Genomic DNA, 123,293 nt, shown 5'->3' with positions numbered 1-123,293 from the left:
ACGTGTGTGAAACCTCAGGCATGATCAGGCATGGAGTATTATTAGGCACAGAACAAGACCGAGCTTCCACAGCCAGCTGCTGAATACACTTATGTTGCCAAAGGTCTTTTTTATTTATACTAATTCCATTATCACTTACAGCTGAAAATTTAATAAATCCTCCATGTGGAAGATTTCAAAGAGACAAAGAAGTCATCTTACATAGGTTTGTGAAGCTTCTGAGGATTTTCAATTGTACATGATTTTGAATCAGTTATGACTTCTTCATCTGCTTCAGGAATTTCCAGAAACTTCTTCAAAACCACTGAGCTTTGGCAGATACTGGGCTTGTCAAAAAGCATAACACATCAGAAGACACATTTTCAGTCTGCTATTAAAACACTGAGGTATGCTTTAATTTATAAAGAAATGCCAGTTAAATAAAACAGAAGATGACCACTGTACTCTGAGGCTGTCAGTTCAAGCTTGAGTCAAGGGGGGAACTACTGACATACAAAAACTGCTTTTAATTTCTGTTTTCTTAGGGAAGCTGCAAACAAGGTGAGTTATCTTACCCGTATCAACTGGCACCACACTCAATCTCTGTGAATGGCAACAACTGATATCCAGGCTGTCCTCTGTCTGCTCCTGACTCTTGCAAACAAAACTTTAAACTTGATATAAATTAGGTAAATTTGCAGTTAGCCTTTGTTAACTGCCAATACAGATTTTCAACTGGCCTAATTAGCATACTTCCAAAGTAAATCTAGCTAAACTAGATTCAATCAGGGTAAATTTTCCTGAGCTGACATGCCCCAAACTGACTAGAAATGTCTAGAGGTGACCTTCAAACAAAGGAGGCACTGCAGGGAAGCCTCCATGGCCACTGCCCAGCATGTGCTTACTCAGTTGTTTTCTCCAGGGTTCTTGAACTTGTCCTTGCTATAGGAATGACATTCATTTAAAGAACAGGAAAAATGTTTTAACAACTACCTGACATGAGCACTAAGTGAACTCAGTGGTCTCCCCTTGTTGCCTTCTCCAGTTTTCTTTGGTGTCAAGTGTTAGCATTACAGCTATACAAATTTTCTATGCCTAATCCCCTCAATTTGCAGTTTCCTGAAAAAAGACCAGGTGTCAAACAAACTCAAACTCTTCTAAATGCAAACTAATGATTTAAACTACTTATCCTTTTTCCAAGTCTTCAAAAGCAAAAACAATTTAAGATTAAACAAGTTAAACACATGCATTTGCCTTAGCTAACACAAGTACTACTTTGCACTATTCAAACCTGTTTTGTCTATCAGTTACAAAGAATTTTCAAAAATACTTTTAAAAAAAGTATGGTGCAGATGCAAAAGGTTAAAAAAAAAAACCAACAAAAAAATCCTGTTGTGTTTTCCCCTATCCCTCTGAACTGATCCACAGCCAAATGAAGACCACAAATACACACCTACTCTCAACAGGTGAGAGAACCAGGCCAGTGCTTAACATTTTATCCCATCCCTTAAAATAGCACCTTCTGAGCAAAAAACCTCTTGCCTGCCACACCATCTTGTCTGTCAACTATTCCAGGAGTGGCACAGAAGTATTCAGGATTATGTGTAAGTGCCTCCCCTCTTTTATTATTTTTAAATGTTTGGACATGTATATAATCCAAAGACTTGCATCAAAGCTTAACAAATTTCAACAATTTGTAAAATTGTTGTAACAATTAAGGCATAAGCCAGTGATACAATGAGGGGAAGTGGGGAGGAAGAGTTCACAACCCCACACTTAATTTGCCCTGTTATTTATTTGATGGCTCACAATGTACATCAACATACACACTGTTTACTGAATTACTTGTAGTGATGGAACTATAGTTTCATTCTTCAGTTGCTATAGTTACATTAGTATCCAACTTTGCATTCAAAATCTGGAATGAAAACATATGAAGGGTACTTTATTTTTCTTTTTCAAAGAAACCTAACTAGTTTTAATCAAAACTTTAAAAGAACATTTCACTTATGATGATATGGGCAAGCAACTTTTATAAAAAATATACTGTATAGAAACACAGTTGGAAAATTGCATAGAAAATATCCTTTTATTTAAATTGAAATAAGGCACGGTTTTACTAGCTATGGTTTGGCTGTAAAAATGCAACTCTATTTTGATTACTTTTATGTTACTAACAGTATTTTCCATAAAAATATAGGTGCAGGAATAAAAAACCCTTTTACACAGAGTGGGAAACACTCTATTGTAAAATTCACCAAAGTTACTGTAATTCAGCTGTCAAAAATTCAAATGCTATTTTAATTCAGGATATCCCACATATTATTGTCCTCCAGGCTGTTCAGTGGCTGATGCTGTGCTTTCTTCATTTCCTGTGTAATCCAGGTGTTCCATCATCTAAAAAAGGGAAAAAAAAAAGAAAAAGAGATGGCTCTTTATAAAGAAATACTGCTTTACCCCATTGATCTAAAGTATTTGTTAGCTAAGAGAAATACAATTAAACGTGTTAGAGTGCATTTTAGCAGCGTACATTTAGGAAGTCCTTTATAGATCAGAAAAGTATTTAAGCCAAATAATCAAAGCTGTATTAGCTAATGCTTTCCACTACAAAAGGAGTCTCCAACCAAGGACCCGAGTCCTCTACAAGAAAATGAACTTGTGAGTCAGAAGTATCTCAATTATTAAATACAGAGAACAAAAAACAATTGGGGTTAAGCAAATTTTTCAAAGATATGGCTTGCAAAACTGGAAGTAAACTCTAGGATCTTACCTGACATTTACAGAATTTAATTCAAGCAATAGCTTGATCAGAAAAGACTTTCTCTTGTCATGGCTGTAAAGGCTACCTATGTTGCACTTAGTCAAAACTAACTGTAGTGTCACATTTCTTTGTAAATTTTCCTTTTATTTCAGAAAGGATAAAGGAAATTGAACTAAAGTCCTGCATCAGGAGAGAATCCAAACCAGATTATTATTCTACTTGGCATTGATGTAACTGATTGGATTGCCTGAATAACTCAAACCAAATCTGTAGTTGCCCTGACTAAAAAGCAGCCTGTTTCCCTATCCTGTTTCCCTATCCACTGTTGTACTGCTGGAGGCAATGAAGGTTCTGGTTTTTCTCCTGGGACAAGGCATTGAATGAATGACAGAGGTAATACACACATTTGTTAGTGTGACAAACTGAGCCCATCAGTTTGAGGGCTTCAGAATTGAGCATAATTAACAAGGGGCCAAGAACTGCACAGTTTGGGTAGCTGACAGCCAGAGACAGAAGACACAGAATAGTACAACTAAGGCTGAAAAAACAAAATGTGCCAAGGAGCTCATACCCAGAGTGGCAGGATTACTAGGACAAGAGATAATGCTTTAAGCATCAAAAGGTAGAAAACCCTACTTCTGTTCTTCCATAGTGGCATATCCTGCCTGTCTTTCTGTGCAACAGCCGCTCACTGTGAGGGTTCTGATCTAAGGTAGGCAGATTTCCATACAATTATTTTCTTGTCTTACTAGCACCTGCTCAGAATCCTTGCCAGGACAAAGGCAGGCTCTGAGACTGCTGTGTTGTACACACTTAGTGTGGTATAATTCTATGTGCAGGGTAAAAAGACTTGTTCCATTACTTTTCTCCTCTAGTTATGACCCAGCTCTGTGCCATTCCTTCTTTTATGCCACCAGAATTGTTTCATGGAAAGTACACAAACATACCTTATCAAAAGCACTTTTGCTTAAATAAGCTGTTTCACAGTCCAGCCACACCAGCATGCTGTGCAGTTAAACCAAGATGACAGTTCCAAAAAAGAAGTCAGTGGGATTGGGGAATGTTTAGGAGAGCCCAGTGGCCACAATATCCATCTAAGACCAGAAAAGACCTTTCACAACCCTCCCTTCACGTTCCAGAATAATGACAGTAAGAACTAAGGCAGGCACAGTCTTGCCAATAGGCTTAAGGACTGAGTTAGAGCAGCAGCACACACTCAGTCCAGCAGTGAATGCCCAGCTCTTGTGCTAATGACAATCTTGCATTTATTTCAGTAGATCCAGAATTTTCCTCTACATTGACCCAAAATCCACATCAAAAGTCACCAAAATCAAAACACTCCCTACAATTACAGAACTCAAACCATCCCTTTGAATGAGGATTAAAGTATTCATTTCCAGGATAAAACAAGAACAACCTCTCCCCACAGTACCATATTACATCAAGTCATGCCATATATCTCCCTTCAGCCTAGGGAGGATCACCTAATGGCTGGCATAGAGAAAGTAATCTTGCTAAGCATTTTTGTACACTCTTTTCCTATGCAATTGACAAGATGCTTCTAGAAATAAGAGGTAAAAATACTTGCAATAATTCAGTGTATTCCAAAGTCAAAGATTCTTCTGGTAATCCTACAACACTAAGCAGTAAAAATGTTCTTTTTTGTACAAATGCTGGAGATAGCACCTGTATCTAAATCTCCACTTAATAATCAGATTTTGAAGTTAAAATTTAAAACCAAATGCCTTGTAAAACTCTAAAGGTGTTGGGGAGGGGAGGGGGGTGTCTTTTCTATAAATGTTTCAAGGCTAAAAAAGCCACCCCACCCCACTTTTAATCTTCCCTCCACCAGAAGGACAGCCCACAACTTCAAGCTGGGGACAACAGGTGCCTCTCAAATGCACAAGGTGGCATTTGAGCAGCTTTGTCCACTCAGGTGTCTCCACTGTGGATGCTCTCAGGACAGCCCCTTCCTCAAAGCCTCAGTAGAAGCTGCAGGAATCTTCACAATACCCAGCTGCAGGATGGAGGCACCTGGCTACACTCCTGGGCAAAGCTGCTGTTTTAAGCTAAGAATGAGGCAAAGCAATCTGATTGTACATTGTGGAGAGCTCATGAACATCTCTGAAGTGGAGGAGACTTAGAAGCTTTGCTCTCACATCTGAATTTCTGACAGTTTTTAAGGGGGAGGTGTTAAGACAGCTTTGTAACAAAACCATTTTTGTTTAACCTATCTACTAACATGGTGAATCATTAAAAACTAAAACCAGCAAACTCACCCCCCAAAAATCCACTTCCACAGAGCCAAACTAGAAATGGCAGTACAAGTCTCTCCCTGCAAGAGCACACAGTACCTATGCACACAGTTGCTTTCAAGATTCGTGGCAATAATGTTGCATTCATGGAATTCTTAACAACTCCCAGTTATGATGAATTTTCAAGAATCTAAAAAAGTGATTATAAAACTTACTAAATAGCAGGTGCATGCTGTATAACATACCAGTGACAAATCTGTTGATTTATTACTTCAAAGACAGATAAGAAGTGCTAAACACTTCAAACTGACAAACTCCAACAAGTTTCAAGACTACTCCATGCAGAAGACTTCAAAGTTGCCTTAGGCCACTAGATTTTCCATGATTTTGCTAAAATTATTTCAAAGATTGCACTGATACAAAACCCAGTATTCTAAAATTAAATCAATAACTCTCAAAATAAGTATGAAATTAATTTATCATGAAAGCATCCATGAGGAGTATAAGCAATCCAGAATTATTTTACACTTCACAGCAGCAATACTGCCAGTTAGATGGCAGGAAAGTAAGTACATTACTCTTTCAAGAAATCTCTGCACTTCAGTGAATAGTTAAAATGTTTTCTGTGCAGCAACTCTTTACAGCTCAAGACTACACCATAAAAGAGCCACACTGAACATAACTAGAATTTAAGACTGCATCATTATGCAGAAACAGAAATTACCTCAGCTATGAATTATGGGACCTTAGAGCTATCTTGGGGAGTCAAGCATTTGTCATACGTGTAAAGCAGAAACTAACAAAGTGATTTTAACCAACCTATCCAAGAACTGGAGTGTGCACAGCAGGACAGAAGAATTCTAAGTTATAAAAATAGTCTGGCCATCTGCTTTTAATTTGCACTTAACCCCTCCCACTTCCTAATATCATCTTTGGTTTATACCTAATTTCTTTATTATTAAGGCTTTTTAACAAGACTTAAATTGTTAAAGTACTCTTTCTTAGAAGAAAGGAGCTAATGAGAAAAGTACTTTTTATTTGAGAATTTAAGATACAGTCAGGCAGAATTCACCAGCTCAAACTGTCTGCAGAGCAGACACCCTACGCTTTATAAATAGATGTATAACTCCAGCAACTATAATTCAAGATTATATTTAAATGCTTAAATTCCACAAGAAGCTGAAATTTGAAAGCTTGCACTGCTCTCTGCAAGCTGTGTGGACAGCAAAAATAAATGGCATCAGTGTTAGCAGTCAGGAGCTGCTGCCAAGAAAGGTCAAAGCTCGCTGCAGCCCAGACGTGCTGTGGCAGGGAGCTGACCCCAGCCCCTGCTCCCCAGCCCAGGGACACACAGGACAGCAGGGAGGACACTGTGGAGCAGGAGGGTGACACAAGAGCTGCAGACATGATTACTGAAGGCAAATTCATAATGCTCAGCGTTGTAACACAAGACAACAAAATTGTTGTTTAGCACTAAGCAGGTTTTCACATCTATGCCGTGACAGAAAAATCAGGTGAAGGACTGCAATACAGGTAACAGAAGAGCAACTAACACCAACTGCAATATTTGAAGACAGTCCAAGGGTTTGGGAAGCTGGAGGGTAGAGAAGCAAACAAAGCCTGCCTTCAGGCTTAGGAATCACAGCTTCATTGCTACTCAATATTAGGTTTTCCTGCACTCCTTCAAAAAAGAAAAACCCCAGAAGACCTAAGTGTGACCCCTATTCACACCTAAGTGTGAATACAGATTTGTATCTTGTCTTCAGTTCTACCCTCTTCTACCAAGTAATTTAAACAAAATTAAGAGCTAGATGCAAAAAAAGACTGAAAATAGGAAGCAAAAGGGGAAAAAGAAGAAAAAAGGAACTGTAAGACAATTAATAAAGTTGCATTAAAAGAAGGCCATAATCACACCTTGTAGCAAAGGCGTCCTGGAGGAGTCCGATACCTAAATAAAATTCATTCCATTATTAAAATCATACACAACAAAACCAACAAAAAAAGTCAGAAAAACCCCAAACTCCAAAAAGGTAACTAATGGACTATTATTATGAAGTTTAGTCACCTGATGCACTCTACATGCTCTTCTACCCCTATTCTTAGGACACTTTGCTCTAACAACTCTGCAAGGTTTTTCTGTTCCCATGAGGACAAAGCAAACCTCTACACAAAGAGCAGCTCTGCCTGAGCCTCAACCACTGATATAACAAAAAAATTGTCTTCTGACACCTTTCCATATCTTTCCTCCTCAAAGTGAGCACTGAAAGCTGGGGATTTCAACCCTGGAGCTGTGTGGGCTGGGGCTGTTTGGGGTTTTGCTTGGATTTTTTTGCATGTTTGTATGTCAAGTAAGGACAGTTCAAAATACAGTTTTAGATAAGGAGGACAACATATGAGAAAGATCAACCCTTCAGCTTTTCAAGAGTGACACTTCAATAATACTCTCTGAGAACAAAAAATAAATATAAAAATATTCTTCACAAAGTTATAGAAAAATAGAAGTTAGTAAAGTTACACAGAGCTCAACTGCAGGCTCAGACAAGTCTAACTCAGAGATGGTGGAGTGGGGGGTTGAAATCAACATTTTAAATTCTGCTAGAAATGAAGTAATCTAACTCAAAACAAGCAGAAGTTCAGAGTAGTTTTAATCCTTCAAGAAACCAGTTGAAAGGACATGAAATAACTACTATGGCAACATAATTCTTTCAAGTATGAGTTTTGCTACAAGAAGTACAAGAAATTTTTGTTGCTAAGGAGACCTGCCAAATTTACTTAGGCCAATCTTACTCAGAACTCAAGTGAGGAAAATAAATTGCAAAGTGTTTTCCCCACAACAAACCCAGAGTTACTGGGCTTCATAAATGTGACTTTGTTTATTTCACAAGAGCAAATAGTGACCAATTTAGGTATAAATGCACAGTGAATCAAATTCATTCTGACCTACAGAGGAACATTTCTATTCACTGGACATATGAAAGGAGGAGTTGATTTTGTAAACAAAAAGACAGAGTATTTAGTTCAAGCTGAAAATCTGAGTAATTTCACACCTAGGCCAACCTCCAGCTGAAGCAGGTGTAGTGTATTAGATCAATAAAAGGTAGCATTTTGCTGATAGTACTTTAGGAGCTGGTGCCTGTAGTTTTACAAGAATTACTCTTGACTTCCACTGATCCACTTAAATTTTCCAATGCTGACAAAGCAGGAGCTGCTTCTATCCACCATGAACATGACACCCACCTTTTCCCAGAACAGACTATCCAAGCTCCAAGTTCAACATGCCCTAGATATATGTGATGGTAAATTCAAACAATACTGAACTTAGGTCTCAAGCAAAACACAGAATAACCTTGAGACTGCTCTGTCTGATGATAAATGCCAGCTCACAAGGGTTACTGGCACACCCAGTTACTACAGCACATCTCATGAGGGAAAACGTGCACATGTCAACAGGTGAGAGTTTAAAAACTGCAATTCCTGGGCAGTGTTAGACATAACTAAGGGGTCATACAGAATATCCAAGCAAGTGTGCCCACAGTGTGTGCTGTGACAGGAAACAGTTACAGAACCCAGCTATTTTGTTTCCAAATGCTCCATACAATCCTGATAATGCAGGCCATCTGTGATGCATGGAAAGTTTCTCAAGTTCTAGTTGATCACCAATTTTTTGGAACTGTCTCTAATACAGAACTAGTACAGTTTGGAGTCTGCATGCTTAGTTCAGTGACTCATGTTATACCACATCAAGATGATAGATGGGGAATGTTAAAATACAAGAAAACATTTCAAAGTAAATAGAACAAATTACTTTTCCTCCCTGAGGACTGAAGCAGCTATTTCATCTCCCTTGAGCTTTCTTCTGCCATGTCAACCACTAGACTAAGATTTTCTAAGAGTAAAGACTACTTTTCCTTATTAGTTCCAGAAGATCACAGGAAAACTTGCAAAAACTGGGTTGCAGGTGATCTATCACCAAGTTCTCAGAGAAGCATATACTCAAAGGAATTAAAAAGAGAATAAATAGAATACTCCAGGCCTCCAGCCTACCTGGTAATTGCTTCCTTTCCAAAACTTCTTCATCTCTTTGCGCCTCCAGGCAACCAGGGAGCTCGTGATGAGTGTACATGGCACAAGATAGAGGAGGGCAGGCTGCCCCATCTTCATCAGTGCCAAAACAATGAAAGTCAGCACCATGCCAACAGCATAAGCTATAAAGAGACATTCATACACACACAGTCAGGAACAGGAGAATTTTCAGATTAGTAAGACAATTTCTTTTTAAGCAGTATTTTCCTTGTTAATATAACTGAAGAGACACAATAAGTTGCTCTATATTTCGAAGCAACTCACTGCCATAAAGAAGTCACCTTAAGTACAAGTAGGAACACTAAAAAGAGTTTCTACCGAGATTCTTGACAACATTGAACCTTACCTGAAGAAAACCATCTAGATCTGCCATTTTAAAAAAGCTACCATGAAGATCAAGCATGCTGAAATATCACAATTTACCTATTGTGCAGGAAATGTAGTATATAGAAGATGATCTTGTTTGAACATCAAATCTTCGACAATAGGCAACCAGAAGGCCTTGAAGAGAAAAAAAATTAAAAAGGAAGATGATTAATGAAATGTTTAGTCATGATTTTTTTCCTCCCCAATTATCCAAATGAAAGCAGCATAAAAGAATTTATAGTAAGACTTCACATTCTGGTATTTTATCTTCTTCCAATATTTTTTCTGTAAAGGCAAGAACCAATCTAAGAAATTCTACAGTAAATGGAGAAAAAAACATAATGGAAACATGAGCCAAGCAAGCTTGGAATTAGAGGTTTGGGGTTTTCAAGCAACCTAATTACATTGTGCTATTTTCAGCTTTCTAATACAGAAGTGTAACAACCTATTTTTAATTTCTTCAATAGGATTCTAATGCTCAGTCTTAACATTCAGCAATTTTGTCTGCACATTCTTGATTAAAGCAATTTGCTCAAGACTCCAATTACGGCCAAATTCAGTTCTTCTGAGAAAGATGGAAAAACCTGGCAAAATATTTTACATTACCTCACCTCTAATTACATAGTCTAGGATATGAAAATCCTACGAAGTCACAGAATATTTGCTTTCTGAGATTTTAGTGATATATAGTTAATACTGACAACTGGATTTACCTACAGTTGTGTTTACTCAATCCAGTACAACAGAAAATGAAAAACCTTTCACTATTTAATTATTCTACAGCATAGTGAGCTTCTTCTCCTATGGCTTTTGTTGTATTCTGCACTGATTGATCAAGGCAAACTGCTGCACTTGATTCAATAATTACCCTGTGAAAAAACTCCGCAAGCCAGCTAAGAATAAAACCCAAAATATTTATTCATAAGTTAGTTACCAAAGCCATTTGCTCACCTGGGACAATGATGTCTCCAAAACCCAACAATGAAAAGGGCAAGTCACAGAGTGTTGATGCGGAGTGTTCAAGTCTAGGCACTCTAATAACCACGGGTAACTGGAAAACATTATTGCAGAAGCCACATAAATCTCATCTAAAGCATTCTGGCGTTCTGGGTATTTTTCGTTGCTTGAATTAATAAACAGTTATTAATAAACAGTAAATAAACAATAAACCATTAATAAACAGTAAATATAATTAATTTATTGTTAATGCAGACTTCAAAATAGGTAGAACCTGAAGTAAAAACCAGAAACCAACATAGAAAGTAGATAAAGCTTAAGGCAACTGGTAAGCTGGAATTTCAGATTTACAAATAATATGAACACAGAAAAAAAAAAGTTAAAACAATATTTAACCATGTAACAGGAGTAACAAATCTTGATTATTAACCTAACTATAGAATACTGATCAATGATATCCAGGCCCTAAAGAGAAATTTGGACAGTAAGGTTTTCCCCAAAAGTACAGTCTTTTCAGAGGAAATAATTTAAAAATCCAGTATCTGAAATACAATCCTTACTTTCTCATGGGGAGCTGAGCGTTCAGTAGGGACATCCACCAAGTTTCCATCACTCTAGGATCAAACCCAAGTCAACAGGCATTTAATACTTATAAGAAAATAGCAGAAGCTGGCTATATTTTGTGAGAAAGTTATGCTGAAAAGCACACTATGAATTAGCTACACAGAGTCAGTACTTTAATGCTGCACTTATTACAATGACTGTTCATACCTTTTCACTGTTTCCAAAGGGACCAGCTGCAACTTCAACCATTATACTTGCCCCATTCTGAAATTAAAGTTATTTTTCAAAGTTAGTGGTTTAATGAACCAAAATTTTCATACTACATTGACAAAGGATGCTTGTACCTCCACTTACAATTCAGGATTGGAAAAATCCTGAATATCAAAGGGAATGCCCTGGTATTGTACAGTATTATACTGCATTGTTTGACAATAAAAACATGTAGTCCAGCCTAAAATAATGTTAAAAAAACCCCAAACAACAAGTCCACTAGATGTAGCTGGAATTTTAGATAAAAACATGTCAGCTTTTTCTGACATGAGCTTTCAGCTTCAAAATAAAAGCAGGTTACACTTGCACACAGTTCATACCACACTGCAAGTGATCACTGCAGAAAGTACTAGAGCATATTCCAATAAATGGGTGTTTAAAGCAAAAGAAGGACAAAAACTGGAGGGCAGTAATTTCTCATGATCACACTATCCCTCACATGAAGTGGGAATGGTTTACTTTTGACCATGTGATTGCCATAAAAATTTAGGCCGCTGTTGTCTTATATGGGAAAACTAGAAATCAGCTTTTTCACCTTGAACACTGCACACACTGACCTGTTAAACAAAAATATTCTCCCCATGAGCAGACATTTTTGTTCTTACAGTAAATTCACAGACATACCTTTGTGATAAATGGTGTTATGAAGACAAAAAACACATCATACAGAAGGAGGAGGCCTAGAAGTATTACACAGGACTGGCAAAAAAAAAGAGAAGAAAATATTACTGTAGGTTTTCAAGTATCACACAGCTAGATTCTGGAACCATTGCAGTACCATGTGTTTTAATCTGGCATAACATTTAGAACAGGATTAGTTTCTTTTAATAATTATTAAAAATTGTATCGTTTATGTTTTTTAACATATTTCTTGCATATTGAAAAGACAGTACTTCCTGATAGTAAACTTGCAGGTTCATGGCAGTAGACTATTATCTTAAGTTAAGCAACTTACAGTACCTTAAAGTTGGGCATCTTCAGTGTTTTAATGAAGTTTAAGCAGAAAGCAACTCCCAAAATATCTTGCAAAATCCAAGCCCATCTGAAAAAAAATGCAAAACATTTTTACAGGTTGTTCAAACTGCTGCTGGAATCTAGATTTTTCTGGAAATAGAAAGGAAAATTTCTCAGAAAGGAAGAAGTTTATTAGTTTTTCAGAATTACTCCTACCAAAACCACAAAAGTCCTAGTTTCAAGATGGTCAATTTATACAACCTCTGATCATAAACAGGTAACTGTGCTGGTAATGGCTGGGATAGACAATTTTTTTCACAATAGCTGGTAAGGGCTGTTTTGGATTTGTGCTGGGAACACTGTTGATAACACAGGGATGTTGTAGCTACAGCTGAGCAGAGCTATTCCCTGTGCTATTTATTCTGCACCTCTTCTGTGGCAATCATTAGCAATCAAGCTAGTTCTTCCTCATCTTCACAGTTTTTTTATAACTTCAAATTACCACACAGCTCATTTGCATTGCTTTGTTCTCTATTACTCCCATGCTCGTTAAGCTTCAAAATACCTTCATGACTTTTTTTGAAATTGGCACTGGAGTTTAGAAGGGTGCTGCACTCCAGGATTAGCTGTATGCTGGGAAGTTCATTAACACCAATTATTCACCTTACTCTTAAGGAAGAATGCACCACTTACCTGTCTTCATTTCGAAATACTGCCCAGACAACAGCTGCTGCTATGCAGAATATAGCAAGGAAAATAAGCCTCACTTCAATGGTTTTGCTGGAACATGTAATCCTAAAAGAAAATAATTGAATTAAAAGAGAAGGCCTGCAACAGCCAAGACACATGCCTGCTATCATACATCCTTAAGCTGACAAGGTGTTCTCAACCCAACTCCTCTGCTACCTGTAGCACAGTACTTGCTCCAAGCAGGGTCAAATGTGCAGGATCCTCCCCTTACAGAGCCCCTTGATGAACACAATAAGCACACATGACAGGCAACCAGAATTTTGTGAAACCAAGCTCAGACAGCCAACCAGAGTTTTTCAAATTTTATTACAGAATGTTTTCAAATAAAGGTAATGCAGCAAATCTACAACTACTTTAACTGTTGATTATGCTACAGATACCTTTAATATTTATTAAAGCAACTTGTAATTTTCTTTTGTAACTATCCCACACACTAAAACCATACAGGAAACAATTCATCAAACTGTTCTTGTATTTCCATGCTGCCTTGAGTAGCAACCAGAAAATACCCAGAGGAAGCCTGTCATTTTTAATAAGTGAAAGGTGCACAATACCTGCACTGCCCAAATGGGATCTCTCCTATTAATGCTGCAAGACAGTTGTACAGGCTCATTGCAGATGCCAGGCAGAAGACTGATATTATGACATAAACTAAATCAAAACAATGAAGACAGGAATCAGGGCCAAAAAATAGAAAACAGCAAATAAACACAATAACATACATGTGATATTTTGTGTTTAGGAGGTGTCTGACTGGCACTGGGTGATGTGGTTTAAGGGTTACAGTGACAGTACTGAGTAGACAGTTGGACTGGATGATCTTCAATGTCTCTCTCAACCTTGAGGATTCTGTAATTCCATACTATAAACTGCTAACAGTTAGAGCAGTGCTCAACAGTCATTGGAGACCACAGCCAGCTCCTGAGTACAGAAAATGCTGAATTCTGAGTGTCTCTGCCATGACAAAGTTCTCATCAAGCAAAAACTTGACTCAGAGGTGTCAGAATTGCTTTCTGGCCAGATCCTCACCAAAAAACTAAAACCAAACACCAAACTCCAACTAGAAAAAATGCTCCCATCCAAAAAACTAAAACCAAACACCAAGCCCCGACTAGCAAAAAATGCTCCCATCAAGCAAACTCTTAACACTACTAGGTTGTGACTGCCATCCTCCCAAGAATGTTGACATAAATCTTGGTTTTTTTTTTGCTCATCATTAGTCACCTCTCTCCCACATGACCTCATTCAGAACAAGCACTGTCAAGGCAGTCTTTGAAAGACAGCTGAAGAAACCTTTCCTTTAAGTAGCAACTGCATCCTTTCAACCCTGAACTCACGCATGGAGAGAATAATTTAAAAAGTTATATTCATTTTAGTTTAGAAATCGAGCTTTTTAGACTTAAACACTTCATAATATCATGTACAAAAGTAAGTCAAATGATATTATTTATTGTTTCTTACCTAACCATTTGTAGAAGAAATAAAGTAAGACCAGCATGACACAACAGATGACAACAAACAAGATAACTGTTACAGGGGTGAAAGTAACATTTTCTTCCTTTTTCCATCGTGTCTCTCTCTCCCCTGGACTTGCTACTGCTTTCAGATTCTCACTGTTTAAAGAAAACAACAAACACATTTACCTCAGATGACAGATTATGAAAATGTCTTGCTACGACCAGAATTGATGGTTATAGAACATTTAGACTGACAAGGTTTCAGTTTAGTCCCGCACATTATCATTAGACTTAAACCCAGAGAAAACTGTATGGTTCTTGTTTGAATTTCTCTCCATTTTTAAGAAAGATAAGCACCTCCAACCTAGCACAGATCACAAAGAAAAGATTCTTAACTGTGCTCCTTTCCAATGGTGTGGTAATTGCCAACTTTAAGGGAGCATCCTCAACCAAAAACCTGACCCATGTGAAGAAAAGTAGTACTGCACTCTTAAACTGCTTTTCAGGATGCACACACTGAGTTCAATTAGTGCATCACCTCTGATTAGAAAATTTATTGGGCTAAATGTGGAGAATCTGATAAATATGTCTACAATAAGTCAAAACCAGAGGTATTGCACACTCTTAAAACCTCATCTAGACATTAAGTGTCTGCAAAACCCATTTATGTTAGAGAATGAAACGTGCTAAGTACTAGTTCTTTTACTCTTACACCTCATAATTACAGAGTAAGTGAAAGAGAGGTGGTATAACTGGGGATTTTTCACTGGGAGTAAGATTCCTGTGCATACTTCATATTTACACCTCACCATGCAAAATAAGGAGACTTAAATTGCTGTGTTTGTTCTTTGAGCAGAGAGCCCTTCTTCTCTTTAGTACAGACGTGGTGCAAATTGCCCATCAGATAGTGCGCTCCTGAGGAATCCCAAGACCTACCTGCCAAATGCTGAATTCAGCACTGAAACAGCTACCTTCAAAAGAGAGCAACCCACAGGAGCAAGGCACCTTGTTAGATGAATCACCTTCTCAGAAGACATGCTTTGAATAAGCAGCTTTTTTTTAAAAAAAAAAGCTTGCCCCAGATTTATGAAAGAGCACTTTAACTAGTTTAATAAATTACATCTAGGTATTTTTAATATGGGAGACAGCACCACATTTTGTTATTTTAGCATTCAGTACAGCCACACCCTGCAGCACTGCAGGGTGAAAAAGAAGCATAATCAGATCCAACCTTTAAAAAAAGAAACACACACACCTCCCCTCCTCCTACTTCTTTAATCTCTTTAAAACAGCTCATTTGCATAACTGTGAGAAAAAGGAAGCTGTTGTTATCACATACAATCCTCTCCTTGTTGCGCTGGGGAGCAAAGCACCAGAACACCACTGAGACCCTGAAGGTAGCAACACATTTAGCATACACAGCCACCCAAGAAATACTGCAGAATAATGCCATGCTCTCAAAGACCAGCTACAGCCAGTTTAACCTCAGAGTAATAACTTAGAGCTGCACACCCCTCAAGCACAGAGTAGAAACCCCCAGTACCCCCAGTTTCCTCTGCCTTTGCCACATTGTGCACTGGCAATCCCTCCTCCCTGCTCAGGGACTGCTGCTGCCTCCTTGTCCTTGCCCAGTCCTAGAGCTGCTGCTGCTGCCCCAGCTCTGCTGCTCCAGCAGATAAAATAAAAAGCTGAAGCAGATAAGCCAGGCTGGACTTTATCTGGAGCCAGCCAGACACGCAAACTGTGCTTCCCACTGCTCCCAGTGACAGCAGTGCTGCACAGCCAGCTGGGATGGAGCAGCTGAACAGATCCCTACCAATGCAGACACTACAAACAATATGTATTTACCTCCTGAATCACTGCACTTGAAAGTGTAACTAAAATTACCTAATTTCTATTGTGAATATTGGAGAATTATAATATTAGTTACAGAGTGTTTGGTAATTTGTCAAAATGTTTACTCATGCCTCTTCCCAAGAGCAGCATTATCCCTCAGGAATTTTTACAATCTATGCTTGAGGTTCCTCAAAGTCCTCTGGTGATTTTTCAAAGGTTACAGTGCTCAAACATTTAATGACAAAGCAGCTAATTGCACTTAGGTCTCCTAATTTTTTAACTAACAACCTAAAAGAAAATAATTTTTCACTGATCATAGTGACAGCTTTCACAAGCTCTGCAGTCCATGTAATTTAAGCACTTCCATTTAACCAACTTACAGTTCTGCTACTCCACTCCAGTAGCCTCCCAGTGCCACTGTAAACACAGCAATTAGGAAGATGACAACCATACTGTAGTCAAACTCTGGCAAAGGTGGTGAATACAGAGTCACATTAACTTCATTTCCAAGCACCTGAAATATAACACACATGTTGGTTCATAAGGGGAAGAAATTATATTGCTTATTTTCCAACAAGATGTACATCATGATTGCCTACTCTTAATCTACACAATGCTGAGAGGAAGTTTTTAACTCGCTGCACAATGTTTCCCATGCTGCCTTTCAGGGTGGTCAGGTTTGGAAACAAATCTATTACTGTGCAAATCCAGAGATACCACAAGAGAAAATGGAACCTCTTTGCATTCTTCCCACACTTCTCAGAAGTTGTGCCTCTAACCCAAACACCTCCCCAAAATACACCAAGTGCTACTGAAGACATCTGCTCTGCAGGAAAGCACACCTAACTCAACCACCTTGAAACACCACTCACAGTTCCACTGGGTACCAGCAGATCTACCTCTGGCTCTCAAACCCACAGAATCCAGTTCAGAGCCTGACAAGAGGCTTCAGACAGAACACCAGTGACAGCTCGAGGTGGCAGGAAGTTATTTACCAACAGCTTAACACAAACATGTGTTGAGATGGATTCAAAAGAAAAGAAAGCAATTTCACACTATTTTAAAAATTTAAGAGCTAAGGAAAAAGACCAATCAGCTGAAGTACACAAAAGAAAATGGGAGAGAACACGGAGATGTAACTGGTACTGAATCGTACAAAAATCCTGAAAGCAAACCCAAGGTGCTTCCATTTAACTGAAAGGTGAGATTTAAAAAATAAAAAAAGGATGATAATTTGACAGGAAATGGAAAGTAGTAGGGAAGACAAGTTTGCTGTTGCAGTCAAAGTAAGTCCAGACATCTAAAGTAATTGTGCAGTGAGAACAGACTTCAGAGATGCAGAAAAAAACCCCAGATTTGTTTACAGTCTGCATGTGAGATAAAAGCAAGAGGAAGAATACATGCCAGACGGGTTTGGCTTCAGAAAGATCAAACTGGCACTAAAAAGGCTGAATGGGAAGGCCAGTGGTAGAATGGAATACAGTGGCCACAGATGAAGAAAGCTGAATCATTTCAACATCTAAATTTTCTAATTACAGATAATAACCTTTCTGCAGGCTAAAGAAGTCAGAATCATTCCTTTTGCCTGAAGTTATGGAAGTTCAGAAAACAAGGAATAAAATTAAACTCTAGTGAAACACTGTAGTTGTATGAGGTGGAACATAACATTAAAGGAAAAAAAAACCTATTCAAATTACAGCATCCTCTGTGTAAAAAAAGCCAAACAAAAAAACAAACCACATACACACAAAACCCCAAACACACACCACAAAGAATCAAAAAGAGGCTAAAAATCCTAAGAGGCTTATACATTTTTAGTATTCCATTCCAATATATCTTAATCCAGTTTTTCCCTGAAGTTTCATAAATCTTACAAAGTATAATTCACATTAGAATCTAGGGCGTTTCCTTTTGCTCCTATTGTTCCTCTCTTCACTAAAAACTTCCTAAATCTCAACTTCCACCACAGGGAGCACTAGAATGAAACACACTGCATCAGGTAACAAACCTGCAAGAGAGCTGTGCACTGACTAAAAGCTTTGTAACACTCTGCTATTGCTATCAAAACTCTTAACAGACTTGGCTCTAAGGGTGAAGAAGGCTAACAGAGATGATTTACTTGTCAAGTAAAAAGAATGCTTATACAAACTACTTCCCTCAGACTGGTGTTGTCTCTCTCTTCTAAAAAAAAGGAGGAAGCTGCAAGCTTTAAAGAGAGTTAAACAAGAAATACAACTGTAGTTGGAAGTGTACAATGGCTGCTGGATTCCAAACAGTGCATATCATTCAAAATAACAGCTGCCAGTGACAGGACAGAAGGCTTTGGCAAAAAAAGCAGAGCAGAACCAGGAAAGATCACTTGTAGTCTAGGCTGTGCTCCTCACTACTTTTATGAAGGCAGTGTTATTCTAAGACAAAAATGAATTATTTGATTCAGCAGCAGTAGGAGACATCACCTGGCACACCAACCTACAGCAGAGGTGCTTTGCTGAGTTACCCCAGCTGTACAGAAGTGATTCCACATCACAGCACTCCAAGCATAACTGGGCAATAAAGAAGTGCAGAGAAGACCCAGACCTAACCTGCCCTAGTTCCCTTTCATGTTAGGAGGGCATCCTAAAATCACTCCAGCAAGCAAACAACACCTATCTGACTGAAGAAACAAATCTGAAGACAGAGGACAGCCTGAACCCAGCTGGAGCACTTATCAAGGCTGTGGCAGTCTGGAGACAGCACAAACCTTCAGTCATGCCAGTGCCTATCTGCAGTGACGGCAGCAAACAGCCAAAGTCCTGCCAATCAGGCAGTTCCAGCTTGCATACTCACCTAAGACAACCTCCCATGGCAGCTCTGAAGGTTAAGAGCAGAAATGGTGAAGTGAGCTTGCAAATTCAACTCAAGAAGCTAAGACTACACAGTGCTAGCCTCTGCTATCCCCAGAAAAACATGCAACACAACTCCTGCTTAGCAAAACTATTCAAGACTAAATAAAAACCCCAAAACAACAATATAATAACAACAGAAAAAGCCACACTGATGAAAATATACTGTTTTCCTTAAAACCCTGTGCAATGTTTTGTTATCCTAATATTACATGCCAAGGAAAATAAACTCCAAATACTCCAAAAACAAACTCTCCTGCCTATAAAGTGTAGGAGATAGCACAAATGCTGCATTTTAATAACAGGCATTTGGCACCTCACCAGCAGAAACTCAAACTACACAGCCTAACCACTCTTCAGCTAATGCTGTCACATTATACAGCATCTGGCAAAGGCAAAAAACTCTCAGTCTTTCCTCAAGACCCAACCTGCCCAGGTGCTGCTTGCCTGAAAGCTCTGGTGCCAGCAGCTACAAGCTCAGCTGTTGTAGCTTCTGCACTAAAGAACTTCTGCACTCTCAGGCTACAGCTCTTCATGTGTGTCAGGCACCTGCAGCTGTATCCATGTCTACTGGAAGACAGCTTATCTTGTACAGCAGGAAACTTTTAAAGTTCCCCATTTCCAGTCAGGTATTGTGTTTCCCATTCTCAGTGTTCTAATCAATCAATCTCTCTTGTTCACCTAATTAGGAAGACCAGTACTTTCACAGCTATATGTCCATCCTCTGTTAGGAATGAAAGCAGCATCTGAGCACATTGAAATCAGGCAGACATCCAGACCTGACCTGAAACTAAACTATTTGGTCAAATACCTAAGTTTATACAACCATAACATGCTGAAGTTCTGTTACTTACCAGCTGCATATCTACTATGTCATTGTATCTTATGAGAGCAATTGGAATAGTCACATCTTCAAAATCAGTCTTGTTATCGGAAATAGCAGACTAAAAGAGAAAGTGTAAGTGGTAAGTATGTTGAGTCTATTTACAAAGTAGGTTAGATCCCTAAAAGCAGATTATTCTTTCAATTTCAGTGTATTTGTAGGAAGGTAAAAACCAAAAAGCTCATTCATCACCCTTTGCAAAGATTAAAAAAGACAGATGTACTTAAATCAAACAGGTGATAATAGCAACACATCTGGATTCATACTGCTGTTGTGTTTTTATAGTATTATAAGGGATAATCAAAACTGGTTTTAATTTCTGCACTTCTAAAACAAGATGAACTTTTGGTGATGATCACACAAATTCATGAACTGTACATATCTGTACATACATTTTGCAGCTGCAATGGAGAACAAAAAAGCAATGAGATCTCACAAGACCTTTTTTGATTTCCAGTTTTGGATTACATTTCCCTAGCTTATTTTAATTACACACATCTACAAAACAGTATCACCTAAGTTTACATGGAGTTCAGAATGCACTAAATTAGGGAATGATAAAGACAAGTATTTGCATTCAGAAACATGTTTGAAGCTACAAGGAGCATTTAAAAATCCAGCTCTGCAGCTCCTGTGAGCTGATTTAAGCCAGCACTGCAGACCCAGGCAGCACAGCTCTGTGGGGAGGGTAAATGACTGTGCTGCAATCCCACACGTGCTCAGGCTCCTCTGCTTTTGGGGCTTCTCTCAGCTTACCCTGCACAACACTGCATGGCACCAAAACAAGACACTGTTTCAGTAGAGAAGAAAACTGCTTGTTGTCACTTACCAGCCTAGATTTACTGGCAATCAGAAGCATTTTAGCACCCAAGCTTTGTGCAATTCTTGCTTTCTCCAAGAAAGTGCAGTTTCCTCTCATCACTACAACTGCTTTGTCTTTCATTGAGCCAGAAGGAACTTCAGCTGAACTGCAGAGGACTGTAGAAGTCAGGTTTTCCAGAGCCCTGAAAGTCTGCAGAGAAAGAGGGACAAAAGGAATGTGATTAAAGCAGGAAATTTGATATTACAAACAAATTCATCCAGAGGACTACATTGCTATGCTCTTTAACTGGAGATTTGCCAGGAAGAGGTGCAACAGAAAAGAATAATTCAGGAATATAAAATCACAGCAGCAGTTCCTGCAGCCTGCAATAGTGAGGAACACTTGAAGCAGCATAGAGCTTAAATAATCTGGGCATTTCTAAGTGCAATTTCACAGTAGTTGGTACTGTAATTTAAATATGAGAAACTGATTACACAGAAAAATCACCTGTTTTCAAGACAATTAAAGAGTACATGAAACTGATGAGCCAATATAAGAAAAGCTTCAGAAGTTTACCAATTTTTTTAAACAAATAAACAGAAATTTAACTCTCAAATACAGAACTCAGACATAAGGATAACATCCAAAGGGAAAAAAATTAACAGGATAAAATGAATATATAAACACATAAATAAATAAACACAAATACAAAAATTAGTTCTAAGCACAGAGAGAGTATTCCCTTTGTCAACTCTAGAAGCCAAATCTTTCAAGGATAGAAATGTTCACTATAGATTTTTTTTTTTTTTTTGGGTGATTTGAGGGGGACAACATGAAGCAAAACAGCAAATATTCAGTGTAGCACGTATTTAACTCAAAGTTTTGAAGACCATTTATAGCTGACTCAAATTTATACTGCATTCTAGTTTTCTTAGAGAGTATGACTACAAGCTACTTACAGCATTGTCTAAGGTTTTTGGAAGAGATACCCAATTGGAGTTGTAAATGATGCAATAATCCTTAGTTACTGGAGGCACTCCACTTCCAGAGGCGTGCAGGATCCCCTCATCAGCAGCCACCTGCAAGAGATCACAGAGTTCTGAGTTCCACCAAGTTCAGAACATCAGTTATGCAAACACTCTTCTAAAGAGCATATGAAGGGAAAGACCTGGTAGAAAAGAAATTTATTAAATTCATTATATTACATAGTAACTGATTCCATGAGAGAGGGGGAGCTTGAGAGCAGGTTGGAAATCTAGTAAGAACCTAGTTACTGTATAATGCTGCTTATCCTCTTTGCAAATACAGTGTATTTATGTATATGTACAGTCCATGCCACCAAGCAGAATACCAGCAAGAAACCAAAGCAAATGACTTCAGATTATCTTGTACCTTTTTGTGTAAAATTTTACATGGAAAGCAATTAGAAGAGTACATGGAAAACAGGTGAAGTTCTAGAGTCTTCCTTCCTCACAGACTCTAGAATTTTCCCTACTAACAAAAGTGGGGGATTATATGCATTACATATACATATATATATATATATATATGTATGTATATGTATATATATCATATGACAACTCCCCAAATATTTTTGTCAAGTTACTTACAAAGAATTGTAAACACAAAGAGACCAACTAGTCCACCTTAAGAAGAATTTGTGTAGTCAAGGAAATATTGGTATTTCTTAAGATTAGAGCCCCTCACATAATGACTCCTTTTATTTACAAATACAGCTGAATTTTAAAACACATGGTAATGTTAGGAATGTGTACTTCTCCCCAAGAATAAATAAAAGTCAGGTATCTAAGTGGATAAATGAACAGACTAAAGATTAGATGCAGCTACAGCTATAAAGCAGTGAAAAGAAATAAACATTATTTGCATCTCAAAGAAGTATACCCATAAAAAACCTGGAAGATGTTCTTATTTCAACTGTTGGTCTTGAAACTGACCTCAATAGCAAGAAGCATCATCAGAGTAAAAAGAAAATTTAAAAATCTTGCTGTAAATTTCAGATGTGTATAGAAAAACCACTAACATATTAATCTAGAAGTAGGCATGGGTATGGGGGAGAAGCCCAAACAGTTAGATACACAATGCTAAGCATTAACAGTGCTAGAGAGGCATTTCTCCTGCAGCTACAAGATCTGTATTCTGCAGCAAGGGAGAGCTGGAGAGAAAATAAAGGCATGTGACGATATTGTTTCAGAGGTTTATGTCTGCCTGGTTTGAATAGCAAAACCCCTTCTTCAGAGGAATCCATTCTGTTGGCCTCAGCACATGAACATCTGCTGGGAGAACTGTGTCAAAGGGCCTGAGCACATTAACTGTTTAACACAGAACAGCTCTTCAGCTGTCAGCTGAAATCAATTGGTCCGTGATTTATGATCAGCACAAAAATGATCAAGCTGCCCTCTTAAATGCATTCACCTAGAAGTACAAGCTAATGGTGAATTAAAAGCAGTAAAGACTTCTAACAGGTGCAAGCCCCAGAGGTTTACATCCATTAAAAGCTCTTTCTGCTTCACCAAATAGAATAAGAAGTGTTTTTTGGGTTCCAGGAAATCAAGTGTTAACACTACACAAGATAAATCCACGTAGAAGGAGTGATTACTTGCTTACATGATATGCATGTTTTGTTTGGCAAGCTTCCCTGCTCTGGGGATTAATCAGGGCACACAATTCATCCTCATCAGGTGGAGGGAGGCAGGACCTGAGCATGACGTGCAGCCACACCTACTCATGCTGAGCTCCAGAGACAGCATTGAGAAGTTAAAAATTAAAAGAAACACCACATGATATGCCTCACTTGGAACATCTCCAGGGAAATCCTCTTGCATCCAGCTAAAGTCCTGTTACTTTCTAATGGTTTCAGTGTCCTTTCACAACAGACAAGGGCTAGGTTTGGGTAGGTGACCTTGCAGTCAGCTGTGCCACTGAACAAATCCTATTCTCAGTATACACACATTTTTCACCAAGCACATTTTCAATTTTGTTACTTAAGAACAAAACTAAATGTGTGATCACAAAAACATCTCTTGAAAAGATCAACCTGCTTCCCTAGGCTGATTTGTTCTGGCATAAAAGCATTCCAATGGAGAAGAGGCATGACAGCTGTCCTTAAGGGGCATCACCATCTCCTTTGCCTTCAGGTTCAGACAATTCCCAATAACTTCCAAACAAATTCCTTCCTATTTCTGACAGGTAGTTCTCTCATCATATTTCCTTCCCTTATCACCTTTAAATTTGTGTTGTATAATTCCTTATCTTTGATAGAGAAGAAGTCTCTTTCTGTCTCTTAATCCCTAATTTTCCAAAGGTGTCCCAGTCACTGCAGGGATATAACCCTGGGCTGACTGCTGAGTGTCCCAGTAACTGCACCACACAGAATACAGGAAATCAGATGAACCAGGAGACAGAGACCAAACCAAGCCTTATATTTACAACATGCATCACAATTAGTACCTAAATAACCCATACAGAAACTCACAGGTACAGACTAGGGAGAAGGTAATCTGTATGTAGCAAGTGACAACATAAAGCCCACAGAAACATAAAAAGGCAAGGGGGGAGGAAATAGCCATGAACAGAACAACCATGATTTTGTTGTTGTGCTGACAGTGGCCCTGTGACACACACAAAACAGCCCTTCTCCCTCCCTCCAGGCACTATGACCCAGGAGAACAGGAGCCCACGCCCAGAGAGCAGCAGTGACCCTTCCCCAAACCCAACTCCCCACACTGTTCATGTCAATATACTGCTCCTGAGGCAGAATGACCGGGTCCAATGCTCACCACTGCTACAACTGCATCTGCAGAGTAAAGAAGGAGGCAGGACACGGCCTGGACTCTTATAAGAGGGCAGAAGCCCTTTGCTGCCTTGTCAGCAGCAGCAAACCATTGGGGTAAAGGGCAAAGCCAAACCCCAACACGCCAGTGACAGCTACGTGGGACTCAGGAAAAGCCAGGGAGACAAGTTACTGCCCCCACAGGCATTCCCAAGGTACTAAGAGACTGCTGGGCACCTGTTGCTGAGCATATCCAGTGGGGACTTCCTACACAGGAAAGAAGTATTCTGCATCCTGTCTTACTAAAACAAGATAAATTCTGTTAAAATTAAGTAAAAAAAACCCCAAAACCAAACAACAAAACAATTTCATGGAACAGCATTTAATGCATACATGTCCTTTATACTGCCTAAGCAGATTATGGAGGTTTCTGGCTTCCCCATTTCACTACCTCATTTGGCAGAAGGTGTCAGCCAGATTTCCACGGCAATGTACAACTGTGGAGAGGGAGAGGCTGCGAATGTGTGCCACACCGAAACCAAAACTGAAGCTGAACGAGATAAAAGTCAGGATACACACGCGCACACACGAGGAGCTTCCCCCTTCCCCGCATCCGAATTTAAACACCGTGTTTATCCACGAAGGCACCCGTGAGATTTGTTATCTCAGCTCCCAAGGCGTGACCGGAGCTGGCCCGGCCTGAGCTCCCCGGGCCCTGAGCTCCCCGGGGGGAACCGAGAGGCCTCGCCCGAGGCGCGCCCAGGAGGCCCAAAGACCCCGGGCCACACTCCGGCCCGACCCCGAGGAGCTCGGGGGCAGGGGGAGCCCAGCCCAGCCCGGCCGAGCCGCGGGAGAAGGGAGCTGCGCGGGCCCTGCCCGCCGCGGCCGGCGAGCTCCCGGGAACGAGCCCGGGGGAGAAGGCGAGCACAGGGAGCCCCTGGGCCGGCAGCGAACAGCAGCGACAGCCGCGCCATCCGCCAGCGCCGGCCCCAGCGGCGCCGCTCGGGCCCGGCCGGCGCGGCAGCGCGGCCCCGCGTCCGTCCTTACCAGCGGGAGCAGCAGGGCCCACAGCGCGGCCCACGGCAGCCCGGCCGCCCCCATCGTCCTCCGCCGGCTGCTCGGGGAGGGGCCTCCCTGGGCTCGGGCTCCGCACGCCCCCGCCGAGCCTTTCACCGGCTCCCGGCGCGGCGCCACTTCCTGTTCCGTCCTCGGCGGCCGCCGCTGCCGGCCGGGCCCGGGACGCCGCGGGCACGGCGGGTGGGGGCGGCGCTGCGGGCGGGGCGGCGCTGCGGGAGCCGGGCGGGCTCGGGGCAGCGCGTCCCGCCTCCGGTGTCCGTGTGTGCCTCGGTGCCCACACCGAGTGCGTTCGCCCGCTGCGGTCCGCAGGGCTCCGTGGCTGTCAGCGGTATCCGCCCAGCAGCTCTCAGTGTTGCAGGCACTGAGGGGCTCACTGAAACTCCTCAGAGCCCCTACAGTAACAGGAAACGGCCGCGTTTGCCTCACGTCTCCCCGCACAAAGCAACCCGAGTGCTTCGCCTCGCGGGAGTGGTGTGGTGAGGATAGCAGGGTGTCGTACGTGAGTGCAACGAGTATGAGAAACAGAACAGTGTGACCTATAACACAAGACTGAGGAAGTTGCGTTGTTTGCTCTTAAAAAACCAAACCAACCAACCAAACAAAAAACCACCAAAAAACCAACAACCCAACAAGCGCATTTCAGAGATGTCTTCCAGGTTTCGGAAGTATTAAAAGGGCTGTGATGCATCAGATGTAGGAACCAGCAGGGATTTCCAGGAAGGAGATGGGCTGAAGCAGCTCCGTGATTTACCAGCGAAGGAAGTTGCCCAAGATCCCTTTTTTCATGGAGGTTTTCCAGCCCTGGTTCCGCGGTCCGCCCCCTGCCCCTTCTCCTTCCCCTGCCCAAGAGCCAGCACAGGGAGGAGGAAGGGGTGAAGACGAGAAAGATTGTTGTGGGAAGAAGGGAATGTGGCTGTGACTGAGACGGCCGAGGTGTGAGGGAAAGGGAGACGTGAGAGTAGGAGAGTTGAGGTCAACTTCAGCATCAGTAAATCAAAGCTTTGAGTGGGTAACTCAGTTTTGAGTTCCTCACAAACAAAGTGTTTATTAGTTATTACGACTGAGGAAGGAGATTCCTGCGCGCATGGTTTTTCCCCTCTCTCTGCATTTAAGGACAAAGGCATATGGAACATCTCCAGAGAACGTTCCCCACTGCATTATGGCAAATTGTCAAGAAACTGTTCTGTTGCTGTAAAAACTGAGCAATGTTTACATACCTGTACATAAGTAGTGTAATGATCAGTACTGGTATTTTGATGGTAACAGACAGGCTTTTTATTTCACTCAGTGACAATCTGTAATTCATCATTATATCAGCAACAGAACAGGCTTGTGCATCTTGTAGAATTGCTGACTTGCAAAAGTGTGTCTAACAATTTCATGTGCTTAAACAGTTAAACAGATAATGGCACACTAGGACACAGCTAATAATTAATATTCTATGCAGAACTGGTATTTAAAAAACAGGCTAGTACGTTGTCCATCTGTGTGTTTCTATTCTGGTGCTGTTGTCAGAGTAACCGTGACACTTTACGCCAACTACTATCTCTTCTACTGAGTCTAACAAGATCTGGATGACAAATGAATACTGATTGACTTCAGTAAATCTGCCCATTCTGTGATCTCTAATGAGCTATGGGCTATGGGTATGTACATTGCACTGTATTTTGGGAATGGAAGAAGTGTTTAATTTGAATTACAAGTGCGTAGCTGCTCCCAGGACCAGATTCCATGGCAGCATGTCCTGTCCTGCCACATACTAATCCTTCTCCTTGTGTTCCCCAGGAAAACACAGCAATTTTTACTCTGTCTACAGATGGAAATAAAAATGGGCCAAGGAGAAAGGAATACAATTTCTTCTGAATAAAAGGAAATTGCTCTCTCAAAAGTGTATGTTTGGTTTGATGTCCCCTGCCTTGATGGTTGTTTAAAGATATTGTGAAAACATTTTTACACTAAACACGTATTCTGCAGTCCAGTGGGACTGTGTGGGTTAGAAATACTATGCATATATTGAAATCTTTTTCATGGGCATAATGAATAATTCTTTCCCTCTGCAGTTTTCTACCAATAACACACACTTCTAAACATGAATAATTTCATTCACAAGGAAAGAAATCCAAAATAGCATCATTTCCAGGGCTGTTCTCCTAATTCTAACATTGCATTTATGTTTTTTCATAATGAACAGCCTCTTGGCTTTTCAGTAAATAGCTCGACCAAAAAACATTTTACTCCTCCTATTAATTCTTTCAGTGCCTCATATTTTCACAGCTTTTTGGCTGGAGTCTGGAAGCAAACAGCAAAATAAAACAGTGAAACCTCTTGATGAAATGGGTACAGGAAACATTGTTGCTGAAGCCTGCAGTCTCTGTGACACAGGCACACATGGCAGCAATGGGGACATGTGCAACAGCCCCGTGGGACCTGCATCTCCTGGCAAGAGACTGATCCAAAACATACGAAGGACAGCACTTAAGAACTATTTATTAATACAAACACATGTTCAGCAACTTTTCCCCATGTACCAGCAGCCTTATCTGCACACCAGTAAATATTAATTTCTGCAAGGAAGAGATACTCTAGTTCACTGAATATTATGCAGCAGAGAGAATAACTAATTGAAATGTATTTTCAAGATAATGTTTCAACTAGATGAAAGAAATGAGTGAAAACCTGACTCATATACCATTATGTGGCACCATTAGCATGCATTAATGAAGCACTGTGAACCTTACTTTTGAATTACATTCTTAAGTCACACCCTCAAAGGCATTGAGTCAGGTTTTAATATTCCTTGGTGGTAGAGACTGCAGGGGTAAATGTGGGTGACTGCATTTAAAAGGGTATTTCTTTCACCATTCATCTGCAACTTCAGTTCATGTTGAGTCCAGACTTTCAAACTTGCGGATATTTGATCAATTTTAAAAACAGATTTCTGACTGGAATAAATACCACTGTTTTGTCAGATCTGTGAATCCTTAATAACGCACAGCTCACTAAATACCGGTTATTAGGGCAGTCTTCATTCACCTTTACACTCATGTAAGTTATGTAAAATGTACACCTATTTCTTAAGCACCAACAAGGTCAGATGCATGTAAATACACTATTATATATAAAATAAAAAGAATCCTGTAACCACTTTTTCTAGCTCTTTGATGAAGAAATATGAAATTAATTAGTCATCCACTTGTACAGGCCAATGTCAGCTTTAAAAGCACATTCAATTCTCTTCCAATGATTTAAATGTAGATTTTAAGTCAATTTTTTAACTTTTCAGTATGCCAGAGTATCATACTAATTTCAGTTTAAAAGAATGGCTTATTTCCTTACACATTACTTAAGATGGTTTAAGTATATACATATATATTAAGACATATATATTAAAACAGTAAAATACATGATTCAAGTTTTTTTTTCCCTCTGAATTAGGATGGGCCCTTAGTAATAAGAAGCTTGGTTTTGTTCAGTTTGGATTCATATGCAAATATTAGAAGAAACTTAACATTTGTTAGAATATTCTTCCCCTTCATAGTGTTTTAATAACAACAAAAAAACTTCAAAGTTTCACTGAATAAAGCAGTTTCAACACAGTTTTGTAGCCTTAATTTCATGACTAATTCATTGCAGAGGTCTCAAAAGACACCTCAAAGCTGTGGTTCTTGTCCAGCCATTACAACTCTCTTACATTAAAAGCAGGTTAAGAGAACTTCCACTTAAACTAAGGTTTTGGGTATCATTTTAGGAATTGGTCATGCTAATGGGGTGCACACAAACAGGATGTATGGAGCAAGTGACAGCCACAAGGTGTTCAGTAGCCATCCTGCAATGCCTGATAAGCTGGGTTTAGGCAGTGCAGAGGCCAAAGCAGACCGTGCCATGGGTGCCCTGTACCTCATCCTCCCTGAAGGGACACAGCTTTAGTTGTGACCTTGTTCCTCTCTGAGCTCCCAGGTGCAGACAGGAGCTGCGCTTCAGTATCAAGCACCTCAAGCTGGGAGATTTTCTGGCACAAGAACACGTACCAGTACCATCCCTGTCTACTCAAAGTGCTTTCCCTATTCTGTTTCATCTTTCCATTCTCTACACAACAGCAGGAGAAAAAGTATTAATGGAAATCTGGTATAGCCATGGTGACCTTCTGGCATCTCAGTCTGCAGAGTCCATCAAATTGTCACCCAGCCCTCCTCAGGCACAAGGAATTCTTCAGGACATTTCACTCCAACCTGTCCATATCCTCCCAATACCTGGAATCTGAGTATCAGCTGGATCTACTTCATTTCCCTGAAGTTTTGGAACTGCAGTGGACCAAAGGCAGATACCCTTTTACTACTGCTAATTTGTATTAATGTTTTTATTTGGCTACTGTTCCAATGGGTGCGGCAAGGCTTGCCATTTAGAGCATCTACAACCTCACATACAGCAGAAAAAAGAGAAGAATCCCTCTTGTCTTTCAAACATAAATGTGACATCAGTCTGCAACTGCTGAAAGCAGAGCTACCTTTGTGGGTGGCTCTGTACTTTCTGAAAACAGCTTTGTAAGCCACTGCAGGAAGAGGATACTGCCATTCATTAGAGTTATATTGGCAATCTGTGTCTCAAAGTCCCAGCTTAGTCATGCATTTAAGTGCCTAATTTCCTCCATATACCAATTATGCATATATTATGGGTATTTTCCAACTGATATCAAAGCTGTCTTGTGCATTGCAGATAAGAAACGTCAACATGAGCGTGTTCTGCTCCTTCCTCATTAATGTGCACCACATTGCCTCTCTGTGGCTAAATCTCCCTCACTTCCATACCTCATTTTTTCTGTAGCTCCTGATCAGCCTGTTGGCTCTTCAACACCTTCCCTGCAGTAGGAAGAGTTAAGCAATAACAAGGGGATTTTATGCTTTCCCATAGCAAAGGAAGACTGGCTTAGAGCTGTGTGTGAGGAAAAGTTTAATTTCACAGCTTAATGCTCTGTTGAGGAAACAACTGTCCAACAGAGCAGTTGTTAGTGAGGACCTGTTCTGTACAGGATGAGAAACCTTTTATGTGTACAGTGTAACCACATAAATATTAACAGGAAAATTACTGGTCTGAGTACCTTGTGTCTTCTGTGTCAGACAAATCTCTGTGTCTGAAGGAAGAGCAGTTGATCTGTAGAAGTCCAGGCATCAACCACGTAGAGCATCTCTTTAGGCACTCAGGACTCCACCTTTATAGGTAAGCAGCTAAAATTTTGAATTTTAAGCATTAACCACAAAGTATCTGGAAGCCTTATAGGAACGCACTCACCAGAGAATATCTTAGCACCACTGTAAAGCAGCACTGTTTTCTTCCTGTAGTCCCACAGCAATTATGAAAGGCAGACAAGATTGTTCTCATCTTCAACTGTTGGCTTTTCAAGGCAATGTCACAGTGCTGACAGCAAAGTAAATCCAAGCATGGTCAGGAGCAGCCATTTAATCATCTTTCACTGACAGATTGGAGTTTCTTTTTCCAGTGATGCTATATTTAGTAGCATATAATGAATTTCATGAACATGGATTTTAACACTGTTGAATTGTGCTTATTCTTACTGGCATAGTTAGATTAAGTATTTATTAATCTCTCAACATGTTTTGTCTCTACAGAGTGGAAGCTATAACAGCACCAGGTAGTCCAATATGGCAAGAGCATACAAAGGAATCGTGCCATGTGTGTGGGTTGCAAGTTATCATATCACAGGCAACTTGGAGCATAGCACTGACACCCTGTAATTGTATAAAGCTGCTCTGCAGGAAATAAAAAAGACATGTTAGGCTGTGAAAAAGACAAATACATTTTCTATATACTGACCACAGGTGCCTGCACTGTTATGGAACAGTCAGTAAAGCCTAGCAGGAACATCAAGGGATAAGACAGCAAGAATTGAAAATACCTCCCCCAAATTCTTTTTCCCAAGGAAGCAAACAGTGCTAAGATTCTGCCAGACTACATAAAAACCAGTTGATCCTGCTCTGCTTGCAAGTTATTTTACTTCTGACTAAAAAAGGGAAACCATAAAATGGCATCATGTCAGAGCTGCAGTGTTTCTTGATTGTCTTGATGTAAGGTCTTCACAGCCTACAACGTAGATTAAAAAGTTTGATCAATTGTTATTATTTCTGTATTTTATTTCACTCAAGCTCAAAAATCCACCAAACCCCACAATGGAGTAAGAGCTTGCATAGAACAGAGAAGACTTGATGTAAAATTGTGCTCTCTAGTGGAGAAATTTCATTCTGTGCAATAAAAACTCAAGCCATGCTGATCCATCCACTTAACCAACAGATATTCAGTACAGAGATAGTATCAACATTTTCCACTATATGAAAAGAGTGCCAGTGCCCAGTTCAAAATGTTTATTATAGCTAAGATAGGCTCATAATGAGTTACATGACAGATTACAGGTACATAAGGTTTCTAAATATAGAACAAAAAATACCTAAGCCATAAGACATGTGTTATGTTTGTTAGATTTTTTAAAGTAATGACACTTTTAATGTAATAGCAAAACATTTCGTTTTATTAATGTTACACTTTATTATGATCCTATATAATACTATATAGCCTGATGAAAATAGGTTACTTTCACACCAGATAGTGCTACTTGGTTTACATGATCAAAACTAGGATTTTTCTCTAAATTAAGTGTTTATTAACAAATTTTCTGTTCATTTCTTTTTAGAGAGAAGAACGGAAATATTCACCAACTCCTTTTTTCCTAGTTCTAGCACTAATTTTAAATCTGCTGAATGGGTCTTCAAGAAACCCTAACTCCCGTTCAATGTGTTTTCTTACAGTGTTAACAAAACACAGCCCATTTCTTACATGACAAGTGCCCTATCACCACTTTTTCTGGGCAGGTATAGATGACTGAATGCATTAATTCTGTGTAATAGCAGATTAATTAGAGTCTATTCTTTCAAAAAACTTGGCCACTTTCTGCTTCCTCAACACAATACAGGATTTAGATTCTTTAAACTCTGTATCTTAACTAGGCTGTTAGAATACATCTCAAGTTAGAAGACAGAAATGTAAAAAATTTGTAAAAGCTAAATGTACAGTTAACGATGCTAATTTTAAAACATATTAATATCTGGTGTGCATTCTAATTCAAGAATAAGGATCTAGCAAGACATGGATATTAAATTTCTCTTATGTGGTTACAAAATGCTATGATCAGCTGTTGACTGTTACAGAAAGCAATACTCCCTCTTCCTTTTTGGAACTAAAAGATAAAATAGGGGGGAGGGGAAAAGCTGTTTTTTTGAACTTATTCAGAAACACAGAGCTACCATTCATGTTTTATGTTCCCAAATATACTCAGAAAAGGCAGCCTAACAATTCAGGAAAGCTAGCAGCCTAGATTTAAGAAGTATCACAACTATAAACAGAATCATACAAGTTAAAAGATTTGCTATAATATATAATATTTTTTTTAATGGAGAAAAGTTTGTAACTGATCTTCTGCCGAGAGCAAGGGCAGAGTTTGCTGACTTCCAGCATAACTTGTGCTGATATGGCAGCAATTTAAACACTTATAATTAGTTAATCCCATGAGAGCAAGCAGATTTCCTGTTTCTACAATGGCAGTCATACAGAATTTTGAGCTGGGGAACAATTGTCAGTGATTGGGTAAGAGAAAAACCCAGTTCTGCTTCAGCAGTTTTGTCATGTCACTTAATAGAAAGATGAATAAGAACTAAGTAATAAACTGTAGTTTGAGTATGTCTAAATATTTATGGATATTTATTTAAATATTTATGAAGTGCTGGAACTCTGCAAAATGCTGTTCCCATTTATACTCTCCTGCAACTTTTCACAAGTTTCTTTAAATGTGTGTCCTTCACATGGCCGTATAACTTACACCACACGCAAGAAAAGATTAATTTCATATAAAACAGACAATCTTGAAATTAAGGAGCCAGAAAGACAAGCAAGATACCCCTTGAAGCCTTGTGTGGTTACTGTTACAGAGAGGTAACATAGAAAGGGATCTTAAATGTGTTTAGTTTAAAATTCAATGGTAGTCAAGCACAACTAACACACACTTGTGAGCACATGGTAGCACCACTGGAAGTTAACTGGCAGGTACAATTAGCTGTGTTGCAGTAACAGCTGCCAGTCACAGCAGTGTGTGTGCATGGATGGGAGACAGCCCAGTCACTGAGGGACACAGCTCTTGCTCTCAGTCTCATCTGAGAGTCAGAATGTTAGCAAAAGTTTCATTTTTAGATACAAAAGTGTTATCTCGGCAAGGCAGAAGTTTCACTGTGTTTTGCAGACTCAGCTAACTATCCTACATTAGAGTTCATTCACTATCAAAAGGCATTAAAAATACCAAAGATTTATGCATTAGGTTGTAAAGCATCAAAAAAACAGATCCAAAGTTATCTGACAGCTACAAGGTCATACTTAGCAACTCAGTTTAGCTCATGTAAGAAGAGAAATCATGCAACACCTTTGAATTAAACATCCTCTGCATTTCCTGAGAGGAGAAAAAGATGCCAAAATCCCCGACAATTCATACTGACCTCCAACTGATATGAAAGCTTTGAGAAGCTTTTGGGACAGAGCTAGGAAGGCATCCACAGTGACAAATTACAGTTGTGACTACAACACTACCATGAAAGACCATTTTAAGGATAATTTACAATAAATCCTTCAGATGATGCTGTGCAAAGAACACCAAAGCTTTTACTGACCTATTTTTAATTCAGGTGCTCTCCCTACTCCATGACAACAAGGTTTTAGAGAATATGAAAGCACAGTCCAAGGGGTCCTCATAAGACAGCAGATTTCAGCCTTCTCTCAGTTTTCTATATTTCAACAGTTGCAGAAGTGCCATTTGTGTAGCCTCCTTTAGACTTCATGTGGTCCTGAATTGACACAGCCTAGGAAAAAAAAAAGCCTATTAGAAGACATCTTATAAATTCTGGTTGCCAGAGCAATTATTAAAGGCATCAATTTGAAAGGGCAGGTGGGCCATATGTTTGCAGTGCTGAGTCCCAACAGTAGGGAGAAATAATAACTAAAGACAGGACTGTTAAATACTATTTTAAGGCAGTTTTGGGATCCATTTTGCTATACAAAATCCACTTATTCTTACATCCCTCACCCTCCACAGCTTTGATTTCAAGGTGATTTGGTTCTAGCATCAAGTGCATCAATAGAATCTGCATCCAAAAGGTTCTTATAGCGTGTAAAGATACTGAGGAAATGAGCATTTCATTCTCAGTGTATCTCCCACAGTATCTCATATTTACAAAGCAAAAGACAGTTCTGTTCTGATGCTACTGTATTAATAAAAAAAAAAAAACCTCAAGATTTTTCTCTGTGTTATAATTACCTAGTATTTTATTAGCTACCTGCTCTGCAGGTTACTGAGGGGAGAGGTGTGCCTCTCCCCCCCCAGGGGTGCACACTTACTGAGGAATAGTCACTGCTCATCTCCCCAGCCCCGACGTGCGCGGTGTGCACAAAGTTCATGGGCTCTCCTATCATATTCCGGTCCAGTCTCCGGCGCCTCTTCTATGAGAAAATAAAATATCTTAGGGCTCTATTCAGAAAACATCAGCAGCTTTCAGCCAGAAACAAGTAGCCAAGATAAAAATAGATAGCCAAAACTGACCCCAAATGACACCTCATGGCAAGCAGGCTGAAGTGTCAGACTGTTCACAGTAGGACACTATGAAAGTCACTTTTATTCCTGCTAATTGAATTCTAGCAAAAGCTTTCTTTACTGCTGGAAAGTCAGGGCCTGAGAACAGCAAACAGTCACACTGTCTAAGTTTCTGGCAGAGAACACAGTTCAAACATAGCTTAACAGGTCTGGTTTTAGCTTTTGCATTACTTTGCCCAAACTAATCAAAACAACAGTAATGAAAGTGTTTCCCACTGTTTGTAACTGGAAGACAAAATTTCAAATCCAATAAAGGATGGCAGTTGTGCATCTACCTACCGGTGGGGGCTGTTCACCATTGCACCAGTTAAAACAAACCAGGAACTCAGTCATTATATTTCTCAGTAGGTAAAAAGGTCTTGTTGAGTGTAATTCTCTGGGAGTTTGAGCAGTACAAGGACAAGTGCAGTTCCTAGAGTGAGCTTAGAAAGGAAATGCTTGTGCAGGGTCACTGGTAGAGATCACAGAATGCATCTGATAAATATACCTGCAAAGAGATTAATATTTAAATTTATATTAAAATATATCAAAATTTTGTAACAGTTATTGAGCAATAGGCAGTTCCTAAGACTAAAACAAACCTGTTACATTCTTAAACATTCCTGTAGAGAAGAGGAGCATCAATTTAAAATTACTATGTTCACATCAGAAATCAGGGTTAAGAACACTGCATATTTACAGAGAGTACTTATGAACCATTCATAACTATAAGTAACCATTACTTATGAATTATTTTTATAAGTAATTTAAGTAATGAAATTTTACTGTTCTGTAAGAAATCAGCTTTGAACAGATTGATCTGCTAACATTAACAAACTGAGGCCTTACATATGATATGGTTACTCTACTTAGGGAAAAGCTCAAAGCAAAGAGCCTTCTACAATTCCAAATAGCCCTTAAAAGAGAAAAGAAGAGCCTTGCATACCAGCAAGAAAACCATGCATCAGAGCCTAGAGCTTCCCAGAATGTATAAAAGTGTTAACATAGCAATCATGAACTGGAGACACAACCAGGAAACTCACTGATTCTAAGTACCGTGAGACAGCCCAACTTTTAGTAGTTACTGACTTCTTTTTTTTTTTAATGTATCTTTGTTCAAAGCAAGCCTTGGGTTATAGACTAGCCTTTGCTATCAAATTTTTCATACCCCAGATCATTAAAATAATATCACAACATGTTCATTTAAAGAAACTTTTGTTGTTTTTCTGAAGTTTACATCTTAACAGAAGTTAAACAGTATAATTTCATCAATTCAGTCTTTCTGAACCCCCAGTAAAGCTTTCACAGCAAACCAGCATAAGCTTCAGAGGCATTTCCTCCTTCATAGGCATTTCTTATTAGTCCCACAATTACGTAATTATCACATCTATTTCTTTCACTTTTGTGGTTTTCTAACATTTCATCATGTCTCACTTCAAGCAGATTTTTAAAATTTCTGCGATTTATCTTTCAAAGCATGCAATGTGTGCCCCTTTGTTTTAAGTAGTCTATATGATACATTTCTGCAGAATGTCTTACATTATTCCAGTTTGTCCTAGGTGGTTTTAATACAATTCATTATCTGCCTCAATTATCATTTTTCACCTCATGCCCACCACCTGGAGGGACAGTGGTTCACACAACCATAAAGACAAGCACAAGTCAAAGCTTTTGCCAGCACTTCACATTAACTGTGGATTTTTGGGGTTTGTTGCATGTTAATGAGACCACATCAAAGCTAAGCTTTTCTTAAGTGTGTCAGTGCACAGAGATCACCTATTTGCAAAGCAGAGTGACTGATGGACCCCTGCCCATCCCAAAGCAGCAGCTGAACGCCTACCGTCCTCCTGCCGTACCCCCGTGTGCGTGTCCATCTCCTTGTGCGGGGCTCCGTGCGTACCTCGGCGCTGCCTGCCGCTCCCGGAGAGTCCTGACAGGATGGTGTGTCCTCATTCAAGCGCTGGCACACTCCCAGCTCCCGTCTTGGCAGCTTCAGCACATTTACAGTTCATATTCCTGGGTTATAATTAGTCCTGTTGGCTAAGCAAGAACGCTCCGCTGCGCTCCCATGCCCTGCGGCGGCTCCTCCGCTCCGGGAGGTGCTGCACAAGTCTCCTGTGCGCTTCACGCGTCCCTACAGGTGTCAGAAACGCAGAGAGGAGACCAAAAATAGAGCCCTGCTCTGGCGTCAGATTTGTGCAGCCGTGCAGTTTTCTCAGCACTCCCCATGCAGCCTGTGGCTCACTTCCACCCTGCGGCAGCTCTGCAGGTGTCCTGCTGGCACACGGCGTGCTGAACGCCTTCCTGTTGTCTTTTACATCAGAACGCTTCTTTTCCTCTGCATGACTCAGAGAATCATCCCCCAGGACAGGAACGTTTGTGCCAGGGCATGGGACACCACCTTGCTCCCAGAGACTCAAGGTTTCCACACTAACCAGAAGAATTTTAAAAACATCTGAATGTTTTCAGGCTCGCCCAAGACAAGTAAAAGCCAACATGAATCCCCGAAGCAAGGAGAAAACAACATTTTGTCACAGTTGGCACACAGAGCAGAACGGGACAATATCCTGTTGTTCTTTCCCTCTGTTTTTCACCATGGCAGCAGTATCATCCAGGCCAGGAGACAAAGGGCCTGGGAATGGCTAGCACGCGCAGACACGGCCCTGGATGTGCTGGCAGGATGCACAGCCCTGCCGGAGCCCAGGACTTAAAGTGCCCCAGAGCTTTGGGAATGCTGAGATAAACCTCCCTGAGTGTAACAATCAACTTCTACCACTGCTGTGTATTAAAAAGTATTCAAAGTCTTGCTGCATTTTACTTGTAAAATATCAACAGAAAATATTGGCCTGAATTGAACCAAAACCTGATTCTTTACATAGACAGGGGAGACACATGGTAATGTTGATAAATAACATCACTAAACATATTTATTCTTCCCAACTGTCCTTCAGACTCAAGGTCAGATCATGCAAAATCCTTGCCTCGAGCTGTTAGTGCAGGACAATGAGGGTACAGTGAGTGAATATTGTCTCAGGCTGCCATCCCCCTGCCCTAAATCAGTGTTAAACTGGGATTACTGCTGGGCCCACTTCATTCCAGCTCTGGCAGTACTGAGTTCATGCAAGGAGCAGTGTATTTCAGCCTAAGTGCCTTTCTAAAAACCACCAGGCTTCTAATTTGTTCATTATCCCTCCTTTGCTCACTTGATATCAACATCATGTTAAAAGCCTCAAACTGTTGTATGTTTACATATTTGAATGACAAGGAGTGGCAAAAGACAGCAAAACTTGTATGAGTTTTGAGAATGAAGCTTGGAGAGTGCATCTTGCTTGGTAAAAAGGTGAAGAGTACAAAAACAATTATTAAGAATTTGGAAGAACCTTGGGGCCAAAACAGCTAAAAGATGCTGTAGAGTGAACTTAGCTGCCTGTAAATAGCATTCTGATTTTACCAGTGTATGTAAAATACAGATTACAGATTCCTCAAACTATATAATAATAATGCCACTATGTATCATGAATTTATATACTGGTCTACCTTCCTGGAGCTTTGCAGAAAGCCGAGAATAAGGTTTTACCTATGTAGGATTTTAGAATCCTACCTGTGTAGGATTTTTAACCTAAGAAATTGGGATGTACTCTCTGAGGACACCCTTCTTTCCAAAGCTAAGTAGACATATATTTAAAAAATAATTCTTCAAAACCTAACCGACCAACCAAAAATAAAGAAACACCAAAAAACCTCCTCACACATAAAACCCCCCAAACCACAAAGGCAGTCCCTCTGTTTAAAAGTGAAAATGAGCTAAATTACCTTAATCTTGAAAATAAAAATTTATTTTCAACTGTCTGTTGTCCTTAAAATAAGAAGAAATGCCAAGAGACCAAAGTATGTGTTCTATTTGGAAGTTAAAACAACTGCAAGAGAAATCAACTAAGGTTTGCTTGCAGTTTTACCAGAAAAACCAGTACAAATAAAGAAAAACAAGCAAATGGTTGGCAACACATCGACCGCCAATAGTGTAAACATGTTGAACGGATTAAGTGGCTTGTAAATTATGAAATTCACTGTTACTAAAAAAAAACTATGATCATAAATTTCCCTCCTTTACAGAAGGAAAAAAAGCCTTAACAAGAAAAGGCAGAGTTCCCCAGGCACAGCAGAGGAGCAAACACGACGGCCAAAGAAAAGCCTATGAGGGCAGCGGGAAAAGCAGGAATTGCCGCCATTTAGAGAGGGCCGCAGGACAGAATCCCTCGGTGTGGCTTTCGCCGCCGGTGTTCCCCGAGCCTCCCGAGGCTCCGGCCGGGCCCGAGGACGCGCCGTGACCTTGACCCAGCGATGCTGGCGGGGCCGCCCGGGACAGCGGCAGGGGGCGCCCCCGCGCTCGCGGCCTTCCCGCCCCGCCGCTCCCTCAGGAGCCTCGCGCGCCCTCACGCGGAGCCACGGCCGCTCTCGGCCCCAGCGCGGCCCCGCTCCTCACTGCAGAACCGGGCCGGTGTCCGGCGCGGGGCCCGGCCCAGCCGCCGGCGGCCCGAGCGCCCGGCACTGCCGCAACTCCGCCCTCACGGGAGGGGAGCGCGCGGCCCAGAGACAGTAGGGGGCGCCGCGCCCCCGCCGGTCCCGCCTCCGCCCTTCCTCGGCGCGAGGCCGTCGAGCGCCCCCGAGCGGTCGCGCTTTAACACGGCCGGACGTGAGTGAGCGCGCCCCAGCCAATCGCCGCGAGCCGTTCGCGGCACGCCGCTTTCTATTGGCTGCGCGGCGGAGGCGGCCGCCCAATGGGCGCGGCGGAGCGCGAAGGCAAGGCGCGCGCGCGCGGGCACCGCCCCCCTTTGCGGAGCGCGCGGCGCGGCGCGGACCGGCCCTGCTGCTGCTCTGAGCGACCATGGCGCTGCCCAGCAGTTGACGTTTGGCTTCTCCCCTCTCCACCTTCTCCTCTTTCTCCGGCCCCTTCCTTCCCTCTGCCCGGGTCCCGGCTCAGGCACCTAGACGGCCGGTACCGGAGACACCGGGTCCCCCCCCGCCCCTCAGAAACAGGCAGTAGGAGTCGGGCCGGGCGGCCGCCGGACGCACCATGAACATCATCATCGGCATCGGCGGGTGAGAGCCGGGACCGGGCGGGGACGGCGGCTCGGGCCGCGGGACGGGCGCGGGTCTCTCGTCCCGGCCCCTCCCGGTGCCGCAGTGGGGGCGGGGGGTGGACCGGCCGCACGTGGCGCTTCCCGACGGCCGCGCTCTCGCCGCAGGGTCACCAACGGCGGCAAGACCACGCTGACCCGCCGGCTGATGCGGGCCCTGCCCAACTGCAGCGTGGTGCACCAGGATGACTTCTTCAAGGTGAGCGGGCCCGCCGGCCCCTGCAGGCCGCGGCAGGGCGCGGGGTGACCCCCTGCGCTTCCGCCCGCGCTGCTGGCGCGCTGCCCGCCCTGCGCCGCCCTGCCCGCGGCTCTGCGCTCCCGGCGCGGCCGGATAAGGCTGCGCTGAGCGGGACCCCACGGCTTCCGCGCTCGTGTCCGTGGGAAGATAGAGCAGCACGCGGCTTTATCGTACCGCTCCTTTTATCTGCATGCAAAGGAACCTGGTGGAGGGTTAAGATTCCCCTTGAAAGCTTCAGGGTTTGGATCTTGAATTTTGCTTTGAAACGGATATTGAACTTCTCAGTAGTTGTCCTGACCATGCAAGTTTGTTTTTTTTTTCTTGTTACTGTTTCAGCCCCAAGATGAGATCGAAGTTGAAGATGGGTTTAAACAGTATGATGGTAAGCCTTTGTTAGTGTTTGCAAAGCATAACTCAAAATCCTAGAGTATATTGATTCTTTATGTGCACTGCTTTGTACTGACTCTATCACTAGATGATATTTAATTGCTGCTTAATGAGAATTGTCTCTTTTGTCTTAGTGATTAGTGCATTAGATATGGAAGCTATGATGAGTACCATAAATGCTTGGATAAAAAACCCAGTCAAGTTTGAACGTTCTCATGGGATCAATAACACACTGGATGCCCAGATCTTGGAAGATAAGGAGGGAGGAGACGAAACAATCCACATTCTTATTGTCGAAGGCTTCCTACTTTACACCTACAGGTAATCAATTGTGCCGTCATACATTTTGATTTTTACATTATTTTATGTAATGGGCAAACCTCCAAGGGAATGAAAAGACATTTCTAAACCAAGAGTTAGTAGCTGGCATTGACTACTGCCAAGTTTAGGAGTCACAAGTCTAAAGGTGGCTCTAAGTACAGGAAATAGATTTTACTTTTCTGGGTCTTGCTACTAATTGAGGTGTAATCAAGTAGGTGTCTCTTTCAGGCCACTGATTGATGTGTTCCACCATCGGTACTTTCTTTCCATTCCATATGAAGAGTGTAAAAGGAGAAGAAGGTAAGTTTGCCTGATTTCTAGCCCAATACCATCTAACTCATTCAAGTAATTTTTTCAAAGAGTTTTAAAATTTAGACTTTAGTATTAGCCATTCAAGACTTTGTTTCTCTGAAGCTTTTAGATGAGATGGGATAGAGGCAAATATAGCTGCTGAGTTAGAATACTGTAGCTTCCTTCACCAAACTGACCTCTGACTTCCCACCAAGCTGTTGTGTCATGCATGTAACACACAGTTTCTGCACACACCTTCCACTAAGCTTTCTCCCATCCCATGCTGGTTTTCCAGTTACACAGTTCCCAGGTCTCAGACTATCTGAGGTTTACATTTGGCTGTGTTGTTGCACACACACACTGTTCTTACTGCAAATGAAAACTTGAATTACATTTCAAGAGGAATAAGACAGCTAATTTACCCAAAGTTCTGCTAAAGCTTTTAAGAGTTTATGGATCAATATTTAGATCAGTCTGTCTTGGGAACTCTTTTTGCATTTTAATCACTTTGGCCCTGCACATCAAATTTCAGTTTAGTTGCGTAAGTTGATGCTTGTAGCTCTTGCTAACTATGAACTTCTGATAAGCTTAGAAACCAAACTGCAGTCAATGGGCTCAGGCAAATGTTTAGAGAAGCCCAATGAAGGATCTGTCATTTCCCTGAATTGTTATTGGAGTACTTGTGAGTAACAATGCCTTAATTGTTACAATTCCTTACAGTTCAAGGAATTACACTGTACCGGATCCACCTGGATTGTTTGATGGCCACGTTTGGCCTATGTACATCAAGCACAGGAAGATAATGGAAGAACTTGGAGTTGATGTGGGTAAGTCTAATGACAAAAGCACTTTATGAGATTGCTTTTCAAACCTGTGCATTACATCCTGGTTAGATGCATAAGAGGAGGTGAGGCAGGTGGAGGGAGTCTATTTCTCTGATACCAGCTAGGTGCATGCTTTTTAAGTGAGGATCTGGCAAGCTTACAGAGACATTGTTATAGTTCTCTTATTTTACTTTCTTTAAGTGCATTTGAATGGGACAAAATCCAAGGAGGAGCTGTTTAATGATGTGTATGGACAGATCCAGAATAAGATTGAGGAACTGCTTAACACCCAGGTATATGTCCAGGTTATGTTGCAAATCAAAGGCAAACTTTTTAAAACCTGTTTTGGAAAGTATGAAGCTGCAACTCAAAATATGTTCACATCTATTTTTCTGTTTAGAAATAAGCTGCTGCTGATTCTTGTGAGTGAAGATAATTCCTGTTTGCTCCACGCTGTCTACCTGACTGCCTCTAAAGTTCCAGCTTCTGTGAAGACTCAACTCCCAAATTCAACTTTGTTCAACCTTTCCCTTGAAAAGAGTTCTGTATGGCCACAATTAAAAAGCACTTCCCCCTTGTCTGTGATCCTAAATTGTGCTTCAGTCTAGTATGCCTTCTCAGGTGACTCTTCATGATGTTCTTAGTGTCACAGGTTAAAACATTATAGTGGAACTGATGTGAAGTGGTTCAGCTATCCTAGGAGAGTGTGTGTATCTATATACACACACTGCTTTGACTATTTTGCTTTCAAAACTCAGCATGCATTCCTCTAAGAATTATGTAGCAGGTATGCTTAGAGATTAGGATTTATGTTCTTCAAAAATAAGAGAACTGGAGGCTTTCAGGCCATTTTACTAGCACTGAATAACTGTTAAATCCAGTGCATGCATTGCTTTTGGATGCAGACAAATCAGTTTAGGTTCAGGAAGAAAATTTTGCATACAGAATAGCTTTGAAAGTATTTATTGCTGTAGCAATTCCTGTAGTAATCTGTAAGGTAAGGCAAGGTCAGATTCCTTTGCAAATACAGAAGTAGTTTAAGGCCTCAGTTGACATAAAAGAGCATGAAAAGAGCACTAAAGAGGCTTTAATCTATAGTAGGAGGAAAAGTAAATTATTGACCAAAGCTTGATTTAAAAAAAATGTCTGCCAGGTATTCCAAGAGGGAAGATATGTACTGATCCCATGTGAAACCAGTCCACTTCTTTGGAAGGTTTTGACCAATGCTGAGAAGCAGCAGTTACTTCAAGCTCAGATGCATCATCTTCCTGACAGGAGCTGGTCCTCCCCAGTATCCCCTGGAAACAGAAAGTTCTTTCACATACTATCAAAGTAGGGCCTGGGGAAAGGGTTTTTTCTTATAAGATACTGTACTGTGAAGAGATGAGCATTAGAGTGTTGCTCTGATCACAGCTGAGGATGTACTTTGCTTGTATTTCAGCAAGGAACTAAACCAGGACAGGTGTCTATACCTGATTGGGTTTTTTCAATACTCACTTAAGTAGTGCATTCCAATAGAGCAGAGGCATCATATCAGCTTTCATGTGGTACATGGTTCTTCTCTCCTTACTCTGGTCAATGGGAAAGGTCTCCAAAGGCTGACCATTGTAGTCAAACTCTGCCAGAATCACCTTGTTGTAGGCTGTCACTAGTGGGCAGGATGTGTATCCATCATACTGCAAAGAAATATACTCACTGCTCATTATTCTGACCAAAGCCTAAAGGCCATGGCTAACATTCACATTTCAAAATAACTTTCTAGGAAGTTTCAGCATTTCCAGTGTAAATATCAGCGAAACTGGAAAGCTGCTAAGCCAGTTCTGGTTTATTACCCGAAATATTAAGCCACTCTTTCAAATTTACTCTTTTTAATTTGCTTAACATTGCTTAAATTAGACCTAACCTAGAACAAAACAGGGCATAATTTCATTAATGGCTGTTCAGTGTAACCAGTGTAACTGGTGACCAGCAGATCTGGGTGAGAGCTGGTGTTTGCTTCAACAAGGCAACGGGAACTGCAGTGAGAACTTCCGGAGAATTGCAGGATATTCAGGTTAGTGCCCCCAAGGAAGCCATGTGGAAAATAAAAGTAAAGGCTCAAGGACAAATTTGAACATAATTTAGGCTTAACAGCTGTCGTACAGAAGCTTCAGTTTACCTCCTTAGAAGATCATATCCTATGCAGGAGAAACAAGTTAACAAGTTTGCAAGAGTTTTTCTGGAGCAGGTATTACCTCAACAGTGTAAGTAAATCATTTGCACTGATGAAAACCCTGACTAATCAGCCTCTAACCTTCTCTCAAGTCAGAAGTCAGGGCTTCAAGGAGGTAATACTTTCAATGGCAGTATGTACTGTGCAATTCCATTACTACTCTGACATGCAGCAAGTAACCATTTAGCACAACTGCAGAGGCAAAGCCTTCCCTGCCTTCTGGTTCACACACTCAGCTGCTTGCAAGACTTCCTGCATAAGGAAGAAAACATTCAAGAGAATTTCTCTCTAAGACAAGAACTGTAAGTACCTTTTTAACTGGCAACTTGTTCTTCATTACCAGAGAAATGGTTTTATCAAGGACTCCAGACTGTGCAGCTAAGTAAGAAAGAAATAGAAATGTACTAAGACTATTTCAGCCAACAATTGTCATTACTAAAGCAAACAGTATTAGCTAGGCATTTTGTTGGACAATTCAGCTGCAATTGAAATTGCATGTAAATTTACTATCCCAGATAAAAAAAAAAGGACTAATGCTTTGGCCTCACTGTTTCGAACATGTTAACATGTTAAAGCTTAATGAAACTTGAGCTGATATTTTTAGCCTATGCCCATTCTGCTATGATAAATTATACTTGCTCAGTCTTATCAAATACTGACATTCTGGCACACTGAAGTTGTGTTTAATTTTGAGTGCTGTAACTGTAGACCCATTTACTGAAGTTAAGTGCCCTACCCTTTCATTACATCAATAACATACTGTATAGCCTGGGGTTTTTTATGCTCTTATTTGCATTTTATCAGTTGTGAGACCATATACTTAAAGTGTTTTAATTGTGGAACCTGTGGCTACAAGGCCAGAACGTGTGACTTTTTGATAGTGACTTATCAGTTAGGTGGCACATGCATGAGGAGCTAAGATAAAGCAGAATGGTTCATTACTGAATGATGATGTAATACAAGAACACGTCATTCATTATGTGACATTCTACGAACACAAAAAGTAGAATTAGTTAATCTGTGAGGCATCTGGAACAACAGAATTGTTGGGTTAGTGGCATCAACATGGTCTGTAGGTAGCTAGTTGGCCCAGGAGCCTCTGGTCTTTTGGAAAGCTCAAAATTGAAGTCATGACCTCAGGAATAGCAAACTAAACAAAAAGCTTACTGTCTCCGCTCTGGTCACTTACACACACAAACATACACATGCCACTTTACCTACAGCTGCAGCAGTTTTTGATGTTGGAAGGTTAGTGCAGTCTCCAATACCAAAGACATTAGGATATTTTTTATGTTGTAGAGTCTCCTTATCCACATCCACCCAGCCACTTGCATCAGAGACAGGACTGTCAATGAGTACAGCAGGTGGCCCCATTGGGGGTGTGACATGAAGCATTTCATACTGAACAGAAAGAAAAGACAATGGTTAGTTCATCAGAACAAACTACCTGTTGGTATAAGGCAATAAACAGAGTGTGGAGAGAGGGTTTCTTGGGTTTGTGTTTGTTTTGGTTTTTTAAACACAAGTATATAGAATGAAAATCTGCCCTCAAATTTCAAGTGCATCCTTTAATTAACATGAACCTTATCAAGCAACTCCATTTGGAAGCAATTTGCCTTCCTCCATACACACCTGAGACATTCCCATGGCGTACAGGACTCCAGGCATTATTTATGAGACATTTTTTCTTCTCTCCACCTTGGTTTCAAAATTTTTAATATTCTGCTAAAGTTAGAGATAGTACTCTCAGGGGGAAGAGCAATGCACAATGAGGCAGACTGTGTTCTAACAATGTAAAAGTTACTTTGCAGTACACAAGGAAAAGAAATAGAACCAAATGAAGGGTCTGAAAGCTCCTGACCTGAAAAATTTCAGTCTCTCCAGGTATGTCCAACTTTTCAAACACAGCTTCTTGCTTGTCTGCTCGAACTTCGATGAGGTTGCGCTTGTAGTTAACAACAATGTTCTTGTCCTTTATTATTTCAAGCAATGCATCAGCATATTTCTTTACACCAAAAATCACACCAAGTGAGGTGTTGAATATGATGTTTGCTTTGGAACGTTTTCCTGTCTGCAGGAGGAGATCCAATTAGCCTTTTCTATTAAGAAACTGTGACAAGAGGAGACAAAAGAACTGTGCTGCACTACTAAAGAGCTGATAGAACTATTCATGCAGTTCAATTATTAATGAATGTTTAATTAATATTTCACAGCATGTTGGAAGGTAGACTCTTTCAGCATGAGGTACTGAAGATACATCACACAACTCGTGAGAAGAGGTGGCTGCAAAGCACTGAGGAACTGCTGTATGCAGGTTAAATTCTTTAAGCAGTTTAGTGTTAAAAAGCTTTCAAAAATCTTCACTTCTGTGCATAATTCAGGTACTCACCCAGCCAGGTAGCTCATGAAACTTAAACACATATGAAGCTGAAGTTGTCTTTTGCTTCCACTAAGCTTGCTTTAACAGCCTGGCTAAGTCTCCTCCTGATGCTGAGACAATGCACCCCAAGGAGCAAGCATAACCATTTTTCAGACTAGTAGACAAATGGCAACAGGTATGAAGTACTTAAAGTAACAAGAATGATGTAATACCAGCCAGCATTCTTTTGGTGCAACATTTATAGTAATAAATTAGGCTGAGAACAGTTGTATTTGCTGCTCACCAGATGCAGGGCAAGCCATTTTTTCAGTATGAAATTCTGAACTGAATTTCTGAATTCTACAAGTTTCTCTGGTATTAAATATTTGCTAAATATTTATGTACAATCCATTTACCTGCATTCCTGACATATTAAAAATGAAAAACCAACTTAGTCACTTCAATAATCCTGAGTCACAGCACTCTCATGTCTTTTATATTTGTTTTAAAGATAATATGAAACCCTTAGAACAAGCCTTCCTTCCAACTGTGAGGAAAAGCACTGGCAGAGAGGGTAAAAGACTTACTTTTCTCAAGTATGCATCTGCTAAATACATAATCTTCTGAGGAGCCCCTGCACACTTCACTGGAGTATTTGGAAAAGTGAAGATAGCATTTCCTTCTTTAAAATCTTGTAAAGCTCTCCATGTTTTCTCTACTGTCTGGACTGAATAATTGGAACCTATTTTAGGGTGTTTAAAACCTTCAGGCAAGCCTTTGATCTAGGAAAAGAGAAATCAAGGTTTCAAGTACAGATGGCAAAAGTTTTGTCATCATTGACAAGTATTAAATACAGACTGAGAAATAACTACATAAGAAGTTTCTGTCAATAGGAAAGTCCATACTTACTTGCTACTTGGTATTTTTAAAAATAGGCCTAGCAATAAAACAGTTATTTCCTTTAGAATTTAGTATATGATTTTGTAGATGTACATTTAGTGAAATTGGTCTGCAACATCTGAGCCTAAGTCTTCAGTGCAGACCCAGTCCCAAGTTTTTGTTGACTGAAATTCAGAGTAAGAATATATAAAGTCACTGCCCCATCATCACAAGTAAAAATAATGTTAAAAAAAAGCCTTATGAAAATGTATAAGGTGAATAAAACTTTTCTGTAGTCAGTTGCAGATACCTGTATTTGCCTAGGATTTTGTTTTAACCAATCTCCATCCAGTAATTATTTCCCTAATACTCCTACTGTGACCTGAGCATGTGATTGTGAGAAAGGAAGTGGTATCCATTTCAACATAATGGATTGCAGAAATTCTGTGAGAATATGAAGTCATGTTACATGCACTGCCATGTGTTTGGGATGTTCCAGTCTGCACCAGAATACACTGCTGGTGAAGAGAAACCATCTCCCTTTTTCAAGTGTCCACTTTTGTTTTAAAGTTGCTATGAATTTGCATTACAGAGTGTGATTAACTGTGTTAATGGCTTCTACTAGTGAACACTGAATTTATTTTTATCAGCTTGTACTGAAGCAATGGATATAAAGACTGAGAGGAGGGTCACTGAACATGCTGCAGCTCCTCATTCCACTGACCTAATCACCAGAGCTTATTTGTGACTGTAACTAACTGAGACCAGCTCTTGCTTGACATATATCTTGAAAGCTTTTCAAACAGATACTTAAATATATTGTCAGGTACTACATCATATTCATGTCAGGGTAAAACCACAAGAGTCAAATTGCTCAGACATCTTGCCTTTGTGTTTTCCTACTCCTACATATCACTGTGGTCATTCTTGCACCAACATTTTCCTCAGAGTGTCACTGTGTGCAGTGTACAGGAAACATTTCAAAGGGAAGGGCCCCAGGGCCTATTTAAACACAAGCCTGTTAACTCAGCTGGCTCCTTCTGAAGTGCATCCTTTAAGAAAGGTGAGGGTAGCTCCAATTAATTCTGCAGGTCAGATTCTACTGACTGCTCTGTTTTCCTCATTCTGTGTACATCAGAGATGCCTCAGATTCCAGTCAGTACACCTTATTATCTCATTATTACAGCTGCCTTAAAGCTCTGGATTTAGCTTACTGCCCCATCTGCTGATATTGCTACAGAGATGCAACAAAGTTGTCATAAAAGGCTTTCCCAAGAGTAATTTGGATTATTACACAGGGATCTCTGGAAGGAGTAAAGACATTAGTCTGCCTTCTAGCTCTAATTCATAGTATTCAATACCTGGCAGTATAAACAGTTCTGAAAAGCCATTTACTTTTATGAATGTACATTATGCTATTAAAATTAGTAAATATATGATTCTGTAAAACAAATACCTTTTCATAATGCAGACTAATTCCAAGAGCAATTATCAGATACTTGTAAGATACCTGTTGTGTAAGGAATAAAAAGAATTTTAGACAGAGAAAGCAAAGCATTACATCAAAGTAAATTTCAGTTACCTGACAGCAACAGAGTCACAAGGAAAGAGGTACAGGGAGCATCAGTAGCATAAATTAGGCTCTAAAAATTCTAGTTAAAATGCTAACTGCATTATGAGTTACACAGCCTCTGTTATACACAGACCCAGGTATCTGGAGCAAAAATATTCTCTCTCTTCAGTTCACTATAAACAGGGCAAAGGCTTATGATAATAGTATTTTAAGTTGATGTTATTCTAACCTAGTTATCTACCACAGTTTTTATTAGAAAAAGATATTAGGATCAAGTATATAAGACTAATTGGAATTTCCCAGCCTCCTAGATGCTGGAGGCCTTGCTCAATAGGCAGTTCTAAGGGAATCTGCAGGGAGGGGACAGAACTCATGACATAAAATAAAAAACTTTTTTTTTCATTATTACCTTGATGTCATTCTCCAGGCAGACATAGTTCTTATCTGGATTGAATGCTGTAACTTGAGATTTGATCCACTCAACACCTGAAGGAATCAGACTTTCCGTGGGACGTGCAGAAGCTGCCAGCTGCTTTGCACCACCACCAACCAGGGTCCACAGTGGCTGATAGTAATGAGTCTGAAACAAAAGTTCAAACGGACATTTCAAAACTGTTTAAAGGGACTTAAAGGCACATCACTCCAAATGGGAGCAATGTGCTCTAAGCATTGTACTATTCTTAACAAAAGAAGCTGTATAAACAACCAAGATTTTTCCATTCCAAAGCTGCAGGGATGCACCAATCTCACAAAAGAGAAAGTGTAATATGTATTCTTTTGAAAGATGGTTAGTTGGCTTACTTTCCAGAGTTAAAAACTTGTAGGGCTGGAGAGGGATGAGAATCAGACCCATCTGGTCACATGTAAAATGCTTATTCTTTACAGTGCTTCAGAGCAGAGGGACACTCACCTTACTTGGCTCAACAACAGCCACATTTTCTGCCCCCACTCTCCTCTTCATGCGAGCACTCATGGAGATGCCACCAGCGCCTCCGCCCAACACAAGAACTTCATAATAATCCCTGACAGCACACCTGGCTGCTGTGTGTAAGGAGCTCATCTGCTGCATTCCTGGTTTCAGCAGCCACAAACCAGAACGGAGACAGGAGCAGGAAAACACTGCTCCAACTGCTGACATCTTTCATTAAGTGGGAAGCTAGGAGATAAGGAAAGGCACCAGTAACAATTACAGGAGACAGAATTTATATCTATTTAAATGCCTGCGTTAGTTTTCAAGGCAAAAATTATAATAATAAATTCTTCAAGTCATCAGGCAAGAATTACAGCTTTTTCATTTATTTACTCATTTATGTTACTTACAGACTGGAATTTCAAAATTACACCCGAAACCTAAAATATTTTCAAGAAAATCTGCCAATGTCAGCTTCAAAAATTCTCCACTACACTAGATGTAGTTCAGCAACTCATTCTGCACCTTTATGTGCTATCTTGACATCCCTCATGTCTGTGTATCATGAATTCTTTATAATATATGCCCTGTTATTAATCCTTATCGTTACAATTTAGGACACAGAGGGAAAAAATCTCAGAGACATCCACTGTAAAAAAATGTTACTAATTTTGTTTTGCAGATGCAAAACATGATGCAAATATTTTCTTCTCATCCCCTCCCCATTCAGAACAAAACACCCAAATCCACGGGAAGTTAGTTTAATTTAAGAAGGCTGCGCAGGCAGCTATTTAAAATGTGCACTTCCATTTATAGATCTCTTTTCCCTTTCACTCTAAGGCTATTTGCATGTTTTTAGAATAAGTCTGTTTAATAATGAAGAAAAGGCACTTTAAAGAAATCATAGTTAAGGCTGAGCAGGAGAGCTCAGTACCTCAGTATCTCAACTAGAGCCTAAACAAACACGTCACCCAAGCACGGCAGTTCCTGCAGAGTTCTTGCTCAGTACAACTGCAATTTCTTCCTCTCCAGGGCACCGACCGTATGCTAAGCTTCTCAGACTGCCCGCTTTATCGGACCAGTTTATTGAAGGAAGTTGGAACAAATAAAGTTAGACAAGTCCTACTGACAAGAAGTCCAGACAGATCATTGCAACTATTCTTTAGCAGATAGCCCAGATCAGCAGTGGAAGCACTCCACCCATGCACGTCTGCGAGCTCGGGGGCAGCTCCCGGCCGGCTCCAGACCTGCGAGCCCTCAGCCGCGGTCACAGCGGCCGCTGCTGCTCCGCGGCCCCGAGGCGGGGGCACCCGGCCCGGCGGGGGAGCAGGGCGCTGACCCCGGGGCCGGGGCACGACCCGCTCCGCGCTGGGCGAGGCCGCTGCGGCCCGCAGGCTCCCCGCAGGCTGCCCACCGGCACGGCCCCCGCCGCCTCCCGGCTCGGCCCAAGCCGCCACCCGCGGTCCGTCACGGCAGCCCGGACCCCCCGGGCCCGCTCCCCGCTCCGCACTCACCGCTCCTTGCGCCGAGCGCGCTCCTTGTGTGCAATCGGCGCCGGTGCCGGGAGCGGCGGGGCGGAGCTCGGGGCTCCGGGTGCTGCCCAGTCGCGGGCAAAGGCCGCGGTCCGGCCGGGAAGGGCCGGGCCGGACCGGGTGGCGCAGCCGGTGGTGGTCGTGGAACCCCCGCGAGCGGCTGAGCCGGGCGTTCCGCTCGGGCCAGGTACCGCTGGCACCCGCAGCTCCAACCCCGTGCTTCCCAAAGTTTGAAACTCCAGTCCTAACCTGGCCCCCTGCCAATCCCCGGTAACCCAGCCGTGCATTCGGCATTGGCCTCCGTCCCAGGCAGCGGCGCAGTCCCACCCGGACACACACGGCACGGCACGGGACGGGTCACTCACATCGCCGTTACCGACAGCAGAATCACCGCTAATACAGTACCGGCCATGGCGGGAGCACGGATACTGCAATAGCTGAACTTTCATGGAGGGAGCAATGATACTTCAGTATCTCTTTCTCTTACCTGAGAGCGCCAGCCCTAAACTATAATCTAGGAACCCTTTTCCATAGACATAGAGAACCAGCAAAATTATTAAGCTTAGTAAAATAACATCAAAACACTAGATCAGATCAATAATTAATAATAAATGAGCTCTGATGGAGTGCATCCCCCAGTGATAAGCAAAGGCTCTCTTTTCAAAGCTGCTAACACCCAGAGTTCCTGGGTTTCAGTGGACAGAAAATGCACTGAAAGAAGACACAAATCAGTACTTTTTAAAGGTTGCCATAGAGATCAGACCTTTTGTTAATACAGAGACTTCTCTAAAGAGAAAAAAGCCCCAGGGTTTATAGTTCTATCCTTTAAAACACCCAAACTACCCATTTTATAATTTTTATGAGTTTCTCAACTTCCTGTTTCCAGCTGCCTTTGTATTATCACAGTGCAGCCTTTTTTCCACATTTTTTGTTCTAAGAGGTTCATCCTCATCTCTGTTCATGAGAAAATTGTTGGCCTGTTTTTTTAAACATGTATTTTTAAGACTGCCTTTAAACATTGCAGTATTTTCTTTAAGCTCCCATGCATATTTCCCCACAGACTGCAGTTTTAATTAAAAAAATTACTCAGATGAATTCCATAATTCAGAAACTCACAAAGCAAACATGATGAAATTCCTCACCTGCAGCACAGAGGCCTCCAGCAGCCGTAGGGAACAAGCACTGCCTCAACCTTTCCAAAGTCCAGGCTGGATGAGAGGGTGGGAGCTGCTGTGAGGGCTGGGCAGACACTGCCTAACCCTAACCCTAACCCTGGACTACCACATTTATCTACTCCATAAGGAACTTTTTATAAAATCAAGTATGACTGAGTGTACACAGCAACAGAACTGCTCACTCAGGCTGTGCATGATGATGCAAGCACATATTTTTACACGTCAGTGTTGTTAATTTCATCCAATGCAGCATTTACTTTTATGCATTAAGACTTACAAGAGTATTTGGTAGAACATCCTATAGATGTAGAACAAACTATAGAACAAACTATAATGAATTATAGTTTTCACTGAAGTAATTTAAGAACACATTAATAGAAGTTATGTAAATGGAACAAACTTCATCCTATACATTTTTATTAATTTCCCCCTTTATTACAGAAATGTCATTTAATAAAATTATGTCCTTATTCATAGAAAACCCAGATCTTACCATGCTTTTAAGGGAAAATGAATCAATCTCATTTTTATGTACGTGCATGTGACTCCTCAAGTAAGCACCACTGTCAGCTTTTACTCCTTTGACTGGAAATTATCCCAAATGCTGAAATGTACCAAATTTCAAAAGTACCAATTTCTATGAATTTCTTAGAATTGTCTAGTTTTAATTAATGATTTTTTTTGAAACAAAAGAAAACAAAATCCCACAAAACCACAGTTCTTTGGAAAAAACCACACAGTTCTTGACAGAGAGAGAGAATATGACTTGATACAGTAAACTGGATTCTATGAGGGCACACAAATCAAGAAATATCAAAGGAATTCAATCCTGATTTGGATACTGAGGCATCCAGTTTCATGTTATAGTTTAATGAGAACTATTTTAATTCCCAGAATTTGATTGTGAAATTACATTACAAAATAAAATACTTAGACAACATTTAGTTATGTACATTCTGCTCCAAAAAATGGACTGTGGAAATTCTTTACATTTCTCTTAGAAATACATACAAACCACAGCAGAGGCCAACAATCCACTGGCAATTAACAGCCATGAGTCAACTTCAGGGAAAAATACCTGGGGAAAGTTTTAATCAAATACTGCTTCACTAAAAGCATTTCAGTTTGTTCTCCTTGTCCCAAAACATTAACCCAGTTTACCTTGCATGATGCCTGGGTACTTAGAGTACGTCTTTCACAGAAGAAGATAACAAATATTAAGAACAGGAAATAAGGAGTTCAGAAAATGACAGTACAGAAAGTCCAGGCAGGTGCACACTGTGTGTGAGTCACCTAAAACAGAAGGAAAACAAAATGGACTGTGCCCCTGTAAGACATTCCTATACATATTTTAAGGAAAACTTTACATAGCTTACCCTTTATCTCACTCCAAAACACATAATTTACATTATTACTTAAGAAGAAACACAGATATACTGGAAAAGAGACACAGTTATAAAATAACTAGTTTGTTAGCCTGTAGGAACAAATAATTTAAAGCTCTTTCACTAGTCTAGACAATTTGTACATTCATTTGAATGGCAGTCCACACCAAGTGCTGCAATTACATTCAGAGAAATGGGTATCTACCTCCATTCCAAATTTCTCATCAATAGACACTAATATAATCATCATTCTGGGTGAGGACTCTTAAAAAAATCTCTTAGCCCTGAAGTGCAAATGATTCATTTGTTAAGGAAAAAACACTAAATGCAGTAGTTTTCCCACAAGTGGCTGAATTTCACATGAAGTGGAAAAGTTTAGTTTTGTTTATGTTTTATTTTGTCACACAAGATAAAGAAATTACAACTTCTAATCCCACAAAAATATGCTTAGACCACACAAGTCTTCCTAATAAACCATTAGAGAAGCAAAAGTTTCCTGGTTTGACTTAAATGTTTGTGAAAGCACAAATTCATAAATCTTTGCATAGTGCACACATCAATTATGACAATCTTTAGTGTTCTGCTTCTCCCCTGCCAATCATTTCAGCTGGGAACTTAGGAACTTATTCAGAAGTTACCTTAAAGCTGTTCTTAAGTTACTTGATGACAAAAAAAAAGAAAAAAAAAAAAAAGATTTCTGCAATGAAGTGAACTTTTAAGAAAATACACTGCTATTTTCTTCAGTTCTTTAGAGATGAATCAAACTGAGGCTGCACAAGAAATCACTATTTATGATCAAAGACAGATCCCAACTGCATGAAACAAAGCAGTTTCAGTGAAAATGCAGCTGCTAAAGTCTGGAGTGACAACTGAACTTTAAAAAGTTCTCTGCATTTTGTCTGAAAAACATGTGCCAGCCATCAAATCTCTCAGAATTCTGAACACCAAAAGCACAGACGATAACTAAAATGGATAGATACTTAAAACTGTGATGCCTAGTTCTCCTATATACATATATATAAAAATTAACTTACATTATAATATCAAACTGCATAGCATTACAAAAGAAGGCAACTTGAATGGCTGAAATTAAAAAATGTGAATGTTACCAACTCTATTATTACCATTCTGGAATTTATAATACCACAGAGTAGACTGTTGCTAGCAACAGCTGTAGCCCAATTTAAGCAAAGTCTGCCTTAATTCCAGTGAATGTAGAAATCATTAATTCAGACAAGTTGTTGCATGCTCTGTTTTCAGGTCCTCTTTGCAGGTTTTGCTGTTAACTGTTTCTCTCTTTCAAGTTCCTTTTCACGTTGCTGCTCCCGTTCCAACTCTTCCTTCTGCCTCTTTTGTTGCAGCTTAAGTGCCCTTTTCTAAATAGAAAAGACAAGAAAATAACTGTAAGTTTTACAGATATATTTAATTTGAAGCAACAAACAAAATCCCTCCCGTTGTGCCTCTCTCCAACACACCCTCCTTATGACTGAATGTAGCATAAACTGTTCCTTTTTGCTTCATCCCTCCCACTTTCAGCTTACTGTTCAGAAATGGGAAGTTTGTGATCCACACTGGGAAAACACAAACTGGAGCCCCTTCAGTCTCACTAAAAGTCACCCTTTGGGTATACCTGACAAGGTTCTTACCATGCAATTTACTGCCTCCAAGAAAAAATTCTCTTGTTGGACACACTGACTAATCTTGCCAGAATGTAACCAGGCTGTCTACACAGCATGAAACCAGTGAACTAATGCCACTGTTCATGGTACATTAAACAAAAGGAGAAATTCTTACATTGGTGACAATCTAGTTTTCATTGAAATGAAACTGAAACACCAAAGAGAACTGCTTGGAATGGAGTGGACTAAAGCAACAAAACAAGGCATGATTCTTACACCACCTAAACATGAAGATTACACTGAAAGAGTAGTTTCAGATGTGTAAGATGCTTGAGCACCATTAGGAGCAAGTGAAAGGTTAAGAACATACATGGCTTGGAGCTACTGAAAACATAATTTTAAGAAAAAATTATATTTTAATCAGAATTTTCAGCATGCATCCAAAATAAAAGTTAGAAGTCAATAATACATAAGTATCTGTATTGGAAAGTGAAAATATTTATCCCACTTACTTTTAACTTTGATGTCTTCTCATGCAGCATCATCATTTCATTTCTAATATTCACTAACTTGTTGTGATAGTGTTTAGCTTCTGAAAACTTAAAAACCATCACTTTTAAAGCATTGACTGTCAAGTTAGAACAGCTGTTTTCTAAAGCTACACAGTAAAATAGCAATCAAAAACAGTGATTACCAGAACAGTTTGATAATGGAACAAACATGTTCAAGTTTATATATAAAATTTACATATCACATATATTAATAGAGAAAGCTACTACATCTCAACACTTGCACACAGTAATCTACTGAGTTAAGATTCATGAAAAAGAACAAAAATATTACAATTTTATGCACCATACAGGAGTGTTTCATGCACCATTCCTGCTAGTCTGGAGAGGTGCACACAGCCCATGGTGGAATCTCAATCCTACTGAAAAAATGTGTACATTTGCTTTGGCTGCTGGCTATGAACAGCCAGTGCCACCAATGCTGCCTGCCTGAGCCTGCACTCTTCCCACTGCCCTTCCTATTTAAGGGAAACATGCTGCTTCCCACCCTCTCCAGCAGCTTGTCCCTAATATCTGAGCTGGTTTTCCTTCTGTAGGTCATTAAGAAAAAGGAAAACACACAAGTTGCTAGGAATGCTTCAGCAAGAAGATCTATGCTAATCTAGAATTTAAAGGGCATTAGTGATACTTACCAAAGCATTGATATCAACGATGGAGTTACACTCTTTGAATTTTGAAATTTCTTGTTCTAATGTTTCTAGCAGTACCACTTGGTTCTGTCTAAAACAAAAAAAAAGATGCATAAACCCAAAGTACAGCACCACATCTGCTTTTCAACCAGCCCTTTAAACAGACTTTTAACCAAAACAGTATCAATACACACTTCCCAACACCACATCAGTGTACAAAGAACTCTTATCTGTTTAGCTCCCTACTTGTATTTTTCCAGTGTTTTGCAATATGGTTTAGAGACTGAACAATAAATAATATATCTCACTACAAGCTTCCCTGAATACAAACTGCATGTCTCCTACCAAAATCAATCCAGCTTTTAGCACACTTTTCCACTACAGAAGTGAATAATCATTTAAGAAATCTAGGTCTTCTGTTCTGCCTGGCTTAGGGGATTTTACTCTTCTAGTGTTACACATTCTTCAGCCATAGTGCTCACAGGCTGCACTGCAGCTTACACACCCCCTGCTACTCCCACAGATCTGCATTATTCAGACTGCTCGAGTCAGGATACAGAAATGCTGATAAACTAACCTCCAGATAAAGGGAGCTGGCACATTATATTGAAAAGAGCAGCAAACCAAGTATGAAGCTGGTTCCAAAAATCTGCTTACGTAAGTTCCTGCAGTGCTGATTTTGATCGCTGAAGATCAGGCAGATAGTGGGAAATCAATCCTTCAGTCAGCTGCTCCACAGCCTTCTCATCTATTAAAGGCAGATCTTCTACAACTCCTTCATCTGGAGATGCATCACCGGGACCTACACCAAAGAACAGCAAGGCTGAGTGTAGTGTGACAGGTCAGCACACACTTCAAGCTTCACCTAGAGCAACTATATTTTACTTTTCAAAAAATGAAATGCATTAAATCACATTAAAATTCTCTGCACTTTTTCAACAAAACTTGACTTTCGTCTTCCTCCTCTTCTTTATTCCTTCCTAGTTCTTAGTCCTGTATCACAGGCTTCCTGGTAAACCCTTTTATGTGCACAGCAGCAGAATAGAAAGAGGGAAATATATCAGTTACATATATATCTTTAAAAAAAAATTGAGTATTCCAGTCTACTGAAGAAAAAAAATGGGTAACATCAGTGTTCTAACTATGTATCAAGTGTACCTAAACATTAACAGCCCCCAACCTTTGCTTTCAAAATCTGAAAGCCAGGCTATGAAAGGTCTTCGCCTCTCACTCCAAACACGAAGAGTCCATGCCGAACTCCAAGAACTGAACTTCACAGCCTGGAAGTTTTGTAGGGGCACGCTACGATTATTTTTTGTCCTCTGGTGGACGATAAAACCCTTCACAGGTCCCGGACCTGAGATCGCTGCGGGAGGCAGCCCCTGCCCTGGGAGCGAGCCCGCCCGGAACCCCGGCTGTGGGGGAGCCTCCGGGCGGGCGCTCCGCTCTGACCGGGCCCGGCGGCGGCTCCCGCCTCTCCCCGGCTCTCCCCGCGTCCCGCCCGGCCCGGGCTCCCCTCACGTACCCAGCGAGCGCCCGGGGTCACCCGCGGCCGCCGCCTCCTTCCCCTCCGCGCCGCTCATCGCTGCCGCTCCCGGCGCCCTCAGGCAGGCCAGAGCAGGGCACGGCAGGGCAGGGCCGCCCGAGCCCGCGGCAGGCGGGTCCGGCTGCCCTCACCGAGCGGGCCGGCCCGGCGCCCCCCGGCCCGCGCCCCGCCGCCGCCGCACCATAGAGCCGCCGCCGCCGCCGCGCTCCGGGCCTGGGCCGCGCCGGGCACGGAAGTGACGCGGAGTGACGATGGCGCCGGGCAGCGGGGCCGCGCCGGGCAGCGGGGCCGCGCCGGGCAGCGGGGCCGCGCCGGGCAGCGGGGCCGCGCCGGGCAGCGGGGCCGCGCCGGGCAGCGGGGCCGCGCCGGGCAGCGGGGCCGCGCCGGGCAGCGGGGCCGCGCCGGGCAGCGGGGCCGCGCCCGCCCGCTGGCGCGGTGTCAGTGGCGGTGCCGGGCGCTCCTTGACGCCGCTCCCCGGGGTGCCTGACTCGCCCGGAGCGGTCGGGAGCCGCCTGGCCCCGGGAGCAGCCGCTGGGGCCGGGGCCGGGCCTCGCCGTGCGCGGGTTCCGGCCCCGCGGAGACCCCGCCGTGGTGCCGGGCCCTGAGCGAGCGGGGCGCGATGGCCCCGGCCCGGCCTGCCCGGGACAGCGGCTGCCCGGCGGGAGCAGCACAGCGCGGCCCAGGGAGCTGCTGCCGCACAGGAAACACCTACTGTCACCGCCGGTGCCCTTTCCTAGGGACATCCTTGCTCTTGTATTTTATAGATTTGCATTCGCCAGAAACGGTGAAAAGACTTTATAGTACTTGTAGCTTTTGTGTATGTGTCTGTCTCTGCATCCCCCCAACAGTGTGCAAGAGCAAAATCACTTCACGCAGAATCTTAGGATGTTCTGAGTTGGAAGGGGCCCAGAGGGATCATTAGGCTTGGCTCTTAAGTGAGTGGCCCATACGGGGATCAAACTGCCCCCTTGGTGTTATCAGCACCCTGCCCTGACCAGCTTGCAAGTATATATATATATATTCTTAAATGAAAATCAGTTTTGTATGGTAGGATTTAAGGGTTTTTTCCTCTTTTACCTATAAAGGTCTTTTCAGGAAATGCAGGTGCAACTATAGAAAAACTGAAGGACTACTCAGAAAAAAAAAATTTAATGCTGTATTTTAATATATACCCAAACCTTAAAGATTAAATTCAATTCAGGCAGTCCCCCTAATGATTTTCAGAAACAGATTGAGGCAAAAAAGGGGCTTTTGAGGTGATCTGTCAACCTTAAAACTAACATTTCTAACAGCAAGATTGTTGCAAATTAATTTGCATTTTTCTTCTTATGCATATTCTAATTAACTTTTGCTCACAATTATGTCACTATTCCATCATCAGATTAAAGACCCATTTTTCTGCTTTTTTAAAGGAGCAACAAGAGGAAGTTGTTAACTAACTCAAAGAGACTCAAATTTTTAATTCCAACTGGTTAGCCATTTTACTTAAAGTTTCTTTTGGTAAGGGGGAAAACCCACAACTTTTGTTGAAAGTTTCACTGGGAAAGACTTTGCAGTTTCCAGATGGAATTTCTAGTAAGAACAAGTGAGATAATGACTCTGAAATAGTCTCACTTGAGATGTGGGAGTTTCAGATTTGTGCTCCTGCTTTGCCTGTTCCAGGCCTTCCCACGTCTTGCAGAAATAGACTAAGGATTGGAATAGAAAACTGCTATCTGGTTTTCTAGACAAATTAAAATTTAACTGTTTGTTAACCCAAATGTTCCAAAAAAGAGAATGATAGAAAACTTTTCTTGTTCCTTTTCTTCTGCAAAATGTACTCTATTTCACACTAACTATTTCCCAAGTGCCTATGTTTGTAATACTGTTAGCACCACATAACTGTGTTTCATTTTATGCTGTAGCAACTGTGTTCAGAAACCATTTATGAACACTGTCACATAGGCATTTTGGATTTTATTGCTTGCAACTGATTTAAGCAGTTATATCTATTGTAATCGTGCCCCACCCTAGAAGTGTGAGTGAAAATGGAGTTGAGTTTGCTTGAACTGTATAGCAAATGGGATGTTTTAAACCATCAGCATTGGAGGTGCCACGGGACTTCAGGGATGACAACATGAAAAGGAAATACTTCACATTAATAGATAACCTCTCAGAGACTCTCCTACCTCATTAAGTAAATGCGACTATAGAAAGAGTGGAGCCTTGGCTGTTACAATGAAGAAATCGAGTGTAGCTGGTACAAACGGTTCTGTTCAGAGAACAGAGGCTCATCTTTCCAATGCATGAGCTGGTTCTTGACTTGATAACACATCTGGTCTTAGTTATTCAGTAAAAGGTGAGCTGGCAAACTTTGGTGCCCTGGTTTACTGTGTCAGCCCTCCAGCTAAATATCCTTCCTCAGTGCTGGAGCTTTCTGTTCCTGTAGGTGTGGCAAAGCTCCAGTGTAAAGCCCAACATTTTAAGACAGTTTTAAATGCAGTTCTTTTGGTGCCTCCTGGCTGCTCATGCCTGTGTGTCCTTCACTCACTTTGTGCTGGTACAAGTGGTGAAACTCTTGAAACACAGAGTGAGTTAAATCACGCAGAGAGAACAGAAACATCCAAAATGGGTGAACTGGAACACAGCTGGGAGCACTTTCCTGGGCAGCAAGGCTGGCTTAACTGGTTCCCGTCCTTGGCTGCTCGTTCTGACTCCCACACTGTTCGCTGTCCCCTCCTTGTCATATGGATGTCTGTGCAAGCTGAGATCATACAAGCAGTCTCAGTTACACATACAAATATATCCAAAACCCTCCCAATATGCATTGTTTAATTCTGACCCATTTCAGGGACTCAGTGTGTTGTCTGGCCCCTGAACAACTGTGCTGGTGACAATGCTGGGGAATCATGAGGTGGGTTAAAGGGCAGGAGATGGCACTTTAGCCACTTGAAAAACAACCTGAGTATTCATGCTCAGGAAAACAGCCACGTTGTAAAGTGGCAAGGGAGCTCAGATAAAGCGTCATACTTGTCTATTTTTGGACATCATTAAGAGAACAACAATAAGCAACCTCCACCCAAGGCCAGTTTACCACAGAGGACTCCCTTCCCACGGGGCCAGTTCCAAGAAGGGGCTCACTCCCTGTCCTGCAGCTCTACCCTGATGCCTACCAGAATCTGCTATCAGCCTTTGGCCAGGAAAGGAGTGCCCTTCTCCAAAATCCTGCACTTCTGTACAGCCCTAAAGTCTTCCCTTGGTAACTTCCTACAACCCAGTTACAAAGCAAGATATGTACTTTCTCTCTGACAGGCATGATTTCCCAGAAACGTTTATGGCTTAGCAAACTGACTGCAGACAGTAATAGAATTTGGCTATAGGTACAAACTGATGCAGAACACGTGTAAGCTGAAACTCAGAAGAAAATTTCAAATACTCAGACTATGAGGAGCAGGAAAAACCTCTCAGAAAAATTAATAAAGGCAAGAATCTAATTGCTATTGTGTTAGAGCACAGCTATGAAAGGAATTATACATCAGCAGGGTCTCTGAGGTTTGTTTCTCCTTACATCCTTTAAGGAATGTGCAGAAAGGCATCTGAAACTTCCTACAACTGTACCTTAACAGAGTTACTGAAACAATGTAAAGAGCTGTGCCGTGACAGAAGAGCAAGACAAAAGCAATACAATGCAAACATCTGCCGTTCAAAATCTGAAGCCAGAGCACGGAACTATGCAGTTCAGGGTTCCAGCGTACTGAACACAGCTTCCTGCCTATCAGGGACCACCATACCTGCATTGTATGGCTTTGGCAGTTCTAAGCCTCTACGTCGCATGGCATTTACCCGCTGAACACAAAGGCACAGAGGGACGGGAACAGCCCCTCAGGCCACCCCGAGGGACGCGCGGGTGCCGCCGCCGCTCCGGGCGGGCCCCTGCGCCCCCCGAGCCCCGCAGCGCGGTGCCCCCGCTCCGCGGGCAGCGCAGGCGTGGCGGGGCGGCGGCGGCGGGACTCGAACCCGCGGCCGTCCCGGGCGGGCGGCGCAGGCGCGGTGCCGGCGGGGTCCGCGGGCGCGCAGGGGACGCGACTCCCACCAACTGCGGCCGCCGCCGCACGCGGGGCGGCCCCGCGAGCGCGCAGGGATTGCGAGGGCGGCGCGCTGCCCGGCCGCGGCGGAGCGCGGAGCGGAGGGATGTGACGCGCATGGCGGCGGCGGCGGCGCTCCCCCTGCGCCGGCAGGGAGGCGGCCCCGCGCCGGGCGCCGCCTGCCCGGCCGCGGCGTGACCGGGGCCGCGCCGGCTGAGCGCTGCGCGGGGTGACCGGGGCTCGGGCGGTGACAGCGCCTCGCGGCGCGGTGCCCGGCGCGGAGGCGGCGCTGCGGTCCGACGGTGTCGGGGCGCTCCGCGGCGGAGCCCCGCGCCCCTTTCCGTCCGACCTGCGCGGGGCCCGGCGGGGCGATGTAGGGGACATGCCCTGACGGGACGACGAGCGGTCGGGGCGCCGCCTGCGAGGGCACAGCTGCGCCAGCGGAGCCGCCCGCGGCGGGTCGGCCGCGCCCGGCGAGGCCCCCGAGCGCCGCCGCTATGGCTGGGGCCGGGCTCTGGGCGAGCATCAAGTCCCTGCTAGGGAAGAGCGAGGACCCTCTGTTCCTGAACGACTCCAGTGCCTTTGACTTCTCGGACGAGGTGGGGGATGAGGACTTCCCCAGGTTTAACAAGCTGCGTGTGGTGGTGGCGGACGACGGCTCGGAGGCGGCCCCGGAGACGCCGGTGAACGGGGCGTCCCCGGGGCTGCCGTCCGACGACGAGTCCCTGCTGGAGCGGGACATCGCCCTGCGCAGCGCCCGGGCCGGCCGGCCGGACCCCTGCAGCGGCTGCAGCAGCCGGCGGGAGCGCTCCAAGCAGAGGAAGGTGAAGAATCGGCTGACGCTCGCTGCCCTCCTCTACCTCCTCTTCATGACGGGGGAGCTCATAGGTGAGTCGGGGGCCTGCGGTGCCTCACAGCTCGTTAGGCTGCTCTGGCCTTGGCCTTGAACCATCAGTCCTTTAGAGAGACCACAGAGATGAGCTGCACGTGCAGAAGTGAGAGGGAATTAAGTCTGCCTGTATTTTCCTTGAAAGAATTTGCAACTTTCCATACCCGAATCTCTTATCAATTCCCCGGAGTGGCATAAAATATACAAATTTTTCTTTGTCTAATGGATTTTATTTCTTCTTGTAAGTTTTTAAGTTGTTTTTAACAAAGGAGAAGTGGCATGAACAATTTCAATCACAATATTTTAAAATCAACGGCCATAAAATCTTGCTGTGCTTGCAGCAAGAGAAGAAGAGGAAAATACAGTTTTAAATGTGACATTTACCATAATAATGGAAGTAATACTCGGGGGTATTTGTCTCTATCCAGATACAGCAACACACACTATTACTTAGAACTAAAAAGACAAGTCCTGAGCTGTCAACAGCAATCCAGTAGAGACATCACTCCCTTGAGAACTTCTTGATGTCCTGCTGTGCTCTGGACTAGCATGTGCTCCATCCAGACATAAATCATATGAGCACAGTCATTTAAAGTGACTATTACTTTAATGCTTCCTGCTACAACATATAGGAATACCAAGTAGTTGCATGAAATTAGTTGTGGTTTTTGTTAGTACTTGCAGAAGTATAGTGGGGTTTTACCTGAAAATTAGTTCCCAATATAAACACCTGATTGTTGAAGAATGAACCCATTTCTCAAGTTCAGCTTTTATTGCTCCCTCCCAATGGCTATGCTGTGTAGGATGAAGGATGAGGAGAACCTGTGCATTATACACCAACATTATACAACTATGCTTTATCAAATAGGCTATAGCAGCATAGACTTGAAATAAAGTATGAGTGTCCTTGAGATGCATGGATTAGCTGTTAAATATTATGCCTTTTAAGATTTAAAATGCCTTTGCCTTATCATTTTTACAAAGTTCAGTATTTATCTGTTAATCTCTGTTCACTTACTGTGTCCTGTTGCTATCTGTGTTTTGGATACAGCCATGCAGTGCAAGTGTCTGTTGGGTGTGACTCAGCCTCCTGAAAAATGCTTTAATGTTCTCATCCACTGTCCCCTGATTTGGAGTTGTGAGGAACACTGCTCAGTGCCAGTACCTTGATATGTATGTTGAGCCAGGTCTCTCCATAGCAATTAATTGCTTTTAAATGTCTTAAATTTCAACATTCAAGTCTGAATCAGAGCTAATCAGATTAATTACTTGCCATAATTCAAGCACACAGACAAAATAAAATCATAAAAACTTTCTGGAAGTGAAGAACAGCAGCATGGGATCTACATCCTCCTCCTGACTTCTGCAAATTGAGTCAATTGAGTACTTGTGTGAAGTGAGCTCATGCTCTTGGATGCTTTTGCTAGGACAACTGTGAATCGTGTTCTTAAGACAAACTTGTGCAAGATGGATAGGGAACAAAATAATTGGTAGAGGACAGCTATTGCAGTTTGTCCCACAGATGTAGGGGGAAAAAAACCCTATAATAGATTTTCCATTTTTCAGAGAGAGACCATAATATTGCCTGTGTCTGCAGCAGTTTTATTTGGGGCCTTATTTCAGGAATGTGGGTTAATGGAAAAAAGTGGCTTTGCCTTTCAGCATGTCTCAGTGTGTGGCTGGTCATTAATAACAGGCCACAATACATCAGCTTATTATGGCTAAGGCAGTATGTGTCAAACCTGTGGGGATTTGGCTGAATGCCTCCATTTGCCCCCTGGCTCCATGTTTTTCCTCTGGATGAGATTTTGGTTCAGCATGAACTCAGGTAAATTTGATAAGCAATAGTGTTGTATTTTAGGCTTAGACATCCTTTAACATGAGAGTGATGTTAGTTGATTGTGTCAGAGTTCTGATGTACACTGAATTTAGTTTATCTGAAGGGCCTCATACTGAATAATGTCTGAGCTGTTGGCAGGTTGATGCTCAGGTCACTGGGAGCATTTCTGTTTGGGGCTGTGGATCCAATTCATGCTGTTGGAGACCTCTCCATAGCTAGTGCAGGGAGAGCTCTAGAAATAATAGATGTTGAGAGTAAAAATACTCTGATCACTGTCACACCATCTTTGTTCTTCCCTCAGAGGGCTTGGGCAGGCTGGATTTGTCTGCACAGAGTGTTAGTGCTGTGCAGTGGACTCGTCCTCCTCAGCTCTGGGTGTGCTGTTCCCAGCCATATTTCGTTCTTTGGACACAGAATCAGAGCACTGAAGTTCAGACCCATCAAATATTCAGGCATCCATCTTCCACAGAGAATAAATAGAGGGTTTGGATATCTCTGTAATTCTGTGGATCTTGACCTGAATGACTTGTCACAGGGCGAGTAATAATGAGCACAAGAGTAATTAGAGATACAGCCCCCAAGTCCTGGCTCAGTGTCCCACCTATTTAATTTATTTCACTCCAGCCCTGTACTGTGTTGTCTTTGGTTGGTTTGAAATTTCCAAATTTTATTAATTGATCTGAAGCTCAGGTATTTGGGAAACTCTGATCGTGTAGGGTATTTTAACTGACTTCTTTCTATGATCTTTGACGGATTTGAGTTTCTAAATGAAAGGCAGAAGATTCTATCAGACAATTAAATTTTTCAGTAAAAATCTTTCTGGTGTCTGTTACCAATGTCAAGATGAAGGAAATCTTGTTTCAGCAGCTTTTTTTGTGAGATCTTGATTGGCATATTTTCTCCAAACTCATTACTTCAGCCTATCTCAGTGTTTGCTGCTTCATTTGATGACCAGTAGATAACAATTTACACTTTGGGGAAACCATTGTGCATCAAGAAATGAAAAACATATTGCAAGTCCTAATTAGCTTTTCTCACAGGGTTTTGATGTTTTCAGCTATGTTTAGAGATTTCTAATTGATCATCCATGAGGAGAACTGCTGTCCTTCATGGGTCACTGAAAACAGTGGTGAGCCATCAAGCTATTTGTAAAGGTTACAGATGTATTTTTTTCCAAGTTACCAATTGTATCTAAACAGCCCCTAGGCAATACCTTTAACCACGTGATGAACTGATACCTTTAGAAACAGAGAACCTTTGATTTCAGGATTTTCTAAATGGCAATTATGTTTTCTTAATCCACATGCTGCATTATGTTTAGCTTCAGTATCTGAATTCCTTCCTCATACTTTTGTTTTGAAAATCTTTAAAAGTGGGAGGCTAGCTGAAGTGGAATTAACTCATCTTGGATGAAGTGATGCTCAAAATAATACATAAGAATTAATATATATACTGTAAATAATGATATATGTAAAGTGCTGAACTAAATGTCCTTACATATAAATTATTGTTTCTTTGTTGACTATAAAAGAGGTTGAGTTGCACTTTCTAAATATTTTTTTTAAGTTATGAGAGAACACAAATTAATTCAGAAAGGAAAGGCATAACTCATTTTACCCAAAAAGCTGCTGATTGCTAAATCTTAAAAAGTCATTGTTTTTGAGCTGCGATGGCCTTTTGGAGAATTTCAGCCTCAGAAGAATTTGACATAGAAGCTTCTGAACAATGGAAGAAAGGGGCTGGAGGAAAGGAGCTGTGTGAAATGTAGTGCATTTGGTAGGTGGCCACAGCACAAACAGTACTGCAGGGCAGCTGTGCTCTGTGTTTGGCTGGGAGGAGAGAGTAGCTCTCTCTGCAGGTGTGTACATAAGAACACCCACAGCCACACACACACAAAGGTTTTATGACCAGTCTTAAAAGCCATCAGCCAGTTGTGAATTCCCCTTTGCTATTTCCTCTGGTCAGCCTCTTCACTAAGACAATTTTAATTGTATATGAAGATTTCTTTATTTGAAATGTTAGTTGGAGCCTGAAGCTTGCCAAATGGCACACCAGATGCACACTTTGCTCAGTACAATTTACAGGCTGCATGACAATCTCAAGGTAAAAAGAGAAACCAAATATTAGCTGAGCTGACACTGAAGATTTGATCTTTTCTGAGATAATGGGCTTACCTTCAAGCATATGGGAGACAACACAGCCTGTCCTTGATTCCCCTCTGTATAAGGGATACTTAGGTGAGAGGTGCATTGTTTAAATCTCTCACTCATCCAGCAGCAGCTCTAGCAAGTGAATTGGAACAAAGATATTAACCTTTGATCTCAGGTTATTTGTCTCAATGCAGCTCATTATTACAAGAAAAATTATGGTAGTCAATAACAAAGAAAAATGCTGTACAAGTGAAAGTCATTGTCTGCAATAGATATTGCAAGAACTTCCACACTTCTGCCAGGATGGGGAATAATTAACGTTAAATGATAAAGTAATGAAAATAAAAAGGTGACAGGGTAAATTTCATGGTCATCGAATCTATGGAGTTCTGTTCCCGTTCTGTTATGTCAGAGTGTTTAACAGATATAGTTTAACAAAAGAATCAGTTGATTAAACACATGTGCAGTAATATGAAGAGAAAAGATACAAAACTGTTTTGGACCTGATCTTGCAAACATTATGATGCAAGTAGTCTCTGTTAGAATAACAGGAGTGAATCCTTTTTATGTTACTCTTAATAGAAAGCACACTTGACTGCACTTTTAACTATGGTAGCTTTAAATTACAGCATGGCATTTTGCTTGTAATGGCAAACACCCCTCCATGTTTAGTGGGTATAAGAAGGGCTCTCATATACTATTCTGAAAAGAAATAACTGTAAGCTGTGCAAGAGGATATTATGTAAAATAATTAAAAATGTCTTATGTCCTGACTTTTCCTATTATGTTTTCAGGTGGCTATGTTGCTAACAGTCTAGCAATTATGACAGATGCACTTCACATGCTCACTGACCTTAGTGGTATTATTTTGACCCTCCTCGCTCTCTGGCTGTCTGCAAAATCTCCAACAAAGAGATTCACTTTTGGATTTCATCGCTTAGGTATGTAGCTATCAGATTCTGCTGGTAAAGAGTATTTGAAGCAAGGACTGTAAAGAGCACCTAATTCTAGAAGAACAGGTAGCTAGAAAGAAAGTAGCAACAAGCCTAAGAGTTGCTTTAACTGACTCTAAATGTCCTGTCACTGGCCATTGGGGATGCACTGCTTAGGTTGTATTGCTACAAGTGAATAGATTAAAAAAACCAAAAAACCAAACTCGGCCAAAAGTTTGATGGCAGAATTTCATTCACTGGGAGCAGGGCAAGTCCCTCCATTTCTGTGGGACTGGCACTTAGCAGATTGAGTTGAATTCTGAATGCTTGATTCATCTTCCTTCTTGAAGAGGAAGGCTGGGGAATTGAATTCATGGTGACATTGATGGTGCAGGAGCTGTGCATGTCAGCCCGTGGTTGTTCACAACAGATTATTGCCAGTGCCCAGGAGTTAAAAAATCTTGTTGACTTCAGCAGAATTGTGATACTGGAAAAAGGTCCTATTCAATGTGAAAAATTACATTTTAATCCACAGCTAAGAAGTTATGTAGAACATATTATTAGAGAGCTGTGCCCTGCCAAAGCTCATATAAATCAGGATTCCTCTTGCATTCTCCAAACCACAGAAAGCTGAGGTCAAAATGCCCCATGGTTTGCAAAATACAGCAAGTTACTTAACCTCTGTTCAGTTTAGGTGTCTCTAAAAAGAAGTCTAAACAGAATTATGGACTAACCCTTGGAAGAATATTTTCAGGATTTATTACTTCATGTTTGGAAATGTAATGATGATAAAGGGTGTTTTCGTGTGGTTGCTAACTGGATATAATACCCAGCTGCAGGTCTGTAGACATTTTAGCAAAAACTTCAAAGTATTTTTTTCATTAAATAGATAATTTCTAGTGTCCCAGTTTTCTACCTGTTTTCTATAACACTCTATAGCATACATTTTTCAAGGAATTTCATTCTTGTGTAGTCAATATTTGCAATTCTTATTTTGGCTGCTAGAACAGCAGTAGAATTCAACAACTCCATCACTCCTTGTCATTTGTCATCAGTTAGTCACTAGTGCATGAATGCATAACTCTGTACACTAGCTAAGCTCTTTGGGGCTCTAGCAAGAAAGCATTAGCAATGCCAGCATTTCCCATTACAAACTTTTCTTTCATGAAGTTTTAATTTTGTGATATGAGCTCCTCTGATGCTGAAACCTGACCTTGCAGGTATGCCCCTGGCATTTGCTCATACTCTCCAGAAGGATGTTAGCATTTATACATACTTTAACCCTATTTCAAAATAATTTGGGTAGTTTACATGTCTTTGTAACTTTTCTAAAATCAAATAGCAAATACCTTGAATCTGCCTAGCTGAAAACAGGGGTTTATCTTAAAAAAATAATAGGACCTTACTTAACCATTAAAATATTCTCAGTTCTGTAAATTTTTGCTGACTTTTCAATTAATGTGAAAGAAGAAATCCCTGAGGAGTCCTGCCACCTCATTTTCTGTATGTTTTTTTCTTTCCAGTTTACTGCCAGGAAAAATACTAGTCATGAACTAGCCAGACTGATCCAGTGGTGGTTCATGGGCCAGATGTGGCCCATAAAATTAATCTGTACTGCTCTTCTCTCTAGGAGCAGCTACAGGGAGCAGCCTCAGTTCTGCAGCAATTGCTCCTCCTTTTCTGCTCCCAGTGCCAGCAGGTGGTCAAAGACTAGAACAGGTTGTGGAGTGGAAATAGATGAAACCCACCTGGAAGCAGCCCTGAGCAAGCTGCTGTGGCTGACCCTCCTTTGAGCAGGACTGCACAGGTTCCAGGGGTTCCTTTCCACTTCAGCCATCCTGCATGAGCAGCAGCAGTGCAGCTCTCTGGATGAGCAGCAGGAGAGCCTGAGGCTGGGAAGGAGTTTCTGTGCTGGAAGGAAGAGGAAGTGAGTCAAGGCTTTGCCAGGGACCCCTAAAGTACAGAAGATCTGATGGTTCAAAATTCAAAATACAGTATTTTTAAAAATCACACTTGTGAAATTTATTTGCCTGATTTTAGGCACCCAGTCTGAATGCTGTGGCCTGAGGGCCCAGTTTCACACATCAGTGAGTGCTGGCAATGGAACAAAGCAGTTTCTAGGGTATATCCTTGTTGTAACACATTTTTCCAAGTAACCTATATGTAAGAAGCTTGTCAGCAAATAATATCAGTTCAACAATAGTTTAAACTTCACAAGAGAGATGTTAAAACATGTCAGGATGTTAGAAGTAGGGTACAGATTGGGTATCTGTCACAGAAGAATATGTGGTTTATTTCTTTAAAGGTAGGAATATGTGCAAGAACTGTGTCATCACTGACCTGCTCTGCATTAAGTTTTAAGATAATCCATCCATTCAGTAGTCATGAAAACATTCTAATGAACAAATATATTGTTCATTGTTATTATTTTTGTTTGCAGAGTGATGAATTTTCAATTATTCCCATAAATTTCACTTTGTAAAAGCAACAGACCTGTTAGTTGTCTAGTCAAATTCCAGAAGGAAGTGAGCACTAATTCTCACTTATTTGAATTCTCTTTGAATACATAATATATAAGTTCCATCTTCAGTTTTATTCCATTTTCATTTGTGAAAAGGAAGCTGACAGATTCAGGAATAGGTTAGAAAAGTGAAGACAAAATAATGGAAACTGTAGTCATGTTAAAGAAGAATTAAATTCTTGAAGCCAAAAATAGTTCAGTTTCCCCATACCTCCTTTTCAGCAAGACACTGAGCAGATTTAAGCACAGATATGGAACCTGGCACTCGTCCATTGCTGCAGAGACAATGTTAGTAATGACAGAATCAGCCAGTCCACTGAGACTGTGCACAGTTCATTTCACAAGAAGGGAAAGATCTCAGCACAAATCTACAATGCTGACATGACAGTGACTCTGGAAGAAACTGCAAGGAAAACACTGGTTTCCAATGCAGAAAATATGGGTTTAGATTGTAAAAGCACACTATATTATTTCTCTGGTAAATGCTAATGTGCTATGGCTTCACAAGTTTTTAAAACATTCTGGAAAACCTTCTAAGCAATGTATTGTGTATTTTTAGGACTGTTGCCCTGAATAATCTGCCAGCTTCGTAAAGATAATTTCCATTTCTGTGGCTATTTCCAGGATTTTCAAGTTGCTCTGAAATCATCTCAGATTATGACAGTTGACTTTCAGAGCCTTGTTACTGCCTGGTAGTGCTGTTCCTCATCCAGGCACTGACACACTACCCAGCAGCTGAATGTGTTGGTGTGAGTTTCTTCTCCCATAATGATATTAATAATTCAGTGCATGGATCAACTGATTTTGGTGACATTAAAATGCTGATATAGCTGTAATAATAAATAAAATTAAAACACTTCTGTGTTAGAGAAGACATCTGCGGTAACCCAAGTTGTACTTCAGGCTGACAGATTGAAAGCAGAGGAAGAAGAGAGGCAATTCTCAGATGAGTATTCTTAGAACTATGGTACAGCCAAGGGCAGAATTTTGCCCTTACTGGGGAATAAATCAGGGCAACATGTGTGGAACTAGGGGGAAGAACAACCATTACAATTCCAAGTAAATTAATTCCACCTCTGATCTTTGAGTTCACAGAGGAAGGCTGAGATCCCAGTGATCCATCTGGCAAGTGACAGTAATGAGCATTATGCATAATGATTACAGATTACTCAGGCATGGCTGCAGATTTATATGCAATACAATGGAGCAAGCATTAAGGCTTTCCCAGGGCTTTTTGTAAAGCCCTGTATTAACTTGATTATAACTGAGACAGTCTTTACCTAATGTTTTCTCTGCCAGCTGTGTTGCCTTTTTTTAAGTTTCAGCTGCTGCAGGTGATAGTTTTCAGAATAAGAAGCTGGAGGATAAAAGTACATTCATGATAAAAGCAATCTAGTGGCCCATTTGGAAATACCTATTTTCTTTATAGTAGGACCTTAAAACTGTAGTGTGGACTCATCCTTCTCAGGTTTGTGTACTATTACCAGCACAATTTCACGACTTGGGCACTGAGGCAGCACAAAAGTCCTGACATATAAAATATTTAGCCCTGTTTACTCCCATCTGAACAGCAGGAATCTCACAGAGAACTGTAAACACGTTCCACAGATGTAAATGGCAGCAGAAAGCACAGAACAATGAAATACTAGTTTTTATTAGTTTTGCAATTTTTATCTTTATTTAGATATGTGTTTCCTTTTGAAAGTCCCTGCTGATCAGATAAAATTCCTATGCCAAAATAATAGTCCTGATGCTTTTGCTTTTTGTTAAATAATAGTATTTGTAAATACTAGATAATGTTAGAACAGCATATCACAGCAATACAGAAACACTAAGCAAGCCTTTGTAGCTGAAATCTGCCTCAGATAACACTTATGAACACATATGTCAAGGGGCTTAAGAGTATAGTGTGTGACAAATTTATACTGTTTGATTTCTTTAACTTTTTGTAATTTCTTCTCCATCCTAACTAAAAAAAAAGGACATATAAAAATAATTTCTAAACCCAGCTTAATACTCTGGACACTTAAAATCAAGGTTTCCCTTATTTGTGGGTAGGCTGGTAGTGTTTGAGATCACCTGTCCTCCTCATCCTTGGACAAGGCCTTTGCCTGTGAATTCTCAGGCAAATGTTCTGGGTATCTGAAGAAGTCAGGATCATTACCTGTGCAGAAGTTAGCAGGGAAAACGTAATTTGAGGTATATACTGATGACAGGGACATGTGAAGGAGTTTATTAGAAGAAACTCAGTTGGTTAATCCTATTTTACAAGTTTTATTTATCACACAACTTGTTTGTTTATGGATAAAATAGTTAAAACGAGGCCCTGTCCACATTCTAATTTGGAAATAGAAATGGATCTGAGGCACATTTTTATAATGTTTTTTCCTTTCTGCTTGCAGAAGTACTGTCAGCCATCATTAGTGTACTGCTGGTCTATATCCTTATGGCATTCCTGTTGTATGAGGCTGTTCAGAGAACAATCCATATGGACTATGAAATAAATGGTGATATCATGCTCATCACAGCAGCCGTCGGTGTTGCAGTTAACTTAATGTAAGATCTCTCTCTCTCCATTAACACTCATAAATGTATTCTCAATAAGCTGCTAATTCAGTCATGGCCTGTAACTTTGTCATGGGATGTAATTTTGCTGAACCTCTTAATTTTCCCAAATAAGACAAGAAATTACACCGGGTATTATTTTTCAATTATTTGGTTTAAAATGAAAAAACCCTAACAAACCCTCCCCACCCAAAAAAACCCTAAAGCCTGTTTCTTGAAGCATTTCTCTCCTTTCCCTTTCAGAATGGGGTTTTTGCTGAATCAGTCTGGCCACCTTCACTCCCACTCCCATTCCCACGCTCACTCTCATGTACCTCAGCCGAGCTCTCCGAGCGCAGCCCAGGGCAGCAGCCACGGGCACAGCAGCCACGGGCACAGCAGCCACGGGCACAGCAGCCATGGGCACAGCAGCCTGGCAGTGAGAGCAGCCTTTGTGCACGCCCTGGGGGACCTGGTGCAGAGCATTGGGGTGCTTGTAGCTGCCTACATCATCCGCTTTAAGGTAAGGAAAGGCCTCTCCTGGAGGCACGGGGAATCTTGGCGGTTCACCCTGGTGGTTAAAGTCAAAAGGGACCTGTTTTTATAAGTTATTAAAAATAGCTTTTTAATGATATTTTATGATAAGCTTCGTACATCATGCAAATTAAGCAAGACTGTCTCTACTATATATATTGTAACTATTCAAACGTGGAAACTTGGAACCAGAAGTAACTGTGTCTTCTGAGTCACATTTTTGTAAGTGATCTTGTTTTCATACATCCTTTGACATTGTGAAATTTCCCTTTTGCAGCCAGAATACAAGATTGCTGATCCTATATGTACATATGTGTTTTCCATACTGGTGGTTTTTACAACAGTTCGAATTCTGTGTGACACGGGAGTTATTATTCTGGAAGGTAAGATCTGTGCCCAATCTGCAGTGCTTTACATGGAAAATACCAGATTTCTAGACATCATAATCCCCATCTCTATGTGGATTGTACCTGGAGACCTGTCTGTCTTGGTGCTGCTTTAGTCTGGTGGTTCCTTATAGCTCCTCTAAATTGCAGCAGTTTTTAGGTATCTTTCACTGTGGCCAGAACAACACAAGTCCTGTATCTGCACACTCTTTACCATCAGGAGATGCAGATGTGAAATGTACAGAACTTTCTAGTATGTCTGCAGTGACTCTCAGCTGAATCAAGTGAACATTTGCCCAGACTCAGTTCTACACTCTCACTTCTATTACTTGTACAGTCAAAGTGAATGTGCATGCAGGTAAAAGGAGGCACCAAGCACAGGCAAATGGCTGGACATGTGGTTCATGCCAGTCCTGTCTTCCCTTTTCCCACAAGTGCCTTTGTATTACTTGTGTGTATCTGCTCTTCCCATAGGGGAAGCTGCAAGTTAAGAGTGATGTAAAATGCAGGAAAAAAAAGAGAAGAAAAAGCTGAATATGGGCTGAAGGATCTTATCTTGTGTGACATAGAGGGAAACATGTCAGCAGCATCCTTTGCTTTATCACAGCTTACATGGCAACTATTACTGCTTGATCTAGTACTATTACTTTATAAAATGAAGATATTAGGGCTGGGAGAAAAATCCTAGGTTTTAACTGCACATTCCTAACTGTCTCATGAATTAACTGTCTCGTGAATTACCATCGACTTTACTTTTATTAGGTAACAAGTTTAAATCAGAAACCTCAGAATCTTCAGTTAAGTGCTTTTGCTGTCACATAAGATTTTAAAAAAATCTAACAAAGTAGAAGTTCGCTGAGAAGGTATCCCAGCTGTCATAAAAGTCTCCATATTAATTAAGTCATTGAAAGTGATGGTATGTGGGCTTTATGCATGCTAGGAAACTTTTCCAATTCAAATTCAGAATCACCAGAGAATGGACTTGCATTTATACTGGAAACTGCTGCTGCAACACCAAAGCCCTTGGAGTTGTATCAACTTTTGGTATTAACTTCCATTTCCTCATTATACTAAGAATGCAAAATTTAAAAATTAAATAGCTGTCCAACACAAGCAATGAGATTCTAGCTTTTAATATAGATTTATAAGGCAGAATGGAAGCCCATCACAAGTATGATGTAGATAAGAGAATTTAAGTCCATTTTTCTTGGGAAAAAGAAAGCTGTACAAATACCAGGCAGTTAGCTAGTTATTTATCAGCTAAATAATTTTTGATGGTCTCCACTAGAAGGAAAATTTTGTTTCATGTGAGGCAGTCCTAGACACTGAACTTTCAAAAGAGACAGTACTGGAAATAATGTAATTTAAGAGACAGTAAGGCACCAGGTTCAGAGAAGTTATGCAAAAAGTCTGAAGAAATCTGAGAAGCAAGTTGCTGAACTCCTCTCAGTATACATAAACTCCATAAATCTAGAAGATAAGCAATAAAAGCTGCTGTAGCATCAAAACTACTCAGAAAGAGTTTATTCAGTACTTGCATTAGTTTTTGACCCAAGCTGATAATCTAAAATTTTGATTTTGCCCTTTGTACAGAAAAAGGATGTGGTGGTAAGTTAGAGATGTGCTGCTGAAAATACCAAAAGGACTTGATCTCTGATTTGCAGAGAGGACACTCTGTAAAACACAGTCCTATGTGTTGACCACTGCACATGGATTACTGCAGCCTGTGAACATGATCCCAGGTACCTGAAATGCAGTTTCAGGAGACAGGCCCTAGCTTTTTTTTTTTTTTTTTTTTAACAGATTTTGATCCTGGAGTCCAGCCTAAGCTGTTACTAAGGGTTAGAAGTGCAGTGAAGTTGTCAACAAAAGTACATCATTGTAAATGATATCTAATGCTGCTGTTGCCAGAGTGTGGATTCTGGACAGGACAGATTCCACCGAGACAGCTCTGCAATTCCTGTACAACTTCTGTATCCATACCAGACTTCACTGGCCCATTCCCATCTTGTTTTCTGTTGATAACATGGAAGTTACTAATCACCTCCAACAGCACAAATTCTAATTTCTTTGACATTGAGATCTGTTGTAACATTTTAAAGGCTACTGAGACTCTGCAGAAGACAGAATTAATTTTATCTCATGTTTGGTATCACAGGAGTTCCAAGGCACTTAAATGTGGATCGCATCAAGGAAGACTTGATGAAAATTGAGGATGTTTATTCTATAGAAGATTTAAATGTTTGGTCTCTCACTGCAGGGAAAACAACTGCCATAGTCCACTTGCAACTAGGTAAGCTGCTGGATAGCATAATTCTAAATTAAATCCAAGTTTAGGAAAAACCCCACCACTTCCTCTTCATATTGTTATTTAAATTGAACCAAGAAATACCATTCTGGGGAAGGAAAATCTGCTAACTCTGGTTTTGTACAGCAAGGAATAGAATACCTTGGCCAAGAAAGACATGGTGTAAATGAGAACTGTGCAAATAAAAATTTTTATACCAAAACGTCCAATGCAGGGAAAAAAACCAACACAAAATTTCTCCTCAGAAATTTTCTTACATGTTTAGGAAAAGAAAGGGTGAAGTTCTAATGTGGAACAATCAACACATGAAAAATAAATGTTTTGCCCAAAATGTGTGCTGATTCAGACATCCAACTATACTATGAATATTAGTTCTTAGTAGGAAAGCTCAGGTTTTTGGGGGATAGTATCAAATACACACAGAGTTCTATCAAGAGAGGAGTAAAATGATGAAGAGAGAGTACACAGTGACCACAAGAACAATATTAAATTAATAAAGTGTGAGCAAAAATTATTCTCAATGGTGGCACTGTGATAAGTTTGAGAACATTTGCATTGCTCAGGTTTCTCAAGGAGTGAATTTATTAATTCTTTTCTTAATTTTGCAGTTCCTGGTAGTTCATCTAAATGGGAGGACGTTCAGTCCAAGGCCCGGCAGCTGCTGCTGAACACGTTTGGAATGTACAAGTGCTCTGTCCAGCTTCAGAGCTACAAACAGGAAATGAGCAAAACCTGTGCGAATTGTCAGAGTTCCAGTGCCTAATTTCATATGTTTTGGGAACTGCTGCCTTATTCTTTACCTTGTGTAGTCAAAGACTGAGAGCAATAAATGCAAAATGAAAATTATCCAATAGTAACCATTAATATGTGGATTTGTACCATGGGACATGCAGCAGGGAGAACCGGTGCTGCAAAAAGTGCGGTGGTTGCCCTACAGAACATTTATTTCACTCTCTCCGTTGTACTGGTCTATTCAATTTATTATGGTTTTGAGACAAAGCTGGGTTTGGATTATTGTTTACAAACTGGAACGTGGCTCTGCAGATACCTCACAAATTACAGTCCAATATTGTCCTTTAAACATTACGTACTACAAAGTACCTGCACTCCAAAAGGAGCATCAGGCATTCAGTATTTCAGTCAAAAGTCTCTAAAGCTGATCATACCAGGGTTGCACAATATATCATGATCCCCAAATTCATTCTTCAGTATTTTTGCAGTAGTAATTTTCACACAGTATCTCAAATTATTAACATGTACATTTGTACATTAAGTTGAATTCTTGTGGAAACTGTCTCTTTGAAAAGACTGTAAATTACAGAATTTACTGTTCCCAGACCAGAAAGTTAGCTTTAATCTGGGCATTCAGAGATCCAGACAGGAAGATCCTTGCCCAGACTTCTGGTCTAGAGACCAGACCCAACACTGGACCCAAAGTGTTTTAAGTGATCAGTTATCTTTAATGTGTTTTAGAATAGGATTTATACATTAGAAACAGGTTATTTATTTTATAAAGTTTTGACTTGTAAGAGGAATTTATTATTAATAATCTTGAATGTCTAAACCATCATTTGATTCACATTAAAAGGCCAGTTGATTAGCATGCGTTCTAATTGTAATTAATAAATGTCCTGTAATTGATAATTTTTTCCATGATTGTTTTGTTTTAAAAGAAAAGTCAAATGATAGAAGTGCTATTTGACTTGGAAATACTCTCAAATGCAATCTACAGATATGTGCATCCAACAGGAAAGTGGGGAGCAGAAGTTTTAGACATGCACAATTCCATCCATCACAATCTCTGACCTTTTATCTTTAAGCACAGCGTGGCAGCATCCTGACAGGAGTGCTACTGTGACAGCAGTTCCCACTACTTAGCTTATGGAGAAAGCAAAATCCAAGCAAGCTCTGTAACCTGAAGGTGTTGGACAACAATATCATAACAACCTACAGTGGCAGAAAGGCCCTTTTGTATTTACAGAGAGGAGGCAACCTGAAAGACTGTGTATTCATCTGGGCAGCTCAGAATCCACAAAGTGGAACTGTTTGGCCTCATTGTGGAACCCCTGTATTCTGAATGTACCCAAGATAATAAATCTTTACACTAAGCTATCATTCACCTACAAGGCCAGATTTAACCTGCTTCTGACGTCAATGGCATTCAAGAAGCTAAGAGCAGCAAGAACATGATGTACAAAGTTCAGAAGATGGCAAGAACTTGGCTTCAAGTATTTTTTGTTTGTTCTGTACTTTCACCTTATGCAGAACTTCCACTGACATGGAAAGTAGTTCTCTGTGTGGATCAAAAAGGAAAGCTTTTGCCAGTTATGGTTATTGTGATATTCAGCTGTGAATACTTCAGCTATTTTCTGTTTTGAAACTCGCTAGGGTTTCACATTTTCATAAGGCTGATTTGGAGGTAACAATTTTTGCTTCTTGTCCTCTTTCTGGAGGTAGGGATCACATGATTAATTTTTATTGATGAAAGCTGACAGCACATTGAGAATCTGGACAGAGTGCACATAACACCAGATTGTATCTGTTTGGGCAAGGAACAGGAACACTGGTGTACAGCATGGGAGTGTGTGCAGCTGAAAAGCAGCACTGTGCTTGGGAAGGTAATGCTGCAATACAAACACTACCATCAATTAAGCCATATCACAGTTCATTAAAAATGTGCATCCCATCCTTTCAAACTTACTGGCAAAAACCACAAACAACAGGTATTTTGCACATACTAATGCTCAAATGGGTTTTAATTAAATTGGGGTTTACAGTTGATGTAATTAGATGTTGAAGTACAGTAGACATGTATTGTATTTGCAGTTTTTTAATAATTTACTATACATTTGTTTAATTGAAGAAAAAAGGTGTGTTGTTCTATTGTGGGTTTTATTAAATCGATTATTAAACTTCACATTGTCTTATAAAATATTTATTTGTATTTCTCTCTCTCATTATCTTTGAATTCTTACAGCAATCTGATTCTTAGGGCAGCTGTGTTTTGAAATGTCTGAACACTCAGCTTCAACTCAGTTTGCAGATGCTATACATAGAATTAATTAAGTCTGTGTTTAGTCAGAACAACTTAAGACTTGTGATTTCACATGCAATAACTGCACTTCAGAAAGTGTAAGCTGACAAAGCATGGTGAAGGATTATCATGAAGCAACTTGCAAAACATTCCTGAAACCCTACATTCACCTTTGAGGGGCCCTTGCTACCAAGGTCTGTAGACTGGAAGTTCAGAGAAAAGGCAACAGAAGACAAAATGAGAATAAAGAATAAAATAATCAGTAATCTTTTATGGATACTCCAAGATTGTTTTCAGTATCAGCTTAGAGGAAAGGGGCATTATTATAAATAAGGCCTCCTGTTTTTCCAAGCCAGATTATTTAATGTGGCTATGATAGTTTACACACTCTTACACTATTCTTTTCCTTCTTACAAATCCTCTGCCTGAAATGAAAATGCATATACTTGACAGAATTTCTTTCCAAACAAAAAACTTCCAAGATTCAAGCAGGTTTCCACAACCAGCATTCCTGGTTTCCAGAGCTGTGCTGGAATACTCTTGCTGACTGAACAGATGAAATCCCAAGAAAATTCTGCCACTTCTGAAAGTCCACACTGGGAGAAGGTTTTTCCTTTCTAAATCTGTGATTGTCACCCATCCTTTTCTGAAGCACAGATACAGTTTTAATGACAACCTACTCATATGAGTCAATTAAACATTTTCATATGAGTAGACTGCAAACCCTCACATCCTACTCTTCCCTTCTGAAGTGTTCTTATCCTAAAAAGAAAATTTTCAGAGACATATTTTGTTTCTGAATGTTTTCCTTGCTTAATTATGTGGTTTGGTTTTTGTTTTTAATTGTGTTGACATTTTGTCTTTTCAATACCAGCAGCATTTCTTTCTTCACCAGCAGAATTACCATTTAAAATGTCATACTTGAATCTGGTCTTCAATTATCTCACTACTGTACATATCTGCTATTTCTTGCAGAATCACTCCCAAGTGGCAGAGTGACTCAGAAAAGCAGAAGGCTGGCATTTCAAAGTAATTTTCTGACATAGAAGCAAAAGCCCCAGAAGACACCCATCAAGTAATGAGTGGCAAGGATTCTGTTCAGGTATTTTGGTGGCATCTCATGAGGACACTGCACTGATGCTGCACAGGCAGGGCTGTTAAAGCATTATTTCTCTCTACAAATCACTGTAAGTGTAATGAACAAAAGTGAGTGCTTGGGTAAAAGACATGGTACATTCTGCAGCAGCTTCCTAGTCCAATAAATGAATCCATTGCCAGAGAAGAAGTTCCCTTGGGATCTCAAGAGAAGGGGACAAGCCCTGGAAGTATCCAGCTCACTTCCCTCTATCCAAAAGGGCATTGCCAAGGTCTTTTTTCTTGCTGGTTGCTCCAAACACATTCAGTTTTCCCATGAGTGAGCACACATATCTCCAATGTCATTTTTCACCAACTCTTTGCATTATGCCACTGCTCTCAGTTTCCCTCTCTGTTTTCTTGCCATATTCTGTCATCTCCACAGTTTCATTAATAATGTCCAGCTCACACACTGGGCACTGCTGCTTCCAGGGTCACCAGGAGCTTCTCTCACTGCACCAGGGGTGGAATACACCCCAAGAACTCTGCTGTTCAAATACAGGCCTGCCTTTGCCCGAAGATCATTTCCTCTTTGATCAATAAAATAAAAATAAAACCTTTTAACCAAGTTGCTAATTCACAGCAAAGACCTAATTTGAAAGCCTCTAGATTTCCTTTCTACCACAAAAAAATAATATAAACGTCCTCCACATTCCCCACTCTTAATTTCCTTTCCAGTTTCATCCTCTGCTCCCCTCTCTAACAAAGCGTGCTGGGCACTGACAGTGTCTGTGCTCTGGAGCTGGAAAATCCCCTGCTGGTCTACCCTTATTCCATTTTCCACAGCTGAATGCTCTAGGAAGGACCCTACATGCTCCTTCATTCTCTGAAATACCTGACACAACTTTGGAAGCTACTAGAATAATTATGGATCCTTTCCATTTTCTGTTTTGCAGCCACCAGAGCAATCTGCTCTTAAAACACACGTGTAGCTGCCTTCTGTGTGTAAAGCTGTAAAATGATGATATCCTCATCATTACATTTGCTCTTTTGAGTATTTTTGCTCTTTTATCTCTGTTTTCTCTCGGTATTGCACAGTTTGAAAGCAACTGGTGCTAAGTATGCAGGATAAAATAACTGTCTTTATTACAGCAATGAAGCATTTATACTTTTTATGGCATCAATTTATATAGGGGGAAAAAAGTGCCATTTCATAAGCAAAAGTATAATTTTATCCTTAAGATGACTGTTTTATGATTGCCTTATTATTATACATGGTAAAAAGATAAGTTGTTTCTCCAGGACCATTATCAGCCAGTACATGAGGGCACATAAATCATCAGTGTTGTCTGTATTGAGTGTGTTTTGCATCGTTTTACATAGCAAACTAAGTCCTGATACACACAGGGATTTTTAGTTCAGCTGATGAATAAACAAAAGGACTCAGATGGCAAGCAGACTAAAAATTTGCATTTATCCCAGGTGCATTAAGAGCACCCAAGTCCCTGCAATCTTTCAATTTCTTTTCCCAAAGCACACACACAAAGAAATTATTTAATAAATCCCTAAATAAATTGATGAAACATGAACATGAACATGAACATGATGGTGCTCTATAGTTCAACGTAGCACACAATTATTTTGCATTTTTTTACAGATTTCTCATGCTCCTGTTTCCCCTGTGAGAACAAGCGTGACTCACCTGTATGGACAAAGGCTCCCCTCCCCGGGGAGCTTTCCAGGCCGTTCCCGGCTTTTCCAGACGATGGCGCAGCGCTCCCAGCGTTCACCAAGAGCTCCGAGCTGAGCAGAGCCACGGGCACTTCCCGCTGCCAAGGGAATATATTCTATTACACGTCCTGGAAATGTCTTATTAGTCAGTAAAGAAACAGCAACTCAACTCCAAAACACTCCCGCCCCCCCCAGAATAAACCCTCACCAAACCCTCTTATTTTTTCCTAAAAAAGCTACAGGGAATTTAACTTTTTAATGGATGCAATAAGGAAAAGCACAAACCTAGCACAGACTGCCTGATCAATTACTGGGAAGGAGTTTAGTCACTTCTTGAAGGCATATATGGGTAAATACATGGAATGCATGCTCCAGTGCTTTCCTCCAGTTACAAACATCTAAGGAAAAAAATCATATCAATAGAAATTATTTGAGGCTACAGATATCTGAAACGTAATTAGATTATATTAATTAATATTAATACTTAACAAGGTAAGTTATCATGCAAACCCTTTGTTTCTATGAAAATAAGAATTCCTTCTTTGGGGTGCTGAATTCATGTTTCCAGGACAACAGATTCTTCCATCTGAAACATTCCTGACTGTGTTTTTTTTTTCTGAAGAATCAGAGGACACTTTCAATCAAAAACATAAACCGAGGGAAACAATTTTGTTTCAAACTAGGCAGGTACAATTATAAATGACAAATATTGTTGTGTTTACATTCTGGAATTGCTAGTACAGTGGTGGTTTTGGATTTAGTGGAACAGACTTCAGAGATAGAAAATACAGATGAGGGAGGCTGATGAACTCAAACCACAACATCCTTCCAGTAAAGTCTTCTTTCATTTCTTGAAGCTATTAAGCAATTCTGTATTTTCTAAGCTATTGCAGAAGAGACACACCTTAAACTGGAAACAAATTGCCCAACCAGTTACACACTGGTTTCTTTCTATTTGCTTGAAACAGAACCTAGATGGAATAAATGAGGATGGTTTTCAAGCAACCTAGCTTCCTCAACTTGCCACAGAGCAAAGTTCAAGTCATATAATAGAAAAATCAAAGTACAGTAACTCTCTGCTTATCAAATGTTAAAGGGTCATGGGCATTTAGCTGTAAATGAAGATATGTTTTAGATGTGAATAGCTATGCAGGATGTCTCGTTACATTAACTCTATTAACTGTCTTTGTAAAGCAGCAATGAAAGCAGAGTATTTTTCTTCCACAGACTTATTACATCTGAGATTGCACTGAGGAGAGGATCAAGAGAAGAGCTAGTTCCTAATTTTAGCTGCCAGAGCTAGAAGGAAGCTGCTCACAGAGTTGGAGTAATAACAAAATTAAACACTACTAATCAGCCCACCCCCTGCTATGGCTAAGTAGGGGTACTAATACTGCAGGGTTGTTTGCATGGCTTTTAAAAAATTTCTTTTTATTTTTTAAGAGTTCATATTTTGTTCATTATACAAGGTGTGTTTGTGTACAAAAAAAGGAAGGAGAGAAGAAAATATAAAGCCAGGTCATGTGGGTAGTGCAGATAGCAACTGGGAAACATTGGACTTCATCACACTACCATGCAACCAAGTATGGAACATACTACTGTAGCTGGAGCAAATTGTGGTGGTCAGAAATTAAATCAATACCAATTTCCTTTACAGCCTGCAAAGTGATCTGTTGTGCAGTTCAACTAAGACATCTGATGGTTTTACAGTCACTTTTCTCCTAAACAAGGTATATTTTACTTGTCTAGCCCACATCAAAGACTTTCATTACTGTATGAAAAAAGAATATTGGCGTTTCCCCCATCTCCCTTCTTTGTTGGGTTGCCATACTTTCTTTTATCTGTTTAATGAAGAAGAAAAAATCCCAGTAGATAAAGAACTTCATTTAGCCTTTGCTTTTTGTAAATGATTACACTTCCTTTCAACAGATGTACTGTAGCTACAGCAATACCCTGTGCTGTACTGTTCCTTAAGGAATGCAGGTTGTACCTGTGGCCCTGCCAGCCAGACAAGTGTGGGGATTTCTAAAAGCAGACAGGAAGGTCAAATACTTTGGTTCTTTATTGAGGGAATCCACCTATGACTTTGGGGGTAATTCTGTTTATTGCAGAGGGTGTACACCTGTGCCCTTTACACCTACTGAGAAGTGACACCCTTAACAGTAAATCCTCAAACACCAACTTCCCTGTAACACCCTGATTTGTGTAATGGAAACGCCTCCTCTGTGAACTAATAAAAATACAGGAACTTGAGCACAGACATGCCCAGTTCTGAAACATTTTAATTTTTCTTGAGAGAGAATTTTCAAAAAACACATACTAGCACAAATACACAACCACTGCAAACTTTACTGTATTAATTTCATGCCTCCCTGAAATCAGTATAAAACATTCACCTAACTTCAAACTGATGTTTTTTCATCTACTTTGTAAAACATGCAATTGTAACATGGAAATTATGGGCAAAAGTTTGGCAATGAGGCAATGACTAGAACTGCAAGTCATTGTGACTGGTATTGTGCTGTGGATTTGGATTTCTGCTTTAGGGAGTGAGGTGGATACTGCAGTCTTGAAGATGAATTAATTTTTTCTGACCATAGCATGCTTCATTCAAAGTTTGCCAAGAGGAAAACTAAACACAGTAATGGCAGCATAATGCTAATATATTTAATACTGCTACAGCATGGGCAGCACAGTGCTAACAGTCTTCAAAAAAAATTTAGGCTTTATTGAATTATAAAAGTCACAGCAGAAGGGAAAGATGCATCATTAAATGAAACAGTTTTAACAGCTTGAACATGTTTCCCTTTCTTTTAATGCAGTAAATTGGTGATTTATTAGCAGTAGATGACTGCTTTTCTTTGGAAAACTGATAAGATTGTTCTGTTACTACCAGGGATCAGGACTTTCTGCATTTACTTCCTTGTTTGTGAAGCAGCAGCATCAGATAAAGGACAGAGCTGTGCAGTGTCACAACCCCTGAACAGAGGCCACAGAGCCAGCCTGGCACACCAGGAAGTCTTGGAAATCTTAAATGTGAAAACCAACACCAAACCAAACCCTTTGTCATGCCCCTGTTGGTAAGAGATGAGGGTTTATTTAAACTATTTGGTAACCTGGCAGTGAAGGCCAGCACTGGTCTATATCCTGGTACCCAAACTGTCTCCAGGGCTCCCAAGCAGTGCTCTGCCACCCCACTCCCACACCTTGCTCACATGGCCCTCAGTCCCCACACAGGCACGGTGGTGATGCTGCAGGACAGCTCTCCCTTGCTAGGGTGAAATCTGTCCCAGCCCCAGGCTCCCCGTGCTGTGAGGGGCTCTCCCACATCCTGAGTGAGTCCTGAAGGGCAACACCTCCCCCGTAACGGCTCTGGCCAGAATGTGTGCACAACAAAATTAAAAGTAAATGCTAATTAAACTAAACCCCTTGTTCACCTGGGCAAGGTCCAGCATAAATAGGGCTGGCACAGCCTGGTGAGGGTGTGTGATCTTTGGCCAGGGCGCGGCGCACAGGCCGAGGTGCTCTGGATGCGGTGTCACCTCACGGCTTCCCAGGGGCCATTACTGCCATGGCTGCTGCCCCATGGAGAGAGCTGTGGGCACACAAGCTGCCTCCTCCCTGTTCACATCAGCACTGGGGAGCAACACCCACCAACCCCAGTGCCCCAGGCCAAGCCAGCTGTAGTGCTTTGATTTCTATATCAGTTACACTTTTTATGGGATTTCATTGTCTGTGTGCTCCTGTATGGCATGTGCATGTGCCGGACAGCAAAGGCTTCAGACAGCAAAGGAAAACTGTGCCATGTTTGTTTAAGCTGAAAGATTTTCCAGAAGTTTCCAACACCAAATATTGGCTGGATTCAGTGAATCATTCCCATTACTCTTGTTTGTTTTCCACAGCCAGTCCTAGGGACAGCCACCTTCTGCACTAAGGCAGACAACTACTGCAGGATGAACCATTTCCTTCAACAGGTGCATCAGCCCCCTCTGTAAGTTACTGTTTTCTGCACAAGACCACCACTGAAGGAACCAGACAGTGCAGAACTGCACTGATAGCACCTTGTGGCAGAGAAATGCAGGGGGGCAGAAGGAGAAATGCTGACACTGGGGCTATCACATGCAAAGAAACAAAAAACCCCAACACACTCTGCCACACCACCACAAGATCTGCAGATTTAAGGCCTTGAGGAACTACTGTAATAACAAAAATTAGCAATTCATTGTATATACACTGCAAAAAGCAGCCTTCTATTCTTCTCTTCTTCCAGAAAGCTATTTACATATAGACTACATAGAAAAATTTAGAGAAGCATGACCATAGATTCTAATGGTGGATTTCTAATAGTGATTAGAACTATTAAAACACATTTATAATGGCTTCCAACCTATACTGGAAACTCTAACAAACTAGTGACCATTTTTATTAAACTTCATAATTAATATGAAATTTGGAAGTGATATAGTTCCATGTAAATGTACTAGCTAGGGTGAGCAGAGATAGTGATTGTTAAAAAAAGTCAACATCAACTAAACCAAAATCAAGAGCAGAATGGAGTAGGAGACTAAAGACAGCAAAGGAAATAGAGAGAAATAAGAAAGTTGTTAAATAATTTCAACAGCCTCTAAATTGTTCATGGAATTAAGACTCATGGGTTTGCATGACACAGATCAGGGAAGCTTTACTGTTCTCATAAACATCAGCTCATAAAATTCAACCAGTTGAATCTTTACTGTTTGAGGAACAAGGAAATAACTTGTACATTGCTTTATGGATTTATGTTGAGTAGCTGATTGGGGAGACACAGTAATTGCTCTTGGTGTATGCTACTTATAAGAAAAAATATTCTATGCAGGAGACATTTTTAGGGACAGTCAGAAAAGACACAAAACCCTAACAGCTTTAACAATATTCATAATCTTTTTGAACTGCCAAAAAATTTTTTTGATTTCTTAGATTGTGTGAAAACCCTCCCCAGAAATCCATATTAATAAAGAAAAACAGAACAGCTTACAAAGGAAAACAGATTTATTACCACAGCTGTTATGCTTCAGGACATGATAAAATAAGCAACAACCTATGACAGCAGTCACACAGTGTGACAGCAGTCACACTGCTAAATGTGCTACTAGAAACATCACTGAAATGTGGCTAAATACAAAAATTAACTAAAATTTACTTACATTTATTATTCCAATGTTGACAGATACTTAGGTCATAGTATTTGCAGCTAAAAAAAGTGAGTTATTGAAGAACAATTAATGCATCAACTTGGAGCATGGCATTTTGTTTTTGCTACAGTCCAGTAGAAATACACAGAAAGATTTTAAAATATTCTGTTTTAAAATACTTAAAACTTGTATTCCTCAGAGCTCTGTATTTTTGTGGTTCTATGATATTCAATCTTCTTGTAATGTCATTCCTTAAACACAAGCTTATTCTGAAGACTAGTAGTTCCTCTCACTCTAAAACATAAATGCTGCTGAGTCATCCTTACTAGATAAACAAATATTTATGCAACATTTAGATTATTTTTTTTCTCAGTTGAAGAAAACAGCTTCTGAAGCAAAGCCACCTTGGAATTAAGGAGACAGCTTTTCTAAATGAAGCTTGTCTTTGCTGCAGCAGAATGACCTAAAGCACTTGACTATTACTCATTTAAGGGGACTTTTCCCAATTAGCAGTTGTTTCACTTTTGCTCCCTTCCTCGCAGAAAGGGATGATTTTACTGGGACCCTGCCCATTACATTCTTTCCCTGGCCAACCCATGATCAAACACACAGAAGCTTAAAGAGGAACTGCCTCTTCATAGAATCATTCCTAATTTTAATCAGCTAGTTTCTATTTGATAAAAGAGATATACCTAATAGCACGTAGAAATCTTTAAAAATATTGTTAATTGTGCAGTACATTGCAGCTTGCACTTGAACAACCTTGCACAAAGATAAGAAATTAACACTGTGTAGTTTTGGATGATGCAGATTTTCTAATTCTAGTAACTTCAAAAACATTTAATCATGAACAATATTTACCTGATTTTCATTTTCCTTCTAGCCATGCTTAACCCTTAGGTTTTGAGGTTCTAAATCTGCAGTCTCAAATACAATTAGAATTAAATAAGAAGGTTAAAGAACCTATTGGACTCCTCAGTGTGTAAGTTTCAATATTTGCAGCACAACATTAGTTTTGTTAATCTGTTCTCACATCTAACAGAGACAAGGAATGCAAGTGTACTGAATGACCACATATGCTGCCATACAAAGACATCCTCTGGTTATGCCTTTAGTCTCCATACAACATTGAAATACAGAACAGAAAGTTCAGTATCTCTGAAAGGAGACTAGGATTCCCAATTTAGAAAGGCTTTTGAATTTACATGAAATGTAAAAATGTAGAATTTATTTTATTAAAAATTAATAAAATGGCAAAACTAATGTGTTTTGAAACAAATCCTGAAATTCTACAAAAACTATGAAGGCTTTTTTGATCCATAATCACCATCTGAATACTCAAAAATTTACATCAAATGCTTATTGAAAATGAGTATTTTGATTCAGATTTTTGGACTATGTGGATGCTGTATGCCAGCTTCTAAAGCAACATCAAACTCCTCATCCAGAGGCCAAAACAATGTAGGGAGACCCTAAAAATGTAGCAGAAGCATTTCCGCACACTGATTTCAGTAGTCAAGTTTGTGCAGAAATGATTCCACTAGATTCATAGGGTACCTTTGGGAGGCAACAGAAACTTCTCACTTCGTCAGCTTTTTCACCTCTTCCAGCTCTTTTATAGGTTGCCACTGCTGATTGATTGTTACCAGCTGGAAGAAATGGAAAATATGAAAGTCAGGAAAATCCCAGTGAGCATTTACTCAACTCCCACACCTCCCCATATCAAACACCAGCTTATTGCTGAAGAAGTTCTAGTGGCTTTACATTTTCCTTTCAGAAATATGCAACAGATGACACAATAATTTGCTGAACAAAATCACTTGGATATTAATTAAGTAATCTGCCAAATAACTTTACTTTTCCTTATCCTAAGTGCTCTAATAAATTAAGATCTTTTTCCTTCAGGCTACAGTACTCAAACATTCTTACTCAATTCTGTAATTCAGGAACAAGTTAAGAGTAAACAGCACTTCCTTATACTCCAAGTTTCCACTGTTATCAATGGAATGGAGTAAATGGCTGTTTGGGGTGGGAATGGACATAGGACAACAACCAGAAGTGCAGTATGAATTTAAGATCAGACCTACAGTGTAAGAGATGCCTATCATTAGCTAATAGAGTGAAGATATAAAGTAATCAAAGAAGTATTTGTTTCCACTTTTAACTAGATACACATCAACTTTACACTTGTTCTCTTGTTCATATTTTACTAGTTCTCACACATTGAAAGAAGTGATTCATTGTGTTGGAAATTTATGCTATTTATACATATATTATATGTACAAATTACCTTCTGAGGCTTGGTAGGATCAATAGTTTCCCATGGTTCTGAACTGCCAATCTTGTGAATGCTTTAAAAGAAGATAAAACAGGTATTATGTTTTAAGGTGTGTCCTTGAACACATTTTCATATGAGCAGCCTATTGTCAGTAGAACTATTCACCTTAGTAAGCAGTTCCCTAAAACACAAGTTTACAGGTTTGGGCACTGTATTTTAAAATCTGGATAGGAATCAATGATAGCTTGCTTTTTTTTGCAGCTTCCAAAGCACCAAGCAAGCCAGCACTGTTCACATACCATTGTGAGAAGCAAGCTGAAAAATCAAAACTGAATAAAGACACAAGGGACTTTTACCCTAACAGTTAAAATGCCTATTCCAATCACTTTAAAATAAATAAATATACTCCCAAAACCTTTAAGAGTGTAGGATTTGGCTCCAGTTATCAGCCAAGCCATTGGAATACTATCAAACATTGCTCTTTATATACAAGTCAATAGCCTGGTTGCAATATATGTGCATCTCATCTACCAATGTGATTATATGACATTCTTAATTATAACATTTAAAACTTCTTATACCTAAAGCAAAACCCCCATAATTATTAAATCAAAAGTTAGGAAATAACTTGGACTACACTCCAAATTAATTAATTTCCTCACTGTTTACAATCTGCAGATACTTTAGTCATTATCAGTGCTCCCAGCACTCTGGAACATGTGCCTGGCACAATTTCTTTTTTTTTCTGTGTGTAAAACATGATAGTCAAATACTCGGTTGAATAAAACAATTTAGGGTAAGCTCCAAGCAATAAGTTTTTGCTTACATCACATCAGATTTGCGGAAGAGGGAATAGATACAAAAAGAGAACGCCCCAGCTGCTGCGAAGGACAATATTCCGGCCAGGGGAATGAGCTGAAAGATAAAATAGAGAAAAGAGCTGACCTTATGTCCCAGCTACAGACCCACGAGTAGGGGAGCAAGGGTTACACAGAACTGGGCAGGGATTACCTGTTCCTGTGTATTTCCTCTATATTACTCTTTACAGCATTTCACTTTTAATACGTGAATTTCACTTTTACCTCTACATTACCCTCCTCCACACCTCACTTTTAACACATCAACTTTATGCATGTCCCATTTCCTCGGGAAATCAAGTGGAAACCTCGGTGCAGCCGTCCGAGCCCCCCGCATCCCTCCCGGCGGGCGGGTAACCACGGCCCCGACCCCTCAGGCAAACTCACTTCTCTTTTCGTTCTAAGCGTGTGCAAGATGCCCTTGCTCATGCTGGCAGCGGCTGCGGAGCGGCTCAGACAGCTCTCAGCTCTCCCCGGCTGCGGCAGGAGGTGCTGGCCGGACCCGCCCCGCGCTCTTTGAGCCCAAAGCCCTGAGGGGCGGCACAGCGCACCCCCGGGGGACAGCGCGCCCCAGCGGCCGGACAGAGCGGGCCCTGAGGGGCGGCACAGCGCGCCCCAGCGGCCGGACAGAGCGGGCCCTGAGGGGCGGCACAGCGCGCCCCAGCGGCCGGACAGAGCGGGCCCTGAGGGGGGGACACAGCGCGCCCCAGCGGCCGGACAGAGCGGGCCCTGAGGGGGGGACAGCGCACCCACCGGCGGCCGGACAGAGCGGGCCCTGAGGGGTGGCACAGCGCGCCCCAGCGGCCGGACAGAGCGGGCCCTGAGGGGGGACACAGCGCGCCCCGGCGGCCGGACAGAGCGGGCCCTGAGGGGGGGACACAGCGCGCCCCAGCGGCCGGACAGAGCGGGCCCTGAGCGGGGGACAGCGCGCCGGCCGGCGGCCGGACAGAGCGGGCCCTCAGGGGCGGCACAGCGCGAAGCGGGCCCGCGGGCCGGCAGCGCCCCCTGCAGGTGCCGGAGGGAGCGGCCGGACAGAGCCTGTGCCGGTCCCGTGCCAGCCCTTCTCTCCCCGTGCCTGCAGCACTCCAACCTGGTTTTTCTGCTTCTCCTTTGTCCTCCTGTCTGTCCCCTCCTCCAGATATCTAGGCAAAGGCCCGGTTATGACAGAGCTGCCTCTGCAGAGCTCGGAGAGCTGCCTATAGTGACCACAAGAGGAGCCCAGTGTCACTGGGTCCCCTTGTGCTGCAGCAAAAGCTCAACCTAGGCCCAGGTTCTCATCACTGTTCTGTGTTCCACAGCTCCTCTCACTTCCCAATATCATTTCCCAATATCCCTCTCTGAGCAAAACTACCAGGGGCAGGCTGGAGGTGAGAGCAGGTAACTCCATCCATTGGTTTTTCCCCTTCTCCCTTGCCCGCTGGAAAGCAGTGAGAGGAAGGAGAGGCTGCCTGCACTGCATGTTCTGCTACTCCCAGCAGCAAGCAACAGACATGATAGGGCACAAGGAGCTCAGCTGGTCCTTCTAGGGAGCAGGTGTGGAAATTCAGCAGCAGCATCTTGGAGGAGCTGGCAGCATCTTACTGTAACAACCTGGAGATGCAGCAATTCCAATGCAAACTCTCAAACACTGGGAAGCCAAACAGTTTTCATACTTTTTCTCAGCACTGCTGCTGAGAAACCTCTGTGTATTTATGAGCACTCTCTATTTGTTGCTACTAATAAAGCTACAGGATGGTCCCTTCTATAAATTGGTGATGAAAGCCAAGCTGTAGGGCAGTTGTTTGTATCTGAGCCCTTTCCTAGGTTACAACAGCTTCTACTACTGCCTTTCGCCTTGCTCAGCCACCAATTGCCTTGGAAGTTCCTTTTGTGATCCATCTCACTATAAACCACACTCAGTGCAGTCCCTAGTGTGCCTGTTATGAGAAAGAAATAATTGTTAATGGGCTTATAATTTCTGAACCTTGGCTAAAATAAGGAACGGTCTTTGAGAGTGGTGTACTTTGTTCTCAAGCATTTTCACTGGGAAAAAGAAAAAGTAATAAAAAATAATAAAAACCTTCCTACTCTAGTAAGTTAAAATGCACACTTACATACATGTAATACCAATTTCCTTAGAAGTGTCTGTGTATTTTAGAAGGCAACCCACAAAAATGTATTGACAAGGAATGACTGGGTGGGGAAAATAATTCTGCAGAAATTGTCATTATGCAAACTCCCTTTTCTAAAGAAGAAATTATAGTTTGAGTTGATTACATACTTGGTGTCTGCTTACTAAATCCTGTTTGTACAGTAAGCAGTAACTAATCCAAAATTACTCCCCAAACCCCTGACTTCCAGACCTACACCAAGGAGTTAAGCACTGGCAACCCTTCCACTGCCACTGTATTTTGGAATCTGCTTGTAAGAATGTAAGCCTAGACAGGCACATATAAAACACTTTACATTTTATATAGAGTGAGACTTCTTCCTATTTAATTTCCCAAAAGCTTTTCTATTTCCTATGTATTTGCTGTCTTCTGGACACTTCACAACACATTTTACATTTTCTTACTATGCCATTTTTGTAATTAAAAGTAGGAAATCTACAGTAACACTAAGCTGTTCCATAGTGTTTTATCTAAGTATTTCAATTACTTGTTTCATCAGATGTAAACCTACCCAAAGCAAACAAGATTTTAATTTATTATTCATTATTTAAATTACAGAAGTTTTCAAAAGTGACACTTTACTGTATTTCACAATCCCTGAAAACTACAGTAAGTACAATTTTAAAAAGCAGGAAAGATGCAAACCTTTTAAAAATCTTTGTAATATATTTGAAAATACTTATGCCACTCCTTTATAGATTCAAGAGGCTAATTCTTGATTAGAGAATTTTTCATAAAATTCCAAGTCTTTTATGGTTAAAGATGGTTTTACAGTCTGCAATGATTTCACAAAATGTTCCTGTTTTACAGCAGTGGCTTCGAGTCCATTCTCTTGCAATGCCAACAAAGCAGCCTTTAAAAGAAAAAAAAACCAACTTAGTCCTTATCATGTTTTAAATTGTAAAGAGTACTGTAAGTACTCTAAAATATTTTACAAGGAACAAAGCATTAGTTAAAGCATCTGAAAACAGCACTGTATAACTTATGGTTATTTAGCAAGAGATAAAGATCCAGGTAGGGTTACCATAACTTTTTATTTAAAGAATGAACCCTTGGTCAGTTCTTCTATTTTAACCACTCTCTTTGGATTTTCAATGCAAATTGGCAAAGCATCTCTACTACAGATGGCTATGAGTTAACTCTTTTTTCATTCAAAGTTGTTATTTAGAGTTTATTTCACAGATGAGCCAGGAATATTTCTTACCTCCTTGCACAGGTTTTCAATATCAGCTCCAGAAAAGAGGTTTGTCAGGACTGCCACATCTTCTAATGACACATCAGTATCTAATGGAATTTTTTCAGTGCAGATTTTCAAAATGGAAAGTCTTCCCTGTAAATTGGTGCATATTATGCAAGAAAACAAAACCAACCAAACAAAAAATTAATCTTTTTCCAAAGCAGTACCAAACTTGAAATTAGAGCCAAGGAAAATCCAGAAAAGCACAAAATCTACCAGGCTTTGGTGGAAGAATAAAATGCTACTAATGGAGATAATACACTTCTGGTTGTCTCAAATATTTAAGTTCTATTATTCACAGTCACTGCTTGCTTCATGAAAACACAGTATTTTAGGCTGAACAGGCCTGATTTGACATGCTTTGGGACAACTTTTTTTTGTGAAGCTCAGGACAAATAGCTATACTAGCCTTAGGAACAGTACACAAGAATTATTTGAAGCAAGGACAGACAACTTATTTTGATATTTCCTGAATTGTAGCTTGATTTAGTAAATATACATTTTCCCTATTTTCCAGATGCAATATGATAACTACCTACACCAGTTAAAATGCTATTGGTGTTTAAAATACAAATATCTTTATGACTTTTAAATTTTTTTCATTGTACCTTGAATTTGTTGACTGATCTCCAGTGAAACACCCATCAGTTGTGAAGGATGTTACAGAAATATACCCCCTTTGCTCTTAAAGCATGCTGGCAATCAACATCTCTCCCTTTAAAGCCATGCATGGATGTGTAATACCTTCAGATCTGGAGGTGGAATATAAATCATCTTGTCCAGCCTTCCAGGACGGAGCAAGGCATCATCCAACATATCTGGTCTATTTGTTGCAGCAACTACCATGAAATCTTTGTTCAAAGTTTCCTGAAACTCTAGCTGAGTAAGAGATCATGTAAACAAATTAGTGCAACATGGTTGAGATAGATATTATCAAAAGATATTAGTTAACTACTAATGAGAAGAGGGGAAGGGCAAAAAGATAATGTAATTTTACATTTTACTTTCCCTTCAATATTAGTATTTTATCTTTCTTGAGGTAAAAAAATGCCTTGCAGGGCAGATTACATGACAAAGAAGAAATATAGTTAGTATCTGCCTTGGCAATACATAAAGACTTTCCTTTGGCCAGATTGTAATGAAGAACATTTTATATGCAAAAAAAAAATGAGTATCCTACAATTATTCCCCCAAAGAGTATCATAATAAGAAAGAATTTATATACAAAAAAGCTAAATATTAAATGTTGTGAATAATTCACTGACAAGGGAAGGTACAAGTTTAAGTAACTAACAGATCATAACTGTGCTGCTTTATATGCATCACGTGTGAGAAAGAGCTGCAAATGAAGCAGGGGAAGGACTTAGAAAAAGTAAGCTCAGGGAGGAACTTACTTAAGAGTAAAAATCACACAATCAATCTAAAAAATTACTTTAGTGAAAATAAAAGGATTTTTGTGACAGAAGATGAACACTCAACTAGTAATGCCTGTGTGGGTATTTTGGTCAAACAAAGCCTCACTGAGGAACAGTGTATGTAAAAACAATCAGCAGCCTATATACAGTATCCTCTAAAAACTAGTAATTATAACAGAGCAAAACAGCTTCTTGCATGTTTTTAAGTCCAAAGATTTAAAGATTAAAATGTGAATGCAAACAACTAAAATTTTTGAAATAACTGGACAGCACTTCTCATTCCTCCTGTACAGAAAAGGGAGCATAAATACCTTTCTTTCCTCGTCACTTTGCTCTTGGCACTGAGCCTCAAGCTGTAGCTTGCCTCCTCTTCTTTCTGTAACCTTCAGCCCAATCCCATCCAATTCATTGAGAAGCACAGAGAGAACCCTCTCTGAGACACCATGGCCAGTTCTGCAGAGTGCCCGAGATCCCAAGATGGAATCAATCTCATCCAGGAATATTATTGCTGGAGTATTTGCTCTTGCTTGGCGAAAAACCTTTTCAACAAATGGTAATAAAATAAAACATTAATGCCTGAAAAAAGAATCCCAGAATATACTCTGTATTTTACTTAACTTTAAAGGTACATTTGTAATGATTCTTAAGAGCTGTTCTGGCTTGCATTTACCTTTGGCAAATTCTGCTTCTTTTTTATATTCCTAAATGAACTGAAAATAAAAGGGTAGGCATTTAAAGTCTGATATTGGTGTAATTTTAGGGATAGTTTCTCTCTTTATCTACATGTGAATCTCTAAGCCATTTCTATTTTATAATCAGACGAGAGCACTATCATCTTTTCAACAACAAAATTAAGGTCTAACTAATACTTTACAAAAAGCTACTAATACTTCACAAAAATACTTTACAAATTTATTTTACAAAAATAAACTACACAATTTTACATAAATTAAAAACTGTACCTGAGACAAAATCTTCTCTGAATCTCCAACATAAGGTGAGAAGAGGTCAGCACCACTCACAGAGAGAAAGGAACAGTGACAACTCGTGGCCACAGCCCTCACCAGCGTGGTTTTGGCACACCCAGAGGGCCCATAGAGAAGAATCCCCTTGGGATGAGACAGGCCCATCCTGGCAAATGCCTCAGGAAATTTCATAGGCCACTCAATACTCTGGCAGTACATAAAAAAGAGATGAAATTCTTAGTGACAACCAATCAATAAAACTGCCAAGTACATAATTTCCTCTCCTTGATACAAACATTAATTGGAAATTGGGGAATAGTGATTTAGTCTTTCTTCATATATTGCCCCTTGCTTAAACTTTCTATTTGAAACAGAACTAAAAGCATTCCTGAAGAGATAACAGCCAAGAGCCATCCCTGGATAAATATTCAGGAATGGACAAATTATCTTGCTACAAGTATTTTTCAGCTACTAAAAACATGCCTATTTTCCCATATTATTATGCTTGGTGGTGGTATCTTGAGATTACAAGATTACACTGTAATGTTTAAAATACAATTTATAATCAGGTAATTTGCAAAATAAATACTTTTCATAATGCCGGGTACAGAATACCTTGGAGTACATTTTAGAAATTAGTTGTTTATCTAAATAAGTTTAATACATTACTTGTTTTAACTTTAATTTCACATCTTCAAGACCACCAATTTGCTCCCAAGTTACAGGTTTACACTCTGTTAGTCCAATTGCACTTCGAAAAGAGGATGGTTGAATTTTTTTAAAAGCTTCTTGGAAATCTCCCATGGTAATCCTGTTTTCAGTTTTAGCTGAATCCTGAAAAATAAGCCCAGATACAGAATATTAACAACATTTTAATGCAATATTTAAATGCTGCATTAATATGCAAAAAGCTTCACATAAGGCTAAATGCAACTAATAAGGAAGTAAATTCCTGACCTAATGAGCTTAAACACTGCAGACACAAAAATGCAACATAAAGTAAAATATATCCTCTTTAATACCAAGTTTTTACACAGGAAAAAAGCCAGTTTTAACAGAAATTAATATTTCCGAGAAAACTACTAGCCCCTAAATTATAGCTCCATTAGGCAGTGATCTGCTAAATCAAATAGTTGCTTTCAGGGTTAACATACATTACATCCTACAATCTTATGAATAGAAATAAAAAAGTTGCAAAATCCATTTTCACCACATACTGAAAAATGTATTTTATCTCAAACAGGCTTATAAAATACCACTATTAAACCACAGATGCAGTAACTGAACTAAGGTGAGAACTTAGAGCAAAACCAATATATTTATAATATGCTTGGTGTGACTCTTCAACTTGTTGAGCTTTTCAAGTAAATTATTAATTAGGAAAGGGCAGTGCCAACATTACTGACATTGTTCTTGACTGATTTGCAACCATACCCAAGAGCTGTGGGACACAGCCTGCATGGCAGCTTCTCTGCAGAGTGCTGCAAGGTCAGCTCCAACATACCCAGTGGTCATTTCTGCCAGCTTAGCCAAATCAACCTCTGCAGAAATGGGCATGTCAGATGTCAGCAACTGCAGGATGGATCTTCTCTGTGTAACTGTTGGGGTCCCAATAATAACCTAAACCAAACAGAATAAATAAAAATTTTAAGTAGATAATTTGCCATATGCATTTATTTTACAGACCTAAGCAAGCAATTTTGTCCCTTCTTTATACTGGCTACTGAAAATTTATAAATACTTATATCCCAACTAAAGAGTTTTACAGGAAACCTATTGCCAGCACTATACAAATTACAAGTATTTAAAATGCCATTTACATTCCAAGGGAACAGTGTTTGCATAAAGAGTTTTTGATAAGACACTCAGATAGCATTTATCTAGTCCTGTAACACTGAAATAATAATTTCCTTATATCACAAGCACGAAATTAGACTAATATGATAGGAAAAAATGAAATAGATAAACATTCATATAATATTGAAAACCTGGTAAAACTTCATCCTAAAAATACATCTCAACAATCTATAAATCTCAGAAAGTTAAAGAACTCAATTTAACTGGTGGAGGAGTGGGTTTAGCCAGGAAAATAAACAATACAAGCACAAGCACTGTGTGCTGTATAACTGCATGTGGTTTTCTTCTTTGGACTACTAGGCTAATGGAAGTTTTCCAGAGTACACCCAACCTCTGTTACTGAAACCTGAATAGAAGTTTTGACACAACAGGTTACTAGTTCTCTGTCACAATATATTTTTAAGGAGAAATACACGAATGTTCAATCTAGGATTTAAATGGAAAAAGTCCAATCTTGTAAAGCTAAGCATCTGTAAACAAACAAACCCCCTGAAGATCAGGTCAATGTCTCTATAATAAAGAAATAAAAAGACTCCTCCCATCCATTTTCACGTATATGAAGCTCTCAGTGTTCTGAGCAAAAAACCCCAAAATAACCATACCAAATTTGCAGCAAACTACAGACAGAAACAAGACACCTGTCCCAACCTGTAGAATCCCACTATGAAACATGACTAGAAGATATTAATGAAACTATGAACAGCCCCCTTCCAACTCAATAAGGAAAGAAAAATGCGAGTGTATGATCAGCAGGGTTTATTTACCTCTCTGTCAAATCTGCCAGGTCTCCTCAGCGCAGGCTCCAGGGCATCAGGCCTGTTTGTGGCTGCCACAATGACCATCCTGCCCTCACTGCCCACACCGTCCAGCAGCGTCAGCAACTGAGCAACAATCCGATCCTCAGGAGCATTGTTTGAACTTCCTCGCTTTGGGCATAAAGAATCAATCTCGTCAAAAAACAGAATGGTTGGGCCCTCGTTTGACATCTCTCTGCCCTTTTCAAAGACTCTTCGCAAATTCTCTTCACCTTCCCCTGGTCTTGAACCATGGAGGGCTGGGCCACTGATGCCCAGCAGATACGCACCCAGCTCTTTTGCTACTGCCTTTACCAGGAGCGTTTTCCCTACACCTGGGGGCCCAATTAACAGCACTCCATTCGGGACAGAAAGGCCCAGCTTCTTGAAAGTTTTTGGAAAGCGGAAAGGCAAATCAATAATTTCTTTCAAAGACTTCCCCACATCATCCAGTCCTGCAATTTGAGTTTTGGCAGCGTCTTCTGAAAGATGTCGGTACCATTCTAAAGTGATCACCTCCTTAATTTTTATGCTTGTTTGGGGAGTTATCAATCCAGCTCCCTCCTCCAAAGGAGACGCAGACAGTATTTCAACATACACCACGGGATTTTCGGGACTTGGGGCGACAGTAACAACATAACCAGGCGAAACATACACATTTCTTAGCAGTTCTCGGATAGTCTCCTGCAACACCGCTCTGGGAATGGACTTTTTCAGCGCGGCGCTCTTGAGGACCACTCTGAGGGTCGCTGCTCGCAGGGGTCCGTGCGGCAGCAGCCGCAGCCGGTCCAAGCTCAGCGAGAGCCCGCGCAGCTCCCGGCCCGGCAGCCCCGCCGTGCTGCAGCTCAGGTCGGCCTGCAGGTACCCGTCCGCCAGGTCGTGCCGGGGCCACGCCGTGCACACACAGCAGCCGCCGGGCAAGGAGATCCTCAGCGGGGCGCCGATCCTGGCTCCCAGCAAGGAGAGCGCGGCAGGTCCCAAGCGGCACCGCTGCGTGCCCTCATCTCGCGGGTCCAGCGGGAGCAGCTTTAAGACTGCCGCCTCCATCGCTGCCTCCGAGAGGGAGGGCAGCAACCCTCCCTGCTCTGCGCGAGCCCGTCGGCTCCTTACTCACCGCGTCTGGCCCTCCCGCGGGGCTCCCGCTCCGCCACCGCCCGGCACTACCGGGCCGGGGCGGGCGGGACGGGACGGGACGGGACCCCGGGCAGGGAGCGGACGGGCCGGAAGGCAACCGAGCCGCGCGCGCGCTGACAGGCGGCCCCGCGCATGCGCCACAGCGGAGCACGCGCACTGTGCCCCGCCTCAGCCCCCTCAGCATCGCGGAATGAATTCGGTGGGAATGGAGCTCCGAGATCATCGAAAGCAGGCTGTGTTTAACCACCGTGTCAGTCTGACCGCGGCACTCAGTGCCATGTCCAGTCTGTCCTTAAACACAGCCCGGGACGGTGATTCCTGAACGGTTCATTCCATATCTAGTCGCTCTTCCTGTGAAGGATTTTTTCCTAATATTCAACCTAAACCTCCCCTGGTGCGGCTTGAGTTCTGTGGCCTTTTGTCCTGTCTGGGAGAAGAGGCCAAGCCCCACCTGGCCTCAGACTCCTTTCAGAGAGTTGTGGAGACCTTTAAGGTCCTGCCTGACCTCTTTTTTTCCAGGCTGAGCCCTCCATGTTCCCTCAGCCATTCTTCATAGGACTTGTGCTCCAGGCGCTTCACCATCTTCCTTGGCATTCTCTGGACTTGCTCCAGTCCCTCAGTGTCCTTCCTGAACTGAAGGGCCCAGAAATGGCCACAGTACTCAATGTCCGCCATCTCCCTCGCGCCCTCCCTCAGCCTCTGCCCTGGGCCTACCCTTTTGAAGGGCTGACAAAGCAATGCTTGTGAGGTGAGTGCTGTGCCCTGGAGGCTTCTTATACCCTCATCCCATCGATGAAATACATTGACCCCCTTTCTAATTGTCGTCTGGCTCGTTCTCCACACAGCTGGTCGTGACAGGGCTTGTTTGCCACCCTCATTTCTTTGCCCTCTTTTTGTCTCCTCAGCACTGCCTGTTTGTTCAGGGCTTCTGAAACATGTTCCCAAATGTTGGGCATCCCCATTCCTGGGCCCCTGCCAGTGCCTCCCTCTGCTCCTCTGTCACCACCGGTCACCATTGATTCAGCTATGAGTACTGGGGAGCCACACCATTGGCTTGAGAAACTGTTGATACAAGTAATTAAGACGCAGATACCAATTCAACACTTGGTAAGCCTGTTGCAGTATGTGCTCTGACAAATGCTTAGTCAGCATTTAAGAAAAGTTTTGGTCGCCACCTTCTTAGATTGTGCCACAAATTGTGCGGTGCTTTTATAAAATCTTTCCAGGAGGTCTGTCAGTGTTGTGGGCTACTAAGATAAAATTTAGTATGTTCACAGTTTTATTATTTAAAGTAACTTCATTTTAAACAAAGTCACACATGTGCTGAATACACACACACTTTGAGACCACAGACATACAAGAATTGGGATCTCAAGTGCTTGATGCTCGTCAGACACAGTTAAATTCACAGAAAACCCAGAGAAGGTGGTTTACAGCACAATTACAAACTGCCCTGCATTGTATCCTGGAGGTGTCAGGAGGGACAGTGTAAGAAAACCTTTGTGATGGTGTCCTGGTTAATCACATGCCTTATTGAACCAAGGCTCTACACAAAATACTTCAGTAAGCCATATGAATAAAAGCAGGCAGTGTTAAGAGAACCAGTTCATAATAATTCTAAATGCTGAATATGAACTCACAAAATTTTGTAGGGCTGTGTAGTGTGAAAAGCAGTAAGCCTTCTCTTTAAGCCTAATTATATGCAAAAGGACCTGTAATAACTTTTTTTCAATTCATGACCAAATTTTCTCATTTCAGTGTTTATTTTCTATTCCTATACTCCTGGATATCTACTTAATCTTTCTTTTCATGGCACGGTTCTGTACTGCACACATACACAAATGTTTATATGGAATATGCTCATATGGAATATTTAGACTTACCAGGTATTTGGTGTAGGACATACTAATGTCTGTCCAGAGAATGTACAGACAAAAGATTATAAGGAGCTTTCATTCCAAGAAGGCAAATGTATTTTCAAGCCAATGTCTTATAAACATATTCTCTTGTTTTATTTCTTTCCATCAAAGGTTCTCATAAACATGAGTGCCCTCAAGTACATACTGGATTAAACAAAAAACATACTCTGTTTAAAATGGCAGATTTCTGTTTCAGAGTTTCAAACTGTAAGTGGTAGACTCCCTGCTTGGTTTGAGAAAGTTGTGTTTAGGAAAGGAAAGTATGGAAAGTTGAATATTTGCAATGAGCTCTGTGGTTTCATATATATTCATATATAGTGGTTCCCTCTAACAGACTTATTGTACCTGGAATATCTGATTTCTTATGAGAAGGAAAACACCTGCACATCTAATCTTAAGTAACAAAGTGACAAAAGTTAGTGTCCAATGTAAAAACTCTGCTATTGTTGCTTGATGTGCACATTTCAGTAAATTTATCCTTAAATTTCTTTTAAGTTTTTACTGTATTTTATTGCTGTAATGCTGATTATTTTACTTCAAATAAATACACTGATAGTTCACTTCTTTTTAGTATAGTGAAGCCCCCAGAAAACTAATATGTCCTATTGAAAGAGCAGAGGATTGGCTTATTTTGAACAAATTGTGGAATCACATGTATATTATTTATATATTTTCTTAGAAAACTTTGCTGAGTGACATTGCCCTCATGTCAAATGCACACTTTTTAGTAGCCATGCTCCTGAATAATTTACAGATCCCAAAATTTACAAAGTGGCAAACAATATTCCTCCAAGAATCTAGTTTCAATTGACAAAAACCTGAAAGTAATGTTTTAAACAGTTTTCTCACTGTTCACTAGATGGCAGCTGATCTTCAAGAATGGCTGCATTTCTCCTTTCAGATCTGGTAATTTGGAGGGAGTAGTCATCAGTTCTTGGACAAATCAGATATTATCCAGCATTGTCTTCACTCCATTTCTAATATGAAACTGAAAAAATGGCACAGTCAATGTTCAGATAATTTTCATCTTCATTACTTTTTCTTGATGGCCTTGTTGCTTTCTATTTCTAGGGAATCATGTTCCTTTTTTTTGTTTGTTTGTTTGTTTTTTTTCATACTTAGTGCACCAGACTAACTTCTTTTACAGTAGAACATGCAATTTTTAAAGGTTCTAAAAAGAAAGAACAATATTTCATTGGGTTCCTTTTCCCTTTATATATGTAGTGGGTTTTGGTGGACTAATGTTCAAAATTCCCAATTATTATGACTCAAGAAATAAAATAATTGTCTTGTTGCAATAATTCCCTGCATACAAAGTAAATAAAATATTAAACTGATTCTTTTTTTAGGTTTTACCCTATCTAATGCTGGAATGGAAATTTTCATTTTAAATTGACAAGTTAACTGTGTTTTTAACATGGTCTTTTTTTTGTGGTAGATGGATTTGAAGACGTGGCCTGATTGTTTATTAATCAAATAAGGATTGTTCAAAGTGAGTAGCTGGCATGTGTATGCTTTAGGGTGGGATTTTTGTATTTGTGGAGGTTCTTTGACTAAGTATAAGTTCTCTATGACACTTAGGCCAGATATTGCACATTTCAAACACCAGGCTTTGTTATAACAAAAGCTCATAAATAAATAGTAAAGGCATGCTTAAAAATGGAATGGAAAGACATTCTGTATGTCTGCATGTCTTTCTGGGAGGGCCACCCTCAATGTGTTTACTTAATTTTCTAGTGAGCATCCAGTTTTGTATCTTTACATGGAAAAAGTTCCATTGCAGTGAGGAATCTGGATGGGCAAGGCCCAGGGGATGGGTTAGGCCAGGCCTCACAGTGTGGAAATCTCTGCCTGCTGACAGAAGTTCTGGTGAAGTCCCTGCACCTTGGCTGGACACACTGGTGTGCATCTCTAGCAGGAGTCATTGCCATCCTGGCAGGTGCATCAGGAAAATGTGTGCCTGCACCTGGAGCCTGCCAGGGGAAACTCACTTGTCTTAACTTGCCAAGGAAAGGATTTTATGCTCAGGCTCTACATTTCTTTGGGAGTGACTGGAGTCCCAGCTGCACATTCTCTTCTCTTGAAACTTTGGGGTGAAAGCTTTTCAAAGAAGGGAGAATGGACAGGGAATTTAACAGGGTACATTTAAAAATTTGTCAGTGTCTGTCTATGACACCTTTTCATTACTGCCTAGGGATGCTTGGTTATTTGTTTCTGCAAAATGAATAATCCAGTGGTTCACTAAATCTTCTTTTGGATATGTAACATTGAGGTCCTAAATCTTCTTTTGGATATGTAACATTGAGGTATGGTGTTCAGTATAGGAATGAGAGTGGATTGGCTGAGAATTAGAGAAGGGCCATACAAACCTGAGGGACTTAGCAGCAAAGTGGCATGTTAAATTCAGTATACAGCTCTGAGAACAAAGGGGAACAAAGGGAAGAACAGTCAAAGGGAAGGGTCACTTTTATAGCATCAGGATAGATGATTCCATGGAAATGTCAGCTCACTGCTTGATGTGCAAAAAGCAAATAATTTGTTAGCCTTAATTTAAAAAGGAACCAAGAATTTAACAAAAACTGTCTCAGTCCTTGTGGTATCCCTATACTTCTTCTGTCCTCAAAATACATATTAGAACTGGGAAAGGTTCAGAGAAGGCAGCAAGAATTATCAAAGGTATGGAATGGTTTAAATCCTGGAAATGATTAAAAGTAGGTTATGTCTCCTCAAGACAGGAGAAAAACTTTGAGGTGGCCGTGTAAGAGGTTTGCAAAATTGTAATTTGGATTGGAAATGCCAGTTTTAAAGGTCTCTTCCAATGCCAGAACAACTGACGTCACTCAGATCTCTGTTCAAAACAAAGAAAAGGAGGAAATCCATCACATGGTTCATGGTAGATCTGTAGAACTTCATGGACCTACATGGTTTATGTAGAATGGTCTTGCACCTTTCTAGGGCTTTTCCCAGTGCTTCCTAGGAACATTCCCAAATGCTTCAAGGAATTCCCACTGTAGTGTCTGGGAATTTCCCTTGTGCTATTATGGAATTTTCACAATTTCTTTTTAGGCTTGAGAGGAATTTTCAAGGTGCTTTCTGAAAGTTTTCTTTCCTTGCTTTGTAGGAATTTCTGCCAATGATTCCTAGAAATGTTCTATTTTCTCTTCTGTTTTCTAGGTATTTTCTGAGTGTATCCTAGGAGTTTGTCTGGTGTTTGCCCCATGTTTTCTAGGAATTTTCCAGGTGCATCCAGGAATCCCCTCTGTGCCTTCTAGGAAGTGTTTCTTGAAGAATTTCTAGGAATTCTCTCTACCTTGAAGGAACATTCCTACATTCCAAGAATCCATTGAGAACTGTCTAAAGATTGTACCCAGACACTCTGGAATCCTTGCAGTGCCTGCTTTTTGAGCAGGAGCAGAACTCAAAGGCTTTAGGTCTGAAGCCGGTTGTTCAGTAGATTGGTTTTCCAACTTAGAACTTAGCTTGAAAAATGTTTAACCATTTTTTTTACACTTCCCTTCTTCCACACCACAGCTATTGTTGTACTTTTTTCTCTCATTTACTTCAATTCAGATAGGTAGGTTTTCTTTTTTATCTTTTTCAGGTTTTGTCATAGGCCATGGTACTTTCTTCAGAACAGCTGTTATCTCTTCCTTGCACAATCACAGAGTATTCATGTTAGACTATTGTTTAGAATGATTTTTAGAGCAGGAATGTTGTTGAATCTTAACTTAAAAACTCAGCAAGATCAGGTAATTTTCAATTTTTATTGATAGGAGTCAATTAAATACATTGATCTCTGAACAAATATTTTAATACAGAGGTAGCACAAAGACTAAATACTAAATCAGCAGCTAATTAGAGTAATTAAGAATAAGATGTATGTGAAACATCTGTATTACCCTGACCAGCATCACCTGCACTCAGGTTATTATTTTTTTCAGGTACTTGTTTTGCTCACTCCACTTGGCTTTGGTTCCCAATAATTATTTTTTATGGTTAGGTTCAATGCCCTTATTTAAAGTATTTTTGTGAAATTTGAAATCCCTTCCCTTTGGAGACTGTAAAATTAGGTAAATGCATTAGCAATTAATCCATTTGTGTTATCATGGGAAACAATCAGCTTTTAGGAGGGGAGCTCAGTGCTTAATTATGTTAAAAGCCTTTGATGCACTTGTTTTTGCTTCCTTTTGTTTCAATGTTTTTGTTCCCAGGCCCTCTCAGGACTCAGAATCTGATGGGCCTTAATTTCCCTGACCACATTTACCTGGGCTCCCCAGCCACGCCCCTGCCCATGAGCCCCGGGCTCTGTTTAAGCTCAGACTTGGGCTTTGCTCTGGGATGGTTTCAGCTGTTGGTTTGTGTTTTTACAGAGGTCTCTGGAGTGCCTGGTTTGTTTATAGACCTGCTCCTGTTGGTACAGTTTTATCTGCTGGCCTGGGCTTTTGGCCATTGTCCCTAGGCCTGTGTTGCTTGCGTTTCAGCTTCTTTGGGTGTGCCTTGCCATCCCACTTACCAAATTTGATTGCTGGTTTCTAACTCTTCCAGAGCTGCTGCTCCTTCTTCTCCAGATCTGTTTTGTAGTGTTGCTGATATGTTGATAGTATGTAGCAATGTGTACATTAGAACTTTTCTTTACATAGATGCCCTTCCTTGTTTGGGAACTGTTTCCTTGTAAGGTTTTCTGTTTTACTTTCATGCTAGCCAAGTTCTCTATAAACCACTGTCAGTTGGTGTGGGTTTCTGAAACTATTTGAGTAGTTACCACACATTGTCATCTCTTGTAACTTATTGTTGTGGAGTCCCGTTTGCCTACTTTTATTCACAGTTTAATTATCTAGTGGAATGTAGAATATTCCATTTTAAAAATAAGGAAGCAAATATATTCTAAGAAATACTTGTGTTTAAATGCTATTATTACTATTTTTGGAGATACCCTGAAACTTGTGTCATCTCCCTAGTGTAGAGTCCTTACAAAGCACGTTAATACTTGTCATAGCAATTCTTTAGTCTTTTATTTATGATTTTATACAAAGGGTGAGGGAGAGCACAAGAAAGCATTATGATGATATTTCTTCACTGGGAAGCAATTTTGTTATGGAAAGATCATAGTTAACAGTTGCATCTAGATAATAATTTTGATTAAAATGGATGGAACTATTCTTAACCTATTAGCTAGTTCTCTTTCTGTGGAAAGGTATATGAACACCTTCAATTTTCTGAGACATTTGAGGTTTTAGTATTATCTGAGAAATGCTGATGAAGTTGGCAAAATCTGACTTCACCTTAGCAGCAGTAATTTCATACAGTTATAGCCCATGCAGTGGTAAGTCTTGAATTCTGTTAGTTAAACATTGTGTTCTCAACTACGTGCAATGTATTTGTTTTTTCTGCTAAAGAAATTGTCTTTAAAGCATCAAATATGCTACAGTATTTATAGAAGTCATCTGTGCTCTTTGACAGAAGCAAATGACAAAGTAGAAAGGGACTTAGAGTGCAGAAAGAAAGTCAGTGACTTGTGACTAGGGAACCTTGGATAGGCTCCATGAGGGTAGTAAAAAGTAGGAAAGAGTATGAAAGGAAAGCAGGTGTTCTTAGAACTGAAATCTGCACTTTTTCTGTCTTTACAGGGATGCGTGTATTCCTTTTGGGAATGTGAAGTAATTCTACAGATATTTTTGAGCTGTTATATATCAAAATAGCTGTGGGGTTTATCCATATTTATGCACATCTCTTAGACTTTAGCTGGAGAGGTATTTTTGAAACTGGAGAGACAGTCAATCCAATTGAGGAATTGTCTGTGAGGAGTATAATAATTTTAGTCTCTGCCTTTGGGAGGGGTCCTATGCCTTCAGCATTCCTCTTTGCTAAAACAAATATCTTGGAACGTAGTCATGCCCAAATATTGACATGTCTTCCCTTGTCATCATCTCTTAATTACATCAATTATTCTAAACTTATAGGAATTTTCACTGTCTGTGTTTTTACATTTCTGTATTTAAGATGCCTTGTCTATGAAGGTTTTAAGATATTTAAGGCTACTGGAATGAGTTGTTTTCGTACTTCCCACTCCAAACTTTGATGACTGATCTTACTGATATGAGACTGTTACAACTTGACAAAGGGAGTAGAAATGATTTCTATGTTAGAAGAGTTCCATACCTCAGAAAACTTTACAAAGCAAAATATTTCACAGAATGAGATCTTCTCTTGTAATATACTGACTTTCAGTTGCTGGTGGTTAAGTAATGTCACCGAAATACTGTCATGAACAAAAATGGAAGAAAACTATAGCAAGAATTTTCAGTGACTGATTTCCTTAGCTTCTGACTTTGGAAGTTGGAAGATGTTTCTTTTTTTTTTTTTCTTCTAATAGGAGAAGATTGAAAATTCACACAGAAATAATGACTAAGTCATATTTCTAGGTTCCTAGGTGTGTTATAAAATTCCTTAGAGTGGGTCTGAATGGAAAAGGGTTCAATTATTGCTCATGCTGCTTCATCATTCATCTTTAAGGTCTTTTTTCCCATTTCTTCTCTTTCAAAGTTCCTCATTATATTATTGCTTATATTGCTTAAAATTAATTCCTTGTTACCCTAGATATTGTTGTGGAAATTGAATTTCTTAGCTACCAAAGAAATGGAAACAATTAGGTTTGTAAATCAACATTGTCAGTGGATATAGAAAATGTATTTAAGGCATTGGGAATTACATGAATTCTGTGTGGTTTTTTTTCTGGCATTCAAGATGGTGAAGCTGACCCTGGAGAAGGATCTCAAGAACAAATGAGGTGCTGCCTGCATGAATAACTTGAAGACATTGATGATTTTAAGGCTTGAAGTTTGCAAGTGCTTTGAATTTATGTCAGTGTTCAGGTGGTACCAAGGGCCACCCCTGTTCTTTTGCAAGAGCTGTAGCAATGTATTACTTTGAAAAATTGCCATGAGGATTTCTTTTTCCTAATAAGGGAGTGTTCTTTTCCTTCAGCTTTTCCTGGTGTAAGAATTACAAACTCATCCTGTTTATAATGAGATCAACTTAGTGCTGTGATGCAGATGTTGTAATTAGACTTTGATCTTAACTCAAGTAGCTTTTTTCATTGGAGTAACTGAGCAATGTTCTGCTAATGGCATCAGTTTGGGGATCCTGCCTTGTGCTTTAGGGAACTGGCTGGCTAAAACTGTGCAAAAGAGGATTTGATTCAGTTACTTACATTGTTTTAAAATTTCAGCCTAACTATGTGTTCAGGTAGGCATGGAGTTAGCAGAACTGAAAAAGGGGAAGGCTGGGAATATTTGCAATAGGAATACCTTATTCTGCAAAGGTTTAAACCTTATTAACTGTGCAATGAGCAGACCCATTGAAGTATCAAGTCAGAAGCTTCAGAATGCTCTTCCAAATTCACGTTACATGGATCACTGACAGTGAAAACTTGCACTGCTCATGCAAACAGAAAGAGAGACTGATTTTTGAATTTCAATCTACCAAGCCAACAACGTGACCATAGGCTTAGTTTGTTACATCACCCAACCTGATGGGGCAGCTTGAAAAGCACCATGTAAGTCAGTGGCCTGAAGGAAATGTTTTTCCAGAATGTTTTCCCAAAGAAGATTCTTGTCAAGTATAACTTCATTGTAATTGAAAATGATGACTAAAATTTGTGAACGATCAAAGTGAATAATTAAAAAATAATAAAGCCACTTGTCAAATTGAGTCTTGTTAACGGTAAACAGCTGTATGTTGTTGTGGTGAATGTAGGTCTGTGAGGAAATATCAGTGAAATAATTAACCTGTTGAGGTTGGTGGAGCTGCATCCAGTCATAGCAAATTGAATCATGACTTCAAATGTCTTTGTTGTATTTGATGATTAGCAGAGTATGACTATTTTCCTCTCTAAAATGCAGTAAGATAAAATTTATTTCATTTTTCATAATGGTGTAGCCTGAAAAGCAGGACTATTGAAATTGCTAATGCATCAATTAAACCATCTTTGCTGCCTTTCTTCAATAACCTGGATTCTTTAGTTAGGAAATTTTTGTTGGTCTGCAATTTGAAGAAAGAAACTATACAATATCTCAGTTATTCTCTTAGGGAACTTAACTTTTTTCTCATTTTGGGAATTCTAAGAAATCAGAACTTCTGAAATAAATTAGAAATTAAACTTAGCTTTCACATGAACCATATTTTAGAGACCAGAGGAGTCATCTGATGAAGGAAGATGGTGTAATCACTTGTAGCTGAGTACACTGTTAGTAATTGCTAGTGCAGATGTCCAGGAAGTGTCCTTAGAGCATGTTAAGTCATGTGAATTGTGACTAGGGAATTCAACCCATGAGACACATGTGACAGTTCTCTCCCACAGATCTACAAGACTGAAAGTGACTACTGATTAAATATATTTAAAGATTAATTCTTTCTGAACACAAATTTTTTTCCCTCTGAATGTTCTGTGTAAATCTACTTCTTGAACAAATGCTTTCATAAAACTAATGATTCTGTTTTGGCTTTTCCAATCTGTTATGAAATGAAACATCTCAGTAGAAACACCTTTCCTCAAGTCCTGCGGTTTGTTTTACCCACAGTGCTTTGATTCTTTACTTTTTTCTTTTTATCAGCCTTTTTTCAAAGCTGTTGGAGATTGTACCATTTTTAAGATCTTCATTTTCACTTAAGAAAGCTAGAGATCAGGCTGGATCTCTTCAAAGCTCTAAATTCACTTCATTGAAACCCAAAGCTACATAAGCCGTAGTTTAAATTTCTGTAAAGGTGTTCTCTTGCTTTGGTTTATTTTTTCTGAAATATTGCCTTTGTCTTTACAAAAAGGTGCAAGCAGGGAAATTGAAGTGTTTAAAGTATTTTCATGTTTTTGTTTTTAAAGAGGACCTGCTCAGTCATGTGACATCTCTCTGGAATGACACTGAATATAGGAGTGGGGGTAAGTAGCTTGTTGGTACAAAGCTTTTGCAAGACTGCCTCCTCAGATACATGCCCATGTTTTTGTTACACCCAGGTTTGATAAAGTGAGTGGATTAACAGCCTCTCAGCCAGATTCCCACTGGATACCTGACAGGGCACTTGTAATTTCATTTTTTCCAGTAGTCTGAAATTAGAGGATAATGCATAGTAGAATTGTAAGATAAATCAAGTGTCCTAAAAAGAAATAGAAAGGACAAGACAGCTGAAAAAAAACCTTTAAAATTGGAACTTATAGCTGTTGTAGCAGTTAAACAAAATTTATCTTGCAAAAAATTTAGAATGAGTTTAAATTATTCCTAAAGTGCCTTTTTGTGTGGGCAAGGGATCCTGTGCAGTTTATGTTGCCCTTTGCAGTTCTTTCAACATACCTGCCTTCTCTGCACCTGCCTTGCAGTGACATCTGCTGGGAAAAGCAAGAAGCCGTTATTGTAATGGCAACAGTTTGGAAAGAAAGTTAATCTGAAATAAAATGTAAGTATAATTTTCCCAAGCATGTGTTTATTTCCCTATGCAAGAATCTGGTATCATGAAGAGATGTAAGCAATATGGAAAATTCCAATATTTAATTTTAAAATCAGTTTTAATAGCAGGTTCTTAGTTCTTATATACAGCCATATATATTTGTTGACATATTAAGGCATAATTATAAAATACCCATAAAACTAATTTTGCGACTTCAAATATTTTAATTGCCATATTGATGTATGTGTCAAAGAAATGCTTCCTCCCCCAAATTTACAGTTGATATAACACCATTTTTTTCTAAAATATGTTTTGATATTTCTTAATTAACAAATTTTGATCTGTTTTCTATCTGTGTAGCTTTAACACAGTGCTTTAAACAAAGATCTTCTGTGTTCAGGGATAAGTAGGTTTTCAAAGGTAGTTTATAGATGACTGAATAGACTCTGAATCTCTGTTATGTGGTGGTACTTATGCCAAATTAACACCAAAAATATTTGACAACTAGGGAAAAACTAAGTGATGTAGAGGAGAACTCTATTTTTTCTTTTTCTTTTTTTTTTTTTTTTTTTTTTTTTTTGGGAGAATTTCAGAAATGAAAAAGTGAAAAATGCCTTGTTTGGTAGTCAGGCAGTGTGTTGAGATGGAGACAAGAATTTGAGTGCTCTCTGTCCTCAAGTCACCTGATGAAATGATGGTGGCATTTTAAATAGTGGAAATGGGTACTTAAAGGGGGAAGTGCAGCAGAAGATGATAGTTATGAATGCTATGAGGTAACACCATGAAAATACTTTGAATGTGCCTGCTTTTATCTGCTGCTGCTGGAGCTTTGCAGATATTTCTGTGTGATGAAAGAGATGAGGGGCATGACCATGAATGCTGGCCCAGGTCTGGATTGTTCAGCAGCTCAGGGCAGACATGTGTTTGTTGCGTGATTCAGTCCCATTAGAGCTTCACTTCAACTGCCTGAAGGTTACATGTGGCTTGAGAACCACAAATTGGCCATGCCTACATTATGTGATCATAATGGAGCTTTCTGGCCTTTACATAAACAGATAGCTCTGACTTGCTCCAATTTTTAGAAGTGCTTGAAATTTTTAACAACTGAGATTGATTTTCCCTGTGTTTCCTCGTGAATGCCTCTGAAAACCAATAAAATAGGCAACAAAACCCAGCAAGATGTAAGAAAAATCAGACCCTTAAGATATTAGGGGGAAGAAAAAAGTCTTTTGTCCATTTCCCCCTGTTTATAGAGAATTTGTGGTTTCTTTTCTGTATGGGAAAATCTGTTGTGCCCATGGTGAGAGACAAAGTAATGGCTCTTGGCAGCAAGACAGGTAGTTAGGAGTTGGGGTCTCAAAGCTGTAGTGTGAACAGCACAAATGAGTTTTAATTTAGACAAAATACGTAAAAGTATCAGGTTTGCTGTGGCAGGATAGAGCCCTATGCATGAAATGAAAGCCAGAAACAATTCTCTGTGCTGCTACACACAGACAGGCAGTATAGATGCACATGAATTTCATGAGAAGCCACCAAGTCCCTGCAGCCAGACTTCTTTTAGAAAGTTTATTGTTCATTTTAGGAATTTGGCTCCCATAGCTACATTAACAGAACTTTACACTAACAGTGCCTACTAAATAAAATTATGTTGGCTTAGAACATTTAATTTGACAGGGAACTCAAACAAGCTCCCTTTGTTACAGCTGCAGTTGCTGTGGGATCAGTTATTAGTATACTTATCTTGTGTTTTGTTGCTCACCAGCAGAGAGTTTAATATGTCCAACATGATTATTTCAGTGCAGAACTTAAATATTGAATTGAATTTATAATCTAGACTTCCCTTAGGACCTTTCAATGTATGTGCTGGGATGCCCTGGATAGGTGGAAACAGCAGCATTGTTTCTTGTGCAGGAGGGAGGAAAAATACACACATGGAAGTACTGAGGTTGGTTCTGTCTCTGTCTATGAAGATGCTGTGTTAGTGTTGCAAAGCACCACAAATGATAATCCTACCACAAAGCATCCTTCTGAATGCTGTGTCCTGAAAGAAATACTGCAGCTGATAAGCTTCCAGCTCAAGGCTTTGTTTAAAGTCACAGAAAATTGTTTCACCTGAGAATTGTAAAGTAACATTATGGTATGAATCATGTCAAAACCAAGTTTTCTGACACAACACAATTTGAGGGGAATTTGAGTCATTGTTTTTGAGATATTTAATTGGAAAAAACTCAATAAATTAGGCAAAGCCATTTTCTTTGTATTTTTTTTTTTTTAAGGAAGACAACTGATTTGAAAAGCTGGGTTGCTTTCCATTTTGTTCATTTGTAATGGTAATGTAGAGAGACTGATAGTAGTAGATTCCTTTGGGAGTAAATACTTGTTTTAGCAAATGGTTTCTCCAAAAAAAAAAGTTATTTTATGTATGCCAGCTTCAAAAAAGGAATAAAAATGTAATGGTTATTGGATGTTGGCTTGAGAATTATTATTTTTAAATTAAAGAAGTATTGACAACATGCATGTTAAAAATGGAAAGAGCCTGCTGTAGCCAGAGCTCAAAGAGTGCTGGATAAGGTTCTTCAAACCTAGAAGCAGCAGTATATTTATTCAAAAATAGGCTTATAGCCTGAATAATTACAGGATTTAGCCCTTTAACCTGTAACTGGGCTGCATGAGAAATGTCAAGGGTTTTTTTAAAATAATAGTAGTAAACTAGTTTGGAAAATGTGGTGTTTGGTATGTTTTTCATAGCAAACCTGTGCTCCAAACATTTGGCTGTAGGTTAATAGAGAGGTGCTTTTGATGATCTAAAAAAATGCTAAGTAATTTTATAGAATACTTAATGTAGGTTTACATTCAGAATGAACTCTTTTAATCTCATAGGATGGGAGTTTTTGCCTTTAATGGAAGTGCTACATCTTCCTGAAATATTTTTATTATGCTAGTGCTCACTTATCTTCATGGTTAGTGTTGCAGTTTTGCTAGAAGCTGATAACCAGGTGAACAGCTAAAAATCTGAAAGGTTCATTGTTGACAATATTGCAGCTAATGACTTAAGATAAACTTACAGTTTAAAATTACAAGTCTAATAATTGTTTATTTGTATTTTATACTGTTGAGTTGTACATTTGAAATTTCAAGTGATGTTTTCTCAGTTTGAATTTTGAACAAGTTTAGAAAACAATTGTGCTGAGAACTAATTTTAGGTAATTAAGATGTTTTATTTTATTTAATTGTTACTGTGATGCTGCCACTCTTGAACAGAGTGCTTAAGGCACCTCTTGTTAACATTGTGTATTGATGTGGTCCTGTGGAGCTCCTGTATTTTTCTGTGTTGTGTATAACCCTACCTTATTCTCTTCCAAAAGATAAAACCATCTGAATTTTTTTCAATATATGGAGCAATGTAGCTGGTAGCACTTGGCTTTCCATGTTTAATTCTCCTTTTATATAAAGTTTTTTAGGGCAGTTAATGAACTCCTACAAAAATAAGTCACAAACACAGACTGTCACTGCTCTTGTGACAGTCCTCATCTAACCAAACATTTAATATGTGCATCTGGGAGTTTTTATTTTACTAAACTTGGATATTTCAGTGTGCTTTAAACAGGAGCTGTGCAGCAAACTTCTTGAGAGAGGTATCCCAGTCCTTTTTTGGCTGTCCTTAGGTGTGTGTTAGTGAATCATTTTTGTGTGGGTTTTATACATAAAACATTTTTTTATATAGAGCAGGTTAACAGAGCATTACAGCCCATGGTATTACATTTGTAGTCATTGAAGCCTTTATTCCTTAAGTCAGATAAAACTAAAACAACATACCTCTTCTTAAAAGACATTTAAGAAGCCTGAGTTTAAACATAAACCAAAATTACTGCTTTTGTCTGGCAGTGATTTATGTGAAACAATGTATCCACAGAGAATTCACAGAAGTCTTAAATGTGTATTAGTGAGTAGAATTTGAAGCTGTTTTTTAGATGGCCCAGTTTCAGAAGCAGACTAAGGTTTGGCCTCTCAGTCACTTGCTAGTAACTGTTGTATGGCCAAAGCAGATGGACTGCTTGATGCACAGCAATTTTTCTTGTCTCTCTGATGTCTTGCCCTTAATCTTTCACCACTTGTGCACCACATGCAGCAGACAAAGCATCCATCAATGCAGTTAGTCATAACCAGATAAGTGAGATCAAAATTCCTGACTTCATCTCTGCTTTATTTGCAAAAGTTTTGCTTACAAACAGATGTTGGTGGTTCTTGTTCAAGTCTTCTCTTAAAGCATTTTGCCCAGCATACTGTATTAAAATCATGCTGCTGTTATTGACACATGCAAGTCACACACTGAGCAGTAATAAAAAGCAGTCCAATCAATCTTGAGTTTTGCATGCTGTCATAATTGCAATTATAGCCTTTGCATCATACAAGTGAAATTGGAATAAATAGGATCCTTACTGGGATGAATATTACAGACAGTTTCTATTCCTGTGCTTTTCTTTCTTTTTGAGTGTTTCTCAAACATCTTGTCTAATGGATTTGACAGAAATAGCAACACATTCACTTTTTCATTAGCAACAGATTCTCTTATTAAATAGTTTGAAAATTGAATAATACAGAGCTTAGATCCACTGTCCTTATATAGTAAATGATGAGGGTAGTTCTCAATTTTCAAAAGCAGTTTTATATGTGAGTGTATTTGAACATCTGTCCACATGCATTTGTGGTGTAAGTGCATCTGCCCAGTCAAGACAGAATTTTTTCCATCTAACTCTCCTCTTAATCAGTGCACAAAGATAATGGTAGTTTCTCATTTTATTAATTCTAACTGTTCTCATCACTTTGGTGTCTATCTCAGTGTTATGACAGATGTGTGATTATCTGAGACTGGCTCCCTTTCTGGTGAGTGCTTCTTCTCTAGTGAGGAGATGTATCTGTGTGAAAGCTGAACTGATGCTTGGCTGTTACAATGAGCAGATTTCTTTGTGTTGTCCTGACCCTCTGTGTTCTCCTGTGGGGTTTGAACAGCTTTATCCATGGCCATGTGTTTTTAGTGCCTTACTGGTGAAGGAGTCTCTGGGATTCAGAAAGGTAGAACCAAAGCAGAATTGCTGATGTCTTACAATATTTTGTGTAATGCTAACAAGGTGACTGATTGTGGACTTACAGAAATATTACTTCAATTTATATGCACACTGAAGTTCAAAATACAATTTTTTTCTTTATAGAATGGGAATGGATTTAAGATTATGATTTCTGATGTTCAATATTATTAGTTTTAGGTCCTCTTTAGTTTTTAATCAAAGTATCTTTAGAAATTTTAATTTTACAGTGACACAGGAACAGTGCCAGAACAAAATGCTCTTTTTTGGAGAATCAAGATCCTTTGTTCAGTTCACTTGGGCATTAGATTTCACATGAAATTGTCCTTCTGGTGCAGTATGGTATGTACAATACTGTATCATTCAATGATTGCATCAATATCTGTCATAAGACTGAGCTCCTCTGTAATCAGAAAGCAATTAAGTAAATAAAACTGCATCACAGGCAATACCAAAGGTTATGCATTCTTTGCATCTGGAGAAGAGCCTGCTGGAGGTTATGCACATTTTTACAAGGCATCATAATTTAAGAGATGTGCAGAAACAGTTTTGTGTTTGGAGGAGTGGTTCAGCAGTTTCTGTTCACGTGGAGAACTCAATACCACCTAAAAGAATTTTGACTACATGGGATTTATTTCTTGGCTGTAGTGGTGTACAACCACTTAAAGATAAAAATTAAAATCACTAGTTTGAAAATTAAACTCACTAGTCTCGCTGCAAGATCTTGTACATATGTACATATGCTTCACTTGAGAGTCTTTCAGAATCTTCCTCAGATCTTTTTGTTTCCAAAATTTTCTTTGGAGAGTGACCTGAGGAGGTGCCTGGTTCACTTCACCCTAATATGCTCAGCATGGGGAAAGAATTCACTCAAGTAACTGGGCAAAGCTTCCTTTGGACTTGCCTGAAAATCCTCATACTGAGGGCATATGTTGAATGAAGGGTTACTCATATTAGTTTCCTCAAGTGTGGGGGTTTTTGTTTGGTTGGTTTTGGTTTGATTTTTTTTAAATAATGAATTAAACCACAAAAAAGAATTTAAGTACCTTTTAAGACTTTTTTTTGGTAATGGCTTTCTCTGAATTAAGAACCCTAAAATATTAAAGGGTTTGATTATGTTGCAATTTTTAAATTTTCTAGCATTAAATTTAATTGTTGTTCTTGAAGAGATATGCTGTGTTTGTAAAAGAACCTCACTGAAAATTGCCATCCTTAATCACTTTGTACATGGCTTAAAAGTTTTTCTCCAAAAGGTAAATAATATTGACAGTTATGAGTATATTCCTGTAACATCTCCCATTGCTCTTCTGATAGGCTAGTCATAATTTTTTTAGAGTTATTTTGACTTAAAACAAAAATATTCAAAACTTATAGCTCACTCTTCTGACTCATAAAGTATGCTCAAAAAAGGAAAGCTGAAGTATTGTCCTCTTGATGTCTCTAAGCTGGAAACTTTGTAAGTGCCTGTTAAAGGGCACCTGACATCAAAAGGAAATGAGGAAAGGTGAGAGGAATAGTCTGTAATTGGATACTGAAGTGGTTAAACTTGATTTGTGTTTAAAACTGAAGTATTTTGTTCCACTGCTGTTTTGTAATAACTGCAGATTTTTTTCATGTCTCAAACATGACTGGTTGCAGACCTCTAGAGTGCTGGACTCTGGGACTGTGTGCCCAGAACAGGTTCTCTCACACTAACACCAGATGCCAGCACCTTTCTGACTTGTCCTGTTTCATGCTAAAGGCTCCAAGTTGGTCAGCTGCCCTTAAGTATTCCCTTTCTGCAAAAACATTCAATTCCTTGTTCTTGGGTTAGTGGGGCTGGGATGCCTGATAGCAGCAGTGCTGCTTTGTCTGGCATTTCCATAGTGAGGCATTTAACCTGACCAAAGGCTGCTTGGGTTTGCATGGGTCAGTTCATTGCCTTTTTTCTCCTCTGTGGCTGTAGGGGAGACTGATTTGGGGAGAGACAGAACCCTTGTCCAAATGTGCTTGGTACACAGGATGGAGTGTAGGGGGCAGATCTCCAGCTGAGGATTTGCTCATTGGAATCTTGATGATATACAGACAGCTTTGCTGATACTTTTGGGTTTTCTTTGATCCAAATTCTTAGCTCATGAGACATCAACACTTATTTTTCATTTTCACATCAACTGTTATGTTTTCACTCCAACTCCCTGACAGCTTTAGACTGTCTGGTTATGCTATAGGAGGAATGAAAATAACAGCTTTATCATGGACAGAATTTCGCTGGTACTGTCTCCTACTGCTTTTCCTGTTTCTTTTGGAATGGAGGACCTATTTCAATGGTTTGTAGGAGGTTGATGGGCCCCAGATATCTTTGGGGAATTAATAATAAAACACAGAAAATACAGCCTGTCTTGGAAACTTAGGAGAAAGCTGTTTTATTATATGAAAGGGATGCCTTCTCTTGTAAATTTGAATCCTCTCTTGCTGTACTAAAGTAGGTTTGCTCAGAGCTATAGGAGGAATTGCATTTGTAACATAAATTAAAATAGACTGATTTAAAGTGCATGCAGCCTTTTATAATTTTTACCAGAAAAGGAATGAAAGATGTTTCTGTATACTTTTAATTTTCTTTTACATGCTGGAACATTATAATTTTATGAGCATTCATGAAATTGTATTTTGCTTATTGTTACTTTCTGGTAGAAGTTTGGCTGGAATAAACAGTAGTGTCATTTGGGCTGTAAACAGATCAAAGATTTAAGAACTGGTCTGCTGCATGTATTTAATAGGTATACAGCTAGTTAAAAGCCATAAAAATATTGGAATGAATTAGATTTATAGAACTTATTTGAGCATATACTGTGAGTTCTGTAGATGAAGTGCTTTTAGTCAGTTCTGAGTCCATTCCATTTAGGAATGGAGCAGAATGACAAAAATGTCTTGTGGATATAGTTCATGCCCCAGGATCACAAGTCAAAGCAGTCCAAATATTGTGTTGCAAAAGGTTATCAATGAGCTTGCAAAACTAACCAAAGGAAAACTGGTGATTTTACTATGAATAAAAGGCTTTCATAGTCAGAGGTCTCACTGTTTAGGTAAATTTCTAAAGGTTTTCTGTAGATGTCCAGCATATATAAAATATTTCTTAATGATTTAAAGGAACATGGTCTAAAAAAATGCTTACTGAAAACTAACTTGCTTAGAAAGTGTTTCCAGGGGTGGGAGTGTAAAGAATCTTTTGAAGCTTTGAAAATCATAGCAGATGAAGAAAATGAATCTTAGATGCTGCGATGAGGGGTACCTGTATACAGCACTGTGGATAGGCTAAGCAGCCTGTGCAGGCCATTCCAGAAATTAAACTTTTCTGCTTCTAAATATGGATCAGTACAGAAGCAATTCATTAGAGTATCTCTATTCAGCACTGTGTTGTTCTGCTTCTCACAAAAGGGAATGGATGGCTTGTGTTGAGCTATGAATGTCTTATTCAGGAGCCTAATCATTTCCTGTGTGGAAAAACTCAAAATATTTGATATTTCACATGTAAGGATACTGATTTTCTGCTTACTTAAGCTGCTGTGTCAAACTTTTCTCAGTCAATGTGGATGTTGCAGTGATGCAGTGCTGTCTAGCCTGACTCTCCTGTGGAATTTTATGTTTAAAAGGCAAATACAATACTATGAAATGTTTTTTGTAGTAAACTTCAGACTTGGACTTGCTTTTTGAGTGAGCATGAACATTTGCCCCTTACAGTTGTTAAACTGAACCTGTGCATGTAAAGGGTTTGTGTTGACTCCTTCCACTGTTAGTGTAAAAGGCCTTGAAGGAAAAAGCTCTTTCATGGGTGAGAAGTCACAGTAAGAAGCTTTAGCATTGTGTTTATCTGCAGAAGAGTCTGGCTTGCTAGTACATGAATTTTTTTTTTTTGTCTTCCTCAAGATAGAGTCCTTAGAAGCTAAATGCAAGGCTTTGTAAAGCACAGTGATGTGTTACTGTTTACAAGTAATTTTTTGTGAAGCCAGGCACTGCTTCACTGCTTAAGAGTGCTCTCCTTTTCCATCTATAAGAAAATAATTTCAGTACCAAATAGGGCTCTGTGACTTTGAGTAATCTGGCTCTGTTTTACAGCATCTCATGGATACCTGTTGATAGAGGGGAGTTGGGGTTTTAATTGTACTTACAGGTTTTTTCTGAATGTTGTCTGTCAGGTTCCATGGTGACTTATTTCCTCACAGGAGGGCAGTCCACAATTCAGTGTCTCTGTACAGGACTGCAATAGGATTGTGCCTAATTTCTGTATTGAGCATGATTTGGTAGCCCAACACTTGCTTTAATTGTTGATTTCATACTTAATAGATGAATAGTAGATTGTCAAGGCAGTGTCATCCAGATCTGAGTGAGCTAAGATATATAGTATTTGTTTGGAATATAAAACTGAAGACTGTGGATCTCAGATCCCATTTAGATCACTAGTAAAGATTAAAACTTCCATCTTGAAACTTCTATCTTGACTAGGCTTTGTTCTACAAATTATCTGAAGAAATAATACAGAAGATAATTACATTTCCTACAGCTGTTTCTTTAAAGATTATCCAAATGCATTAGAGGACCTGTAAAATGAAATAAAATTAAGCTAAATATGCTGCAACTAATATACATTTCCCCACTTAAGATAAAGTGCAGAAGACAATAGAAATGGAAACAGAGTGATTCTGGCTCTTGATGAAAATGCTGCTATTGAACTGTTTCCAGAACAACATGTACTTGGACCAGTATTAAAGGGAAGTATTGTGCATGTCCAAGCCAAATGACCTAGTGCATTGATAGTGCAGAGCATATTTCACAGTTCTATAAATACCTAAACTGGTTTTTTTTCAGTCTATAAAACAAGTAAATTAGAATTTAAGCTAAAAGTAAAGGAAAACTGCCTTAAGTATTTTTGTTCTGAAATTGACTCCAGTAGCTGCCATATTATTGTTAGAGGGAAGCATGCTACTAACTTAATGATTCCAGGAAACAAGATATGTAATGTGGCCCTCTATTTGACATTAAAGAGCCCCTCAAAGCTGCATTGTTACACTCACTGTGCCTTTAGGTAAAAATGTCAATAGGCTTCCACTTTATTTCAGTTCTTAAGGTGATATTTAGCAATGAGCAGGTCTTTCCTCCATTATAAAGAATTCCAATGAGAAGATCATTGCAAATACTGGCAACAGGAAATATTTTTCAAGGAAGTGAAAAAGACTGTCTCATTTCTGCTTTCATTTCATTTATCTACATCTTTCACATTGCTTTGCTTGTTTTAATTTCCTTTCTCTGTCAACCACTATTTTTGCTCTGTGCTCATGCATGCAGTGGTTTGTCAAAGACTGTTTTAGTCTGTATGAATCACTGAAGAATCTTGTGCAAGAAGTTAAACACTTATGTCACCAATAAAAGAACATGAAATTTCATACCTTCTTTTAAAGAAGGCTGTTAATAAATGAGCACAGTGTCTGTAGAGGATCTTAAGCACCCATTTGGTACTTTAGCACTAGATTTCTGTGCTACTGTAAGTTTAAGTAACTATCTGTGTCTTAAAACACTAGTAACTGAAAGGGCTTTCTTGTACATAGATTGCAGAATGAAAAAGGAGGAAAGTAAGGGTGGCATCCTTAAGCATCTATATATGTGGTAGTGTTTGTTGCAAAAAAAATTAGATCAAACAGCAATATGATCTAGATAGTTTAAAGTCTTGAAAGTGTTACATGGATGTGTAGAAATGTGTAGAGAAGTTGCTATTTTGTGCAGATCTGCCACAGACAGGTGAGAAAGACTGCAGGTCTGCTCACAAACGTAGCAGTCATATTTGTCACAAAATCAGGGTGTCTTCATAAATTGCCATCAAAGATGAGAGGTTTTGGATGCATCTTTACTCTAGGCAAGTATTTGTTTACTGACAGAATTTTCACTGTATTTTTCTTTGCTTTCCCTTTGGTTTTCCTTCTGTGTTGTTTTTTTATTGGTCTGAGTGAAGGAATAAATTATTTGAAGTATTAAAACCCCCCCCTTTTTTTTGCTTAATGTGAAACTTAACCAGTCTTCTCAAGTAATAATT

At 40.3% G+C, this 123,293-nt stretch overlaps 8 protein-coding genes across 15 annotated transcripts; 2 read left to right on the top strand and 6 right to left on the bottom strand.

The window, feature by feature from the left end:
* Nucleotides 1-2,041: 2,041 nt before the first annotated feature.
* SPPL2A (signal peptide peptidase like 2A) lies at nucleotides 2,042-25,802 on the bottom strand. Of its 4 annotated transcripts, XM_063169768.1 has the most exons (17): nucleotides 25,637-25,749; nucleotides 21,759-21,878; nucleotides 20,827-21,009; nucleotides 19,969-20,058; nucleotides 16,613-16,746; nucleotides 14,401-14,552; nucleotides 13,494-13,590; nucleotides 12,883-12,984; nucleotides 12,196-12,277; nucleotides 11,860-11,934; nucleotides 11,173-11,229; nucleotides 10,962-11,015; nucleotides 10,396-10,495; nucleotides 9,502-9,579; nucleotides 9,040-9,200; nucleotides 6,910-6,943; nucleotides 2,042-2,376 (listed from the first exon to the last, which is right to left on the bottom strand). In XM_063169768.1, the coding sequence occupies exons 1-17, from the start codon at nucleotides 25,688-25,690 to the stop codon at nucleotides 2,345-2,347; spliced, it is 1,605 nt and encodes a 534-aa protein (XP_063025838.1). In that variant the 5' UTR covers nucleotides 25,691-25,749; the 3' UTR covers nucleotides 2,042-2,344. The 4 variants fall into 4 exon arrangements, with proteins under 4 accessions (XP_063025838.1, XP_063025837.1, XP_063025840.1 ...); XM_063169767.1 differs by lacking the exon at nucleotides 6,910-6,943; XM_063169770.1 differs by lacking the exon at nucleotides 10,962-11,015.
* A 6,223-nt stretch (nucleotides 25,803-32,025) lies between these two features.
* Nucleotides 32,026-37,926, bottom strand: LOC134425270 (CDC42 small effector protein 2-B-like). Its single transcript, XM_063169766.1, has 4 exons — nucleotides 37,183-37,926; nucleotides 35,643-35,850; nucleotides 35,111-35,212; nucleotides 32,026-34,575 (listed from the first exon to the last, which is right to left on the bottom strand). The coding sequence occupies exons 2-4, from the start codon at nucleotides 35,694-35,696 to the stop codon at nucleotides 34,501-34,503; spliced, it is 231 nt and encodes a 76-aa protein (XP_063025836.1). The 5' UTR covers nucleotides 35,697-35,850; nucleotides 37,183-37,926; the 3' UTR covers nucleotides 32,026-34,500.
* Nucleotides 37,927-40,164: 2,238 nt separating this feature from the next.
* Nucleotides 40,165-43,133, top strand: LOC134425268 (nicotinamide riboside kinase 2-like). The gene is made up of 8 exons (XM_063169764.1): nucleotides 40,165-40,442; nucleotides 40,589-40,679; nucleotides 41,055-41,100; nucleotides 41,240-41,426; nucleotides 41,655-41,726; nucleotides 42,438-42,544; nucleotides 42,743-42,834; nucleotides 42,942-43,133. Exons 1-8 carry the CDS (start codon nucleotides 40,417-40,419, stop codon nucleotides 42,945-42,947), a joined length of 627 nt encoding a protein of 208 aa, XP_063025834.1. The 5' UTR covers nucleotides 40,165-40,416; the 3' UTR covers nucleotides 42,948-43,133.
* A 355-nt stretch (nucleotides 43,134-43,488) lies between these two features.
* On the bottom strand, nucleotides 43,489-53,807 carry SQOR (sulfide quinone oxidoreductase). 4 transcript variants are annotated; one of them, XM_063169761.1, is made up of 11 exons: nucleotides 51,989-52,038; nucleotides 51,409-51,542; nucleotides 50,475-50,720; nucleotides 49,974-50,144; nucleotides 49,448-49,501; nucleotides 47,700-47,894; nucleotides 46,615-46,824; nucleotides 45,971-46,154; nucleotides 45,064-45,131; nucleotides 44,039-44,217; nucleotides 43,489-43,839 (listed from the first exon to the last, which is right to left on the bottom strand). In XM_063169761.1, the coding sequence occupies exons 3-11, from the start codon at nucleotides 50,700-50,702 to the stop codon at nucleotides 43,782-43,784; spliced, it is 1,347 nt and encodes a 448-aa protein (XP_063025831.1). In that variant the 5' UTR covers nucleotides 50,703-50,720; nucleotides 51,409-51,542; nucleotides 51,989-52,038; the 3' UTR covers nucleotides 43,489-43,781. The 4 variants fall into 4 exon arrangements, with proteins under 4 accessions (XP_063025831.1, XP_063025833.1, XP_063025830.1 ...); XM_063169763.1 differs by lacking the exons at nucleotides 51,409-51,542; nucleotides 51,989-52,038 and adding an exon at nucleotides 53,675-53,807; XM_063169760.1 differs by lacking the exon at nucleotides 51,409-51,542 and having other exon boundaries at nucleotides 51,989-52,060.
* A 1,133-nt stretch (nucleotides 53,808-54,940) lies between these two features.
* BLOC1S6 (biogenesis of lysosomal organelles complex 1 subunit 6) lies at nucleotides 54,941-59,008 on the bottom strand. Its single transcript, XM_063169765.1, has 5 exons — nucleotides 58,909-59,008; nucleotides 58,041-58,185; nucleotides 57,387-57,474; nucleotides 56,698-56,784; nucleotides 54,941-55,942 (listed from the first exon to the last, which is right to left on the bottom strand). The coding sequence occupies exons 1-5, from the start codon at nucleotides 58,964-58,966 to the stop codon at nucleotides 55,823-55,825; spliced, it is 498 nt and encodes a 165-aa protein (XP_063025835.1). The 5' UTR covers nucleotides 58,967-59,008; the 3' UTR covers nucleotides 54,941-55,822.
* A 4,454-nt stretch (nucleotides 59,009-63,462) lies between these two features.
* Nucleotides 63,463-78,734, top strand: SLC30A4 (solute carrier family 30 member 4). Its single transcript, XM_063169757.1, has 7 exons — nucleotides 63,463-63,881; nucleotides 68,667-68,813; nucleotides 73,728-73,881; nucleotides 74,134-74,392; nucleotides 74,681-74,786; nucleotides 76,948-77,082; nucleotides 77,706-78,734. The coding sequence occupies exons 1-7, from the start codon at nucleotides 63,491-63,493 to the stop codon at nucleotides 77,858-77,860; spliced, it is 1,347 nt and encodes a 448-aa protein (XP_063025827.1). The 5' UTR covers nucleotides 63,463-63,490; the 3' UTR covers nucleotides 77,861-78,734.
* C15H15orf48 (chromosome 15 C15orf48 homolog) lies at nucleotides 70,363-91,783 on the bottom strand. Of its 2 annotated transcripts, XR_010029625.1 has the most exons (6): nucleotides 91,630-91,783; nucleotides 91,212-91,300; nucleotides 90,398-90,458; nucleotides 88,120-89,756; nucleotides 82,908-83,034; nucleotides 70,363-70,715 (listed from the first exon to the last, which is right to left on the bottom strand). XR_010029625.1 is itself a non-coding variant. In XM_063169758.1 (4 exons), the coding sequence occupies exons 1-4, from the start codon at nucleotides 91,669-91,671 to the stop codon at nucleotides 89,688-89,690; spliced, it is 261 nt and encodes an 86-aa protein (XP_063025828.1). In that variant the 5' UTR covers nucleotides 91,672-91,783; the 3' UTR covers nucleotides 87,947-89,687. The 2 variants fall into 2 exon arrangements, 1 of the variants encoding a protein (XP_063025828.1); XM_063169758.1 differs by lacking the exons at nucleotides 70,363-70,715; nucleotides 82,908-83,034 and having other exon boundaries at nucleotides 87,947-89,756.
* Nucleotides 91,784-94,038: 2,255 nt separating this feature from the next.
* AFG2B (AFG2 AAA ATPase homolog B) lies at nucleotides 94,039-100,748 on the bottom strand. Its single transcript, XM_063169756.1, has 8 exons — nucleotides 99,631-100,748; nucleotides 98,444-98,629; nucleotides 97,679-97,843; nucleotides 97,007-97,216; nucleotides 96,356-96,583; nucleotides 95,374-95,508; nucleotides 94,597-94,722; nucleotides 94,039-94,245 (listed from the first exon to the last, which is right to left on the bottom strand). The coding sequence occupies exons 1-8, from the start codon at nucleotides 100,705-100,707 to the stop codon at nucleotides 94,093-94,095; spliced, it is 2,280 nt and encodes a 759-aa protein (XP_063025826.1). The 5' UTR covers nucleotides 100,708-100,748; the 3' UTR covers nucleotides 94,039-94,092.
* Nucleotides 100,749-123,293: the final 22,545 nt, after the last annotated feature.

This window comes from Melospiza melodia, chromosome 15 (assembly GCF_035770615.1).
Source record: "Melospiza melodia melodia isolate bMelMel2 chromosome 15, bMelMel2.pri, whole genome shotgun sequence".
Lineage (NCBI taxonomy): Eukaryota > Metazoa > Chordata > Aves > Passeriformes > Passerellidae > Melospiza > Melospiza melodia.
The sequence above is the reverse complement of the archived record's forward strand: the minus strand, read 5'-3'. Positions and strand labels throughout refer to the sequence as shown.

What these genes read in the sequence shown, in the direction of transcription:
- SPPL2A (XM_063169767.1), bottom strand. Translation starts at nt 25,690, where the DNA reads ATGGGGGCGGCCGGGCTGCCGTGGGCCGCGCTGTGGGCCCTGCTGCTC. An exon ending in TAACACCATTTATCACAAAG is followed by an intron (nt 11,230 to 11,859) that starts GTATGTCTGTGA and finishes CTTTAATTTCAG; the next exon opens with AATGGGGCAAGTATAATGGT. An exon ending in GGAAAGGAAGCAATTACCAG is followed by an intron (nt 2,377 to 9,039) that starts GTAGGCTGGAGG and finishes TCCCTTTTTTAG; the next exon opens with ATGATGGAACACCTGGATTA.
- LOC134425270 (XM_063169766.1), bottom strand. Translation starts at nt 35,696, where the DNA reads ATGACTGAGTTCCTGGTTTGTTTTAACTGGTGCAATGGTGAACAGCCC. An exon ending in ATGGTGAACAGCCCCCACCG is followed by an intron (nt 35,213 to 35,642) that starts GTAGGTAGATGC and finishes ATTTTCTCATAG; the next exon opens with AAGAGGCGCCGGAGACTGGA. An exon ending in TGAGCAGTGACTATTCCTCA is followed by an intron (nt 34,576 to 35,110) that starts GTAAGTGTGCAC and finishes TTTTTTTCCTAG; the next exon opens with GCTGTGTCAATTCAGGACCA.
- LOC134425268 (XM_063169764.1), top strand. Translation starts at nt 40,417, where the DNA reads ATGAACATCATCATCGGCATCGGCGG. An exon ending in ACCAGGATGACTTCTTCAAG is followed by an intron (nt 40,680 to 41,054) that starts GTGAGCGGGCCC and finishes TTACTGTTTCAG; the next exon opens with CCCCAAGATGAGATCGAAGT. An exon ending in GAGTGTAAAAGGAGAAGAAG is followed by an intron (nt 41,727 to 42,437) that starts GTAAGTTTGCCT and finishes AATTCCTTACAG; the next exon opens with TTCAAGGAATTACACTGTAC.
- SQOR (XM_063169763.1), bottom strand. Translation starts at nt 50,702, where the DNA reads ATGTCAGCAGTTGGAGCAGTGTTTTCCTGCTCCTGTCTCCGTTCTGGT. An exon ending in GCCTGGAGAATGACATCAAG is followed by an intron (nt 49,502 to 49,973) that starts GTAATAATGAAA and finishes CTTACACAACAG; the next exon opens with GTATCTTACAAGTATCTGAT. An exon ending in ACAAGTTGCCAGTTAAAAAG is followed by an intron (nt 44,218 to 45,063) that starts GTACTTACAGTT and finishes ATTTCTTTGCAG; the next exon opens with TATGATGGATACACATCCTG.
- BLOC1S6 (XM_063169765.1), bottom strand. Translation starts at nt 58,966, where the DNA reads ATGAGCGGCGCGGAGGGGAAGGAGGCGGCGGCCGCGGGTGACCCCGGG. An exon ending in TCAGCACTGCAGGAACTTAC is followed by an intron (nt 57,475 to 58,040) that starts GTAAGCAGATTT and finishes TTTTTGTTTTAG; the next exon opens with ACAGAACCAAGTGGTACTGC. An exon ending in TCGTTGATATCAATGCTTTG is followed by an intron (nt 56,785 to 57,386) that starts GTAAGTATCACT and finishes ATGGTTTTTAAG; the next exon opens with TTTTCAGAAGCTAAACACTA.
- SLC30A4 (XM_063169757.1), top strand. Translation starts at nt 63,491, where the DNA reads ATGGCTGGGGCCGGGCTCTGGGCGAGCATCAAGTCCCTGCTAGGGAAG. An exon ending in CATGACGGGGGAGCTCATAG is followed by an intron (nt 63,882 to 68,666) that starts GTGAGTCGGGGG and finishes TTATGTTTTCAG; the next exon opens with GTGGCTATGTTGCTAACAGT. An exon ending in CCTACATCATCCGCTTTAAG is followed by an intron (nt 74,393 to 74,680) that starts GTAAGGAAAGGC and finishes TCCCTTTTGCAG; the next exon opens with CCAGAATACAAGATTGCTGA.
- C15H15orf48 (XM_063169758.1), bottom strand. Translation starts at nt 91,671, where the DNA reads ATGAGCAAGGGCATCTTGCACACGCTTAGAACGAAAAGAGAA. An exon ending in TTCCGCAAATCTGATGTGAT is followed by an intron (nt 90,459 to 91,211) that starts GTAAGCAAAAAC and finishes CTTCTTTTAAAG; the next exon opens with CATTCACAAGATTGGCAGTT. An exon ending in ATCCTACCAAGCCTCAGAAG is followed by an intron (nt 89,757 to 90,397) that starts GTAATTTGTACA and finishes CATTTCTTCCAG; the next exon opens with CTGGTAACAATCAATCAGCA.
- AFG2B (XM_063169756.1), bottom strand. Translation starts at nt 100,707, where the DNA reads ATGGAGGCGGCAGTCTTAAAGCTGCTCCCGCTGGACCCGCGAGATGAG. An exon ending in TGAAATTAAAGTTAAAACAA is followed by an intron (nt 97,217 to 97,678) that starts GTAATGTATTAA and finishes ATGTACTGCCAG; the next exon opens with AGTATTGAGTGGCCTATGAA. An exon ending in TTGAAAACCTGTGCAAGGAG is followed by an intron (nt 94,246 to 94,596) that starts GTAAGAAATATT and finishes TTTCTTTTAAAG; the next exon opens with GCTGCTTTGTTGGCATTGCA.